This window comes from Stegodyphus dumicola, chromosome 3 (genome assembly GCF_044657685.1).
Source record: "Stegodyphus dumicola isolate Sdum_Otavi_A_Nest chromosome 3, ASM4465768v1".
NCBI lineage: Eukaryota > Metazoa > Arthropoda > Arachnida > Araneae > Eresidae > Stegodyphus > Stegodyphus dumicola.
The window spans coordinates 194,315,499-194,459,677 of NC_140770.1; the positions used below are offsets into that span (position 1 = coordinate 194,315,499).

The 144,179-nt window shown below is 33.2% G+C and overlaps 1 protein-coding gene across 4 annotated transcripts; it reads left to right on the top strand.

The window, feature by feature from the left end:
- The first annotated feature begins 12,490 nt into the window (after positions 1 to 12,490).
- Positions 12,491 to 79,813, top strand: LOC146998234 (uncharacterized). 4 transcript variants are annotated; one of them, XR_015040044.1, is made up of 2 exons: positions 12,491 to 13,309; positions 79,173 to 79,813. XR_015040044.1 is itself a non-coding variant. In XM_085812387.1 (2 exons), exons 1-2 carry the CDS (start codon positions 15,272 to 15,274, stop codon positions 79,425 to 79,427), a joined length of 444 nt encoding a protein of 147 aa, XP_085668513.1. In that variant the 5' UTR covers positions 15,166 to 15,271; the 3' UTR covers positions 79,428 to 79,813. The 4 variants fall into 4 exon arrangements, 1 of the variants encoding a protein (XP_085668513.1); XR_015040045.1 differs by having other exon boundaries at positions 12,491 to 13,276; XR_015040046.1 differs by having other exon boundaries at positions 12,491 to 13,244.
- Positions 79,814 to 144,179: the final 64,366 nt, after the last annotated feature.

Sequence of the window (144,179 nt, forward strand, 5' to 3'; positions counted from 1 at the left end):
ATCATCGCCTGGCTTCTTCCACGGGCAGGTCTACTCTGGCTCGAACGAAAAATGAACTGCACCGCTACCAAGGAAAGCACCTCCTTTTATTGACGGCGGTTGCCGTTACTGCAGGCGATTATGCAAATATTTAACATCATATTGCTTTCTGGGCCATATGTGTTAGGCAACCGGATACATATGGCAAGCACAATAAGTAATATTTTCCCTATTACTTCCTTGTACGATTAAATGGAGGTATTGTAATTGTTAAAAATTTCAATTTAAATTTTTCAACAGAAATATCTATTTTGACTTTTCCTGAATTCATTTGCAAAATTTTTTTCCATGACGTTTGTGCATACGCACAGAAGCAAGGACTATTTATTCAAATAGCAAATTGTAAAATAAATAGATTTATTTTTTATGACGTCCGTACGTTGGTATGTTCGTATGTATCTCGCATAATGAAAAAACTATTAACGTTACAATTTTGTATATGGGAATGCTATAATATCTAGTTTTGCACCTTCCTAATTTTTGCAATCGGCAGTACCAAGAATATATATATATATATATATATATATATGTATCATGGAGGTAGGAAGTAAGATGGAGTAGCCCTAAACAATTTTCTCCCGTACCCTGCTCTGAAGAACTGGCGATCCCTACGTAGTGACCAAAACATTGGGTCATTTACCATTGAGTTCAATGGGATTTGACGCGTTCGGATGTAAATATTTTGTAATTACGTCGTAAATATACATATAAATGTATATATTTTCCCTTTCTACAACACTTCAGAGTCCTACGTATATGAAAACAACATATTTTTAAACAACATTTCATTCTGAACGGAATTAAATGCTATACTTTTCACGGGACAGTTTTCTCAGAATGGTTTCATTTGAATGAAATATTTTCACAAGTTTTCGTTAATTACATTAGAAAAAAAATTAAGCTAATTCTATTTTATTCGGTTCAGGTACAAAAATTAAGATCAAAGTTTATTGTATTATTAATATTACAATTATGCATTATTTCTCTTCTATTTATAGAGCTTCTTCCTAAATACTTTCTTAAATATGACAAGATTTTTTTCTCTTCTGAGGCATCTTTTAAATCGGAAAATGTAAGTCAATTTATAATTAATGCTCTATTCGGTTCATTTTAAATTAGAGAATTATTAGGAATTAGCGAAATACTTTAAATAGTACTTGACTTTCTCTGAACATTTCTAAAAGGGAATAAAACAAGTTTTTTTAAGTATTATTTAAAACTTGTAACTTATTATAAAATGTAAGGGGAGTAATTCTTTTAATTATACTTACCAGATTCTTTTTAATCCTGCATTTCAACAATACATATTCCAAAACTCTTTATTACGTTCTTAAGTGCGCATCTCATAGCATTTGCTTTACAATACTTTTAACTACACTTTTTAACTTGATTTACAATACTTTTAGATTGTTTTCCAATACGAACAATTCTTGCTTAAATAGTTTTATAACATATTTGTCAACAGGATTTCAATTTATGTTTACAATTCAATATTAAGGTTATTATGTATTTAGATAACATTTATAATCATTATAAATTAGATACATTTAATAAATATATTTCTTCACAGTCACTTTCACAGTTGTTTATAAACGAATAAATTCTTCATTTCAAATACATTTATAAATAATTTAATGAATATTAATGTATTTTGTCAAAGGCAGATACATGCTTTTTGCAAGCACATGCATAAATACCATTACATATTTCCTATTTTTCATTTCCGGCATGTGCAAATCTTTAATTTCTGTGCATTCACTATATTTTTCGTGTAAAGTAATTTAGACTAATTTAGCATACACCCGAAAGTTTTAGATAAAAATATATATGAATATAATTTGAATGAAAATTATATGCATTATTTTTAATACCCACTGAAAGGTCAGTTTTTCTTCAAAATTCCTCCACGATGGCATCTCTCTCTTTAGGCAGATAACCTTCCATGCGTTACTCTATTTAATAAAAACTTAATCTCACCTATGCGCCTAATTACAAATATTTTAACATACATAATTTTATATTTACATTTAGCCATCAAGTTTCAAACTTTTCAAATCTTCTAGAAGATAAATTTTGACAGAGCACTCAGTATCTCTTTTAGCAATTTTACACAGTTTAATAATTCTTTGATAATATAATAAATAATAACTATCCAATTCACATAATTAACCGTATTGTCATCAAATCGCAATCTTGATTGCCTTACTCTGCATAATAGCTTCATTTTTTTAAAACAGTTAAACAGTAATTTTATTTTTAATTAACCCAAATAAGTAAAACGTGTAAGCCAAAAGTGATTTTTTTTCAGATATATAAATTTAAAAAGATGAGCTTAAAATGAGCAGCAGTAAAGCCTCTCCTCTAAAAAATTTTAAAAGGTACATTTTACAATAATATATGGATGTGATAAAAAATTGTTTTATTTAAAACATTTTGGCGTTTGTAAAAATAAAATAAAAGTAGCGAATACTCTATCAAGGCTATCGAAAGACGTATACAATTTTAAAGGTACCGTAAGGTATTTTTCATTCTTTAAGCATAACATTTTTCTTAAAATCTATATTTTTGTAGTTCAACAGCTAAGAATTTTATAAAACAAATTCATAATCAAAATCGCTGTTGTTAGTTATCGAAAAATAACCAAGATGTGATTTTTGCGTAAATGTCACTAAACTATACAAATTGCTATTGTCCATCACACTATGAATGTTTCTTTCATGCAAAAGTGTCCCTTTTTCGAATTGTATGGAACTATTGTGTGTCGAAATACTATCATAACCCTGTCAAGCGAGCTTCTGAATGTAAACAAAGAACACCCCATCTGGTGACCGAAACTTCGAAGCAGTGCTTCACTTCTAGTGCCGGTTGGCCACTCCTTCCTTTCTTACCTCCATGGTTTCAGCACTTTACGAAGCTCTATTCAATCAGTGTGCCTCTTTGGGCACACCCACAGAATTAAAAGGTAAGTGCTATCTTCACAAAATTTTACTTATGTACTCCTCTAGGCCTAATTAGACTGCCTACTTTTTTTTTTTAATCAAAACTCATATTTTAAAAGGTAGCGTGCCGGAAAGGGTTAAACTATAAATATCACACGAATAAATACTTCTATTCCTACCTATATGATATATATACATACACTCACCCTATTACTCCGCTTTAAAGTACTTTCCTCGCCGTTTCTAGACATATACTTCGAATAAATTCGAATTTAAAGAGAATTCATTTTGGAGAAATAACAAAATCTACCTTTTAGTGCGGTCTCCCACTTCCTGTTTGGAACAATTTTATGTTCCTTAAGGAAAAAATAATTAGAATACTTAATTTCAAAATTTGAAATTTTTTATGTCGTTTTCACCTTTCCTTGAGAGACTGGTTTATTAAATTAGAACAATTCGATGAAATATGTTTAAATGAAGTGAAACAAAACGTGCGTATAATTAATTAGGCTACGCAAGGAAGTCATGTGGCGTTCATGTCGGATTTTTACAAGGCAGTTTCCTTATGAAACTCTCTGACGAAGACTCAGAAAAAGAGTCAAAAAATCGTAAATATCCAAATATTTTCCGATTTCATTATTGATGTAGGATTATTAAATAGGAAATAAAACTTTATGATACTTCCTGTTACCTGTAGGTATTTTTATTACGTTCTCATTACCTGGTCTGCGTGGTGGCCTGGTAGGACACGGTCAGGTAACCTAATATTTAGAGACCGATTATTTAAATACCCAATTTTTCATTTCTTTCCATAATTACTTAAGAAACAAACCAAGAGCACATGATTTATGCTGCTCACATTATAATTTGCTATGCATATAGTATAAGCAGCAAAAGCAGCTGTATTTATATGAAGAAATTGCTCGTCTATTATTAGGCTTTTTGGTTTATCCATATTTCCGTATTGAATTATCATTAAATGGTGTTGATAAATCACGTAATGCATCAAACTTATTATTTAGAAAAGTTTTAGTGCGTATTTATTTGCTATCTAATTAAAATCTAGCGAAATTAGCAGAGAATAACAAGAACCAGAAAACAGCGAATTCCAATTCAATTGTGATTTTCAACATCAGTAACGTCTCCAGATGTTTCAAGCTTTATAAATCAAAAATTAATTATGAAATTTCTTCTAAAGGTCTTTCGTAAAGTATATTAAAAATCACAAAATCAAACAAAAACTTAATTTTTCTATGTACAGGTCTATAGAGCTAGGGTACGTACTCTCTCAAATAAGTTATATAAACTAATGACTGTGTGAATGAATTTTGCAAACTAAAGCTTTAAGATATTAATTGATTGGAAGAAAAGAATGAATTTTACAAAAAGAAAATCAATCAGTGGTTATTAATAGTTAAACTGAATACGAATTTGAATCCTAATAAACTCCATATTCTGAGAAAGCAAAACTTTCTTGAAGAGTTTGTTGGTATTTGTTTAAGAGAAAAGAAAACGGAAATTTTAATGTTTTCTTCTTGAATTAAAGCAAATCTATTCAGTTCTCAGCCTTTTCTTGCTGGGCACCAAAGAAGAAAGATGCAGAGAACGGGTTATCGAGGACTAGATAGAATTTTCAAACACATAACCTAATAAATCAGACAACCGGAGTAAAGAATTTTATCAGAAACTAACAAAAAGAACGGAATTCGCTCTCTTTTTTTCCGGTATAAATTGAATCAGACATAGAAAAAGACAATGGTCTTAAACAAATGCTTTCCCTTCACTTGTGTTTTCCTTGCCCTGAGGCTTGGAAGAGCAATTTGAGTCAACAAGAGCGACCTGCCTCAACACCTGTGACGCTATTGATTGAGGATGAGGCAACAAACGTTTATTTGTGGACCACAATGCTTTCTAATGGAAATGACTGATGGAACAAATTATTGACCATGCGGTAGGATGTATCCTGACGCTTAAAGGTAAGATTTCAAATAAACTAGCATATACTTTCCGAACTCTGAATGGTTAGGTATTTTGAGAGAATATCCATATAAGAGATAAATAAATAAAGGTTTTTCTATTTCTGTCTGCATGAAATTAAATAATTTTAAAAATAACTGCTACACAAGTACTGACTTCTCATCTCCATCTTAGGCCTAACCCAATGAAAGTGTGTAGAATCATAAGTCTCTCAATCTAAAAACATAAAAATTGATTTATACCTTCCGTGAAATTAGAATCATCCCGGTGAAATCGGAAAGTCCGTTTCTCAGAGAGATGTATGTCCATATATGTCACGGAAAGGAGTTTAGAAAAGTATATCCCCTGAAAATTTTTTGAATGAACATATATAGTGTTAATATTTCTATGTCTTATAATTAAAAATCATTAGATCAATATTTGTATGATAATACTGGAAGATCTTGATACAAATATTCATGATATTTTTATATTCATTTAATTTATAAATGCAAATGAGATTCCTGTTTCAAATATTCTTGTGTTTGGTCACATTTTATGATTTTATAACTGACGCTTTTCAGTTATGAGGAAAATTGTCATTGAAATACAACGTTTAATTATGGAATCAAAACTAATTTAAAAATCATAAGACATCAGACTCATAAAACACAGAATGAATTGATGATCGTGATATTTTCTGCCCCATAACTCTACATTTTACTTTTATTAGTTTATCTGTAGCTCAACAGAACTTATGCAGCATTAAAAATCAGTAATATTATTCTTTGTGATATATATTTTAAGTATGATTTAAGCTTTGTTATATATTGTATGAAATCCTTTGCAGAGGAATTTGACTTTCCTATACTTGGTGGAAATAAATACTTAACTTCATATTATTAAATATTGGAAGTCTGCTTGACATTATGATCCTATATGACTCCTCTTTGACTCCCGTGTAGAACACGTCCTGTCCTCGTCCAAACACTTTCTGGCCTCGTCACAAAACTGCAAGGTAAAGTGAAAAGCAAAAGAATTCTAAGAGCCAAGAACTGATTTTGTTAGTGACGAATACTTCGGGTAATGCTGAATTTATTGTTAAATAATGTAAGCAATTTTTTAGGTCAAACACCTCAATTACTCACGAAATTATGAAATTATTTTCTTTGAAACATCGGTGGAGCTTACGTGAAGGCAAATGGAAATTAAGAGCTTTATCTGGTTTAGTGCTTCAGCAACAAATCTCAGTGCAGCTCAAACTTCTGATATCTATTATTTATAAGACACTCTCCCTGTGAATTATGTTGCTCGGAAATGAACCTTGGCGGCATAAGACAAAGAGATTTATACCTCGGTATGCAAATAATACATTCTTATTTTATGAGCTTACAGTACTGAGTTGTCTTCAATAATTCACTGAAAAGCTTGGGAAATGTACTTAAAGAAGAAACAAAATATCATGTAACTTTGTTAAGTTTCGTCATTTTGGAAATCATCCAAAGTGATAAAAGCCTCGCAGACGTTAAAGGACTTATCGCTAAAACTAAAGTAACAACTGAGAAAGGATGCAAAAGACCCTTTGCTTAAAACTAAACAAAATTAAGAGAAATTCATGGCGAGAATAAATTCATGGCGAGAAATAAGTTCATGGCGAGAAATATATTCATGGCTAGCATTCATGGCGAGAAATATACTCATGGCTAGCATTCATGGCGAGAAATATATTCATGGCTAGCATTCATGGCGATAAACTCAAAGTAGTAAGTCAAAAGTAAGCTTAAAAAGAAAAAAAAAATCTAGTAGCCGAAAGCTAAACTGAGTAATTTAATGCGAAGTTGGCTCAGAATGTCACCTGCGTAAATTCATCTTTCGGCGATTATAATGCAAGGCCGAAGAGTAAAATTCTAATCAATAATAGAAATTTAGTAACGGGGGCACGAAGATCAACACACGCTCTGGCTTACAATCTCGCAACCCTAACCTTAAATACAAGCGAACTCATTTTGCATTCTGGCGGGAAAACAGAAGTGATAGTACAGATCCACACAACTTTAAGCTATTCATTCACTCCAGAAATATTAAAAAAATTGGCTTAAATGTGTAGGTTCTTTATACAGTGGCTCGCCTTTGTTTTCGGACACTTCTGTTTTTTAGTTTTATTTTTAAATATCAGTTATTAAATATAAGCAAACTGTGTTTTCACTTCACATATAATATTTGTCATCTATTTTGAAGCTTGCTTGTTTTGGCAAAAAGTTATATAAAACGCATATTCAAAACAGTCTGGAAATATGCTCACATAAGTATTAATTAAGACACTTTGACTAAGCAGATTATGTTTAATAAAAACATAAATCAATTAGATATTCAGTATTTCATTGGATATAATTTAGTTAACACTTCTTATGCTCTTTGACCTGTGTCCAAGTAATGTTTTCGAATAAGAATGTTGCCTTATTCGAAAATAACAACGTAGTGTTACGTTATTGTTCCTTCGTAAGAATTCCCTTCTTTCTTCTTAAGAATTCCCTTCTTACGTAAGAATTGCTTTTAGTCAGACTTTCGAAAAAGTATCGTGTTTCCTTATTCTTTCTTCCATCCCACTTCATATGTGTTCCATAGGATTTGATGTTCGAAGAAAACGGAGAAGTTTTGATAACTTCAGGACAAGTGTATGATAACCACAAGCTAACTTTTACTGCTGTATGTTTAGGATCGTTACGGTGATAGAGCCTGATTGTATTACGAATTTCAAGCTTTCTTGTAGGGTCGCTCAGATGGTAAAGTGGCTAAGAGAGCCGACTTAGTTGGTTAGGTGTATAGTAATGCGGAACAGTAACGTTATATCGTGATTTAAAAACCAATAAGTAACGTAAATGATTTTTCCGAAAAAAAAACCTACCAAAGAAGTTCTTTAAAGCATGGACCCTCATTCGCTAAATATTTTTTTTCTCAAATCCTGAGAAAATACTGCTAGCAAAAGCTATATTCAGCATTCCATTCTTTCGAAACAACCGAAAGCAGAGTTATAAACAACTAAAGGTTAAGAAATGTTCTGTCACTTTCGAAAATTCCCGTTGCTATGAATCCGTGTAGAAACATTCGAAAATGTTGAAACTATCCAGGTTTTGGGTTTTCACCGTCAGAAAGACGGCGATAAAGATTTCCCAAAACATTGCTGTAATATGTTTTTATCTCTTTTAAACTTAGTCATGAGTTTTCTTTTGTAATTTTCTTCGTAAGCAGAAATCGCTCATTTATTTCCTCTGTTATTAAGTAATAAAAAATCTCTACGCATGTATGTATATTCCTTGCACTGTAGAAAAACGGCGGCAGATCGAGCCACCGAATTTTGAACACACATGGTGTCCCAAAAGCACATGAGCATTTCGCAGCCGGAATTTTGAATCCCCATACATTTTCTTCAATTCAGTTTACGTTTCATGCAGTTTGTTCTTCAGTTTAATCTAATTTTGATTGACAAAATAAATATTTGAAAGCAATGTGTTCCCAATGGACTAAGAGTAAGATGTTTATATTTCAACCATGCTATACGTGCCAATGGGTTGCCATTTCGCAAAGCGCAAATGATTTTACAAATGTTTGAGGCTGATAATTAAACTAAGTCATTTAAAACCAATAAACGTAGTTCTTCGATTATTAATAATAACTAACTTATTATTCGAATATGCCGAATTAATGTGAATGATGTAATTTCTTATAATTCGTTCTCTTTGTTTCAGGTTAAATTAGGTTACCTGGCTATGCAATGGAATACAAGGTACAAGGTCTAATTGTCAAAGGGAAGGCATGCCATTGTAGGAAGCTCTCTGACCGAAGCTGGCACATATTCATGCTAAACACTGGGAAAACCAGCTAGGCAGCTAGACCGTTCGAATGGGTTCGAACCCGTGATGAGCCGCTAGATTCAGCAGTCTTTATCCGCTCGACCAAAGGACAATGTATATATATATACACATATAGATATGATATATATGTGTAATCTGCAGTACCGAGAATTTATGTACGATGCATATATTCTCTTGGAAATGCCTCTTGTAATAAAAAGAGAGGTACATAACTAGATTTTATAGTAGTCCCACATAAAAATATGAACGTTATTTTAACGTTAAATTAGTTAGAGTTATGCTAGATTCATACAAACATACGTATATATGGATATCCATTTTGTACCCATTTTCCCCAAACCGTCCATTTTGAATCCATTTTATAATCCGTTTTGTAAATACCTTTAACCTGTTTATATATAGAGACTTTTAATATGTTCATATACAAAGGCGTCACGAAAACAATTAATCAAAACTGAATTTGCCTTGAAATTTGAAAACCGAAATTTTTCAAAATTACGGTATTTCTTGACAACGAAGTAAAAAAGCGTGACTTTGATGATGGCGCCATTTTATTGTTTAAATGGTCCTTGGACTGTATAGGAAACAAAAGGTATAAAGGTTGGCTACTAGGATTTATATTTTAATCCTCTCTCTGTTTCGCCCAAGTTACCTCTTTATAGTAAAAACATCATACAGTAATTCGTCCGACTATACCTCAGTGTCCTCAAATGCTTAAGATATGATTAGCCCGATCACTGGAAAATTGCCTCCACTTTTCCCTGCAAAACATACTTTTCTTCCACCTCCCCAATCAAAGCGGGCCCACCAGCGGCCGAGCGGTAAAGTCGCTGAACACTGGTAGTTCGGTCCGAGGTTCGAATCCCGCGAACGGGCTGGCTGCATGGGCGTTTTCGTGGTTTTCCCCATGTGTAACGTCTATACGAGCCATTTTCCCTTCGAACGTCCTCCACGAAGGCATCCCTCCCCTTAGGCAGATAGCCCTCATGTGCTTTGCCATAATTAAATACACCATATATCATACATCCCAATCAAAGCGATCGCTAGCAGTCAATGCCACAAAAGAAGTAACAACAGGAATTTTCAATTCTATTGAAGATCAAAACTGCCTTTTCTCTCTTCACAGACGTTCAATATTTTGGATGTTATAGTGGACACCGCAATATTGCAGATAATAAGTTTCTTATTTCACACAGGCATCTAGTTTCAAGCGGGAACTTACAATATTTAAAGCGGATGTCAAAATTTTTAGACCAATTTTAACTGGGATTCTTTACCACTGCAAATGAAAGTCATTTCGATTTCGTTTAGCTACCCTTTAAGGTTTTAAGAGATATTTCAGCTGGAATTTCAGCTGTGTTACAATATGCAGAAAAATTCTTTCTTATGGCAACAAACTGATGGAAAGTGCGGTGTATGATTTTGTAATTCATACTTGTGATTGGCTCGAAAGCCAATGTGGTTATTGATTTCTGACCAATGTAAGCAGATATAAGCCGTGATCGAGGAGAAGCCCATTTGAAACTAATAATTAAATCATTAGTTGTGAAAAAGATGACATTGTCGAACAAGGGTGAGTAAGAAATGAGGAGAGAGAGGGGAGATACGGAGGAAAAGTGAAATATTGAGGAAGTGTGGAAGGCTCAAGAACAACGAAGGAAAAATGAGATAGGGACATTAGGGCAAAAGAGGTATAGAATGCTGATAGGAGGATAGTATTATTCGGTTGATGAAATGGTTCGACTGTTTTATAAAACTTCCAGTCTGACCACGATGAAATGTTCCGCCACGTTTAATCAGTCGACGGGAAATGATTCTGGTCGACAAGGGAACATCCAGGGTATCTTGCACATGCTGCAGAATCTAGGTACAAGTGACTTGCGGGACCACCACAGCTTGTCAGTGGATGCATCGATCCACGCGTGGTGACGTCACTCTAGCTGCACCTGCACCTGCACCCCTCCTTCTTCCCACATTTCCTTGTTCCAACCATGTTCCCCATAGCCAATGCACTGTGCTCACATCCATCTGGGTATCAGCTGCGATTTGACGCAAGAACCAACCCGCCCTTCTCAGTCCGATCACCATGCCCCTCGTAAAATCGTCTATCTGCTGGAAGTGCCTTCATTGACCGCAGCCTGGCATTCTCTCCTATTACACGTATCCTCAGGGACAAAAACCAACTTTCTTCGATAATTCGTCTCGTAGAAATAACGACACGAATATTGCCCATTCTGCACGATAGTCTTACTTCACGTGCGTCGGAGAGCTGAGCATTTCACATCATTCGCTTATCTCAGTGGCGTGCGTCTACTCTAAAATTTGCATAAATTTATGACCACTCCTTCTTGGTGTTGCATTTTCAATGTCCAGCAGTGTAATTATGCCCTTTTCTGGATCAACTCAGCGTTCCCAGCGATTATGCCAATCACTGAAGGCTCCCTGAAACGCAGAAACTGGAATGCTCTCGTGCATTTAAATGGCTTGGAGCGAGCCTTGGGGCCGTTCTTTCATGACATTTTTTAGTCAGGGAAGGGAAAGCAGCTGAAGGAGATACATCAGGGCAGTGGGACGGCTGGGAAGGCTGTGTGATGCCATGTTTGGTTAGGAAGTCCATGACAGGAAAGACGGTGAGGCTCAGCGCATTGTCGTGATAAAACCTCAATCATCCAACGATTGCTGGACGGACGCAGGTAACTCGTTTTCTGAGTCTTTTAAGTACAGGTACAGCCCAGACATCGCTTCTTCTGATTTCTTCCTCTTCCTCCGAAGGAAAAGGGTTATTAAAGGGTGGCACCACGGCTCGCTCCAAGCCATTCAAGTGGCTGTAACGAGGGAGCTGTAGAGCATTCCAGTTTCGGAGTTCCAGGAGACCTTCAGTGATTTGCAGATTGGCCAGAAACGTTGTGTTGATTCAGAAGAAGCATATTTTGAAAACTATTAAGTCGATATGTCAAAACAGTAAATAAGTTTTTTTTTTTTTTTTTTTTTTTTTTTTTTTTAAATCGTCCCTACTACTTTCCGGACACTCTATTTATGTATGTATGAAACCCTGTATGTATCTCGTTTCAGTGTTTATCCGGAGAAGAAGACGACATCGGTTATGTGTCCGTTTTCCGTTGAGTTACTAAACAAAATACTATTTAAATTGGAAAATGTTTAAGAAATTTTACTTTTGAAACAAATCTTTATAACTAAATTAGGCTAAAATAATATATATTCTCGATAGTCATAAAATTTCCTGGAATATAATGTTTAATATGCAAGTAAACAATCAGTTCAAATATCAAATGAACAGTAATGTCGTGTAGTAAAATTCAGGACTTCAGGAATTAAATAATTTCTTATTAGGTTGAATTAATTAGATATTAAGTTTAATTTTTGTGTCTCTAGAAAGAAGCATTTATTCGTGTATATTAATTTTAAGGATACTATTTTTTTTATTTTTTCACTTAATTCTTATGTTGGGATACAGCCCGTGAACAAATGCCTCAAGTAAAATTTATGTAAATACATAAAGTGAAAGAGAAGTATCTAACGAATTGTAATAGATTAATTGTGAAATGTTAAGTTTTATTTAAGGTGTTAATGTAAAAGAATAGGATCGCCTGATATTAGTTTCCTTTCCGCCATTTTGTTCTCTTGTCTTCTTTCATTCAGGGAATGTTCAACAAGATTCTAGAAGTTGGTCCTTTTGCTCACTGATTAGCTGAAGGCAGATATACGTGATTAGTTTTTCTTGTAAACAGGTAGGTTAATGGAAAAGGTCGAGAAGAGCTCATGCTCTTGCGAGCCGGTTTCTGGAAGAATTGGTGAATTTTTGTAGGCAGCGGACTTGTTCAGTAGTGACTTGATGGGTTTTGGAAGAAAAGGATTGGAACTTTGGAAACTTTTGAGAGGCGAGTTTTGCCAAGTCTGGGGAACCGTGCTTGTCAGTATTTTTAGTGTGAAATTTGAGGGTGCGGACAATTTTTGCTTCTCTCGCTCGCGATTCTGCTGAATTGCTCTTGGAATGAGGTCTCTGTTGCTTGCAAATTTGACTTCTAGGTGAAGACAGACTATCTTGGATTCGCTGCTGAGATGATTGATGTTAACCGTTTTTACTCTGGATTTTGGTAACGCTCGAGAAAATTGTTAGTGAGCGTCTTCGTTGTTTATTATCTGCTAGCCTATTACAGAACTCTAAGGAATGCACGTTTTCCTTGACTCGTCTACAGAAGTGGATTATTTCCGTAGCTTTAACCTAGGTACAGCTGCTATGGAGTAATACCGGTGACCTCTACGAATTTTCCTGACTTTTTAAGGCAAGTAGATGACAGAATAAGAGGTATCAACTAGAGCGCCTTGTCTTGTTACTACTCAACAATGAACCTTAAAAGGGAGAGAAATTTTTGAGGCTGACTGGACCTTGCCATTAGTCACTGGAAGCCTAGCCAAGGTGTGAGCCGTTAGTGATAACATCGAGATATTGTACGCCGGACCATTCATGGACTTTTCAGCTAAGTTTTTTTTAAGTTCCTTTTTCACCTGTAGAAATTGTTTTCATTCTTTTATTTTACGATTACAGGAACCTGTTGCTCTTATAATTTTTTGAGAATTTTATGTTCCATGAAATAGGGACTCGGTAAAACTGATGTTCCTAGGAATTTCTAAAATATGCAAGTATTAAGGGAATGCATATGGAAATGTAACTAATACTTAGGTCTATATTAATCAAGAAAGAATATATTTAATCTTAAATACCTTCCTTAAATTTAAGTGTTTAACTTTCTTTATAAACTCCGGAAGATTAAACCTAAAAATAATATTTAATGTCATTTGATCGGAATATAATTAATAAATATGCATGCATTTAAATTATTATTGTGTGATTTGTGTTAATTGAATGGTAGGGTATGTTAGTTATAAATTTTTGTTTCTTCTATGAATTAGAATTTTTTATGACAATTAAAAAGAACCTGAATATTAACAAAGCCATTTCCAGCGGCAGCTCCCGGGTGTGGATACACAACACTCGAGGTACTAATGAAAACTATACGATCACAGCAATAATTCTTAGGATATATGAATTTGATTTATTTTGATTTTAAGATTAGTTTAAGGTAAGGTTTTTAAAAGAAAAACCCGTAAATTTTCGGCATCGTAACAATGGTGAATTATAACCTATTTAACAGTAATAAGCTCCTTTGAAATGGAATGAGGAAGTACACAAAAGTAAGTATAGTGGAATTATGCGCAATAGCATTACCATATGTTAATTTTTCCTCAGGTAAAATATATATGCACTTTAATGTTACCCTTCCATTCTCCCATTTAAAACGCTTGCTTTGAGAAAACCGCTAGATTTATAATTATGTTCCCGCAGTCTAATGGTAATAAAATTTACTGATCTTTTTATATAATAATTATCAAAGGCGTATGCGTGCAAATATCATGCCGAATGCTCGGAATTTAATGTGTTTCTTTTTTGCTCTCATTAAGATAATCTGTGAAAATTACTTTAATAATTTTTAAGAAACGGGGAAAATTTTTCTTCTTATTCTGAAGAAAAGTCTAAAGGATAATTGTAGCTTACACCTACGTTTAAAGTTAAATGCATACTCTGAGAAACGCCATTATCTTGCTTGGATCTACTGAGGAATTGAAAGTGTTTCTTTAAGTGCCTGTCTAGAGAATATTACTTACGCAATATTTTTCAAGGCTGTTATAAGTTTTTCATTTAAATTTCAATTATTTATATGGAAGAAATAATAAAAAATTATATGGAAAATCGGTTTTACTTAAAGTTTAGTGTTGGAGGTTAAATTTGTTTACTCATGTAAGAACTTAAAAATTTATATTTTTCAAGAAGATAACTTAGCGTATTTAACGATAAACCTTTAACGCAAGAATGAATTGCATTGCTTATTTAGTTACCAAAGTAAGCGATTATTTTCAGCTAGATATTTGTTATCTTAACAGAGATTCTTTTGAAGGAAGGAAAATATAGGGACAAAAGTCTTTTCAATCACGTAAATAAATAAATTTCCCATCAAAACCAACACTATTTATTACCGTATTGAATTCCATGTTTACATTATCAGAACAAAAGCAAATTTCATTATTAGTCCAAAGGGGGGTAGAGTAGACTTTAAGGTACCTCTTGTATTATGGCGAAGTTGTTTGATTTATCGCCAAATTGTTGTTTCATTTACGATAGCCTGAGTAGTTGAATGTTATGGAAACTCTATTGTGACGTAATTGGGTGCATGATTCTGGGAAATTTTGAATCATGGGATGTTTTGTAAGCGTTTTTGTGGTGTGTCTTTGGTTTGATCCTTTAGACGGTAGAATGGCCGAATGTAGTAAGATTAATTTGAAGTTTCTATACGATTTGGAGCGAAAGGGAAAAAGAGCTTTAATTGACTAGTGTGTAAATGAAGGTTTACTTAGAACCATTATAAGTGTCGTGTATGTAGGAAGGATATGCATTTAGTCGAACGTAAAAACCGTTTAGATGGATTTGAATGGGTTTGCAGGAAGAAAGGTTCAGATGGTCACTATGCGAAGCGTTCGATCAGAAAGAATACCTGGTTTAAAAAAAGGCGTTTGAGTATGATTGATATTTTGATTTCTACGTGGCTCTGGGTGTACGAAGCGAAATCGAAAATCATGGTAAGTGAATATTTGCTTTTGGTAGTGCTTAAATGTATAACATGTTTTTCCTTTTTTATGTTATTTTATTGTTTGGTTTAAAATGTATTTTATTGAGATTCTGCATTTTTTGTTTGCATATATTGTAGACTTTTTAAGTGAAAATATATTGATGTGTACATGGACAAAGTAGAGGAAGTGCGCAATGAAAGTTTGTGCAATTCTGGGATTTTTTTGAAGTAAAAATAGGTCGACGTGTACATGGATAAAGTTAAAAGAGTGCGCAAAGCCATTTTTGTGCAATTCGAGGATTTTTTTTAAAGTGAAAATAAGTCGATGTGTACATGGATACCGAGTTTGTGCAATAGTTTGTCTTGTTATCTTGGCTTTGTGTAGCGGCGATTTTTGGCGCAAAAATCGCCGCTTCACAAGCCAAAATTACGAGTCAAAGAATTGCACAAAATCGGTATCCATGTACCGCCAAAAGTCGCCAAGTTTCATCAAGAGGTACCCTAAACTATACTTTTACCCCAAAGGGGAAATTTGAGCAGGAGGTGTATTAATTTCATTTTAGGTATTTGCGTTCGTTCACTATATACAGCGTTTCATTTTTCAAAGTGCTGCCACTGAATATTAGAGCCCTGTATTATATTTAAAGAAATTTGATAATGAAGAATCTGTATGAATATATGTATGTTTCTCGCACTGTGAAAACACAACGGTACCTACAGACATCAAATGTTGAATAACATAGTCCTCCACTCGAATATTGGCATCTGGAAGTCCATATTTGAAATTCGAGATTTATTTTATTATCTGTTTGATGTTTTGTAAAACTTTAACGAATTTTTGATTGAAAAATTCAACGACTTCAAAGCGAGCCATCGAGACACTGTACGAAAGAAAGACATTTTTATCTCCAGCGCGCAAGTTTGTGTATCGGGAAATCTAAAGATATGTTTCTTTTAAAATTAGTTTCTGATATTGCTGTTGAATTGAGATTTATAACAAAGTCTGAAGAGAATTTCTTAAGAGAAATTCTGAAGAGAATTATTTAAACAAAGTCTGAAGAGAATGATATTTGATAAACAAAGATAACACATAAAACGTTAAAACATCGCCCATGTGGGAGTAATATAAAATCTGAAAGCTTCCAGATTTTTTAATTTTATTATTCTATTACTTATATTTTATTTACTGGTTTATGTTTATTACTTGAATTCAATTTATGAAACATTCGGAGCTTGGGAACATCGAAATACATTTGTTTAACTTAATTTTACCTCATTGATGGCTTATTTTTTCTGATGTACACATTTCACTTTTGTTTCATGACATGTCACTTTCCTTGTAGCTCGCTGCAGATGCATCGGATTTGTTTCTTTAAAGAGCGCTTTTAATTTACATTGCTCAACCTAGGGAAAAATAAATTCACAAAAGGGCAGTAAATATTATTTTATGTACTTTTTTAATCTTTTCCCTTTTATTCACTAAATTTTATTTTGTCTCATTAAAATAAATTATAAAACTGCACGTTAATGCTAAATAATCCAAACTATAATTTATAATCTTTTTTCACAACTAAAGTATAAAAAAGTAAAGCGTTTCCTTTCTAGAATACTATTTTCTTTTAGTAAGCTTTATTTCCCAACTTCTTGATTTCCTCGCTCTTTTCCCTCGTTTCTTTGCATGGTTCTTGACGGATCTATGGATAATCTATAATATATCTGTAATTTCTCCGCCCTAGAACTAAACATTTATGAAGTTCATTCTTAAATATTTCGTTTCTTTCAGACAGAGGATACATTTTAAAACTAGGGCGTAAATTGCCAGGCTACGATTATATGTTCTTGCTTGGTTTTCAAACAAAATTTTAAATTCGCAGTTTTGTTTATGTATTCGTTCTCCGAATTACTTTACAGAATCTATTGCCGCCAAATGTATTTTATTAATTCCTTTCATCAATTATTCTTTGAATTTCTTTCAAATTTATTATAGCAAGGTCTTCTCATTCGTGAAAGAGGTACTCATCTTTAGACTTATCTTATAAGCATACAATTACATTATGTACGATTATTTTTTATTTTGATAATGATTTATTTATTCTTTAGTTTTGTTCACATTTGCTTGATTTTTAGTTTCTCAGTAGAATAGTTTTGTTTTAAAAACAAAAAAAAAAATGTTAATTTAGATTCAGCATCAAAATTTTTATTCTCCGATCTCTTTACTGCATCCTTAAATTACCGAGTTGTCATACATATGAAAAACTAACAGCTTGCACAGCATTTTGTCATCAGTAGCTGAAAGGTCGGTATAAACAGGAAGATACACAGAAGCGTTTTATAGAGGAAACGTATTTGGACACATTTAATTACAATTATGAATTTTAGTTACATTACGTAACTTGAGAGTTTTCAGAAGTAGATTTTAGGGTACATTTTACAGTAATATGTAAAAACAAACATAAATCTACTGTACATATACTGAACGTGTTTTAATGCAAAACCGCTTTATATGATATCAGAGGTAACAAGTGACAGTTTTCCTTCTTCATCAGCTGATATCTATGGCAGTTATAAGGTTCCTTAATGTTAATTAACCAGCTATTTTATGTTTTAGATCTTTACTGATGTTTCAGCCTTCGGTCTCCCTACCAGAATGCAAATTAGTTCGCTTGTATTTAATGCTAGGGTTTTGGATTTTAAGACAAAGCGTGTTCTGCCTCTCGAGGACACGTAATTAGGTTCCTAGATAAGATAAGATTTGGAATCTTAGGCCTTGCACCATAATTGCCGACAGTTTAATTTCACGCAGGTTAAAGTATGACCAACTTCATGTTATATTAATTTGTGTTGCCTTCTGTACTAGTTTTGGTTGAATTTAAATTTTACATGTGGCTTACTGTATTTAAGTTATCTCGCCACAACTGGTTTGCTGAATTGTGATGCGCTACAAGATGCGCCTTCCGTTCTTCTTAGTTTGCAATAAGTCTTTTACGCTCTTCTCAAATTTCATTTGTCAGCTATTAAGGGACCTCCGATGATGTGGAATTTATACTGATTACATAATACTCAAAGCGAAAATTTATTTAATTGAAAGTAGGAAGAGGTCCAGATCACAGCCACTGGTGATATCCCAAAACATAGAGATTGGCCTGTAAAACCCATACTGAAGAAAATGGACTTCGAAAACTTTTAACTTCCAATTCCTGTAGAAGACACAGTAGATTCAAAAATAAATTGAGCTAAAAAGTGGTAACGTTTTGCATATACCTATTGCACACATCACATTTTTTATAAATTCCTAACACTTCGATCGATTATAATGTATATTACTTGATATACAATATGTCCATAAAAGAATATACCAGTTGTAAATTTTCTTTATATTAACTGTCCACGTTATAGGGCGTTAGATCGAAGTCACAAAGTGCAACTCAAATATTTTTAGACTTTAATTTTGGAAAACCTGCTTTGTCGTTTTCCCCCTTACAACACGAAGTAAGCAGAATTGCTACTTCTGACCGTAATAGGTTTAGTGTTCTGCTATTTGCTAAGAATGAATCTGCAACTTCAGTGAATCGTGTTTTTCTTTTAAAGTTTAATTGTTATCCTTCATGTAACAAAAATAACCGCCGATGTTATAGGCAGTTCGAAGCAATCGGATGTATTTGTAATGGAAAAAGATCAGGACGACCAAAAGTGTCTGTAGAAGATGTGGACCATGTCAGAGCATTTTAACTCTTTGACGTGCAGGAAAAAGCAATTAAATTTTTCAGCAAAACTCTTGTTTTATCAGGTGTTACAATGAAATTATTTGCGATAATTACACATATTTTGTCAAAACACGGGAGGAAAAAAGACCACTTTTGGTGGTTACTGTCAGTGACCACCGCCCACAGAACGCATCCCTACAAATCAGTCTCTATGCTACTCATTGAAACAGTTTTTCATTTCAAGCAGAGTGCAATTTTGCATGCGCTGCAATCCCACACTGTTCTTATAGGCTTTTTCTTGGTGCTGCAGAGTGCACATCCTCGTGATGTTGTCTTCAATGGTTGATGATCATTTTCCTAAAGACGAATTGCTGTATCAACTACTGGCTTATGTTTCTTGATTGCCATCTAGTGAACTACAAGAGAACTTCAGAAACGGTCAGTCTTGAAAACCACTCACACGAATGAGTAAGACGTTCAGTAGAAAAGATGGTTATTGTAGGTAACCACCCCCCTTCAAAGAGTAACTTCATAGTCGTGGATATGTTACCAGAATGACACTTTCCCCAACTAGTAGAGTGTAAATCGTAAACTTTGTTTGATAAAGAGATGGAACCTCTTCCCATTTCAATCTCTTTGTACAAGAGCTGGCTGAACGTCGAATTCTGTAACCGTTGGACTCGCTGCATCGGTCGAGACAACAAAGTTATGTTTTACTTGCCTCTACTTTCACCTGGCATAACACTACGCGATTTTTTATTGGGGGGGGGCTATATAAAAGATAGTGTCTATATTCTGACGCTACTTAATGATCTGACAAAGCTCTGACATACAACTAAATTCCATTATTCCGGAACTGCTAAACAAAATGTGGGAAGAATGTCAGTACAGGTTGGATGTGTTCCGTATAACTAAAGGTGCACATATTGAACATTTTTAAGAAAACTTAATTTACCTCTATTTTGATGTATGACTTGTTGTAAATATTCTAAATTAAACTTTTATAATGCACCATTGAAACTGGAATATTATTTTCTAGACACCCTATTATTATATTATATATATATAAATTAAAATAGGTAGACAGGTAGATAGAGAGATTGATAGATAAATATAGATGTAGAAATATAGACAGAAAGATAGATGGATATTTAAATTCTGCGAATTTTTAACAGTTTCTCGATTTTGCAAAATATATAAATAAAAGTCTGAAAGCTGTCAGGTTTTAACGGTCGTCCCGAAAGGTTTGTTAAGGTTCTTTTACGCTCTCGAAGAGCTTGCAGTATATCAGTCTGGTTTTACACTCACTATTACTAACTCATTTTTTTCCTTTTAGCTTTATTATTAAGCATTATTTTCTTCGCACGTACAGCACACATCCTTCAAGAGTAAAATTACAGAAATTTTAAAAGCAGCATAGAAGTATACGTGTAGAACTCCCGATGCATCGTTAATTATTGGAATACTTTTTTTTCCCAGTCTTTTTTCAGTTTATCGTATCAATGTTAATTTTTTTTTTTTTTTGACTAAGATGACTTTTCGAAACATTTTTGTCGTTTTCCTATTAAAGTTTTTGGTGTTTAGTAAATATCCTGTTCTTGGTGCTTACGTCAATATTTATCGTGGCCGCTGCCATAAGCGGATTAGTGGCTGATTTGTTTATATTCTAATCGGTACATTTGGCTTACTTATTTTACATTTGGCTTACTGTATTTAAGTTATCTCGCCACAACTGGTTTGCTGAATTGTGATGCGCTACAAGATGCGCCTTCCGTTCTTCTTAGTTTGCAATAAGTCTTTTACGCTCTTCTCAAATTTCATTTGTCAGCTATTAAGGGACCTCCGATGATGTGGAATTTATACTGATTACATAATACTCAAAGCGAAAATTTATTTAATTGAAAGTAGGAAGAGGTCCAGATCACAGCCACTGGTGATATCCCAAAACATAGAGATTGGCCTGTAAAACGCATACTGAAGAAAATGGACTTCGAAAACTTTTAACTTCCAATTCCTATAGAAGACACAGTAGATTCAAAAATAAATTGAGCTAAAAAGATTGATATGGATGCAGGTTTATACTTGTGTTCATCACTTAATGTTTATGTCTTCCTTTCTAATTTTAACACTTAACATAAAATACTATTTTCTACCTAGTATATAGAAAAATCACAAGGATTACAAATATCTACTTCAAATTTGATAAAATCTTAGATACATGAAAATGTGTAATGGTAACTATGACAGAAATGGATACATTGTAAAACCTGGAAAATCACTGGAGGATGTTATAAGTAAAACTGGCTGTAGACATGAGGGAATCTACAGAAACGCCAATGCAGCCAGCCCGTTTGGATTCGAGCTTAGTTCGGAACTATCAGTGTTCAGCGAGTTTAACGCTCGACCGCTGGTGGGCTACGTATCCGAATCAGAACTAACATCCATTTTGGAATAAAAAGAGAAAATCTATTGCGATTAAATTGGCAAAAATGTTAACGAATTTTTTTAAAGCACTTAATGTTATATAAATAACCTTTTTAGCTTAATGTTCGTTGACATATATTACCTATATGTAGTAATTTAAATATTTGTTTTTAGGCGCAATAATTTGTTTTTTGAATTCATTAAATGAAATTTAAAAATGAATTTGTGACATTTGGAGGACTGAATGTAAATTGTGCCAAGTACGTTTATTAGCAGGCATTTCCTTTTCTCTAAACAAAAGCGCATTATTGGTTTGCAGGTCGACAAATCTTGGGCATTTTATACGCAGTGGCGATGATGCGTGTAATAACTTGCCGTGTTTTGGAACTCGCCCCTTAAAATGATATGATTCGTATAGTTTTTCAGTTTTTGAAAGAACGGGAAACAAAGTTCCATGCTTTGCATTATCTAAACACTAGCAGACATTAAAAAAAAAAGAAATAAGCAAATCTTCTTCATGTGCAAGCGCAGTACTTGCAGTAGAGATTGTTCAAATGTTAGTGAACGTGTTTTTTTTTTTTTTTTTTTTTTTTTTTTTTTTTTTTTTTTTTTTTCAGGCACAGCGGACATTCTAAAATACCTCCGCTACTCTTTCTATCGTTACATTTGGACAAACGTTGTTTTATTGAACACCGTTTTATGAGTTTTCATTCTATATAAAAGTTTTCAGAAATAAACACGTGTGAATTTGCTTCTTGTAACTCCCAGGTGACAGCATTTTTAGTAATTTCAATGCATATGGCGGAGGGAATAACGGAAGGAAAGGATTTATTGGGGGCATATCTGAAAGAATCTGTTTTCTGAAGACGAAAATTCACAATACTTCTAGAACATAGAATATATAAGAAACTGAACTCCTCAGAAACGTTTGCGACATAATTTGAGTTTATTGCTGGTAAACAAACTACAGTTCTACCGTAAATATTTATGATAGTGCTTAGATAAAATACTTTATATTTATTAACTAAATGAGTTCTTTAAAATAAGTTACTAAAAAAATGCTTGGCCAATCAGCGGCCGAACGATGAATGAAGCTGAATACTGGTGTAATTCGCTTCGGGCTTCGAATCCCAGCAAGATCGGGTTGTCTGCATGGACGTTTTCGGGGTTCTCCCACAATGTGTCGGGGATACGTGACATTTTCCCCTTCCGCGTAGTGCCCAATTGCTGTGAACGTAATAAATGAATAAATAAAGTTCTACAAAATGGAAATTTGCAATGTATGTTCTTATGTTACAAAACATTTCTAATTTAATTAATTATAACGCTATAGCACAAAACTCCATACAACGATTTGGTAAATATCAGTTGAGATTTAACAAAATTTTTTGTTAAAATTTAGGTCAATTCTAAGACTTTTTCTTGGATTCGTTTCATATACAGAGCGTGTTTATAACGGCTTCAATATCGTTTAATAATTGTTTAAATTATGAGAAGTATTCGTTTTTTAAAACTTCGTCCTGAATGCCATTTGTTTGGACTGCATCGTGGTTACCATGACAAACGGGTTCTTTATAAACTTTCCAGGGGTACTAATTTCCATTTCCCTTTAACTATATTCCAGAGTCCATGATGGTAGTGGGTTTGTGCTTAGAGACTGCTATTTTCTAGAGATCAAAGGTACAATAGTCCGTAAGTGAAACGTCAGGGAACTTTGGAGGAATACTTTGAAAAGTTATATACGGGAAATACCTGCATCAATCCTACATTTTTTATTTGTTGCTTTGCTTCATGAAGTTTCACGCTTTGAAAATCTGTGGAATAAAGAAATGGAATTTCTTCTGCAAATATCGGACATAAAACTTCCCTTTGGCAGTAAACTGAATTGACCTCAAAATTTTTTCACTTTTCTTGTTTTCAAATTCCCATTATAAGAGTTGCTTGAGACAACCATGAACCCTTTACTGCAACTTTCTGTAGATGGACGGATGCAGGTTTATACATATTTTACTCATTTGATAACAAATAGATCTGTATTTATTACAGGCATTTAGAAAACCCCATGCTTCATAACGAGTATTACATATTCCTACTTATGTATTGCTAAATAGTTTTCATACAGAGTTCTACCAATCGTTCAGCGTTGCACCACATACTTCGGGAAAAGCTGAACATTATTAGCTTTATAAAGTTGTAAGTCTTGGTCATTATTTTATTTATTGTTACTTGTAATTGATTTCTTCATCCGTGAAGTTTCCTTGATATGGATGACATAACTTTAGAAACATTAGAAACAGCGGATACTTCGTGTATTCAAGTGGGGTCTTCTTTCCATGTATAAATAATGGTTGACTCTTTTTCACTTTCCCATTAATAATGTATAAAAATCGACGGTTTTCAGTTTCTAATTGATAATGTTCCTTATTTTGAATTTGAAATTTTAATACCATTCATTTCACAATGGTTCTGAACATGAAATAGGAATATTTCTCCTCGGAAATTCCAAAATTATATCATGCAATCCACATGTTTTTTACATGAGTCATTTTGAAAAAGAAATTTAGTACGAAAAAAGTAGAAGATATTTCTCAATTCAAATAATAAGTTGTTTCTGAAAATTTTTATTCCAAAATATTTTCTTTTTTATAAATTCTTTGTCAAAGTCTTTCTAAATATGTGTAAACACTCTGTGCATTCCAATTTTCAGGTACATACAAAATTTTGAAATATTCTGCACTCTCGGTACAGATTACTGAAAATCCTATACTATGTTTAAAAATTTGCAAATTATTTCTATTAATTAAGAAAAATACTAAAAAGCACATTATTTTTCTTTAAACGGAAATTTACCGAGTTAACTGTAGCTCGTGACCCGAATGGTGTCGAAAATATTTGTATCAGATGCATGAATTTAAAGAAATTGTATTAATTGGCATTAATAAGATTGAACACATGAGGTACGAACCTCTAAATGAATACGGTGAGCTATCGAATGAATCAAATTTAAAATGTTGGGGAGTTCCCTCTTAACTGAATTCTTAATTTTCGAAGCTAGAATAGAATTGCCCACAATTTCTAAAATAACATTAAATATTATTCAGTCTTTCAAAATCACATATTTACTTGAAGCATTGTTTTCAACTATAACGCTGATTAAATCTAAATATCGTTCACGATTGAAGGTGCTTTAAGTCTAGCTCTGTCAAATGTTGCAACAGGATTTGTTATGCAGTTTGTACACTGTTAAGCAGTTAAGTACACTGCGGAGAAAGAAAAAAAAAAAAAAAAAGAAAAAGAAAAAGAAAAAAAAAAAAAACAAAAAAAAAACATTTCTATATCTCCCGTTCAACTGGACCAACTGACGAAATTTAACGTGTGTTTTTCATGTCTCAAAAGCGCGACTTAGAATAAATTGGATAGTTTAAATAATTTTTATAAATATTAAAAAAAAAAAAAAAGTTTTTATTCAAAATATAATTTTAATCTAGAATTATACTTGAAATCTGGCATATTTGTTATAAGCGATAATAACGCCGTATATGGTTTACGCACTTTGTTAAAATTATTTGGAAGTATAAACAATGACACTTTTTTCGCTCGTCTACAATGAAAAAAAGGAAAGGAAAATAGGTTGCTAAAAATTAAGAAGTTCGCAAAGTGAATTATTCTTAGCGTAAACTGAAAAAATGGGCCAAGATAAATTTTTAAATAATGCCAGAAATTTCGCACCAAATTTTGCAAAATTCTTTATTTAGGCATAATTTGATTCGTAGAATCGAAACATGGGAAAAAAAACCTGGCATGTCATTTCACAAAAGAGTCCGATTTTGTGTCCAGATACCTATGTTAGAACAATGCCATATATAAATCTAATATACATCCTAAGTTGTGCTTTCGTGACATGGAAAACGCAATTTAAATTTCGTGAATCGGCCAATAGAACGAGACATGCAGAACTGTTCCACTTTTAGGGGAAGGAGAAATGTACATCCGTCTCATTAAAATGTGATTTTCTTTCATTAGTTTTTGGAAACTTGAAACAAATTCTCAAACTCTTTCTATGCATACCTACATTTTTTTATCTTACTACGTGCTCGGCCCTTAGGCACTACACGAAAAGGGAGGGATGTTCCGTGGAGGTTTTTTAAGGGAAACTGGCTCGTATCCCCGTCACACATGGAGAAAACCTCGAAAACGCTTCTGCAAATAGCACTTTCACCGGGACTCGGATCGAACTACCAGTGTTCAGAGGCTTTTGCCGCTCTGACGCTTGTTGGTCACTACGCATATTGTTTACCAAAGAAATAAATTACTTATGGGAAAATATTAATTTTAATATCTTTATTTAATATCCAGCATCGCGAAAAAACTTCGATTATGAAAAGGGGTTATGAATGAAAAAGTTAAAGAAAACTGTCGTAACGCAGCGCGCGCGAGTAAACAGTAAGCCGTTTCGCATATATCCGTATGCCAGCTTGAACGCTTGTCTTTAGTTGATACGCTGTTGCTTCTTTATCGAGTATGAGATGTTTCATTATTAACTAAAGCCTAACACGCTACCGGTTTTTGAGAGCTCCATTTTATTATATCTACTCATAATGATCACTATTCTAATAAGAATACATGCAGTTTGTTTTTCTGGCATAAGCATAAATAATTTGATTTTTATTTTTAGTAAATCTTTTAAAATGTTAAGTTGCATTTATAAGAGCTTTCTGTATATTCTTGACATATATATTCGTAGCCTTTGTGATTTTACTTTTGGTTTTTAATAAATGATTAATTTTAGAAGCAAAATTAGTAGAAAATTATTAACAAATGTCTATATACCTATCATCAATCAAAAATATTTCATTTAACGTGAAACAGGAAGAAAGAATGTAAAATTATAATAATAGCTAGGGAAAAAAGTGTTTTTGGCTACAAAGACCTACGCATTTTGTGCAATAACATTTTGTGCAAAAAAGCTGTAGTTTAAAACATTGTAAAATTGTGCATTGCAATTTTCATGCTGTTCAAATGCACTGTGAATTCTTAAATCCGGCGGAAGAAGATTTGGTCTTAAGCCGGCAATAACCACCTAAACTAATTTTTTTAACTAAACTCTATTAAAAGTCGTCATTATTTGTCTATTATTTGTCGTCAGTTATGAAAAAAGAACCATTTACTGGAAGGAAGATATTAAAGACGCTAAACTAAGAACAACTGATTAGCATTTGGTTGTATTCAAAATTAAATTTAAGTAATTTCAGGTTTTAAAAGAAGATAGTTATCTGCAAGAACTATAAGCGTTTGATGATTTTCTGCGGGGGGGGGAGTGAGAAATTAAAAAAAAAAATTTCCATTGAAAAATTGGGCCGAGCGGTAAAGTCGGTCGCTAAACACTCCTAGTTAGGTTCGAGGTTCGAATCTCGCGAACGGGCTGACTACATGAGCTTTTTCGTGGTTTTCCCCATGTGTAAGGTGTATACAAGCCAGTTTCCCTTGGAAAGTCTTCTACGAAGTCATCCCTCTCCTTAGGCAGATAGCCCTCGAGGCTTTGCTATAATCACTCACACACACACCATTGAAAAATTGCACTAAAGGCTTTCATTTTCCATCTTGAAAAACTGTTTAATTAATAAAAATGTGTCGGTGCAAAAGTTAACTTCAGTCATAAGTGAAAGCAATGTTTAGTAGAGTATGGAATTTATACTTCTCTGCAGATTGGATTCTATGATTCCTCAATTTACTGAGTACCAGTGCATTATAAAGGGTGTCCCAATAGAAGTGCCATATTTAATATGATCAATAAAATATTCTATTTTTGTAAACGGTAAATATATTTGCATACTTACAATATGTTAATGTTCCTATTTTAAATATGAAAATTGATATTCTTCACGATTTGCCCTCCAAAACGCTTTCGAATTAAAATCTTTTCACATATCTGTCTACGGAAGATGGACAATGACACATGTGATTTCTTAGTTATGTTCTTTATTTCTTTGTCTTTCTTTATTCATCTTTGTCTTTCTCGCATCCTAAGATATTTTCAACAGCTTAGCTGAAACGAGAGTTTCGTGTTTCAGTGTCTGCCGTCAAACTTCGGTCTTCAATTTTTTTTTTTTTTACCAATCTGCGAACTGTTCCTTCATCTGGTGGTCCAAAAATTTCAAGAAACTTCTTAACAGTCTGAAGATAATACTCTCTATTCTTATAATGAGTTTACAGAATAAAAACTCGCTGTTCCTTTGCGCAGTGCGCCGTATTATTTAAGCGACAACGATACTAGGAAATGAATTTACAACGATAAAATGCCAGTATTATCAGGTGAAATCAAACTCGACATTCTTAAATCGGAGTATGTGCTTGTTTTGTGTCTTTAAAAATGCCACTGTCAAATATATATTTTTGTCAAACAAAGTACATATGTATACATGCTGAACAAACCATTTCAATCTTGTTAGTAGCAAATATCCTGTAACATTTCCAGTCGAATCTACACTGTCTACTTGCATTTAAACTGTCTCAAACGTATATTTCTCACTATTAATTGATAACTCCTTGATTACTCACTTGTAATAGTCCTAAATTTATGTAGATAATCAATTAGTATTTATCATTTATCTGCGTAATAATATCTTCTGTGTATATGCATGTAACAGTATTAAATGTATGTATTGTATCAGTTAATCTCTGTCATCCGCGTGCATAACGTATTGTTTAGTTGATTGTCGCAGTATCAAATGTATATATTGGGACGGAAGGAGTTTTGATGTACATGCCCAGTAAAAAGTAATTACAATATCGAAACAGTATATGTGTACTTAGATTTCACAGTCTGGCTATTAATCATAAATATTGTATAACACTTCTATCGCAGATTTATTGTCAGCTTGCATTTCAACTGCTTTCAAATATTGTTCCTACAACTAATTGACAACAAGTCTTGTAAACTCCTTACAACAGTCCTAAATTTATGTATTTTATTAGTTAATCTTTATTATTTATCTGGATAATAATAATAATAATAATAATTTGCTTTTAACAATATTAAATTTATGCATCGTTTCAGGTAATATCAATTTTTTTGCATAATGATGGGTATAGATTTTGCTTGTACTCTGGCAAATGTTTTAACTGGGATGGTAGGAGGTTTGGCATACATCGCGAGTAAAGTGTAAACATTATTTAGCAATGCAGTACACATAAATATGTACCAAGCAAGGCATTTCAATCTTGTTAATAATGATAAATATTGTACAGTATTTCTAATAACATTTATTTAATCAACTTGCATTCAACTAATTTAAGACTTTGTTCCTATTCATTAGTTGGAAACAAGTCTTCCTTATACACATGCAAAAGTCCTACATATATGTATTCTATTAATTGGTCCTGTTCATTTATGCATACAATAATATGTTTTATCAATTTACTGGAAATAGTGCTAATATATGTATTGTACCTGTTAGCCTTTACATTCACCTGCATAATAAAAGGACTGTTTACTTGCTTGTGTATTGCATGTGCATGAAACGTATTAATCCTACTACATATATTTCTTTTCACTCCTTTTTGCTTTGTTTTATCATGCTTTCACTCTATTATCACTTTTATTTCCTTGTTATTATTTTATTAATTATTAGCCCAAAGGGGCTTTGTCTCTGAAGGATTATTGTTTTCGTTTTGCGATTTTGCGTTGAATCACTATAAATGGCCGTTTCACTTTTCAAAATGTTGCCACCAAATGTTAGAGTCTTGCATTATATTTGAAGACATTAGATAATGAAAAAATCTGCATAAATGTATGTTTATTTCTCGTATTGTGATAAAACAACGGTACCTAGAGCCATCGAATTTTGAATGACGTAATCCTCCTACGAATATGGGTATGAGGAAGACCAAATTTGAAATTTGGAATTTGTTTTATTATCGATTTCATATATTGTGAAACTTTAACGATTTTTTGAGTAATAAACTCAACGATTTAAAAGCGAGCAAAGGCAACACTCTACGGCGGGGAAAAACATTTTAATCTCCAGTGGGCGCGGAACTATGTATCGGAAATTCTAAAGATATGCTCATTTTAAAATTAATTTTGCGACATTGCTACTGAGTTCAATTTTATGGTTTAAGTGCAAAGAAAATGCTATTTAATAAATAAAGGTAACAAACAAAACTTAAGAAAACGCCCCTTTGGACGTAATTTAAAATCTGTAACGTTTCAAATTTTTTTTGGGGGGAGGTTGTATTTTATTTTGATTTCTTTTTATTTTATTCTTTTATTATCTTGCTATATAATCATCCTCCACCTAATGATAAATATCCTAATACGCTAAACGCACAGAGCTTGTGCACCATGTAATATTTTATGTAATATAACAGTGTGTAATCTGTATAGCATTTTTTCCGCCAGAATGACATTAATCTATTAGGCATCTCAGACTTAGGTCGGATGTCATCTTATCGATGAGAAGTATATAAAAATATATTGTATTTAAAAATAATCTATTTTTGGCACGTATTAAATTCTGCGCTTTTCCTGATGCTTATGCGCTTTTATGCGAAAAATATTAAATATGAAAACGTAATTTCATTTGCAACATAAATTATTAATTTCGCAAGAAAATCAAATGCAGGACGTTTAAATTAATTTTCTAAGATAAATGCAATAATTTCACAAACTTTCCTTTATATTCTTAAGGTGTTTGAGCAAAAAACATTTCTACTGGCAATCTGTCATAAACCTTTCTTTTCAGAAGTTGAAGAAGCTATTGTATCGTGAAACAAGTTTTATGAGGCGCTAAAAACTAAAAATTAATTAATCGATTCCGTGTTTTTAGCTGACACAGTGATAACTGATATTTTCGCGAATTGATATTTGACGCAGAATATTATTTATCTATTTAAATGCATATTTGCCATAGAAAATTATTATATTTCTAATAAGATAAGTAAATGCTTTCAAATATCAGTTAGTTTTATCTAAATATCATTTAGTAAAGCAACATTACCTCATTATCACTCTGCCTTTATGACACATTTTCCAGATGCAAAATATATTATTCAGAGTCAAAGAACTGAATATTGAACTGCAAAATCAAATTTAAAAAAATAAGTTATAATGTTAGAGACCGAATAATGTTTTAAAACCCGCTAGATGAAAAACGAGCAATGCTCTCTGTTGGACTCGAACCACGGACCCTATCGAATACGCGTCGAGCGTGCTGACCACTACAGCGCGAAGGCATGACAAGAAGGTGGGAGAAATACCTTATAAAGATTGGGGCAATTTTTGTCCTGCTTTCGTTTAATACTACTGAAATAACTGTATTTGCTATGGTTTCTGAATATTTTCAACTTAATAATTCTGAAAGCCTAGAATTAGAAATAATATATAGCAAAAATTATTTTAGGTTGTATGCGTAGTTGAATGAAAAAAATTTTCCCCTTAATCAATAAAAAGGTATTTTCCTATTTAGAGAAAATTTCCTCTAAATATCCGTGAATATTCGTATTGTTCAACTACAAAAACTTGTATATATTTGCTTTCGAATATGATATATTTGAAATCAAAATATTCAAGCAAACTTAAAAATGCACATTTAAATAAATGATTAAGATAAGATAAGCTCATTTACATTTACTTTATTATAACAAATTACCATAAGAATAATAGGTACAAATTCTGCATTGAATCTATATACATCATGACAATTATTTGTAACTTCGATTTAATTTCATATTATTTTATATGCGGGTATTCAATTTAGATTTCCTTATGATTATATACATGCATGATATGCATCCATACACACGTTTCGAAGCATAAATGTTTGGTTATTATTATTACAACCTTAAGATTAAAAACTAAATCGGTAGTTTGCATTTCTATAACTAAATTATGCGTCTTCGCCATATTTGAAAAATTTTTATTTCAACCTTAGAAACAAACTTGTCTGACGGCAAGTCTAGATTTTAATATTTTCAGACTGTCTTGCCTTTTTTCCTGCTTTTTCTCTCTGGCATCTGTGTTTATAAACTAACATCCACTTTCGCGAATTGATATTTGACGCAGAATAAACTCATTTTTTTGGTCTGCTGTTTCAAAGTTAATATTACTTTGAATACATTAAAAATATAAGATTTGTTTTAAGGTTTATCAATCTTCCTCATTACCCTCATTTGCTACTTGCTCAGGTGAGTTATCGTCATCGATATTTAACTAATGCGTAAATTGAAATTCACACAAAATTATAACTCAGATTAATGTTTATTTGCAGCTACTTTCAGGATTAAAAACTAAAACTAACAAACAAGCATAAAAATTAAATTTAGAAACACAAATCTTCGCTTTCGAAGAATTTCAGTTTAGTACAACAAAAAATGATAAAAACATTAAAAAAAAAAAAAAAAAATGTTTCAGATTTTAAATTACGTCCAAAGGGCCGATATTTTAACGTTTTGTGTGTTACCTCTATTTATTAAATACCATGTTCTTTGTACTTAAACCATAAAATTCAGTTCAGTAGCAATGTCGCAAAATAATTTTAAAATGAGCATATCTTTAGAATTTCCGATACACAGTTCCGCGCCCGCTGGAGATAAAAAGGTTGTCTTCCTCGCGGAAGACTGTTGCCATTGCTCGCGTTTAAATCATTGAGTTTGTTACTCAAAAAATCATTTTACAATATATGAAATCGATAATACAACAAATACCAACTTTCAAATTTGGTCTTCAAATGCCCATATTCGTAGGAGGATTACGTCATTCAAATTCGATAGCTCTACGTACCGTTGTTTTATCACAATGCGAGAAATAGACATACATTTATGCAGATTTTTCATTATTTAATTTCTTCAAATATAATGCAAGACTCTAACATTTGATGGCAACAGTTTTAAAAGTGAAACGACATTTATAGTGATTCAACGCCAAATCGCAAAACGAAAACAATAGTCCTTCAGGAACAAATCCCCTTTCGACTAAAAATATATAATACGAATACGATACAAATATGAGTATAAGAACAAGATTTAGTCCCTCCATCTTTCCCTCATATTTGTTTTCCTGTGTCAAATATTGCTGGTAAAATGAAAGCAAAATTCCTGTCGGACCTTCCATAGGACAGTTGTCTGTAGCACGGCTTAAAATGCTGACTAAAGATAAATAATTAATTACAGTTTGGCAAACCTCGCCTTCTATATATTCTTTGTAGTCATTACTAAAACTCTGCTTAATTTGCTATCTAGCGAAGTTCATTGGAAAAATAGAAAAGAATGAACATAAGATAGCTGTTTCAAGTAAATAAACCATTTCAAGTAATAAATCCTTTCAGGTTAATGATAGCATTTCATATGGTGATTTCAGCATTAATAAACAGAATATGAAGTGCATAATCCCAACCTAAAAAATTAAAAATTTCCGATACTTTTGCATGGTTTACTCATATAGAATAGAGTTTAAACGTATATTTATGTACATTTGCATATATTTCACATTTTGATTAACAGGAAATAAATTAAAGATAGTTGTCTTTCTAGAAAAACATTTTTATACCTTCAGAATTCAAAGCATGCTTTTGAGATTTTTTTCCCTCCTTGATTTGGAATTCTTTCTTCCTTTACGACTTAAAACCTTTTCACAAAATCCAATTCCGATAATGTTGTATTGGAAAAGCAATATTGCGAGTTTTATAGTTCTTATAAAAAAATAAGAGAGAGTTTTGTACTAAACAATCAGCAATCATTAAGTTTTCTATTTAAAATTTGATAAAAAAAAGCACAAAAAGTAGGATGTCTAAATCCATCATTAACTAATTATGTCGCTTATGTGTAATCTGTGTCAAAGCTAAAGTCATACGATAAATTCGTATTTGAATTTACGAACAAATTGTTCAACGTTTAATTGACTTGATGGATATACAATTGATGACAGGATATACAATAAAATACAATTATCAGATTATACAATAAAATCAGCGTTTAATGAAAGAGGATCACAGCCTTCTGAATAGAAAGTTGCTGAATATTCCAGATCATCATCAAAACAGAGCATGAAATTTGCATATGGTAGATAAAAAAAAAATTCACAAAAAATGCCAGCCCCAGTTCCCTGAGGAAAGTTCTGAAGGGTACCATCTGTAAAGATATAAACCCGTTTATAAACAGGATAACGATCTATATATTATTTTTCAGAGCAATCGCACGGAGTGTTTCAGGACAGCATTCTGATATTTTTTATTATCTGATTTAAGTCTAGTCTTCTGTCAAGGTCCATATAGTCCAAGGAACTAACACGTCAAAGTAATTTAATTTGCATGTTGTTGTGTAAATTGAAATAGTCAGCATCATATACGCGCATTACTCACCCTATAAGAAGCAGTAAGCAACACTAAGTCCGACTAAATATACATTTTATAAGTTAGATTTGAAGCTTCTCTGTTGCAACTCTATGTAACTCCGGCTATCTTTTGACAATAATGAGTCTTTTTTTCTCCTTTTGTGATAACATATTGTCCACGTTCACTTCATGTTAACTTGCTCACGAACATGCAGGCTATGTAAGTTGAAAAATCATTAAGTTGCATATGTCTACCCGGAAAGACGAGTTTGGAAACGAAGAGTTGTTGGTTGGTAGTTTTATTTAATTTTATTGACATATTGTGATCCATACACTAATGCTCAAGGCCGCTTTACGGTTAGATTCAAAATAATGTCAAGCTTGATTTGGTCTATTTCCCCAGAGGTAAACCAAAGGACTAGATTGCCTGCAAATAGAGCCTGCTTTGTCAATCTATAAGAAGCCATCAGGTCAAGGAGGTAATTGATAAAAATATGAAGACGGATGTCGCTAATTACAGTGCCGTGGGTCAGATCAATTCCATTTAGCTTACATTTCGAAGTTGCGCAGAATCGTTGAGATACCAGATCTTTGATAAACCAGAGCATCTATCCATCCCACAATGTGGATTGCAATTTTGAGATAGTCCTTACTCTCCAGATCCTGTCAAAAGCGGCCTGGAAGTCTATAAACACGGCAAAGTCAGAATGTCGGCGATACAAGGCTTCTTTTACAGATTGGCACAGGAAGGCAACCTATTGGCTAATTGATCCTTATCTTCTAAAACCAGACAAAAGATTACTTGTCTCGATGTGAAAATTAACAAGAAAAACTATCAATGTCTCCATGATTTTGTTAGAACGCAACAGGCCAGTATCTGTAAAAATCGCCCTTAGGTTTATTCATTTTATGAATTGGAATGCCGGTAGCTTTTTTTTTTTTTTTTTTTTTTTTTTTTTTTTTTTTTCCAAACAGCAGGTACTTCAAAATTCCCGCTCTTGTTATATAATTTTAAAAGACAGAAAGTGTGTTTTTGCCAAGATATTTTAGAAATTCCGGGCGAAATTTATCAGACCCAGGAAGTTTTCATTTTCTTTTTGTCTGACGGCTTCCTTAAGTTCCAATTATTATGGTTCCGAAATCACTATGGAAGATCTTATGCCCTGGATCTTTGGGCTGGGAAAAACAACGTTCTTTAACTTGCCTTCTGATGATCCTGTTCTCTTACTTACGATACTATTTATTCAATCGTTGTCTTCTAGTATAAAAGCAGTTGAAAGCATTACAAATCTCTTCGTCATCATTTAAAAACTTTTCTGCCAGTTCTCACTAACTCCCTAATTTTCTTATTGGCATTTAATCTTCAAATTATTTACAATATTATACATCTTATTATTGTTTTTTTACAATAAATTTTCGTAATTAAATCTTTAAAATACTTGCATTTTTCAATTAAAATTTCTTTACGTAGGATAGTGATACACTTTCTTCGGAAATGCTTGTCTTCAAGTCTCTTGGTAAATTCTCTGGCAATGCAGGGAGATTTGTAAGAATAAGATTTCAGAAGATTAAGCTTTTCATTCCAGAATGGTTTAAAACTGCGTTCTTTTTCCCTAAGGATCCATCATTTAGCTCATGAAAATATAATATTTTGGAATCTAGAAACTGCTTTATTAATACCATATTTTGAGGCAAGGAATTTGTTTGAGGAAGAAAATTTATGTTCGAATTATTTTGAGAATACCACCTAGTTGGCCTTTTTACAGTTCCATCTATTTTCAACATTAATTAGTTAAAAATAAGACTAATATTAGTGGAATGTAATTTTCTTCATTAATGTTAACACATTAAAATAGAAAAATGCCGTCCAAGTGAAGATACAGCATTTTTTGATGCACACTCATTCGCTCATTTTTCGCACACATTTTTCGATGAGATGCTCAAGGCACTGCAGCAATAAGAGAAAAGAGTAAAACACATAAATACATACTTGACAGGTTCGTTACCATAGCAACCATAATTGAATAATTAGGCTGTAGCGCCATCTATTGTTGCCAAGACACACTAGAAATTTGCTTGGTAACAAAAAGTACTAAACACTAAGTGTTTAATTTAATCCATGTAATATGGGTGCATAAAGAAAGAAAGAAAGTTTTGAGATATTTAAAAACCAGTGTAGTTCTATGTATGTCTACAGATTCGAATAGAAAAAACTTGATTGAAAATGGAAGATAAAATGTTTTGAGAAAACATTACAAGTCTTAACCATTAAGTAAGCAGATGACAAGCAAGACATAAAAAATTCAATGTATAAGTGAAGTATATTATCAATCAATCTCTGAGAGAAATTTCTTGTAGGAACTGAACAGAATCTGGTTTACAGTTGCAAAAGGGTCAACTTCAGCTAGTCAAAATAAATATTTATTTATCTTGGGTCAAGACTTACAAGAACGCTGTTAATCAATGGCTAAATCGAAAGCAATCAGATTGTCTATCCAATAAAATTTAATATATATTCACATGAAGGAAATCCAATTCAAAAAGAAAAAAAAATACTTATAACATAAATGCGTTTAGAGAGATCTTACCAGAGATTGTTAATGTATAACTCTGAAGGATTGTTGATGAGATAATGGTTGGGAATAATAATTATTAATAGATCTGGCCAAATAATTAACATCATTTTGACTATACAGAAATTTTAGACAATGATGTGAATGTTTTTGCATATGATTTGCAGCATTCTCATAAAATAATTTTCGCTGTTTAAGAGGAAAATATTTCTTTAGAGCTAAGATCAATGTAGACTGATTAAAATTTTTGGACGGCTCTACTGGCCATCGAAATAGCTTGATTTAAATTCTTTCGAAAATCTATGGGATCATATAGAACAACAACATCAAAAACATACTACGTATTATTTTGTTATATTACGCTTATGACCCTAAAGGTACGAGCGAATTACGAGATAAGCTGTCTTCTGAAGCCTCAGAATTTAAACCAAAATTTTAAAATGAACGTGTAAATCTGTTTTAACATTTAATACCTGGGATTTTCGTATATAATTACGTAACTAACCACTGAAATTTAAATTAAGGAAATGAATAATATTTTATCCCTTATTTGAAGCAAATTATTTTTATTATTTTATTTGAAGCAAACTATTTTTCGGATTGCACAGATAATTTCAAATTAATTTCTTATTTGCTCCGAAAATACCGTTATAAATTTCGCTTTGAAAACATTACAGTTAGTAATTTACGATCAGCAAATTATAACTTCAGGCTCCATTTATTTGTTCTTTGAAACAAGACATCTGTTAAATGCCTTAAGATGACTACCTCCCAACTAAAGGAAAAATAAATTTAGTCAGACGCTAAAGAAACCGAAGAAACGAAATAAAGCTAAGCTAACAAAGAATAATAAATTTAGTCTCTGAGCTGATTTTTTATTAATTCTTGTTGCTGCTCTAAAACGAAATTCATAATCAACTACTGTCTTATTATATATCATTTAATCTTTTTACTTCCTATAAATTGCTCATAATTCTTTTCAATTTACTTAGTAAAACAGCTGTTAGTTCAACTTCATTCAGTCTTCAGTATCCTTATCATATATGTGTACACATTTTAAAAAAATTACAGAAATGAATTTGTTATATTATTGATGATGTGTTCAGATCTACCAAACATATATATTTTATCATGACCTCCCTAAACTACAAAGTGGTTTTAACGAAGTATTATGCTTGTAAATTTGGACTTGTAAATATTCCATTCCCTGCATCAGAAAATTTGACATTTTCTTGGAAAGCGTTTAAAATCTATCTTTCTGATATGAAGTTGGATAGCGGCGCAAAAATTTCAGATCATTGGAAATTTCAAAAACATAGACATGCAATATCGAATATATACTCAACGAAAATTGAATTTAAATTTTTTAACCGGATATACTAATCATTTGCACTACGAGAAAAGTAGAGAGCAATGCTATAATTACGTGCATTCTGACCCGCTAAAAAGAGGGACTAAGGAGAGAAACGATATCGAGTCGATTAAATCTTTGCAAGAGGAATAACACTCCGCCACATTTTAGTTTGGGCACCACTCCGAAGGCCATTAGATATTTCTACTGGGAAACAGAAAGTGGTGTCTTGTACGAGATTCGAATTCGGATCCCGGAGAGAATATAGCTACAGTTTCAAGAATATATTTTAGCGATATCCTTTACATTTGTTTTATCTCTACCTTCTAATTTCATTCGTACAGTAGCCCACTCTATAAAAGGAAACAACTACCACGATGAACTAAGGACGGATGTAAACACTGAACCCAAAGTATAAACATTAACTTAAAATATTTACATATTTCAAAGTGAAATTTGATTTGTAAAGATTTATTAGCTGCCTTGATCGCCGTAGTGATTAATGGTATTGGCTACCATACCGTCAAACCGGGTTAAAATCCTCAAGAAAGCATAGATTTTATAAGTGCATAGCGTCAGAGGAACTTAAAATACTGGCTAGCCGAAAGTTTTCTCGAATAGGTTGCTCTAAGGGAAAGAGGGTGAGGAACACTCGGATCAGTTCCCCAGAAGCTTTCCCATCAATCCCATCCCGAAACTGCCCGAAGTTGAAAGAAGAGAAAGAAATACAGCATATTAAGACTACAAGAAAAATCTATCCTGAAGCTAAGAAACATTTTAGCACGGGTCAGTCAAAAGCAAATGTCTCCTAAATCATATCGGTCAATAAGTACACAAACATCGCATAGCACACAGAAGAAGATACCTGAACCAAAAACAAATGACAAAGAAAAAGTCTTTCTTCTACCTCCTCCTAAACAGACAATAGAAAGTCGAGAAATAAAAACACAAGAAACAGAGAGTTCAAAAAAGAAAATCAAAAGCTCAGAAAAGAGAAGCTCAAGCCGAAGCTCTATTGAAGGGACCTTTTCAGACTTTATCGAATCTGAGATGGAAACAGATGGAGGCGGAGATCTCTCGAAAAATGTTCTACCTCACAAAACAAAGAAACAGCATCGAAGCAATAAACATTCCTAATGGCTACTCTCATTTCGTGGAACTGCCGGGCCTTCTATCAGGGTATTGATGGCATTAAGCAACTTATTAATAAATATCGACCTATTTGTATACCGATACAAGAGACATTCCTCAAACCTGGTAATTTTGCAAAGCTACGTAGGTACTCGATGACAAGAAAGGATAAGACATTCAGTGAACGCGCAAGTGGTGGTGTCTGTCTACTCACCTCAATTAATTGCCCTTCGAGTGCTCTCCCTTTGGATACTCCTCTCCAAGCAGTTGCAGTACAGTTGAGCATTCGAACACTGACTACTGTCTGCAGTATTTACATCCCGCCTAATGAGAACATTAACTTAAGAGATGCAGAGGATCTAATTGCCCAATTACCAGCTCCGTTTATTCTAGTCGGTGATTTCAATGGACACAATCCCTTGTGGGGTAGTAAAGACACCAACCCACGAGGAAAGCAAATTGAACAGCTACTCCACGACCACTGTCTCTGTATCCTTAACAACACAGAAAGCACTTATTTTCATCAGCCAACAAGGACCTTCCATTCCATTGACCTTGCTATTGTTTCTCCACAGCTTTTGCCTTTTTGTTTTTTTAATGTCGAGAATTATCTATATAATAGCGATCATTTTCCTATTATCATAAGCATTACAGGAAATAGGAGTGTGTTTATACCTAGAACACCACGCTTTTTGTTGGACAAAGCCGACTGGGACTCTTTCTTACATTATGCTCTTTTTACTGAAGAAATAATAAAGAATGTGCACATTGATCAGGCTGTGAAGATCATTACAGATAAAATTATTCAAGCAGCTGATATATGTATACCAAAAACGTTGGGTAAACAGCCAAAATACCCAAAGCCCTGGTGGAATCCTGAATGCCAGGACGCCATCAGAAAACAAAGAAAAGCTTGGAGCATTTTTCGGCGATATCCTTCAGAATCAAATCTCGTAATATTCAAAAGGGCTAAAGCAAAAGCTCGGCAGGTGCGAAGGAAAAGTCAGAAGAATTCTTGGATCTCGTATGTGTCTTCGATTAGCTCTTCAACTTCGGGTAAGAAGGTGTGGGAGAGAGTCCGGAAAGCGTCCGGTATCTACAAAGAGCACACACTTTCCATTTTAAAGACAAGTGGTGAAACAGTTACTAGTAGGGAAGAAATTGCCAACGCTATTGGACAGAGTTTTTCAGCCGTCTCACACAGTAGTAACTACCCTCTTGAGTTTCTTTCCGCAAAAAAATGCATTGAAAAACAACTAATTAATTTCGACTCTCCCAATACTGAACCATATAATCAGGATTTTACTGTGCTTGAACTGAAAAGAGCTCTGCTGCAGACAAAAAATTCATGTCCTGGTCCAGATGATATTGCCTATCCTATGCTGAAACATCTTCCTTACAAGTCATTGGCAACCATCCTCTTTCTCTTTAATAGAGTATGGAAGGAACAAGTCTTTCCAAATGACTGGAAAATAGCTTTTGTCATCCCCATTGTTAAACCAGGAAAAGACCCTACTAATCCGTTGAATTACCGTCCCATCGCCCTTACTAGCTGCCTCTGCAAACTCTTTGAAAAGATGGTCAACACTCGTCTGGTTTATTATTTAGAGACAAATAACTGTATCTCCCCTTATCAGAACGGTTTTAGAAAAGGAAGAGCAACTATCAATAATATCCTACTCTTAGAAACAGGTATCCGTAGAGCGTTCGTTAGACGAAATCATTATGTTTCCATTTTCTTTGATATAGAGAAAGCCTATGATACCACCTGGAGATACGGTATCCTTCGTGACCTATATAACAATGGTTTACGAGGAAACATGCCGATATTCATCAAACATTTCCTACAGGATCGGAAGTTTCATGTGAAGATAGGCGATACACTTTCTGACATGTTCCATCAAGAAGAGGGCGTTCCGCAAGGAAGTGTATTAAGTGTTACATTATTTAGTATAAAAATTAATTCTGTTTTAAAACAACTGCCTCTAGCAGTCCAGGGTATGCTCTATGTCGATGACCTGCAAGTCAGTTGCCAGGGAGAAGACCTGAAAGACATCGAATGTAAATTGCAGACATCTCTCAATAGAATTGTTAAATGGTCACAGGAAAATGGTTTTAGATTCTCTACTCAAAAGACTGTGTGTGTACATTTCTGTCGAAAGAAAATTCTTCATCCTGACCCCGAACTTTATCTGCAAGATGTGCTGATTCCTGTAGAAAAGGAAATAAAATTCCTAGGAATGATATTTGACCATAAGCTTACGTTCCTCCCCCATATTACATATCTAAAAAAGAAATGTTTAAAAACTATGAATATTCTGAAAGTACTGTCAAATACTTCTTGGGGTGCTGATCGAAGCTCAATGCTTCTTATATATAGAGCTCTCATTCGTTCGAAACTAGATTATGGATCAATCATTTATGGGTCGGCAAGGCCTTCAGTATTAGCCAAACTTGATCCGATACATCACTATGCACTTCGGATATGCACTGGTGCCTTTAGAACTTCTCCAGTGGAAAGCTTATATGTGGAAAGTAATGAGACCTCCCTGCGGTTAAGACGTGAAAATCTTTGTCTTAAGCATTATTTCAAATTCTTATCACAAACCGAAAATTCTACACGGTCAATATTGCTTAATGACCAATACTCCCGTGTATATCAGGCACGACCATCATGTGTCCCATCTTTCGGCTTTCGGATGAGTGCTCTGGTGGAGGAGTATAATTTATCTAATACAGATATACAGATGGAGGATTTTTTTGGAATTCCTCCCTGGGAGGATAGGAGAATCCATTCTCTGGATACTTTTCGACACTGGAATAAATCACAATCTAATGAAATCATCTACAAGCAGATTTTTTTTCAACATAGAAACAAATATAGGAAATATATCCCTCTATATACAGACGGATCAAAATCCCAGGATCATGTTGGCGCTGCTTTCGTCACAGAAAAAACAATAGTAGGGATTCGATTACATACAGTTTGCTCTGTGCTTACTTCTGAGCTTACTGCAATCCATATGGCTTTGACTTACCTTTCAAAACAAAAGTACACAAAATTTATTATCTACACAGATTCCATGAGTGCCTTAATGTCATTGAAAAATCACGCTCAATGTACTCATCCAGTTGCAATCAGAATCCTAAAGTTGAATCATTCTTTAAAAATTCGGGGATACCAGATTCTATATTCGTGGATCCCTGGACACGTTGTCATTAAGGGGAATGAATTGGCAGATATTGCAGCTAAAACTGCAACCACAATGTACAATCTTCAGATTCCACTAGCATACATCAAAGGGTTTGTCAAAAGCAAAATCCTCAGCAAATGGCAGAAGCAATGGGATGACAGAGTATGTAACAAGCTGAGAAATGTAAAACCCACCATTGGATACTGGCCATGTATGGTTAATAGAAAGGAAAATGTCCTCTTGACTCAACTGAGAATTGGCCATTGTCGCCTGACCCATGAGTATCTTCTGAAGGGAGAAGAGAATCCCAGCTGCTCAAACTGCAACGCAGATCTGACAGTTCATCATATCTTGGTGGAATGCCACAGTTTTAATTATTTTCGCCAAAAACATTTTAATAGTTCAGAACTGGACTTAAAAAATTTAATTGGAAAAGCACATCATCGTAATCTGTTTCTGTTTTAAAAGATATTGGCTTTTATAATAGATTTTAACCTGTTTTTTTTAAAAGATATGAGCTCTTATCATAGACTGTAATCTGTCTCTTACCTAAGCTGGAAGTTTTTACAAATGACTAATTGCATTGTTACCATTTGTCTGGCGCAGATAACCTAGACAGGTTTTGTGCCAAATTACAATAATCCAATCCAATCCATAATTCCACAGTTAGTGGGATAGGACTGTAGAGACATTAGGGAATTTTTGACAGCAGGAGTGATGAAAAATGAGCCACTCCTTCGCCGGGAATCGAACAACGGACGTCTGGAATACGCGCCCAGCGTGCAAACCATCACACAACGAATGCACGCTAAGAAGGCCGGGAAAAATACCTTATATGCTCCCCCTTTTAACGGGCGACCCGAGTGTTAGGGGACCCAATAGCCAAATCCGGGGTTTGGAGAACCATCATCCACAACCCTTTTAGTTCAGGCGCCACTGTAGAGACATTAAGATTTTTTTAGGAAGCAGGAAGGAGGAAAAATGAACAACACCTTCGCCGGTAATCGATCCACGGATCTCTGGAATACGCGCCCAGCATACAGACCCCTACACCACGAAGGCACGCTAAGAAGGTGGGAGCAATACCTTTTATACTCCCCCTTTTAAAGGGCGACTTTGGTTTTAGGGGACTCAATCGCCAAATCTTGGGTGTGAAGAATCATCATCCAACATCCTTTTATTTCGGGCGCCACTGTAGATACATTAGGTAATTTTTGAAAGCAGGAGAGATGAAAAATGAGCAACGCATTCGCCGGGACTCGAACCACGGAACTCTGTAATACGCACCTAGCATGCAGTCCACTATAACATGAAGGCACGATAAGAAGGTGAGAGAAATACCTTATAGGACAATGTCTGTGCAACAAATGATGAAATTCTGTTTACTTCTACCGGTACCTGTGAAGATTTATTACCGAACTGATCGGTATGAATCTACCTTCTGTATTGTTAACCCGTATTCGGATCCCGGCGACATGATCGATGTTTGAAAAAACTTTAATTACAGATTTTAATCAAATACTGCAGAAATTTAATTTAAGAAAGTCTGCTCACTAGTGTGTTGAATTATCACTCATTTTCTCAAAATAATTTTAATCTTCTCAACTAAACATCTCTTTGCATTATTTTCTACATTACAAACACATTTGCTAAACTTATTTATACACAATTTAGTGTTCAAACTAAGCGAACTTCCAGGATTTCTTTACCTTCTCCCTTTGTGAGAGTTTACATTATTTATTCAGAAGCAGAAGCTTTCAAATTAATTCAAAAACTTTCAACTATTTTAGCTACGTGACAAATGGTAGAATTACTATTCGCATATCCCTGTAAATTCCTTTTTGGTTCGGTCTAAAATATATTATTTGTGTTCAAATGCAATCCGAAATTAACCATTCTTTATCATTTTCCTACCCATTGCTTTTATGCTTTCATACCGTGCTCGAATGCGTGCCTTAAAAATGCTTTTAATTAATGTTCTACCACACCGATACTGAAGTTTAAATAGTTCTTGCCGCGTAATATTTTGAGGGGTCGTTTTAGCTAGCTAATGGCGTTTTCGTATTTAGCGAAGCGTGACGTAAAAGGAACTTTTCTGAGCAACGAGCTTCACCGTCTGCTACCACTGAAGGGCTCCTACTCCAAGCACTCTCATTGGAACGAGTCTCTTGATTATGTAATACGTGGACATTTTGAGTTTGAGGCCCAATATGGCATTAATATCTAGAGTAGCTTTTCTCCAAAGCATCGTTTCTCGATTAAGTCAACGAATCATACATCCGGAAAGCGAAGATTCCCCGAAATATTTCTTTGACTCACATATGTCTTTTAGGTAACATAACGGCATGATTAAAATAAATCAAACATTAAAACGAAGTGTCTTCTGCTTCCAGCTACTGCCAACGAATAACGGTTTAATTGATTACAATACCAATGTGACTGCTAGAAGTTAATGATAGTGCTTGTTTCAAACAACCTAAATTTAATTTAACGTAACGCCTACCAAACCGTGCCTAATGTCCGGTAATTACTTTTAATTTAACAACGGTTCTTGAGGCAAGGCAAGTCCTCCGCCACCAGAGCGGCAGCAAACTTCTTTTCCTCAAGTAATCCCGGTACAGATGCTTCATCTCTGTTTAAACTAGGCCACTTGCTATAAAATCTGAATAAACCTTTAAACTGAGCGAGTGCGTGACGAAATGAGGAAGGAAGGAAAGATGGGAAATTAATTCTTAACTGTTCGTTAACTTTAAATGAAATGGCATGATATTAGTACCGATAACAATACGTTATAAGGTATGTCTCCCGCCTTCGTACTGTAGTGGTCAGCACTCTCGCTGTGTATTCAAGAGGTCCGTGGTTCGAGTCCCGGTGAGGATATTTCTCATTTTCCATATCACCAGCTTCCTAAAAAATCCTAATGTCTCTACAGTGGCGCCCGAACTGAAAGGTGATGAATGATGATTCTTCATCACCGGGAATTGGCGATTAGGTCCCCTAAAACCTCAGTCAGCCTTCATAAGGATGCGTATATAAGGCATTTCTACCGCCTTCTTAGCATGTCTTCGTAGTGTAGTGGTCAGTGCGCTCTATGCGTATTCAAGAGGTCCGCGGTTCGAGTCTCGGCGAGGGCCTTGCTCATTTTTCACATCTCCAGGTTCCTAAAAAAACCTAATGTCTCTACAACGTATATCTTTGGATGACATTTATACCACTTAAATAGCCACTTAAATTACCAGCTTCATAGATCGGATTTAAAAAAAATCGTCTAAAAATTTAGGAAGTTGATGAATATATTAAGCACGGAATTGATCTAATAATTTATGCGAAATTGAAAAAGGTGTAAAATTAATGACCGTTAACGTATTTTTTTTTCAATTAAAAGAGTCAGAGATGGTATCTTTAAGAATCGAACAATATATTTTACTGAAAGGTGAGAGACAATGACTTGAAAGCTGAATTTCTGCAGAATTCTAGAAATCTGAAGCTGTTATGAGGACACAATGAAATGCGGGAAACTTGACAAGGTTATTATGGTTGTTTTTAAAAGCGACACGTTGTTTTAGAATGAGAGGACAAAAGTTGTTCTAAGACTTTATGATTGGCCGCAGGAGAGGATCCTCTGTCAATGGCAAATAATCCATCAGGAAGAAAAGATCTGTATGTATCTTGCATCGCTAGAAATAAATATAGTTTTATTTAAAAGTTACATCAAACTAAAATTTCTTTCTTACCTAATTTTTAATTTCACACAGGCATGTTTCTCTTCCAATTGAAAACGGATGCAATACTAAAATCTACACTTTCTGTGCCTCGTAATGTAATATAGATTATCGTCTGTGCTTCAACACATTTAAAATTTTATACAAATAAGGCATAAAATCTTCACCTACTTACCCATAAAATTGTGTAAATATTCTCACAATATTTCATATTATTGCTCAGAAATTCGTAATTTAAGGTACTCTTTTATAATTACAGATTAACAATTAAAACTTTGATCTTTACAAATGTTATACATGCCTCATATTTTAATTAGACAATGATAAAATTTTAACTTATAGTGTTGATCATAGCTCAGTGATCAATCATATGACATTCATACGACATTTACAATTATATGCTACATAAATCTTTAAATATCACATTAAGAGTTTTGTATGGAGAAAAATGAATATTTGGTATCTTTTGGATAAAAATACTTATCAATATGGAACACGTAACACAAGAATGTGTTTTTAATACGCTTTGATAAATTTATATGCAGATAGTGTCTAAAGGAAATTTAGCAATGCATTTTAATAGACAAATTTGCATACATATTGATACCTTTATCTCTCATAAAGTTTTAATATATTCGTACTCTAAGAAATTTAAATTTAAATAAATGAACTTTTAGTTTAAAATTTTTTCATCTTAATCAGAAGTGTCAAAGGAAAAAGTGTTTTGACATAGTTTACAGAATTGATTTAATTGGAAGTATTTTCATCATAAAATTTTGCATTGGTAAAAATGTTTTCTGTCTCACTTGCATGATATAATTTAATAAAACGAATATTCTAAAAGACAGTGTTTAAGGTGTCTAAAGTATTTCTCCTGCTTTCTTAGCGAGCCTTCGTGGTGTAGTGGCCTGCACGCTCAGCGCGTAATTGAAAGGTCCAAGGTTCGATTCACGACGAAGGCGGTCGTCATTTTTCAACTTTCTGCTTCCAATTAACCTAATGTCTCTACAGTCCTAATATTCTAAATCCTAGTAGCTAATACCTTTAATTCGCTTTAATTTCATACCGCATAGAGAAGACCATAAAATGAATGGAATTTCGAAAAATACAGTGTTCTGTTGCTGTTGTTGTTCTGTACAAGAAGTACTGCACATGACATAAATCATGCATGGAATGAAGTTTAAAGCGAACGCAGCAATCAATAAGTAGAAGCTTAAAATGGTCAAACGACTCTGCAACTGTTTGACTGAACTAATTGACTCTTGGCTCAAACGCAGCCAATATGTGTAGGGTTTCTCAAGCAGTTTTTCGGGTTTGAAGAAAAGCACTTCCTATGGCTTCGAAAGGTGATTTCCAAAAACTTCCAGAATGTCCTCAATTTGGCGAAATATCACCAAATATCGGCATCGTGGATTTGCCGAGACTGGCAAATTTGGCACCGGTTGTAATTGAGATAGCTTTATGTTTTACACGCAGTCAATTAAAAATTAAACACGGAATTAGTACTTGAAAAACCAACACGAGGTAGCTAATAGCATTAAATAAAAGTGCAGAGCTAATAATCTGCGTAATAACTTACAAAAACACATAAAACTAGAACACTATAAATGCACATGAAACACTGAAAACGCGAACACATAAAAAACAAGTTAAGAGAAGCATTTTACGATAATCTACAACACTTTCAGCAAAATAATCAAACTAATAAGATAGCGACATTAAGTAAAACTCTCAAAGATCAATAATTCCCGGTGGCTATTTGTTTTGAAAGCCATTAATTTTTCAAATCATGCTCTAGATTTTAATATCCAGACTAATTCTTCTAATTAAATGAAAGAATTACTTTTCTTAATTTTTATTAGATTTGTTGAAAAAATATTGTTTCAGTAACTTAATAATTTTCAACATTGATACCGTTAGAAAATAGTGTGTTCTTATTGGCGTAATTTATAACATAAAGGCACTTCATAATAGGAATCATAAAACTTTAGAACAGAGAAAATGTGGCTATATATATGCTTGATTAAAGAGACAGTCTAACAAATTGCGAGAAGAGAGATTCGTGAGAAATACGCAAGAAAATTGCTTAAAAATTGAAATAAATGGGAATTTCCGGTAATACTTTTCTAAAACTATTCGAATTTTCTGATCACGGAACGTCAGGGGACTATTGCGCGCACTTTATTTCAGTATTTTCCCCTTTTCATACTTTCTTTTTTACCGACATGACTATTTCAGAGGAATAGCCAACTGTTCTTAAGGGACCATTGCCTCCTAATTCTCTTCTAAATCTCTAAGGAAAGGCACATTTGAACAAGTTTGGATCCTTTCTTCTTGAAGCAAAGAAGTTCATAAGAGAGAACTTTAAGATGTAGGGAATTGTTAGTAAGTAGCCCTTTCAATAAAAACTTTCAAATTTACCTTATATTTAAGTTACAATAAGAAGGGGAAGGCTCGATCTGGATGAATAAGTAAATGCAATTTATTTGCCTCTTGTATGGGTTATAAATTTTAGTTTTGAAATAAGAGAAACACTTTAAATACGAATGTATTTTCGTTGAACTACTTATATCTACTTTATTGCTGAACATATTTAAAATTCCAAGCTCTGTATCTGTATTTATTCTTTGTTCAGTTTCAAGAGTTTGCAATACAATTTGCTGCTATGGTTTAGCTTTAACAATAGGATATATTGTTGTTTCAGATATTGGTTACGGATAAAATTATATCTCATCTTCTTATTTAATATCTTTGCTATTTAAATTTTCTTTAATTTTTAACTTCCTTTCAATAATATTTCAATGAGGAGTACCTGTTTAGTGATTTGTGTATTTTGACAGGTTTCTGGCTTTTACGTACATTCAGTTTATTTGACTTCAACAGATTTCAAAATTCAAGTTTCAGTATATTTTGAAATTTGATTAGTAATAAAAGGATGTACTCGTCGTTCCGATTTTCTATTGTGTGAAATAATTTGGTATTTAATGGCTACACAAATTGATGTTCTTTTACTTTGTTGGCTGGTCATCACGTTTAATAATATGCAAATATCAACACAAAACGCAAGCCAAATAAAAATCAAATTAAAATTTATTTAGAAACTGCTGGGAATTATACGTGATATATTAACACAAATAAAAGCTAATTTGTCGTATTAAATTTTAAGAAGTATTAAATCGAACCTTGAACCTTGGACGTGCGCTTGTAACGAAGATGGTAATTTATTCATACGAGGTTTGTAAGCTATACACTTGAACGGGTACACTATTTCGAAACTCGTAAAGCTCTTACTAGCACAGAGAGTACGTAATTTTTAACTCTTTATAAAGACAACAAGAACTAAATCTTAGTATATCAAAGCAGCGGTATAGCGAAATGCTTAAATGGGATTTCGGTTACGAATAAGTATCTAGTTTTAAATTTGTGCCACATGCTGCTAAATTTGCATAAATTTCTGGTCGAAGCAAATAGTTTGACATGAATCAGAGACAACAAGAGAGAGTTAAAACCAAATCTTATTATTAACGAAATCAGTTAACGAAACATTAAGCTAACAAAACCTTATCATAAGTTCTTGGGTTTTAACTTTATTTCTTGGTGTATTTTAAACAGAGATAACAGTACATTTTAAGTATTAAAAAGTTAGTTTATAAGCAAAAATTAAATCTGTGATTTCTGCATCTGCTTAATATACATCCATGTGTTATATTTAACGATAAGACGAAATCCCATCAAAAGCAAATTTGAAGATTGCGAAAATATCAGATAAAGTAAGATCATTTAGCACCACTTTCAATATAGAAAATGGGGAAACCACTAGTTTTCTGTCAAAACACAAAAATCTTAGGTTCTGAAAGCATTAGTTAAGCATACACAAGTATTTAAAAGAGAATTTTCAATAATACACAATCAGGACTACTATTTTTCCTCATCTGCTTTGCGAACATATAAGCGTCATGACTAGAACAGTGAGCTTATTGGAAACTATGTTCTGTTAAACTATAGAACATTGTAGGGTTTATATTTATTTTAACTAACATTTATTTTAAGTTTCAACTATCTTTCCTGTCAAGCCTTACTTTCCCCTGTAACTGCCAATGCCAGAATATGTAAATTTGAGTAGAACGCGCAAGGATTCAAATTATCAGCGGAAGTATTCTGATTTAAATAGAAGGAAACAAGTTCGGTGTGTGAGATTCTCTTACTGAGCGAGCGCGGAGGTAGTTAGCGAGAATTGAAGAACCCCGCGTTGCGGCCTATGTGCTTGGCGGGAAGTAGTGGTCATCGTTCCAGTGAGCTTCAAGTCTGCTGAATTAGCAGCGGTATTGTAAAACGCGGTGAGTTAGTTATTTTAGAGAGCCTCGTAGTTAGAATCTTGTCTTTATTTTCTTTTCAGGTTATTATTTTTATTTGACTGCCAAGTTGGCACCGTCTGTAAGCGTCAAGAGAACGCAATTGTAATTTATTACGTTGAATAAACAGGGACTTAAACCCTTCACAAGCTTCTATCTTTTATACAAGTTTTCACAGTCACCTCTTGGTTGCGTGCAAGTTGGAGGCGCGCAACGTTATATTGGCGCCCGAACACTTATCGAACTGAAATGGCCGAAAACTGAATGGAAGCCGCTGGACAACACCAAGAAATGACAACGCAGTTAGAAAGATTTGGATACCTGGTCCAGACTTTGAGAGCATCAATCAAGCCAAACGTCTATTTCGACGGAAAAAATTCGGTGTCCGTATTTTTAGAAGGTATAGAAAACCACTTTCAGCTCTACCCTGTGCCTGAAAGACAAAAAGTTGCTATTGCCACATCAGCACTAAGAGGACAGGCCGCGCTATGGAGGAAAAATATAGGCAAATTTCTTCTAGGTGAATTTGGAAGCCCGACGTATACATTTGAAAATTTCAAAAAATCGTTAGTAAAGGCCTTCCCCATAGTGAAAGATCGCGCACGGCTGGAAGCCGAGCTATATAGTTTCTATCAACAGGATACAGCAGATTTGACGGACTTTATTTTACGAAAAATCAAGCTAACGGATATGCTGTATGGGAAAAAACCCGATGCGGAGATAAGTGAAATAATATTACCAAGATTGTTACCCGCTGTCCAAAGACTACTTTGAAATTAGAAACCCAAGCACATTGCAGGAAATTTTCGAATTGGCGGTGAAGTTTCAAAATCGCAGAATAGCGGAAAAAGCGAGAGGGGAAACATATTCTCAACATACCCGAAGGAAGGAGGAAACCAGAAATGGAAATCGCTCATATGGGGGAAAGAACTATCAAGCTAACGCATCGAAACTCGAAGGTCAATGCCCAAAAATAAAATTTGAAAATAAAAATCCGCGTACCCAGAAGACACAGATTGAAAGGAAAGCTTTAAACGAGTAGAGGGGCCTGTGAAAGGGAGGGTCCATACCCCGGAAGTTTAAAAAAAACCCTCAAATAGACATTTAAATACAGTCATCGTAAAAAACTCACAGCTACCAATTATACAAGTCCTGGTTGGCGATGTACCAGTAGAAGCCCTCATCGATACAGGAGCAGAAGGAAATTTCATGAGTGAAAAGTTCTTCAAAAAGAATTTTTATAGGATACGACTATTTAAAACCAGAAATACGGAAATTATAGCGGCGCAAGGAAAAACATGTCACTGCATCGGGAAAGTAGCATTAAACGTACAGGTAAAAGAGGAAAATCTCAAAGTATTAATTTTTGTGGTGAAACACCTGCAACACTCTCTTATTTTAGGTATGGACTTTTTAAGGGCCGCGAGGGCCAAATTAAATTTTCAAGATAGTTCCGTGGTGCTGGAGATGAACCAGAGGGTGGTGGAACCTGTGGAGACACCTGAATTGGACCTTAGCCATTTGAATGACCAGGAAAGTAAAGCAATACAGCAAGTGGTGAGTAATTTTTCTCATTTGTTTTCAGAAAAACCAGGAAACTGTCAAATCGTGACTCACAAGATTCAATTAAATGTCGAAAAACCTTGTAGGACTAAACCGTATCGCTATGATAAACAAAAAGACTTAATAATCGAAGAACATATTCAGGAGATGTTAAAGAATAAAATAATAACGCCCATAAATAGTGAGTACGCGAGTCCAGTCGTACTATGTAGGAAAAAGAACGAGTTTCCTCCTTCGGATAAAAGGGCTTGGAGGTTTGCTATCGATTACAGAAAACTAAATAGCATTACTAAATTTCCAGTTTACCCTTTGCCGGTTATAGACGAGATCATTAGACAGATCAAATCGACAAGATATATGTCTACTTTGGACTTAACGTCTGGCTACTATCAAATAGCTATGAGACCCGAAGATATACATAAAACCGCGTTTATAACAAAATCGGGCACTTATGCATTTTTACGCATGCCCTTTGGGTTGTGTGGGGCCCCATCAACATTCCAGAGAGCTATGGACATTGTTCTAAAGCCTGTCCTAGGAAAATCAACTTTAATTTATCTAGATGATATAATTATAACAAGTAGTACGTTGGAACAACACATTAATGACCTCGAACAAGTTTTTAAATTATTAAAAGAGGCCGGTCTTACAATTAACGCCTCAAAATGCAAGTTCGCAACTAAAGAACTTAAATATCTCGGTTATGAAATTTCGCAAAAGGGCATAGAAACGCAAGATTCAAAAATAAAAGCTATTAAGAATTTCCCACCGCCCAACACCGCCAAGAAACTTTCGTCTTTCCTTGGATTATGTTCTTACTATCGATCTTTCATAAAAGATTTTGCTAATATTGTTGAACCACTCTTAGTAATCAAAAGAAAAAAGAGTAAATTTACGTGGACAGCGGAAGCTAACACAGCTTCTGAAAGATTAAAAGAAGCGCTTATTAATGCCCCTGTTTTAAAATTCCCTGAGGGGAACGAAAACCTGGAAATTGCGGCAGATGCGTCAGACTATGCGGTGGGTGCGGTTCTTATGCAAAATAATCATCCGCTGGCATTTTTTAGTAAAACATTGAATCAGACACAAAGGAATTATACAGCTACAGAAAGAGAAACATTAGCCGTATTAATGGCTGTACACAAATTTCGAGTTTATTTCGGCAAATCGCCAGTAACAGTCTTTTCGGATCATGCGGCTGTTGGTAGACTTTACTCGGGAAAAAACCTAACGCCCAGGTTAATAAGATGGGCTTTAAAACTCCAAGAATATAATATCACAATAAAATGTAAACCGGGTAAGGAAAACAATGTAGCTGACGCACTTTCTCGTATAAAACTGGACGATGAAGGAAATGAACTTAAATGCGCTGTGTTGACTTCAAAAATTTTAGATTCTAGAGACACGGTTATTACTGAACTGAAAGCTGATCCTGAATTTGGAAATATCTATGCTTATTTGAAAGACCCCGAAAGCTTTGAGCACACAGATATCGATGCGATAAGAAAGAGAGCAAAAAACTATGAAATAATAGATAATTTATTATTCTATACGAAAACAACAAACGAAAATCTTGAGTATAAGCCAGTCATCCCAGCCTCGCTTCGATTAAGCATTTTGAAGGAGTTGCACGAAGAAAAAACAGCGGGCCACCTCGGGGTCAGAAAGACTATAAAAAGGGTACGCGAGGCGGTATATTTCCCGCAATTATACAAAATAGTAACGGCGTATGTCAGGTCCTGCAATCAATGTCAGTTAATAAATGATATTAATTACAGCCCGGCCGGGTACTTAAATAGCATTCGCGCTACATTTCCGAATGAAATTTTAGGTATAGATCTCCTTGGTCCCTTCCCCCAGAGCGAGTTAAATAAAAATCGTTTTCTTTTAGTAATAGATCATTTTTCAAAATGGATAGAAATTGTTCCTCTTAAACACGCGTCAGCCAAAACTGTCGCAGATGCATTCTTACACAGATACATTTTAAAATACGGTGCACCGATAAAAGTCATTAGCGATAACGGAAAACAATTCATTAGTCAAGTATTTGAAAACATATGCAATGGACTTGGCATACGCCATATCAAAATGGTTCCGTATAGACCACAGGCTAACATAGCAGAAAGAGTTAATAAAAACATAGTAAAAATAATTCGCAGTTACGTGAGCACACATCACAAGCGCTGGGATGGCTACATAAATGAATTAGCTTATGCTTTAAGAACGGCACATCATGATACTACGGGAAAAACTCCAGCAGAATTATTTTTAGGCAGAAAGTTAATTACGCCTTTAGATAAATTATTCTTTGTGAAACAAAGAGAGCAGGAGTTTAAACAACAAGATGTGCAAAAGTTGATTGATCAGGCGCTTAAAACCTCGGATACGGCAAGAAATAGACAAAAGTTATATTATGATAGAAAACGCCGTGAAGCAGATTTTAAAGTTGGGGATAAAGTATTGAAGCGGAAATTTTCTTTATCAAGTGCCCCAGACAATTTTATGGCAAAGCTAGCTCCAAAGTTTGAAGGCCCCTATGTAATTCAGGAAATCAAAGGGGTAGTATTATATCTTAAGAACGACAGAGGGGAAATCTGTAAAGCAAGTCCCGACCAGGTGAAAAAATACTATAATCCAAATGATTTTGAAATCCTTAAAAGTTTCTTGCAGGACTCAAGTCTAAACGAAATAGAAGGGCCAGAGACTGCAACAACTATTCCACCACCCAAGAAACAGAGAACTGAAGAGAGACCTAGCACTTCTACAACCCGGACGTCGGTATCAAAAAGAAAAAATGATTTTCAAACTCCGGCGTTTAAGAAAAGCAAAAGTACAGATGAACCGGGTAAAGAAACCGTGGTAAAGACGAAAACACCACCTACAAAGGATGGCAGGAGAAATTACACATCAAGGAGAACGCGCACACGGCCACAGAGTCAGGTGCCAGCAAGGCCGCCGTTCCGGAAACTGAAACGCCAGCAGGAGGCACAAAAATACGAGGAACAGAAGAAATTCAAGAAGGACTCCAGACCGGAGGACGTCAAGACCAGCCGTTGCAGGCAGAAACGCAAAGGCCAACAACCAGACGATTACTCCGTCAAGAGGCCAGCATGTAGAGGACGCAAAAGAAAGAGCAACGTGGACGACACTCGGAGATCAATAAGGAGAAGATTGACATCCATGAAACCTCTAACTTGGGATCAATTTTGCCAAAAACGGATGACGGAGTTTCAAGCATCGAAAACTCAAAGATAAGTTAAAACCTTCTATAATTTTTTTTTTCTTTTGTTCCGAAATGTTATGCATAAGTACGAAGTTCTATGTTTTGTCGAAAGTCAATATGTCTCGGTTGAGACTTAGTTTTGTTTTACTTTATTTAGCTAAGGCAAAAGTATTATTTTCTTTAAGTGTAAAAGCTAAAAACAAGCATTTTCTGTTGGTCGAAAGGCTAATTCTGTTATGTTAAAGCCAAAATTTGGCCGAAGATAAAAATAACTTCGTATTCTTGTATTAATAAGAATTTTAGTTTCAGTGCCGCCAGCTTGGCGAAGAATGAGTAAAGTAAAAATTTATTTTCTCTTATTCATTTTATGGTAAATTGTAAAAAGCATATGTATTAAAAATTTGTAAATGTATGTAAATACTTGAAGGTTATGTAAAAGTAGAATTTAGTCTAGAAACATAAAATTGTAGATGCTAAAAATGAATGCTTAAAAGCAATGAAGTCAAAATTTAAGTATTAAACTGTAAAGTCATGCTTTAGAGCGAAAGCCTGCATGTTTAAAGATGAATGAGGGGGAAGTTAGAATGAATGTGTTTTGTAGGGTTCTCCACCTACATTTGAATTTTTAAGACTATTAAAGTAGCTCATTGAGTTGTAGAATGTCGAGTAAGGTGTGTCTATTTGGTTGTTGAATTCTAACAAATCATGGTGGTTAGGGGAAGTGTTGTAAGACTAAAACACGAATATTCCCGTTTGACACCACACACGGTGGAGAGCCAGGGTAAAGTTAAATTAATGCTTGAAAAATTGAATGAATGTGAAGTAAGCAATAACTAAGAAAAACGAATCGTTAAAAACAAAAATTTATTGTGTGAAGAAAGTGTAAATTATAATGTATGTAGAAAGATACTGATACTTATTCCTTCCAGATGCTGGAAGGAAAGACCAAGATTGATTGATGAAGTCCAGGAAAAGTTGCTGTAAGAAGAAAGCTTTGTAACCAGTAACAGAATTTTAATATATAATTGTTACATAAGATTTTTTTTTTTTGTGTAAACGAGGTTCTCGCCAGTTAGTTCAGAATTAGATAAACTTACAACAGGTCGTTTGTAGGACCTGCTTCCAAGTTTTCCAAATTCTGGCAGCGGCAAATGTAGGGTTTATATTTATTTTAACTAACATTTATTTTAAGTTTAAACTATCTTTCCTGTCAAGCCTTACTTTCCCCTGGAACTGCCAATGCCAGAATATGTAAATTTGAGTAGAACGCGCAAGGATTCAAATTATCAGCGGAAGTATTCTGATTTAAATAGAAGGAAACAAGTGCGGTGTGTGAGATTCTCTTACTGAGCGAGCGCGGAGGTAGTTAGCGAGAATTGAAGAACTCCGCGTTGCGGCCTATGTGCTTGGCGGGAAGTAGTGGTCATCGTTCCAGTGAGCTTCAAGTCTGCTGAATTAGCAGCGGTATTGTAAAACGCGGTGAGTTAGTTATTTTAGAAAGCCTCGTAGTTAGAATCTTGTCTTTATTTTCTTTTCAGGTTATTATTTTTATTTGACTGCCAAGTTGGCACCGTCTGTAAGCGTCAAGAGAACGCAATTGTAATTTATTACGTTGAATAAACCGGGACTTAAACCCTTCACAAGCTTCTATCTTGTATAGAAGTTTTCACAGTCACCTCTTGGTTGCGTGGAAGTTGGAGGCGCGCAACGTTATAACATAAACAAAGATGAGAAGGTTTTAATTACCTTTTACTCTCCACGAATTACAGGTGCTACCCCAAGTAGCACACGACGTTGCAAACTGGTCCGAGAGGTTGCAAAGTGGTTGTGGTAACTTTTACGACGTCTTTATAATGTTGTGAAGACGCAAAATATTTGCCGTTGGATCTTGGCAATTTGTCGACGTCCCCGAAACATCATGATATGACCGCTTTTAGATGTGGTCGTTTTAACATTTTTTCCATAGTTCATCAGCGTTACTTTTAGAATGAAAAGAGACTAAATCTGCTCTTTCAAGAATCTGAAGTCCGCGTAAAATTCACTTTCCAATGTTTCATTACTTTATGTCATCTAAATGTATTACTCTAAGGTAGATTCATCTAAAAATGGTTAATTTGTTGAATTAAATAATACTAATCAAATATAAATTTAATATAAATACTTTTGATTTATTGAATTTAATTAGTACTAAAAATACGTGCTGAATTATTCTTTAAAATTTTGTTAAAATAATTTATACTTAAAATATTTTTTATAAATATTATAGCAAAATATTTTAAAATGAAACTAACCTATAAAGTAAGTTATTAAGTTATGCATTTTATATGTTTTTTAAAATTATATTTCCGAAATCAATGCAAATCACATGTTAGCAATTATTTTACTGCTGAAATATGACTTTATTTTTGAAATAAGAAGGAATTTATTTGAATTAACATGGTGACATTACATAAGACATTTTACAGCATACAGTGCAAAAAGTACAATTTTCGCGAAGATATGATTGCGCGTGAAGATGTATTCACGGATAAAAATGGGGAAATTTTAAGAATTCCGAGAAAACCTCCAATGTTAAAAGACGATGCATATTTAAAGGCTGTCCAATATATATATCGGAAAACTCATTGACAGCCAGGAGAAGCAAAACGGTACATTACTTACTGGATGCTTATATAAACGATCATCTCGAGATATGCGCGCTTTGGCTAGCTGCCAAATTCGAACAAGTAACTGCGCAATTAACTGAGATTCTAGCAGTTCTTTCAAGTAATTTGGTAAAGATGCCGTCTGTAAGGCGTTTAAAAAGACTGACTTCATGTTTGAAATTCAATCAAAAAATGACTGATATAAATAATTTTGCTTATATTGAAAGTAAATGTAATGCACTGTCAATCAAAGAATGCATTGTGAATCTTCTCATCGATCTGTATCTACATTCTTCAACTGCCTTCAGCGAGTGAAATTCCATTGCTGTGAGCTGCTGTTTGGAAATCTCTGAGCTGAGGAGAAATCATCATGAGAATGCTAAATTTGTGCTTATTTTGTTTGTGACCTGCTCTACAAGTACTGCTACAATGCTAATCGTGAATATAGTGTTCATGAAATAATGTTGTGTTTTAGTGTTTTATGTGTTTCCGGTGATTAAAAACTTATATGGTGGTGTTCTCCAATCTCTGTGGTTCCAGCGGTGCAATATTTGGGTACCGTTATTAGCTTTGTGCTTCGGTTATAACGCCCTAAGTGATATATCGCATATCATTCATATTTCGATTATTAAGTTCATATTGAAAGGTTGGGTTTCAGAATTAATTCATATAAAACCAAAAAATAACATGCAACGCTAAGGCACATTCTGGTTTTGCTGAAAATGTAATCAATACAGAAGCAACAAAAATTCAAGCTGTTGTGGTATATTCATTATTTTCAAAATACAAAGAAATTATTGGACTCGTACCAGTACTTAATATGACTGCTGAAGATTAATTAGATATATGTAATAGTTAAAATTAATAATAATGCACATTCTATAGTACGTTGTCTTTTGTATAGTATGCAAAAATGTTTTAAACAGTGTATGAAATGTATGATCGAAGAACTAGCGTTAAGGAAACATTAGCATTTCTATGAAATATTGTAATATATAATTATGTGATATTTAATTGTGTAATACACTTTTCATGGAACAAAATGAATGGATTTGTTAAATTACTAATAAATGTTGGCATAAAAATTAGAGAAACTGTTCATTGCTCTTCAACCGGTGACATTCCATGTACATTATTTACTTTACCGGATGCTTATATAAACGAACGTCTCGAGGCGCGCTTTGGCTTGCTGCCAAATTCGAAGTTAGAATAATTCAACTTCGCACTTACTTGAAAGCTAGACTTTCTAGCTAAGAGCGGTAAACGGAACGGAAAGATTCCAGCAATTCTTTCAAGTAATTTGGTAAGGCCATTTGTAAGACATTTGAAAAAACTGACTTCATGTGTGAAATTGAATCAAGCAATGACTGATATAAATAATATTGCTTATATTTAAAATAAAGTAATGCACTGTCAATCAAAGAACGCACTGTGAATCTTATGATTGTTCTGTCCCTATCTACGTAGGGAAGTCAACTGAAAACCATAAAAGTAGAAATAAAAATCCGCATATGGCACCAGTGAGCTGTAAGTCGGCATGCCTGTTTGCGATAGTATACCGGATGTCTCCTAGATGGCAGCAGCCGGCAGATGCACAAACACCGCCGCAACAACAGTTCCAAAATGGCAGCCCCACTAGCAACATGCACCAGCGAGGTGCAGCGTTCTGTGATTCGGTTTTTGCGAAGTGAAGGTGTGAAATCGATTGACATTTTTAGGCGAATGAATGTTCAGTATGGAGATGCGTGTTTATCACAGCCACAAATCTATGAATGGTGCCGGAAATTTGCAAATGGTGTTACGTCCGTGGCCGATGCTCCACGCCCTGGCCAGGCTCGGCGCGTAGTGACTCCAGAGACCATTTCAGCCGTTGAAGCCATCGTTTTGGAAAACCGCCGTGTGACAATAGACGAATTGCAGCATGTGTACACATGAGTCATGGATCGGCACATCATATTGTGCATGATGTTCTCCAGTTTCATAAGGTGTCTGCAAAATGGGTGCCCCGACAACTGACGCCTGAACTGAAACAGCGACGTGTTGATGCGTGCGAAGACCTTTTGTGGCGTGCTGAACGTGACGGTAATGCCTTCCTGTCACGAATTGTCACTGGTGACGAAACATGGGTGCATTACCATCAGCCTGAAACAAAGCGAGCGAGCAAGGATTGGCGCCACTCCTCATCACCGAAAAAGTTTCGGACACAGCCGTCTGCTTATGTTGACTCTCTTTTGGGACGAAAAGGGCATCATCTTGGAACACTACACGCCACGAGGAACCTCTGTGACGAGTGCTACATACTCAGACCTCCTAAAAATCATCTCCGGCTTGCCATCAAAACGAAATGACGTGGATTGCTGTCAGCCGGTGTGCTGCTGCAACACGACAATGCACGGCCCCATACGGCGCGTGCAACGGTTGCGACCATCACAGACCTGAAATTTGAATACCTCCCACATCCCCCTTACTCGCCAGACCTCGCACCGAGAGATTTCCATTTGTTTGGTCCGCTCAAACAAGCAATGGGCGGCAGGAAGTTCCACTCCGATGAAGAGGTACGCAACCCGGTGCACGAGTGTTTTTTTTCTGCAGGTATTCACGCTCTTCCGAAGCGCTGGCGGACTTGCATTGAACGAGGAGGGGACTATGTTGAAAAGTGATTTACTTCTGTACCCTATGTGACCAATAAATAATATTAAAAAAAAATAATTATGGTTTTCATTTGACTCCCCCTCGTACTTACGTCAACTGTCTTCAGTGAGTGAATTTGCTTTGTTGTGAGCTCCAGTTTGGAAGCCCCTGAATTGAGGATAAATCATCGTATAAATGCCTAATTTGTGTGTTTTTTTTTTTTTTGTTTGTTTGTTTGTGAATATCTGCTCTACAAGAAGACACCAAGACATCATTTAGATAAATCATTTAGAAAATATCAGGTGCAATGTGCTCCAATGCTAATGGCGAATATAGTGTTCGTGAAAAAGTGTTCTGTTTTGGTGTTTTGTGTGTTTCCGTTGGTTAAAATTATACTGTAGTTGGTGCTCTCCAATCTTCAGTGGTTCCAGCGGTGCAGTATTTGGATACACGGATTAGCTATTCGGTTATAACGTCCTTAAGTGCCATATCGTATATCATTCATATTAATCGATTATTGTGTTGGTGGTCAGAATTAATTCCTATAAAGCCAAAAATAATATACAACGTAAGGCAATTTCTGGTTTTGTTGAAAATGCAATCAATGCAGAAGCAACAACAATACAAGCTGTTATGATATGTTCATTAGTTTCAAAATACAAAGAAATTATTAGACTGGCACCAGTACATAATATGACTCCTGAAGATGAATTAGATATATGTAATAACAAGAACCAATACATTAAAATGAATAATAATGCACATTCTATAGTATGTTGTCTTTGTATAGTATGCAGAAATTATTAATGATTTTTAACAGTGTATGAAATGTATGATCGAAAAAATAGTGTTAAAGAAACATTAGCATTTCTACAAAATATTGTAATCTATAATTATGTGATATTTAATTGTATATATTAAAAAACACTAAATATTTTTATTGATTACAAATTGCAGTTTTAGTACTTTTCCTTTGGTATCTATTCTTCCACACACTGTGTAATTCGCGGTTTTTTTTAAATATTGCCGTTATTGTATATTTATTAGATTATCTCAATAAATGAATGTTGAAAATTAGGTTTTACTTTTTATTAAATTAAAGTATATTCTATTTTCTTCGCTCACTTTTTATGTGCTTGTGGCAACAAAAAAATTCATAATAAATAGAAACAAAAAGCTTCATCGTGTGCTATTTCACGAAGAGCTTACTTTAACGTACTTAGCTTACCATCATATATTATATTATTTAAATTATTTCTATACAGTAACAAAAGGAAACTTATTGATTATAAGAAGTGTAATCTACCTCTATTGTAAAATGTAGAAACTAAAAATAAGTAAATACATTAACACATGATCAAAAGAAATGGTGTTAAGAATCATCAGCACAAGTAAATATTGCAATCCATAATTATTGCTTACTATTTAAAGTGCACAAAATTTTTTTATTAATTGGAAATTTTAGTTCTGTTACCTTCCTTCTGCTATTTATACTTTCAAACACTACTAGTTCATGTTTTTTCTTAAATAGTGCTGTCATGTATGTTGTTTGTTAGGCTATTATTTAATTTTAAATATGAATATGGGAAGTTATTAGATTTCCTTATATTTCTGTATGAAATATTTTTGATCACATTTATTAACTACTTTATACGGTCTTTCATTTGCATATCTTGGAGATATAGAAGTTAATGGTTATATTTTTTACTGTGAAAAGCGAATAAATTTATACTTAAATTCAGATAAAATACTGATTATGCTACCTTAAGAACTGCTTCCTAATTTATCATGACAGGGGCAATTTTTAATGTCTCTAAGATTTAACAGAAATAAATGTGATAATGCTGTTATCCGAAACACTCTTTTTTTTACCTACATAAATATCTTTAGTTTTATTTATGTCTAATTGAGTTTTATTTACTTGAAACCTACTATTAATGTTATATATTTATAATAACCACTTTCATAATTACTCTCACTTAAGGGAAAAATGATGAAATTTTAAATAATCGTAACTTAGTATTTACGTTATTTAAAATATATAGTTTAAAGTACTGAAAATAATTAAGGATATTATTAATTATGCATATTTAATCTAAAGAGAAATTTTAAAACTACAGTTTAAAGCATTGTTTCTCAACTGAATTTACTCCAAGGGCTGGTAAAATATTTCGGTAGGTTCTCGCGGACCGGTAATTTTAATAATTCGACCCATTGGTACAACGTTTTTTGGCAGACAGCTAGATATTTCGCGGACAGGCAAATATTATCGGCGGACCGGCGGCTGAGAAACACTGGTTTAAACTACTGAACATAATTTAGGCTATTATTAATTATGCATGTTCAGTCTAAAGAGAAAAAACTGTATTATCTTCTGGTTTTCAGGAAATGATAAAATATTTAAACTTTAGAAAAATACAAGGAATAGAAAATTTTAAAAAAGAATAAAAATATGTTAATTATTAAGCTTATTTTTCTGCATAAATCAATATGTAACACAAGGACATAATAACGGCATTTTCACAACTGTTGCAAACAGATGAAATTTTTTGAACATTTAGGCGTCCTGATACGATACTTTCACAACCAAAATATCACCTGCGAAAGACACAATAACGACGTCTATGCGACAAAAACCTCATCTGAAAACACGTAATAAAGACACCTTTGCAACGGTTACAAAACAGTGGAGTTTCACGGACATCTGGGCGTCTTAAAGACGACATATTGCAACGTTTTTGTAATCGACTCGCGACAAGTTTCCAATGTCGTTATGACGTTGCCGTGCTAGTTGGAACTGCACTTCGAGATACAAAGACCAAGCACTTGTGGTCTGAAACAAAGATAATAAGAACTATTAGATAATTAACTTTAAATAAGAGCTAAACTCGAATATTTTACACTGACGATTAACACTAAGATTGGCCTTTTAGATTTTTACGTATATAGTACTCAAACTGTGAAAAACTACAATATGTATTCGATATCAACAGGACTAAACCACTGGCATTAACCCTGTCCGGCACGCTACCGTTTAAAGTCGGAGTTTTGATTTTTAAAAAAGGTAGGCAGTGTAATTAGGCCTAGAGGAACACACAAGTAAAATTTTGTGAAGATAGCACTTATCAATTAAGACACAATAACACACCGAACAAATACTAATTCAGAAGTCAAACAACAAAAATCAGCGTTATATTTTCAAAATTTTCACAGGACTAGTTTTGATGGTTTTAACCGAACCACCATCCTCAGCTGCTAATGGTGGTTCGGTAAAACCATCGAAACTAGTCCTGTGAAAATTTTGAAAATATAACGCTGATTTTTGTTGTTTGACTTCTGAAATAGCACTTATCATTTTAATTCTGTGGGTGTGCCCAAAGTGGCACACTGATTGAATAGAGTTTCGAAAAGAGTGGTGAAACAAGTAATACAGACTCTCAGTTGCCCTAGATTATCGGTGAGCCCGGTCTGGGCACACCTAGGGTTCGCCGTTTGATTTTAGGCAATATTTCAAGGTAAAATTAAAACTAATATAGAAATAGGAGATTAGCATATAGCCAAAAAAATAACAAAGAAATTTACTTTCAAACAATTCCTTTTATACACTAAAAAAGTCTGGAAGATATCTTTGGAAAATGAGGGTCTTAAAAAACTAAACATGGCTAAAATATATAGACTGGTTTGTGTTGAGCTGCAATCTACTATAAATAAAGAAGGTTCAGAATAACTTATAAATCCTTTTTCATTAAATTTTTCTGTGTGTACAGAAGGAAATTTTTAGGTGGGTCCATACCGGACATATTGTGCCGCAAAGGGTTAAAAGTGGACAGCAATTGATTGAAAACACGCGTGAAATACAGTGGCGAGAAGGCTCACGCTCTCTCTACTTGGCGAAAAGCCATAACTTAAATACTTAAGAGTTTGGAAGCACAATTTGCATAACAAAACTAACGCTTTTATTCTGGCTAAAAGTGGAAAATAAGAGAGGACAGTAAAGTTTTAAAATGAAATAAACTTTAGTAAAACTTAAGGTCCTTATAACACTACCTATTCTTCTTCAAAAATCAAAATTTAACTGATCAAAGTTAATGTCTTTCAGGCTTCAGTAATGGGTCCAAAAATGGTCTTTGGAAAATTTAACTTTTCTAAATAAAACATATTTGGTATGCTTTAAGTTAGGTATTGATATTTACAATTTACTTGTAGAAATTTTAGCAACATATAGCAACATTTTTATGCATTTTCTGAATATAATAAATTTATTAGTAAAGAATTATATTAATTAACACAATTAACTTTTATTTTCCCTATACTCTCACTTCTACTCTGCGATCCCACCAGGAAGCAAATTAGTGCACTGCACTCAGACGTCTTGAAAGCTTAATGCATTTGAGATCAGAGTTCTAGAGTTTGGAAAAAAGCCTTTGGGAAATACAGCTGACCGTTTACTCTGATTTCCTCTCTTGCTCCTGAATTGGTTTACAGGCTCTAGCTTTGCTAGCCGTAATTGCTTTGTTAAATATTGAAAACCGAACCAATGTTTACTAGGCTCATGTAACTTTGTATTTAATAATTCAATTTGACTTTAAATTTCCCCAAACGGCGGAGGCTGCATTCTGTTACATTTTTATCTCTTGTGTAGCCGTCAGTCTAACGTGTCAATGCAAACTCAGACGAAGTTTTAAATAAATGTTCATCTTTTTTATTGGAATGTATCTCCAAATTATATAAACTTCTGTGTCCCATGCAGCAGTAAATACTTTTTGTGCGGAAATGACCACGATTTGATTGAAACTTCATGTGCGAAAGTGCCGCTAAACCATTGTTGATGATTCCGTGTTTCTATTTCTGGGGAAACACGTTTATTTATCACATATTCTGATTCAGAAAATATAATGATCATTTGAAAATCATTCCTTGATATACTTTTTAATTCAGTCATCTTATTTCTCTAAATTACGAAGACCTTCTACATGTTAATTAGGGATTGCGTTTGCCTCTGGTATGACAACTAAACTAATAATAAATCCAAGCTTTCTAAAATTTAAATATGTTGATTAACGAACACTTCGCTTAGAAGTACAAGTAATGCTTGTTAACAACATTCTCAAATTAATCATATATAATTGACTCAAGGGTGTGGATTCGTGGTTTTACGCGTTTCACTGGGGAGACTTAATTAGTTCTTTAAGCTTATTTACTACCAAATTCAGCTTCAAAAGCTCTCACTTCACTGGTGCAATAAAGTGCTTCATCCTGTTACTTCGCTAATTTGACAAATACAAAATAGCGATATGTTGAGAATAGCTGAGAAAGATATAGAAACAATACCGTTCGTTATTTTTATTTATTTCTGCTGAAACTAAAATTACGAGACAATTTACGTACGCGTTAGTTTTCCTTTTTGTTATAGAGCTCAATGTTTAGGCATGTTCTCTAAAATATATGCTTATTATATTACATTAATAATTGCTCTAGTAAAAGCGTCTCGAAATATTAGGTAAAAGTTATTTGACTGCCACTTTGGAAGATTACATCAACGTAATTTTACTTTATATTATACATTTCCCATCAAAACAGTCATTCTCAGTTCTTGTACAGTACTCTATATTTTATAATATAGAGTACTGTACAAGTACATATAACAGTTCTTGTACATTCTACTCTATATTTGAATAACTAAGGCACAATTGCATTATCTGTTGTACGTTTCATTACTTACCGCTAAATTTAGATATTTACCATTTCGAAAATCCGAAGTACGATCAAAGTAGATGATATAGATTTCCACAGATTATCATATAGTATATATAAAATTATCTATAATAAATAATTATTAAATTCTACATTTCTCGCTGGTTTTCCTCAAGCCTAAGTAATGACTATGAATGGATCTTTAAAATTAAGGAATCATATTTCTGGTTGTTTATCACATTTTGTTGTTTCGAATATGTTCCTAAATCTTAGTTTTCTTTAAATAATGGATATTAATTTCCATTCTCATATAAATTATATTACATTCAGCTTTAAATCAATTCAAAGTTACTGCAAATCAGTGCAGCAGAACATGAGTCATTATGTAGCATAAATAGAAAATAATAAGCAGTTATCTTACATATTTTAGATTGTCTATAACAAAGAAAATGAATGTTTAGTCCTTTAGTACAATAATAGGGAGAACAAGATTAAAGCTGTTTCAAACATACCCAGAATTATCGCTTTTTGAACTCTTTAAGAAACACTTTTCTTCCACTTAAGAAATAACGATGACCCTGTCGACCAAATCATACAGACTATAGATAATAGCTATGCAATCTTAAAAATCCAGGACAATATAGTCGCGCAGGTTTCAGAGCATTGCCTTTTAGGAAAATATAATATCTTTGACGTTTCCTTCGAATTTAATCAATCTGCGATTTCCTTACAATCTGAATGGTTTAAAAGCTTATAGGGTCATTATTATTTTAATAAGCCAGCTATTATTATCTAGAACTTTACGGTAACTTCTCCTTTTCTTTTTCCTCATCAGAAATTTAAAATAAGCTAGAGAGTATTTAAACTGAGGTTTTTGGTTTGTATGACAAAGTGCGCTTTTGATCATCTAGGCCCGTTACTAGGTTTTTCAAGCTCTAGTAAGTTCGCAGTTAGTCGGCGTTACGTTATAGCTGCCATTATTTAAAGTGTACCTTGGTGAGACTTTCTAAGCCAACTTAGCTTTATATTAAATTGAGCAGTTTTGACTACCAGTTAAATTTTAAATTTCAATTTGATTATCACCTTAATAAGTTACATCGCCACAAGTGATTGATCTAGTCAAGCATGAAAATAGCTTTATGTTTAAGTTAAATTTTTAAAAGAATGTTATTTTAAAACCTTTCTAAGAATGTATTTCTAAGAATGTATTAAGTTAACTTCGAACACAGCGATAATTCTAGCTAGCCTGCTAGGAGGTTAACGCTAGTTTGTGCTACCAAAGAAATTCGGACTCTATATCCTAATAGCTCATAGCTCATAGCTCATCGAAGCAATTAAAACTGTCTTCTTTTAATTCTTGTCTTTCTTATAATTAATAAAAGAGGCTTACAGTAATTTAGAATCCGTTGGGGTTTCAAAGTTTTAAAGTTTATGATGCTTCATACTTTTTTATGCTAAACATTTCTTTGAAGTACAGAACAGTAATCCAAAATTTTCAGTTTTCTTTTTCTTTATCTAAATAATGATAAGAATGCCAAAAGTTTTACAATGAGTAAAATTAATATTATATTTTTAAAAAGGGTAAGCGATTTGCATTCTATTAAAAAAATGAAATTCAATACGCATTCCTGGTAACAATTAATTGGGGTTAAAGGCCGGGACCGCTGTTTTTTCAAATGTGCATAAATATCTTTTTCTTTATAATTTCGTGTCTTTTTAGGGCGTCAGTAATGAAATGCACTTCATGAGTTGTCTTTCAAAGCATTATCAGAATTACTTTTATACATTTTTCGTTTAGTTTCAAACTAAACAATTTAAAGAAGAAAGCCAAGCTGCAATTTGAAATCAGGTAAAAGATTACACTTCAGTGAATTAAATCCTGAATTAGTTGTTTTGTTTTCGCTTTTTTTCTTCTTTTTTATGAAAAATAGTTTAAAATAAACAAACTCAACTAAATATAGTTGAATTTTTTTCTATTCTTTTAAAATAAACGAAGAATTTTAAGTGTAAAAAAGAGAAATGCTTATAAACTTTTATGTCAAATTAAGTGTAAAACTCTATCACATTTTTAAATAAACGGTATTTGAAAGGTTTGTTTAATGAACATTCATGAAATTTCAGTATTCGAGATTTAAGGAAAATAAATTTGTGCCATATTTCATCCAATAAAGATTATTGCAAAAATGGCCCAGCGACATAAGAAAATAAGGGATACAATGTACAGCCCCTGTTCTTCCTTTATTTCGCTTTTTCAAGTTAAGTATTAAATTTTGTTTAGGAAATTCTACAAAAGAGTGCTTTGAAAGAAAAGAGAAATCCAACTTCCTATCTAGAGAGAAAATGCTTAAAGTTACCTTTTTGGAACTTCTTTCTTCCGAAATCTTTTGACCATGGAGCTATTCATTTGTGTTTTCATTTTGATGTTACAGCTTTTTCATCTTTTGTAATTTTTCTTCAAACTTTGCTCTTTTTCTCGGAGGCTAATGCATTCTTTCCTGGCTATAATTAATACGATGACAGAAGAAGTTAGAAAAAGAACTTCCTGTAGTTTATTCTAAAAGAAACATTTTTGGTTTTTAATACCAGGTATGTTCGTCGAACTTTCTTAAATATCCAGATTGCGGTTAATACATCGATTAGTGTTGTTGGAAAATTTATTTGTGAAAACACTAAATGTGGTATATCAAGTGGTAAACTTGTTAAATCAACAGACTATTTTAAAAGTGATTAGTTGATCCTTACAATGCATAGTATTTTTACAGCATAAAAGTGGCCGGCGATATTCTATAAAAACAATGGTAAATAAATTAGATGTTGTCTCTTTTGGGCTTGAAACTACAAGAATTTTCCAAAACAAAAAAAAAAAAAAAAAAAAAAAAAAAAAAAAAAAAAACTGAAAGGCTTTCAGATTTTTTGTTTGTTTGTTTGTTTGTTATATTACTTCCAAAGAGGCGTTTTTTAACGTTTAGAGTGTTACCTTTATTTATTAACTATCACGTTCGAACAGCAATATCGTAAAATAATTTTGAAATGAGCATATCTTTAGAATTTCTGATACACAGTCTCGCGCGCTGAAGATAAATGTTTTGGTTGTTTTTTCCGCTTACAGTGTTGCCATTACTCGCTTTGAAATCGTTGAGTTTGTTAATCAAGAATTCGTTAAAGTGTTACAAAATATGAAATCGATAATATAACAAATTTCAAATTTGGTCTTCCAGGTGCCCATATTCGAGTAGAGGACTACGTTATTCAAAATTTGATATCTCTAGGTAACGTTGTTTTTTTCACAATGCGAGAAAGATACATACATTCATGCATATTCTTTGGTATTTAATTTCTTTAAATATAATTCATGGCGATAAAATTTGATGGCAACAGTTTGAAAAGTGAATCAACGCAAAATGGGAAAATGAAATTAATAGCTTTTCTAGGCTCACGTTCTTTGGGTTAAAAAGCATTAAAAGAGAAATAATTTTGTTTAAATTTACTACTATTATTAAAATTTAATATTATTTTAAAATCTACAGAAGTTATCAACATATTATCTGATTGAATTTCATAAAATCTTGAAAAACATAAACATACTGAAATTAAAATTTTTGGCAACAGTGTATAGATTAGAATACAAAATCTGATCTACTACTTTGACATTCTTTCTTCTCTGAAGTGTCGCATATAAACACGCTGTGGATCAAAAAATATCATTTTGTTATTCACATAGAAAAAAAAAAAATCCTAATCCACAATTCAAATATATGGTAAAAAGAAAAAAATAACTCTTTGGGAAAAAAATAATTGCAGGTTGATTGAAAATTGCTTAAAAACTCACACGATAAACGGCATCACAATGAAAGATTAGGCTCTTAACCAACAATATTCTTTTTAATTTTTCATAACGCGTTATAACATGCGTCATTTTAAAATGCGTCATAACAGAGGCAATATTTTTCAGAAATTTACTAATTTTCTTTCGAGCAAAAATAAAATAACACATTTAAGCAATTTATTAACATTATTTTTAAAAGTGTATGTGGAAGTATTTTCGATTGCAGAAAACGAGGAAAAAAATTGTTTACATTTGGATGTAAAGCTTTACGTGAACTCAAGAGAGCTCTTTACTGGTTAATCAAAAGAATGGAAATTTATGTTAAAGGTTATTTTTTGCAATTTTCCTTAAAACGCTATACTAACATACGTAGAAAGCAAGCTGCGAGCTTTCTTTTGTTTACAAAATTGTGCTTCAAAGCAGTGCTCTAGCTGCAGTTTGTTCAGCATTTCTTCAACCAGCTTTATTTTTTTGATATATAAATTAATTATTTTAAGCCAATATTTTTGCAGTTGTTAATATCAGATGGAATCTACAGACCTAAATTATTAATGCAACAATTGTATTGCTTTTTACAAACTGCAAACTCGAATTTGTAGTCTATCCACTCTGTATATCACAGAACATTGACAATTAAATGATATAAGCAGTTTGAGACAATGATCGACTTTATTGTTTTTTTACATTTAAACTGCATTACTTTTTGAATGACGCTTACGATTGTCATTTATATAATATTATTAAATCTAGAAATCCCGATTATCCTCTGTGATTACTGGATTTTAGAAAGACTTTATGACAGCTATATGCCTCTATGCATTCATTTATAACTGTAATCACGAGCTGTTTAAGGCGATTCTTGCGCGTTTTACTTTTAGAAATTATCTAAAGTTTACTAAAGACACTAAGAGTTGCGAAAAATACTTTATATACACTTTGACAGTTCAGAAATGTTCCACAAAACTTGGACACCACAATTATCACAGAACAGAAGTAACCGATGTTTCTGGTTGTCTGGTACATTCTAACAATATTTATAAGCATCTCTGAATTTCAACATTGTAGATACATTCAGATATCTACAATAATTCATGAAATATTTCTTCAGATTTTATCGTAACTCAGATCGAAAAATGTTATTAACTTAGTGATTTGTTTCCTGAAGCATTTCAATTAAAATAAGATAGATCTAATCTATTCCAGGATTGTTTGTTTCTTAAACAAAGGCTATTTCTTCTTCCTTGAGATTTTAATTTTGAAACGTTTTTCAACAGTTTTTTACAGTTTTACTTCTAATTCCATATCTACTTTCAACAGTTCAATATCTTAGAAAAGATTTAAATTTTTAATTATCTCTTAAAAAGATTTTAATTATTAAATTCCAAACTACTTAAAATAGTTTCAATTACTAAATCCCAAACTAATAAAACAATTTTGAGCCACTAGATCTAAATGATTAATTATTAAATTTACCTTTGCAAATGGTAATTTATTTTGTATGGTGAGCAATCTGTATTATGCGCAGTAGGTATTGTGCAGTGGAAATTCCAAGTATTAACAAGCCATAATTATTTCATGTGCATATAACTTCTAGCATGCGATACCAGATGAATTCCTGTAGGAATATAATAGGTAAGTTATGATTAGCTTATTTGAAAATATTTCGCCATTTCTTCACCTAGAAATCGGGTAGGTTCTATGCACATGATAGTGGTAGTGAAGCCTCCCACACTAGTTTCCACAACTTTCATTTTCTCGTTCAAAATTCACATCAGTGTAGATCTGTGGATTTCATTTAACTTTCGTTTCTTGTCCGCTATTATGTTTCATTCATAATATCTTACCATGTACTCCAAATGTTAGTATAAGGTTTAATACCATAGCCGGTGAAACAATACTAGGAAGTTACGGTCATAATTTTTGAGAGCAGATGGGCATCGGTATTGAATAGTTTTATTTAAATCTTTCAAATCTCACCATACACACTAACTCACCACACTTAATACCTATTGACTAGAATTATCAGATGCACAAATTAACGATTATGAGCTATGGACGTTTACAATCTAAGAATTTGTAAAATGATTAGAATCTTTTACTTTACAACAGAAAGAGAAATGTATGAAAAAATGTCTGAATGATATCAATTTTTCTTTTATTGATTTTTCAGAAGAAACTTCAAAAGGCATTCCATTTATTATGTTTTCTCACACTTAGTATATTTTATGATTATCACTAAAATACTTTTTTCCGTGAAATATTGCACCAGTATTTGAATAGCTCTGTCCTGAAAATGAAGTATTTTTAATTGTTATTAAATTGGCAATATCATAGATATTCGATACGATGTTCTGAATGAAGCATTTTCTAAATCATTTGCTTACATATATTATAAGTACCTTCAGTGAATCTATGCACATATAGGTTGTGTTTTATTGTAAAATACGATATCAATGATATATTCTTTATTTATCTTCAAACAACTTTAATTGTAACTCACCATTGTACTAATTTTAAATTTTCTTAGAAGTATTCGTCAACGTTACTGAAAGAATTTGAGTACTTCTTTCATATGCCTGTGATTGCAAAGTTATAGAGCTCACGTTCATTTTCTTCCCCTAACAGTTCTCCATTCACATACTCTTTATCGGGAAACAAAAATATCTCTTTAAAGTTTTTATTTTATCAAGGGCCATGATGATAATTGTGTATATAGATAAAAGAAATTAATAGAGCTCACCCAACTAATGAAAGATGTCAATTGAAAAACTACTTTGCGCAGCCACTATTTCAGTGCTAATTAAATGTAAATTTATTGTTTAACTCGCATCTGCATCAGAGAAGATTATATTACTCTCTGATCGCTGTTAACAAGAAAATCATTCATCTTTTCCAAAGTAATCTTACCTCCATGTGGAAAACGGTTTTTAAGTCCAATATTAATTTCTAACAAAACTGTAACTTATATGAAATTTTCTGCTTATGAAAATAGATAACAGATGGCATCAAATCAAGCATTACGTAATAAGAAGAAAGAATAAGAATTAACATAATACTCCTGAAATTCCTTAGTTGAAAAATATTGTTGGGTTGCATGTCCATTTATATAAAAATATAAATTATGATGAAAAGTATATGTAAGTGATAGGTTAAGAGGTTTTAAAAGAAAAGCCTTAAGTATTTTTATAAAATAACACAAACTAAATATTCAGGATACTTCTCATACCAGTCAGGCTAAAAAATAAGTTGCATAATTTAACATTATATAGTTTTTTAATGCAATCTTACGTAGCTAAATTTTTCTCCTTAGCAGCGAAGGAAAAAATAATGAAACAAAATTAGCATCCTATACAAAGCAAAATTTCCGCTTAATGAAAGTGAAACGCCATAATTAATGAGTCAGTCATGAATTAAAGCAAAATAATTAATGAGTCATTAACAATTTTTATTCCGAAAACAAGTCTTAGTTAACTATTTTGCTTGAGCAGTAGTTTTTTATGACAATTTTTTTGTTTCCCCTTGCATACAAAAAATAGAAAAGCGGTTCTAGCAAATTCTTAATTAAGATTATTTAATAAGTAAGGCTATTAGTAAATTGTATTAAATTTCAGATTGCTACAGAAATGTTAAGTTTTCTTTAATTTTGCAAATGATATTTATGTATTCTTATGGTCTGAAGAAATTTCAAATTCCCGAATGTTATTTTATGAGGAAAATCTGATGTGTACACCGCATGACTTCCTTGTACGGAATATTAATTTATACGGAATTTTTTCTGTATTTCATTTAATCCTATTCCCTCCAATTTCATTACAGATATATTTCTCATTCAATTAATTCTGTTCTCAGTTCGCGGCAACGCAACAATGCATAAATCTTCAAAATATCTTCATTAAACATTGAAAAATATGGAAAAAAAACACCAAATACTATTAAAACAATAAAAAAATTAAAATTAGAGTTTCTAATCAAAAACCACTACTTCGGCCAGCAAGCAACATGGCAGATTTTTTGGTGCACAAAAATGAAAGTTTAATTTTGGTCCCACTCCGCAAAAGACACTAAGGGTGAAGAAACTGAATCCACTATTATGCTAAGTTTCAAATGTAAACAAATATGGCTGCTATAGTAAATAAAAATTAGGCTTAGCCCCATTTAAACAACTTTTAATTGTTCATAATCCTACAACTATTGCATGCAGATTAACTCAAGCCATAAATATCTTAACCAGAAGATAAGAACCATATAAATCAATATTAAAAAAATGCACTATTTACCAACATATAAGAATGAAAAAACTGAGCACACTGAGCCGAGTAACACAATAGGTATGTGTACGTATATGTTTACATACCTTTGGTGAGGCCGATCGTAATCAAAAAGGGAGGTGCACAACTGCATATTATACCAGTCCTATGCAAAATCTCAGTGTTCTGAGGCTAGTCATTTCTCAATTATGCGAGATACATATATACATACGTACGTACGAACGGAAAGAATTCGCTTCAAAAGAATTCGCAGCTATTTCTTATCATTGTTTCTTTCAATACTGGCATACAATTACATAAAAGTTTTGCCAGATAGTTCAATTTTATGCCATAAGGACATTCGCGGTAATTAAATCCATTAGGATGCAATTATGCGCCTCTCCTGAAGCCGAAAATACAGAAAAGGCAAGGTCAAGGGTTAAATTCATCAATTCTAATTAGAATGCACTAGCGAAGTAAAGCACTGCGGTTTTACATAATTTCTGCTTAAGCTATTCGTACGAATAGAAATAATTCTTGCATTTAAACTTGTATTCCAAAATAAGATTTAACTTGAAATTAATGTAGATAATTGCTGAGAGAATTAGATTTTTGTAGTGTAGTTTACGTGAGAAGATATCACTTGGGGTCACGTGATATAAACCGGCGAATCAGGAGGTTGAACCACGAAATCATAGTACATTCTTAAATTAATCTCTTTTTACAAATTCCTTGTGTTTATTTATTCGCTTTTCTACAAAATTTTAAAAAAGATTAAGATATTTAAATAATAATTTTTTTTTTTTTTTTTTTTTTTTTTTTTTTTTTTAGAATTAACAGTTGTTAAAATTTTGTATGTGTAAACTGTATGTTGTCACCAATAAAGTCCACTTGGCGAGATTTACGCCGGCGAAACGGAAAGGTACCCTTTTGATCTTATGTGATTACGTCAAAACCTCGAGGGCTATCTGTTTAGGATATCTGCTGCTTCGAGGAGGACTTTCTAAGGGAAAATGACTCGTATACACGTTCCTGAGAGTCTACCGCACTCAGCGTACGGTCTGAGTGCCACCCTGCAGGTATAGTGGTTGATTGACGGTGGCTGCCGTATCCATACACCCGAATTTGAATCTCCATGAAGGCATGGTTGCTTGTAAATTTATAGTAACTATGCGGCATCGGAGCACTTAAACTAGAAGTAAAGAGAGCCGAAAAGCTTATCGAGTGTTTCGAGATATTGAAAGAGAGATGATATACCCTCGGACCGCCCTCTGATGTGTTCTCTTTCAAAAATGGACGGAGCGTAACAGGCCTGATGATACCTAATCTATCTTGAAACGCATGGTTCCGGCCTTGCGTTAATATGTACTGCTTGTACAAATAATATGAGATTTACATATCACTCGTTCTACTAATATTCGACAAAATTTAACGTACATTTTGCTTGTCTCGAAAGCGAAACTTGGCATACATATTAGATTTATAGATTTTAGTATTGTTCTAACGTAGGAATTTTGACATGAAATCGGATTTAATCTGAAAAATGACTTATCGATTCTTTTTACTTCCTTGTGCGAAGTAAAAAGAAGTATTGTAATAGTGAAAAGTTTCAGGCAGCATATTTCAACTAAAATATCCATTTTGACCGCTATCAAATGAAATTTAACGATGTTTTTGCGTGACATCTGTACGAAAGGACAGGATAAAAGACTCTTTTCCTCCAAAAAAAAAATATATATATAAAACTGCTTCAAAATGAATTCTGAAGAGAATTTTTCATGTTGTCTGTACGTACGTACCTATACTATAACTCGCATAACTCAAAAAGGGGTAGCCTCATAACGTTGAAATTTTGTATATTGGACTGCTTTAACATGTAGATGTGCACCTCGTATTTTGGTTCCAATCAAACGTATATAAATATATTTATAAATATATCAAGCAATAGTTGTAGAATTATCAACCATTTAAAAGCTGTTTCAGTGCGGTTGTGCCTAATTTTTAAATAACATGGCGGCCATGTTTGTTTATATTTGAAACGGCAGAATAGCTGATTTCTTGCCAATCTAGAGAGACTAATTTTGCAATAACAAAAATAACGCCTGCATTTATTATTGCAAATTAAATCATGCTTAATGCTTTCTGGAATTTTTTCGAGGAAATAAGTGTTTAAGATTTACTTTGTAATTTTTAGTATAGATATTTTGAGTTTTTATGTATTTTTGCCTTGTCGCGAAGTGAGAACTGAATTAATTGAATGAGAAATACTGAATCATCTGTTAAAAACTGTTTCTTTTTTGTTTTGTTTGCTTAATTTCTTTTATACTTCGTTCTAGATTTATTATAGTATTTGAATAGAACATGTGGCAACGATTAGATAATTCTTCAAATGATATAAATTTTGTGCATTCTGAGTTATAATATGATCTAGTCAACTAAAACGCTTTTCATTCCTACTAATAGATGGCGCCACACGAGCGCCTCATTTATTCAAAGTTTATTCAAAGTACTTATTCTACGGACAGCGGCACAGGAGCCTCTGTCGCTAGTAATCTCTGAGTTCTAGCACAGCATGTGCACAAGTACTTCCATATTATTGGATACAACTTACTGGATTCTTCACGCATTTAAAAGTCAAGTATAATATATTGGTAAAGGCAGTTAATGGTCGATTGCCTCTTCATGAGAATGATAAGACATATACATAGTTATAATATGAGCGAAATATAACGCTGTTAAGTGAACGTAGTGCCAGAGTGTCGCTATGGTAAACAAATATAGTGAATTTTAAAGAGTGTATTTATTCTATTGTTGTTTATGCGCTATCGACGAAGTACATTTAATTCAATCCAATAAGCTTAAATGAAATGCAAGAAAAATTGCGCATAATTTAATATTCCGTACAAGGAAGTCATGTAGTGTATACATAAGATTTTTTTATATTTCGATTCTACAATTCAAGCTAAGCCAAAGTACCAAGTTTTGTAAAAATCGCACGAGTAATTTTCTAAAAATTAGCTCTAAAAAACTTAGCTCCACAACGTTCATTGAAATTGCTATATATTCATTAGTATCTTTTTTTAACTAAATATAATTCATTCACTCTTTCACAATTCGCAATTCATGTTCAATCCAAGTTAAATACCCCTATATTTTTTAATTTTTAATTTTCAGTAATTTCTATAAAATTTTCGAAAGAAAAAAATATAGCATGTAAAATTTTTGCCGTTACTTTAAAATAGATATATTTATAGGCATACCTGCAAACAATAGTGTAATTTATTAAAAAATTTCAAGATATACGTGAATTTATATATTGGCGAGCTTTGAAATTTGGCACATTTCTTGTAAAGCGATAATAACGCTACATGTGTTTTGCGCACTTCTTAAATTATTTGAAAGAATGTACAGGGCAGCTTTTTTTTTTTTTTTTTTTTAATTTTTTTATTTATTAAGAATTTTTTCCATGTGAATTATTCTAAGTTGGTATATCATTTCAAAAGAAATTCGATTTTGTGTCAAAATAACGATATCAGGACAATGCTGTATACAAATACAATATATATCGTAAGTATCATATACGCTTTTAAGGCATAAAACACGCAAGTTAAATTTCGTCAATTAGCCCAGTAGAACGGAAATGTCCTTTTTTTTTTTATTTTTTTTTTTTATACAGAGTGTCTGAGTCTGTTCGTCAGAGTCGATTCGTCTAAGACGCTGAATATCATGTTCTGCAGAGGAGAATTAATAAAATGTTTTAGACTCTCTTTTCTCGTCGAAAAATGGAAATTTCGATGCATAATTTTAATTACCGCAAATCTAGAAAACAGAAGACCTAGAACATAGAACAGGCCTAGAAGACAGTATGGGATACTCTTTGGCTAATGTAAGGAAATGGAGAATTGGTGGCATCAAAAGTCCGTTTAATTGTTAACTAGGCCAATCAATAAACAGTGAAATGAATTTTCGAAAAGGGAGATTATGAAAGAATGATAAGAAACGAAAGAGAAAGGTAGATGAGCTATTTCGTGAAGTTTATACTGAAGGATAAAGATTAAAGGAGAGGGGCGGGGGATTTACTGAAGATTCATCGGAATTTTTTGTTTGATGATCAAGGGAATTAAACGGTTATTTCGTGTGGGCACTAGACTTTTCAAATAGTTAAATAGTGTAAGAGAGAAAGATTGAAAATGAGCAGTGATTGTTAACTAGCATGTAGAAGGATTTATGAACAGTGAACAGACTTTAAAATGATGACCATCTGAATGAACTGTTACTTAGTGAAATTTGAAACTGTTAATTACTGAGTTACGGCAGAAAGATACAAATTCAACACTATAAAAATGTATATCCCCAATGGTCGACGTTGCGATAGTTCTAGTCTACGGGATTTTATTTAGAGGTCATTTCTTGAGGGTCTTCCGTGCTTTTAAATGCTGCTCAAATCTGGAGATGACTTTCCTATAACGGAACTGAAAAAATTTCGTATAGTTCAACCGAAACAGCCGCGGGTAGGAGCACAACCTCCTGATATTTTGCCTTTCGGACCTATTTATTTACAGAAAAGGAAGAATGAACATGAATCTTGTAGCAGGATTTTGAAGACCTACATTTTGCTTGTTGATTTTCACCGTAACTAATTTAAGATAATATGCTGATTATCATTTAAAATCAACTGCTTGTTTAATTTTGTGCATTAATTTATTTCTTTATATATTGGAAAAACTATTAGTGTTTTCAAAATAAAATTTTTCTAGATATGGTATATAAATTTATCATTACAAGTAATAAATAATTATTACTATATAATAATTGTTATTACAATGATTTAATTATTATATTTTCTTAGATAATTTTCATTATTAAAAGATCATTACAATAAATTGAAAAATAATATTTGTTGTAATTGTTTATAAATATTTTACTATGATAAATAATTATTATAACTGTACTAAAATTAATAATTATTGTATATCTTTTTTTTTTAATTTTTAGCTTTACTTAATAATATAGTTCTATTATTTTTAGTGATTAGTGACCTTATATTTAAAAATATATGCTGTATTCATGTAAAATTCATATGACATGAAAAAAAAACATGTTTTCATTTCCAGGGTTGCAAATCAAAGCGAATCTTTGAGTTCATTTGTGCGAATATGAAACAAAGGTGGAAAGGACAACTCATGATAGGAACCCCCGATGACATGAGAAATTTCCCTCCTTCGGCAGTAAATTCCGTTTACCGGCGGAACAATCATGCGACTTCCTCACGCCATCTGGACGATTCTAAGTATTCTGACAGAATGCCAGCTAAGGTTGCGTATGCCACGGCTGAACTATATGCTGGATTAAGAAGCTCGCTTAATTAGTGTGAAGTATTCGTAGGATACCAATCAGAGACAGGATCTCAAATTTGATCACGAAATTTGATGGAAGTTCCAACGTGCATCTTGATAACAGTCCACGATTACTGTTTAGCTCCTCTTAGCGAATAGCAATGACTTTATAATTTTTAATGAATAACTTATGTTCAATTCAAAATAGGTCAAGTTTTGTTAATATGCTTGTTATGAATTTAAACAGTAAATTCTCTCACCTTTTGGAAGCGATATTTTGGACCTAGAATCATTCCAATGATTTTGAAATGTAACTTGTATTAAAATATGTTAATAGTATAAAACTCTTGGTAATTTTAAAAAAAAAATCATTTATGTAAATTATACGCTTATGCTGTTTATTTGTTTAAGAGGGAAAATAAATAACTAAACTAAAACCAGCCGAAGCTGCATAGAAATAACCTAAAGGTTTGGCCCATGTTAAAGATCACCGGCGAATATTAGCAGGTGTTGTATATTAAGTATAGAACACTATAACATAATTCATTTAACAATTTTGTGCAGTGCAACATGTCAGCATCCTGTGTAAATATTAAACTGGTGAATTGGTAATGGGTAAATATGTTCAATTTCAGTACAACATTCCTCAAAGTATGTTATGATAGCGTAACATGACATCAATTCTGCATAAATTACATTTAAGAACAATTCGTGTATTTATCAGAGTGAACATAAACAATAAAACAATTCAGTAATTTCAAATAACTATTTTGCGTTGTGAAACTGTGCAATAAATCAGTTAAATATAAAAGAAGGTCCAGTTCAAAATTTTAATTAAAAATTAAACATATATCAAAGGCAAGGAAACAATCTAACGTTTATTTAATTTAATAAGAATAAAGATTTATTTTGGATAGTTGGTGGCCGGTCTATTACATTTTTTCGAAGAAACCAAAATAAATTAACATATCTTTCAATTTAATTAAATTTTCCAAAGGGTGGGATCCCACACAAGATTCTTGACAATTAACAGTTATCGATGGACATCTTGCTTACAAATTCTTCTGTGTTGAAACAATATTCCTCCCGCTAGGCTTTGTGTGGAACCTTGTATTATCTACAAAATAAAGGAAAGAGGCAATTAATTAACTAATACAACTCAGGTTTGGAATCATGGACGCCGTTAGGCTCCCTTTCTTGGTTCGGCAGCTTCCTCCCGTCAGGTTCCCGTATTTTTTGTCTCTACCCGTCATTTTTATTTCAGAAAGAGTCAGCAGTTGAATCAGCACTGCTTTCTGTCTACCATTCAGGCTCTACCTCTCCAAGTTATTCATTTAGTAGGGGTACTCCTCCAGCTCAGGTAAAATTTGCAGCTCCGTCCGGCATCATCATTTTTCAGCATTTATTTTGCTTGCAGCTTCTGAAGTGTTGCCTCGGTCTCGTGCTCAAAGCGCTTTCTCGATGTCGTCGCAGCGCTCCTCTTTCTCTCTCTGTCTCCCAAATACGCAGCAACCTTTTATTATTATTATTATTATTATTATTATTATTATTATTATTATTATTATTATTATTATTGGCGAGATCTTGAATATCTGGCGAAGAATGGAGAAGTAAAAATCGCCGAGCACGCCAACCCATATGAAGGATGCCATGAAATCTCTACGGGAAAACTTCTTCGGCTACTAGATGTTAGCACAGCTGGCTCTGTTCAGCATTGCAGCCCCCCCCAAGGCCACTACGCGAGGTCAAATACGCCTCCGCTGAAAGGATGGGGGAACTAGCCGCGTCTCGGGGTCTCCATCTACTACAGCGAGTAGACTAACGGACAAGCCTTCACCCCCGTAAGCAATCCTCCAGCAGAACTTTTCTCTGCTAGAGATGGCTGACCAAAAGTGTGCAGAATATGGTAATTTTTACAGATGGTGAACTACTTGGCAAAGGAGTTCGGTGCGCAGCAATCCCCAAATAAGGAATTCCGAAAAGCAAATTCCAAGCCGACAATTTTTGGATGGGAAAAAATTACTGAACCATCTCAAAATTAAGAAATTTAGCACTGTAAATTTAACTATTATTTGACAATTAGTTTACTTTAATGTAATTACACACATGATGAAATTGTTTCTTCAGAAGAAATCAGTATACGTATTCATTTTCAGGATGAGTTCCTTTTATAATTGATTGACCTTATTAGTCAGAAAATATGAATTCAAGAAACTTTAATAGAAAGAGGGGTAAAATTAAGCTACCTTAATAAAATTAGAATTAGCACACCAAAAGTGCAGTAACAAAACTTAAAAATAATAAAGTTAAAAGTTAAACAATCTTAAGGGTCATAAACAAACAAGTACAAAAACCAAGTAAAACTTGCACGTAACAATAAGACCGAACGTAATACGATTAGGCTTAAACAAAAAAATTTTAAAACAACCAAACTTAAATTTAAGGTTTACCAAGTTACAGTTCAAATTTACAACCAAATTTAAACAAGCTAAATAACAGATCAAAACTGAATAAGAGCACTTAAAGCTTGAAATTAATAACAATTAATACATAACACAAGCACGTAACAATAAGACCGAACGTAATACGATTAGGCTTAAACCAATGACATGGCCAAAAGGCAGAACACGCTCTTAGAAATTCTAAGGTCTTCTAGTAAAGTTACCTAGACTTCAATTTAAATACTGCTTTCTACCTCATTTACAGAAAATGCGTTTCTGAACACTCATTTTGATATGGAATCATAGGTCGGATATAAGGAAGTAAAGGAAAACAGGTTCAAAAATAGCAATATACCCTTACAACTGATCTAACTCTTTGTGCAATGAATGGATCAAAAGGATATTATCCTTATTTTATCGTCACTTAACATTTGTTTTTAAATGCTACTCATTTGAATCATCGAAACAGCACCAATTTTATTACTTGTAAAATATTTATGAGTTATCTTTGTGCTGAGTTGTAGCATAGCTATGGAGCATAGAGCAGAGTAATAAAACCTTGAAGCAGCGCAGCAACTTTAAAGGTATTTTGTAGTATTTTAATTCAAGAAGAGTTCTAATGCATTCTTCAGCTCTTTCAGAAACTACTTCCCTGCGGCAAGAAAGGCACAATAAAGTGGATATATTACTGCGACATAAATTCCTAGCGAATTTTTACTTTGAAGTGCTCTGGATTTTGAGGAATTTTATTGTTTTTCTTTCCTTTATTGGAATTAACTATTTTTCCTCATATTTTTTAAAAGACATCTATTTTATGTGACATCAGTAAGAGAATACTGAATGCATGTTAATGTTATTTTTAGATAGAAAATATAATTAAAATAAGATTTACGTGTTTTGAAATTAAATACCAGTGCAAGTAACACAGGCTTATAGCTTGAATAAAATGCCATGCATATTTTAAGAGAGATATGTTCTTCAGTACAGGATAATTTTGTTCGTTATTTCGAAGGGACCAATGAGTTTCTAATTATTGCCCTGAATGTTCCATTTATTTATTTACTTATTTATTTCTTCATTTAAGACACGAAGGCTAATCAAGTGCTACTTAAGCTTAAACAGCCATCCGGGATACTGAAAGAAACCTTTTCTAATCGGGAGTCTGATGTAATCCATCATCTTTGATATAAAAGAAGGAGCAATGAAATTCCTCTAACGATTACTCTTTTTTTTTTTTAATTTTTCCCTTTAAGTTTTGTAAACTAAATTAGTAAAAAAACATTTTTTTTAGTTAACTTCAGAAAACTCGCACGGAATAACAATTCCCTTGAATAGTACTATTATATCAACTATCAGCTTGGGGCATCAAACTTATCGATCGAAGAACTCGTATAAGTAAATGAATAAGAGTTATAATCATTTTATGCTTACTTTTTAATTATATTACTCCATCTTTCGTTAGCTGGCAGACGATTCAGTTACTTTCTTTCAAACATTTAAGAATAAAAGATATTCACATATTTGTATTAAAACGTTTAATGTATACGAGATTCTGGCTTTTGTTCTTTAGTCGGGAATATTTATTCCTGACTGTATTCTTTTTCAGTTTATTTTGATTAATATTCACTATATGTTTAAGCCAGGATTTTAATGATTTTTTTTAGTTTTATGGAAGGTACCAGGTCATCGTTTACCATCCTTATGCCAGAATTAGAGGTCATCCATCCTTATGCCAGAATCAGAGGTTAGTTTTATTCAAATGTAAGGTAATCTTCGGATTAACCTTAGTGTTTATTGTTTAAAATACAGATGCTGTTTACTCATTTATAGAAACTTATGGGTGCCGTTTAATTAATACTAAAAGCCTCCATCGTGATTTTTATGACAGAATGATTTTTCATTAATTTCCCACCTTGATTGATTTCTATTCCTCTTACACTAATTTCCAAAGTGTACTTTTACACACCAAAGTACTCTTACATACCAATCGTAGCGCATTTGCTCTTAAAGAGCTCTTTCAAGAAACCAGAGGCACAACAATCGATAAGTAAAACGACAGGAGACTTCGGAGAAGTACGTTGAATAAGTTTATATACCATCTTTGTAACAGTCGTTATATTTTCAAGGAACTGCAGTGGTACTTTTAGAAGTATGACTTGTTGCTTTATCTTGATGAGGTTTCATGTTTTAAAAATCATTGGGATAAAGAAATGGAATTTCGTATCGCACGTCAACCATTGTCTTGACAGTACGTTGAATTGATTTTAACATTTTTCTCCACTCTTCTAATTTTTAGCTTCCCATTCTAAAAGAATCTTCGAGAATCATAAGCCCCTAAATAAATTTTCTTTACGTAGCAGAACCAGATTTGTAGAGTTTTTCCCTTCCTTTTCGAAAATAAATAGATCTTTTTCATTGCTGTCATTTAAGTAAACTCATGCATCATAAAGGGTCACAATGTACTTTCATTTATCTCCAGCTAAATCATTTTTATATAGGATCGTTCAAATTGTTCTGCATGCCTTGATTATTGTTAGTGAATCTTATGCTATTTAGGATTTTCAATCTTAAATCTTGGTTATTATTTTATTAACTCATGTATTTAAAGACTTTTCAGTTGACGTCTAGGTCGGCATAATTTTTTTTACCAACGATTTAACTTTAGAAACCTCACAGACATTTCTCAGATTCTTTACGTATTCCATAAAAAAGTAATGGCTGGCAGTGTTTCCTTTTCCGATGAATAATGTTGCTTATTTTACTCTTAGAAATTTTAATACTGTGCATTTCGAAAAGTTTTTCAATTATGGAAAATAATATTTCTCTTCGGAAAGAGGAAAAACATGTCCCTCAATCCTCAACTTCTTTTCATGCGACACTTTGAAAGAATATTAAATTTAAAACTACCACCTAGTTGAACAAACTTGAAATGTCATACTAGTTTTTATTGGTTAACCTTTTTACCAATGAAATTATCTAGAAAATCACTTTTGTCAAATCCAAAATTATGAGCTTTAAAATAACCCTTCTGTATTTAAATATATTTTCTTATTAAGTATGGGATTTGAATTTTCTTTAGTATCTTGGCTACTTTTATCCAGTTCCTCAATAGTGTTTGAAAACCAACCAGAATCTTTCCGGCTTTTGGATGAAATTTGAATGAGATCTGCCCTCTCCAGCATGCAAACATACAAAACGTTGACACTATTGTCTGATAGAGTACGTTTCACACTAGTTTTAATTTAGTTTATTCTGGGAATGTTCTTTAAAACGATTATGTGAAAAAATATGGTACCTTCATAAAGATCTTGGTAACTCAGATTATCTTTCATTGAAGACGATCTTGCGAAAACAAAATGGTACCTTCATAAAGATTTAGGTAAGGTAGATTATCTCGCGTTTATTTTACAACATAATATTGGAACTTTTCGGCTCGGTAGACGCAAGGTTATCCTATCATTAGCCTGTAAAACTCATGCCTGCCCCAATAGGACGACAAGTTATTGTTCATTACCATTATGGTTCTCTTCCGGCAAATGTTGCCGCTCTTTCGCTGTACCGAGGTAAACCCACAGAGAATCTTGTTTATATTACACCCGAAGACCATCTTCGTACCAATGCACAATCAGTCCGTTTGGAAGCTATAAATGCAAGAGGCATAATTAACATTATTCAACAAGCTAATTCAAGCAGGAGAAGGAATTTTTATTTAAAATTTATCTGAAATAAAATAAAATCTGTCATGTTAGTAAAATACTGAAATCCAGCCACATACGTATTTCTACTTAATGAAAGGTATTTGAAAATTATGAATTTTTTAATTATCAATTAATTATAAATTTATTTAGTCTATTGATCGTTATTTATGAATTTTTTCAGTGTGTATTATTTAAGGATAATCAATAATTTGAAACTGTTTATGAAAGATATTCACAAAGCTATCATCAGTGTAACAAATTTCCGAGAGTTGCTAAATTTGATGTCCGATAGAAACAAGTTGCTAAAGTCACCTTTAAAAATGTTAAAAATGAAAAACAGCCTGTCTAGAAAAGAAATTCATAAAATGCAGAAATATAAGACACTTGAATAGCAAAAGAAATATGTTGCAATTTCTTAGTAATAAGTTAAAAATCTTCTTTACATAATCATCATAATGCGTACTCTTAATCAAATGTAAGGGCAAGTATATGAGTCTTCATATGTGTTTCAAAAGTAAAGAAATTAGGAACTAGAGTTTATATTCCATTTCAATTAATAAAGAGGTTATGAAGTTAGTCTTACAATGAGTTAATATTCATTGTTTCTCGAGATGAATTAAAAAGAGCCAAGTACTTTAAAGCAAATTTTAATGTCATTCCACAATTCCTTAATGTTCTTATGACTTTCTTTCGTTCTATCGCTGTTGCTACTCAATTTAGCTTCTTTGTCGTTAAACTGAAATTGGATATCGAGCGGTACATATTTAAAGATCCGACTAATTAGCTATAATATTGTCCAAAAAATCAATATTTTGCATTTAATAAATTTGTATATTTATATAATTACCTCAGTGTTTGCTTTGGGAAAATTAATGCTCTTATTTGTCCGATGCTAAATTTTATTAAAACAAAGAAACAGTACTGTTTTTGTCAGACTAAAAAATACGTATGCATTCCTCCGTTTTCCAAAACCCAATCTTCCTGAGTTAAAGTCGTTAATGCAATTTATGAAAACCATTTGTTACTAAACTCTTCTCACAAGTAACATTTAAATCCAAGAATCATTAATGCCCATTATTTTGTATATTGCTTGTAAATGTATGCAAAATGCTCCTATACAAAATCAACCTCAGCGTCATTAGTACTTTCCGTTTATATGTAAGCATATTGCAATCAGCTAGATGTATAGTTGCATTTTTTGATGCACGTACGTAATAAGTGTTTAAAGATGGCATCCAAGTTTTTGGAACAGAATAACACCACTTTTTTATTTCGCCTGAATAGGTTTTACGACCTTTTAATAGTTTTTCCTTCTACTTCTACGATTACGGATGCTCCTTACGAAATCCCTAGATAGCTTATTACTCAAAAGAACAAAGGCAGGCTGAAAGAAATTCTTAGTACATGATTTCTTACTCGGATCTCTTCTTCTAATTATCAGGATTGTAGGCGTCATGAAAGGCTCCAGCTGTGACCATGCCTTTGAGAGCACAGGAATGACCGTTTGACTTTTCTCCCTCTCTTCTCGTCCATAAAAATTTTCTTCTGTTTGATGGACCATCCTACCACTAATGTAAAAAGTTTTCCGAACAAATATTAGTCGAAACTATTGATGCCGGACGATAAAAGTAAGTCCCATTTTATGCTGTACTTAGTTACTAACATTTCAAGGATTATTGTGAAAAGTATTGAGAAATGTGTCCTACAAATCATCACACGTAATCTATTAAACTAGTCTTAATAAAAACCAAAAATTTAAAAAAAAATTAAATAAAGCTGGATTTGCTCAAAAATGAATCGCAAGCAAGAAAATTCCTCTTTGTTCTGGGAAAAATTATCATCTCGTTTTTCATTTAAAACAGCACTATACCAGATTGATTTGCACTTAATGTTTTACGAAAATGATATATTAAAATGCAAAAAAGCATTTCTGAAAGATATTTTTGAAGTTTCCAGATAATAGATAATTTTATGTATTATCGATTTTAAAGCTGATTTGGATATTTTGACGGTGGCCAAACATGACAGGCCTATCGGAGTAACGGAAGAGATGAGAGAGAGGACATCAATAGAAAATTGGCTCTTATCCGCATTATACTTTGGGAAAGTCATGAAAACACCCATGCAACCTGTTTATTTACCTCGATTAGAACCTAGGATACTATTATTGATGTTCAGTGGCTTTACCGTTCGACAGCTGCTTGGCAGTCGATTTTGAAGTTAATATGATTTTGATTATTATTGCGGATATGTTCTATTTGTGATCTTATTGTTATCACTAATCTTTCTTGTCTGTAATCAGAGCAAACTCACGAAATTCATCGTGGCAAGGAGTCGGAATTGCGCCTGTCGTTGGCAAGAACTTTGGTCACCATGTAGGTGACAATAGGATTTTGCACAGTTCTGCCCCAAATTTTGAAAGAGAGCATTCCTGGGGTAAGAGGCCGAGGGTCTTCCACCCTTTTTCCTGTAACTCTAACCTTTCTAGAGGTCTTTCGGCTAGCCGCAAATTTTGAGTTCCCCACAGCCACTATTATAAATGTCCAAGTCTTCTGTGGGATTTGAACCCGCGGTCTTCTGTGTAGTAGTTAGAGTCACTAAATATTACCCCTGTTGGATGGTATTGACTTTTGTTTCACAGTTAATGAATAATTCTGCGCTTCCAGTTGAAAAATCGTTTAGTAAAATTTAAGTTCTACAGTTCGTTCATTTTAACAAATTTGATGAATCCTCAAAGTTTTCAATACAATTATGAATTGTATTACATGCTTTTCCATCAGGTTTGGAAACTAAACTTTTAATATTTAAGACTTAGAGCCATATTTCAAAACTGTGAAACCAGAAGATCTCTCGAGGACTGATCACTTATAACAGGACTATTCATATTATCATTTGAAATGGAATGACTCTGAACAGCGTAAGTTTTAGATGTATCAGGTTAAATATCATTACTTTGTAAAGTAGTTAAAACGTGAGGATAATCTTTAATTCTATTAATTGTGTCTAATTTTGAACCTTCACTAGATATGCTTAATTTGTTCGGGGAAGTCATTACTTATTTTAAGAAGTATTAGTTTCAGCATAATCAGTTTGTTTCTAAAACATTTTATTATGTAATTTAAATGTAAAACTAGTGAAACATCTAAGTCGCTTTCTGTCCTGTCGGTCTCATCTCGTTATGAAAATTAATTTATACAGCAACATAACATTTCCTAGTTTTTCATATTATAGGGCGAATTCTATTTCTTTTCTATGTCTCTTAACTTCGTGCAGTGACACAGAACAAATTTTAAAATTTTAAAATTGACTTATCTATTTTAGAACTATTTTAGTCCCACGTAGAGGGAATTTTATTCTTTTCATATGAATAACAATAATGGAACTATCAGTTCTTAACGCAATCCACTTAAACACAGAAGAACTGTGAAACAGAAACTGTCTCCCTAAGCTATTGTTCAATCCACTGCGAGCCTCCAAAATTATGAGCCTCTTTACGGACAAGAAATATTTATAATATTATTCACAACACATGATTAAAAACAGATAAACATATTAGCAAGACAGGGGGAATCTTAAAAAGTGGGCAAAACTTTACGGGATGATAGAACGCAGCTGTTAGAGCAATATTCGTCACAGAATGTATGGTCGGAACGCAAGCGGGGAGACGTTAAATGGTAGTTATCCACTGTCACATTTTAAGAATTAACACAAGAATGAAAGGAGAGATTTCAGAAAACATGTTGTTAACAGGAAGGTAATTGATGTACATATTATTAACAGGAACATTTTATTAACAGGAATGTAATTGATGTAAATAATGAGATTGCACAAAAGACCTTCTGCCAGCTGTAATGTGGGCTTGACACCTGTGGGAAAGGGACTACTCACATTTGCAAGGACACCAGGGATTTCCCGATTATCGCCGACAACAACGGCTGTCCTGGCGACTAGATCCACGCTGAGTTCAAAGAGGCACTCGTAGATTAGGCTTTCATACGGGCCCACAGGAAAAAGTCCAAACACGAGAGATCTGGTGAACTTGGTAGCCAAGCTATGGAACCACCTAGACCAAGCCATCACCCTAGAAAATTCGTAATTCGTAACCAGCCATCCTCTCGGCAACACACGGTAGAAAATGCCGTTGGGTGCGAGGACTGATTATTTTCATACTATTTACAATGCCTCCAGTGGCTCGCCGTAAGCGTTCCGCCCAAACATTCTATTAAAAATATTGTGTCTATAGCTGTCGCGTTTCTTCATCATAGACAATAATGTAGTCAATGTGTGAGTTAACACGTATAATGACCTAAAATAAGATGCATGTATTGCACTAAGTTGAGTGTGTTTAGTGGAAGTGATTGAAAATGAAAAGATGATTTCTGAATGCTCACCAGTGTTTTTGTAAGAGGAAAAAAGCACCATGAAACAGCATTATCTTCATCACAAAACAGCATCACGTTGTCAGAGACTGCCCGCATGGTGATTCACCCGTGTGTACTTAAAACTACATACTTTATCACAGACGTTTTACTGTACAGAACAAATGCAGTAATATTTTAGTAGGATATGCAAGTATGTTAGTTTCATTTGTAGATGCTAAATCATATGAATTTAGCCTTCTACAGCAGGGATATAACGCAATGTACTATAGATAGTTTTAAATAATAGTAGCTGTGACGCATGTTAATTTTTAACAAAATACCAGATACTAGATGTTGTTTATTAAATTACGCTTATTCAAGCTATTGCTGTAAATGAGATTATGTTCATGTCTGAAAGTTCGGAGTGATATATACAATTATGAAACACTGGAAAATCAAAATCAGCAGTTCCCTTAGAGTAAAAAAAAAAATCGCACATATCCCCATCGATATTGTTTAATCGTACTAATTGATTCCCTTCACCCATATAAATTGCATAGGAATATTTTACCCTCGCGGTAAATCACTGAAACTTCAGTTGCTTTTTGAGGACTTCAGCTTGGGTAGAGATATACTGTTGAAATCGCTGACAGGGTTTAAACCGACTTAAGTGAATATTCTAGCAGTTCCCTTGTAGCCGTTTACCAATATCTAAGTGAATAACCTATACTTTCAGCAGAATAGTGTAAAATATAAAATTGCAGTTTCAAATTTTCTGTTCGTTTTTAATTCGGAATTATGTAAAGAACCATGACATAATAGCAATCTCATAAAGATTCATTTACTGGCAAACGAATGTTTGAAGAAAATTCTGTTGAACTGAGTTAAAATATTGATTATTTATGATAAATTATTATGAACTGTTCACTAGAATTCAGAGCTTTCCTTTAAAAAAATAAACCATCACACTTTTAGAATACAAAATTATTGAATAAATTCCTAGTGACAAAGATGAGCCAATTGCGGGAAAATTAAGGGATGTCGTCATAAATCAAAATATCGTAAATTCCCTAGTGGCGAAAGAAACGCAGAGAAAGAAAGTTAGGTCTTTTTTTTTTTTTTTTTTTTCGTAACTGCCGTTGCGTTAAATGCACTTTTGAAATAAGCATATCTTGTTAACCACTACGAAATACAGAAATAATTAATCTTCAAATTGTTCACAATTATTCTTTTTAAAAGGGAACAAAGTCTCATACTCAAACTGTATTCAAAATGGTATCTTCGTGCAATAACAATAGATTTTAAAATAGAATAAATTTAAAATTATTAAGTTCTTTAGTTTATTTCCTTATCTGTTTGTATTTATTAAATGTATTTCTAGAATTTGCTATACGTATTTTACAAATAAAAATAATACGGACATATTATTGTTTTCTTTCCTGGTTTAAAGTTAATTTAAGTTTACATGATCATATTTACAGAACAAGTTCAACATTTCAGTATATTTGCCATTCTGTCAATTTACTACATTCGATTGCGAGCATGTATTTTCAGGATGCAGAAACAAAAGTGTTTCTTTATCTACGTGACCCTTTCCAAAATATTACATTTCCAAAATATTACATATCGTAGTAACAAAGAACATCCCTCACTAAGAAAGGCGCTCATTTTGCTTTTATCGATCTCGATTTCGTAAGTACTATATATTTCCGAAGTAATCAATTTACATACTTAATGCAAATGTTCTTTATTTTCATTATCAAAGTACACTTATAAATTTATAATTAATTAAGAATATGTATATCCAAAAATCATCAATTGAAGGCTTACTATTTTTCTTTAAACTCATGAATAATATTGAGAGAATTAGTAACAGCTGTAAAGATACATTTCCTTCGCTATGCGGTATCTGGTAAAACAGCGAATTTATCCGACTTCCACAACGACGAAATGCCGGTAACCAGATTGCTTCATCGTTGTATCTGTAACATAGCAAGCTTAATAAGCTAGTATTACTCCTTAGTAATTAATGTCTATCATTGTTGATCCAAAATGTACAAATTACACGGAAAACAACGCATTGGTAGGCACACCTCGACTGGCCATGTTTCACAAATACCGAGGCAAGCATGGAAGCCAGAGATTGTCTGCTACATTCCATTATGTCTTAAATTCCAGACAATTCGCAGACACGTGTCTAGCTTATGATAGTATCTCGATGTATTTATTGACGTAATAACACTTGGGAAATTTATTTACTTTATTGAGGTAATACTTAACCTGAATATCCTGAAGCAATTGACAGTAACGTTTGTGGTAAGATGACGGTAAATGTTTCTTTAGGAGCACAGTAAAACAAACGTAACAAACATTCCTGTATTCAGATTCTGCAGCTTATTTCTTTTAATATTTCAGAGAAGAATCACTGCTTCCGATTATAGGATTTTGAAGGTAAATAAAAGTCAGTTATTATTGTCATTTGAAGAAATAAATGTTTCGTTTATTTACTGTAGTATAAAAAGCACTGCTTATCAGCCTGACAAAGTAAATCATTTAAAAATAAGTTTTGGCAGAAATTTAATATAACATTTTGAACCAAATTTTACTTTCTCGACTAATGTAGCAAATAAAATAGGTTTCTAATACCCTACCTAGTGTGTCGACGAAAAGATTTCTAATTCTGTATCCTGCGTACATCTTTGTCTACATCAAAAAGAAAATTTAAGATCAATGCCGACATTTTGTTATGAATAACATAATCATTGAAATCCTTTAATATACAGTGAAGCGTCTTTTATAATGTCTTCTATTTATACATTTTCCCGTTTATATATTCTTCATCTCTCTTCTGATTGATATATAATTCTAGTAAAATATTCCATTACGATCCATAATTTATGTTATGCGTTGTTTTTGCCCGGCATATTTCTTGACATTTCTTTCACATCTGAAGACTTTCTCCGAAAGTCTTCAGATGTGAAAGTTCATTTATTTCTTCTACAAGTATTTGGATATTGTACGTGTTGGTATGAGGAAAAAAACAAAATATAGAAGATGGACATGGGTTTAAATACATGGGTTTAAATGAACATGGGTTTAAATCCGCCTCGTGTGTCAAAGGGACTAGAGGTGGTCCCTCACGTTATGGTCAGGTGGGATAAACTAGACGATGGAATCCTGTCTTATCAGACAGATCTGCATATAAAAGGCGCATAGTTCCTGAGTCAATTTCAAGGAATGTTTTGATTGGACTTTTGTTTACCGTTTTCATTAATAGTATCTTTTTGAGGTTCAAAATAAAATGGCCGAACAGGTGATTCTTAGAATGACATCGTACAGTTTATTTGCTTGCGATTTTGGAAAAAAAATATATTACATTTTTCAAAGATAAATAATATTTAAAGAAAAATTATTGCAGCGTATAAAAGTTATATAGTATGTAACGAACAGAATAATAATTTAGCAGTACTGCTAAAATTCAACAGGTAAAATATGCCAAAATTTCGACAGGTAAAATATACGTCTTAAAGGAAAATTCGGACTATATGTTCTCCTCATTTACATATCCTCTTTAGACGGTACTTTCAATAGCGCTTTGCTATTTTTATATTATTATTATTATAAGGGCTCAGCCCCGATCGTCCTAGCCGGCACAAGCCGGCCATATGATCAAAAAATGGGACTGGCCAGAAAAAAAAACAAATAAAGAAAAAAATTATATAATCCAAAATCTGAGTCTCAGTGCCGAATTCCAATTCTATCTTTGTTCGTATTTATAATTTTCATCATTGTATCTGCAAAATCTTTCATCCGGGAAAGGGTACATTCATCGCCGAAGTGCCTGACTTCTCCAAACTTATCACATATTAAGCATTTATCATTATTCTCAGTCCATGACCGGAACTGATTAAAATAAACCGGGAAACACCCATGATTAGTCAGTAGAGATGTATATCATTTTTTGCAGTATGCAAAAAATGACAAACAAAGTAAAATGAAAATAGACTTTTTACCTGACAAACGAGTATGCAAAAATGGCTGCAACATGAAACTTTACATTAATGAAGAAACCATTTGGAAGTACAATGTTAAAAGAAGGGGCTCCATATTGGAAATTGGTTCAGCGGTTTCAGAATCTCGTTTGTTACTGTTTCAGATTTATGTCTTCTTCGCAGAGGAGTCGACATCCATGAAATGGTGTAACAAACAGCTTAATATGCGTGAAGAAGCCGCAGATGAATAGAAAAATTGCATGCAATAAAATAATAATTGTGATGATGATAAGAGAAAGACATAAATATTATTTTTATATCTACATATTCAGTTCTTTATTTTTACATTCGTGCTATTCACGTTTTTTTAAATTTAAATATACATGTATGTTTAATTAGCTCTTCTCTAACTATTCATCCCTCATCCCTCTGGTTCCACCAGTGTCACGTTAGGGGTGTATTGCTGTTTTAGATATTCAGAGAAACTTCTCACTTTGTTAGTATTTGGGTAAGCAGTAGATCTCGTAGAGGTAATAGGCTGATCACTCTTATTCTTGTTCTTAAGCGATTTGAGAAATTTCCAGAAATATCCATCATTTAGCTCTGTGTTTACAAATTTTTCCTTCGCACCTTTCAGTGCAGAATTTCTGAATTTCTTTTTAATGTCTTTCCAATGCAATTTAAATCTGTTTTGATTGCTCTTAAGTAAGGTGTTCAGTCTTAAGCAGTCATTTATTGCAATAAGTTGCTTAATATTTTGGGAAGATTTCCGAAAAAATTCTGTGCAATCACAATGTTGGTGGCTTCATGATAAGCATCGTTTAAGCGCATGGTAAATTCATTAATTATTTTAACGATAAGTATTTTGCAAGACCTTTGCTTTTAGTGGGAAGTTTCTTGAAAATATGAAAATGCAATCCGTCTGAACGGGATCTGATCTGGGCGATTTGAATTTTGAGATACCCATAGCAGCTGTGATCGAGATGTAGTCCAAAGTGGACGCTTCCATATCATCTATTAGAATAGGAATGGTAGATTTAATAGTCAAGAATGTTATGTCGTCTTTCTGTGTGAAACGTTCTGTAGGTAACTTCTTAAGGCTCATAGATTGAGATATTTTTCAGGATGAATTTATGCAAGACCTTGCCAGTTTGTTTAGTGTTTTTACAAGTATAAACTCAGTCAGTGTGCTTTGTATGTAGTTCTTCGCCAACGATGGTAGCCATGCTTTCAGGGATAATATACATGAGATGACGTTTTAGGTAAGACTGTTCTTTGGAAGATTGTACACTGCGGCGAAGAAAATGTTTTCGTAACTTGGAAAAGAGACTGAGGCAACCACAATTTCGCAACCTTTGCTGTTGCCGTGGAAGATTAAACAGGAGGAGAATTTATAAGAGAGTAAGTTTAATAAAATTAGCTCTTAAATCACATTTCATGCTTTTTCAATTTTCATAACATTTCTGTTTAAGTGAAAATATGTGAGATTATACAAAAGGAAATAATATTGTATTTAATTTACACAATCTTTATTTCAAACCCTTTTAGCATTAACGGTTAATAAAATATAAAATAGTTGCTACAAATTCTCAGCATGTGCATGGCGCATGCCAAAATGATTTTAGTATAAAATATGCATTTACTTATAAACAATATATATAGTAATAAGAAGTGTTAGGTTGAAAAGAAAAACTGATGCTTGGCTTTCGATTTGCTGAATGAATAATGGTTTTCCCTGTCTTTACTTTTAAAATGGCTTCCAATTCAGCGAAACTCGGTTATTAGTTATTTTACTACACTTACTTCTGAAAGATTCCATAAGTTTGAAGAAAGAATGAAGTCAGTTCATTCTTTCCAAGCAACAACCAATTCGTAAATAATTCTTTTTGTTGAACAAAAACGTTGCCACCAGCAGCTGTTTATTTAAAATACTGACATTAGCAAAACACTTTGGACATAAAATGACGTCACATGAAATCGCGTGCTTTCTTCAGCGTCAGAACATGACCTTATGTAATAATAATAATGTGTTTTGAAATACTATTTTATTTCATATTTTGTAAAAATTACAAGTTTTTATTAACGAACTCTAGGATTTAAAAGCGAGCAGTGGCGACACTTTTCAAAATAAAACATATTTTTATCTTCAGCGTAAGAGACTATTGACACTCGAAAAAATGAGAGCGAAAATTAGCTTTTTCAGAGTTTCCATAAAATACTACTTGGGGTATTTGCAAAATGATCGTATTTATAGGCCTTGCCATCCGAGATTTCCAATCGAGTGACTAATATTAAAAATAGTAGCGTAAATACAATCAAAATGCATTGATGCTGTCATCTGCTGTTTCATTCCATGGAATTCTATTACCAGAATTTATCAAGAGCTTTTGAAGCAACTGCTCCTTAAAAGACATTCATAATTTGAGCAGAAATGTAACTGCATGTTACACAAAAGTTCTAGTTTAAAAGAGGTAAAATAATCTTTTACTCAAATATAGAGTATTAAAAGGAAATTTATTTTAAATTCCTACAGGAAACATTTTCAAAGAAAATCACATTTGTTTGTTCTTAACTGTATATGGCCGATTTCAGAGCTGTAAGAATTTTGGCAATTTTACGATGTAATACCGTTGATTGGGTTTCGAAAAACGCTATAAAATCAAAGCTCAGATATTTAAGCGAGACTTTTTATCAGTATAAAAAACAAGCGGGTTATAAAATGTGTCGTATAAATTTTCATTTTTATTTCCCTTCCATAAATTTGAATTCGCATCTCGAAAGAAATTATGACGGGAATTGTATGCGCTTTTAAACAAATTAAGGTAGCAAGTGAATTTTTATTCTATGCTTATAATAACATCCCTCATTTTTCATAATGTTTTACTTTTCTAAATGCTGGATTTTCAGTCTTAGATGCTATTTGAAGATGAGATAAAAAACTAACACACCTATGAATTTGAAATTCATTTGTAATTGCAAAAGTTTATGATTTTTTAAAGCTATTTTCGGTAGATGAAGGCATTGAAAAGTATACTGAGGAAACTGTAGCACCTGTTGTAGTAAGCTCGGAAGATGTTTATTGAAAGAAAGCAAAATAATGTTTTGGATACAGCAATATTAAGAAAATATTAAATTTTATTTTAATGGAAATTAATTTATTTCCTACTGATGTTGTGCATTGCTTTTTATTTTATAAAGCAAGTTATAAATTTATCATTACGCCGTTTGATCAGATATTTTTATAAACTGATAAAATATGTTTCATTTTATATTAAAAATAAAAATATAAAAATTCCCAAATTTATATCAGAACCTCTTTTATAAATTTTTCAAATATGTTTATTTCACTTTTTTAAAATAATGTATTTTCCGCTCTGTGGTACCACATAAAATGTCATAAAACACCTTTTTCTACAATATTTCAGTTATTTAGACAAAATCGCTTGATCAAAAAAAGTGATTTCCTTCACTTATAAATGTTTAACAAATGGACTTCGGCCAAAACAATATTTATGAGTTCTATGTTCTGAAAAACGGAAAATAATATGAACTATTAAATTAATGTACTGCATACAAAGTTGCTAACTCTGAGCATAGGAAAAGTTATGAATTCTATGTAGACCAGAAATGAAGGTGCATAAAAAAGTTTGAAGAAAGAATGAAGTCAGTTCATTCTTTTCAAGCAACAACCAATTCGTAAATAATTCCTTTTGTTGAACAAAAACTTTGCCACCAGCAGCTGTTTATTTAAAATACTGACATTAGCAAAACACTTTGGACATAAAATGACGTCACATGAAATCGCGTGCTTTCTTCAGCGTCAGAACATGACCTTATGTAATAATAATAATGTGTTTTGAAATACTATTTTATTTCATATTTTGTAAAAATTACAAGTTTTTATTAACGAACTTTAGGATTTAAAAGCGAGCAGTGGCGACACTTTTCAAAATAAAACATATTTTTATCTCCAGCGTAAGAGACTATTGACACTCGAAAAAATGAGAGCGAAAATTAGCTTTTTCAGAGTTTTTAATTAATATCTTGGCTCATTGAAGGCATACGAAGAAAAGAATGGTCGAAGTGGCTTCCCACGAATTTTTGAAATCCGAGTTTACCTCTCTCAAAACTACACTCCCCGTCATTCCGATGGAGATAATGCCATATATAACAAAAAAATAAGTAAGGAGACAGACTCGCACATAATTTAATAATTAACACATAATTTAATTTTTCACTTAATTAAACGTTTTTTTTTTTTTTTTTTTTTTTTTGACAAAGCCGACTTTTATTGGAGAATAAGCGTTTACGAAGTGTATCAATTATAATGTTTCTGGACAGATCTGTCTGAGAAACGTGAATTTAAATATGACTCTAACATATAATTATTCTCACATTAAAATGTGCCGTTGTTACAGAAGAAAAGTACAGTTACCTTAGTACTTTTGTAATGACTAAATTATGATGATGATATACTAGTGCAATAACATAGATTTAATTAAAAACACTGCCGGAAAGCTACGATTATATCAAAATTGATAACAAATCGAAAACACTTCAATCAAAAAAAGAAAGAAACTAGTCCAAAGTGTGCCAAGTTAGTAAAATCCTTTACTGTTATTCTCATTAAATTCTATTAAGAAGCCAACTAGTAGACAGTTAAATACAAATTCCCTGAACACTCGTAGTTCGACTAATTTGGAATATAAGCACGCTGAATTTATTTTTTTGTATTTTTCCTATGCGTGTATTGGAATATTTCCTTCAAAATGTTCTACATAAATGCATCTCTGCCTGTGCGTTTCATACTGAAGTTATAAGATATTTTCTCCCTTCTTCGAGCATGCCTTCGTTGTGTAATAGTAGCAGACTCGGCACGTATTCTAGGGGTCAAGATTCGAGTCCCGTTGAGTCTCCAGCTTCAAAATAACCTAAAGACTATAAAATAAACAAGCATTTAATGTAGAGCATAAATTTCAAGATGAATATTTAGAATTTTATACGATGAACAACCTCTCACTCATTGAAATGTTTCTACATTCATCCAGTAAATCTTTTAATACGTTTTAAAGGGTCTAAAATATGTTTGCTCCCTCCCCCTCCAAAAAAATAGGTTCTGTTCACAAGTTTCCTGTTTTTACAAGTACTAAAAGTTGTTTACCTCCCTAAAAATGTTCCGATTTTCAATTTCTTTACTCCTTAGAAAATCATAATAGTAATCGTAAAAAATTCCCAAAATTCCAAAACCGTATTTGTTACAGAATTATGAAAAACGGAGAATAATGTTGATCTCCAAGATAACTGTCTCGTCGTTTACGTAAAAGATAAATATTGACATTCGTTGCTTGTCCATTTTATTTGTGTAGAATATGCAAATACACGGAGTCTCTATACTTTTGCAATTTAGCATTAATTCATACATACAGAACATTCCATAATGGCTATTCTATCCATCGGAAATTTCCCCATCAGTGGCCTGGCATTAAAATAGTTGAAAACGAGTTTCTGGATATTTCCTATCTGTAGCCTGAATACAAAAAATATTCCTTTAAAACATTTTTCGCAAAACCATCCCTCTTTCCAAGTAAATAGTCCTGAAGTGTTCTGCCGTGATCCAAATAATCCATTTCGAAATCATGTATCCATTTAAAATTATTCCAGAAACGGGTATTCACATTATAAATGAAGACAAGAAGATTATTACTTAATACGGGAATGCAAATTCTTAATTCTGCTAAAATAGTCAAATGAAGCCATATTATTGAGAAAAGTTCTAAAAAACAATTAAGCACATATATTTATTTACGTTATATGGCACGACAGTAATTCAGTATAGTATGCAATAACCGTGCAATAACTGTAAAGATTAATTGCTAGCGAAATGTTACGCTAATCTTTAAGAAACAAGAATATCTGTGTGAAAGAATCATACACAATGCTAAAGTTGCTTCTCATAAAATTTCGCAGCTTAGAATTTCATTTACATTTTCGTGCAACAAAACAGCATGCGTTATTTGGTCGTAGAGTAAATACAAATATCAGTTTTTTTTATTCTTCCGCTATTTTCATTTTGGCAAGGAATGGTTAAGAAAAGTTAAGTTCTTAATAAAAGAAATCCAGAACTGTTTCACCGAATTCTTTTCATACGAATATTTCCTTTTAAATTTTAAGATCTACTTCAAAAATGCAAATCAGTTAGATTTTCTCTTGCATCAAAGAATTCAGAACACCAGCAATATTATTAACTCTGCAAAGAAATTGAGAAAGATGAGAGAAAAATTCTTCTTATTTTTAATAATTGTTCCATAAAAAAATGGGCCCATCAGTAGCCGAGCGTTCCTTGAACACTGGTAGTTCGGTCCGATGTTCAAATCCCGCTAACAGTCTGGCTGCATGGGTGATTTCGTGGTTTTCTATAAAAGTAACTTGTATACGAGCGAGAAAGTCCTCTACGGAGGCATCCTTTCCCTTAGGCAGATAGCCTTTAAAGCTTTGCCGTGAGACCAAAACTACAAATCTAAATATCATATTCGATCATTTTGTTTTATAAAGTGAGATATTTCAAGATTCTTATATTAGTATAGCCAATGAGAAATTTCCAGCGTCCGACATTTGGGCAAACAGACAGTAGAACTTTAGACATAGCGACCTAATGGACGCAAATGACAATCTTCTATACCTTAGTTTTCTGAATCTTCTTCCACTTTCGAATCTCTGGCGTTTCAATCCATCAGCTCTCAATTACAAAAACTAGTCATATCAAAGTGTCTTGTTCTTTCTGTTGAGAAAGGGGGATGTAATATGAACTCATTTCTTTTTCTGTGTACCTTTTGTAAAAGTATTGTTTTCAAAGACCATGAGGTTTAAACATGATCTGATAGATTTTTCTTTTGGGGCCACTGGAGCCTCAGAAGTGTAATTTAACGTTACAGGAATCTACATTTTGTACTATTTTGCGTAGCAAAAATTTAATCTTTCCGCTTTGTTCAAGTTTCAAATTCTTGGATTTATTTAAATGTTGATGTAAACGGCATATTTAAAAAGATATTTATTTTACAGGTGTGCTAATTATTATAAATTTTTTCGGCATTTAAGTTATTTTATTCGCGTCTTGATTAACGCATTAATTTATTTGCATTGGATAGCAATAAACATAAATTATCTTTCAGAATTATTTGGATATGCAGGCAGTAGAATCTATACAGCATTGAATCATTATTTATTGTATGAAAGAATTTCGTTTTGTCTGCACGAGAAATATTAATGTGCAAAACATTAATGTATATAGTAATGTATATGTTACCGTAAAAGACCGAAATTGGAGAATGTCGACTTTCACCGGAGAATGTTAACATTCACCAAATACATTGGCGAAAGATCGAATATTGCACTACAATCTTGTATATTCGGACCCTCACCGGTGTATGTCGACAATCACAGATATGCTCTGGTGTAAGTCAAAAAGAGAGGTCATAAAGTGCCATAATAGTTTAAGTTGTTGCCATAAATAAGATTTAAATCACATAATTTAGTAAGTTTGTTATTACTGTTATTTCATTTTCTCATTTAGAACGTACTGTATAATTAAGTAAAATTTTAACTTCTACTATTTTCCTTTCTCATTTTGAATGTATTGTGTGTTTTAGGTTCTCATGCTCTTAAGTTCTTATTTCAAGTCTCAAGTGCGTTTATTCGAGACTGAATTACGGAGAAGAAAATATAATATTGTTATATGTTCAACATTCACCATTAGTACATGGTGAATGTGGACATTGACCGGTGTAAGTCAGAAATAAGAGTATTTGGAAAATATTTCGGACATACACCAAGAGACTATGTGAATTTCGACATTCACCGGTGAAAGTCGACATTCTTCAGATTTTGGTCTTTCACCGTAACATAATAATTCACAGTAAACTACTCAAAAGGATATTTAAAATTTCACCAAAATATTGCTAGATCTCTTTTTTACTACAGTATTTTATCGTGTTCGTAATTATTTTAACAATGATTTATATTTTAAATTATAATGCATTATTGCATTTGCGAACGTACGAATAAAGTAAAATTTAGTGGAGAGTTTTTCATAAAATAATATTATTCTTTCCTGTTATCTGGTCCAGAGTAGTTATTCTAAATTTCATCTTAATCTTGAAAACGCTAATGAAATTTTACAACACCTTTTTACCAAATAAAAAGCTTTATAAGAGATTTCATATTCAATGTAGATTATCAGTGTTTCTGAATAATTAATCTCACATTATATGTGTTCACCTGGACTGAGACTTTAATTGAAATTGAAAATTATCTACTATCATTATATTTTTATTAACAACGAAATGTCACCTTTTACTCTTCAATGTGTATCAAAATATTTACGTAAAATATTACGTCTCGGAATTGTCCAGCAATAAAGATTTTAGTGAGAATTTTAATACTTTAAATTTAAAACGTTTATTTAAAACCTCTGTTACCTTTAACTTTATAAAATACATATGTCATCATCAAAAGTATTTTCGCATTCTTTTGACCATTTAATCTTTTACAGGTCATTAAACACTCCTTGAAAACGAGAATGATTTACATACATCATCAGATCTTTTTAACAGTGTACATCTATAGATAATTTGGGTGAAAATATATGTGAAATTGCTGTATTTCTTCTGTATAGTGTAACATGAATAAGAAAACGATACTGTGTCTGAAAAATAAAAATACAAGGGCAAGTCTATTTATCACTGAGGAAATGGTTATTTCGCTAAATCGGCCAAATATCGCCAAGCTGGCTATGGTTTTAGAGACTAATTTTTGTCACCAAATTTGGCGAGAAAGCGACGAAAGTCGTTTAAATTTGCGCCCATTTGCCGACATTTTTGTCCAGTCCCTCTGTAATTGTATTGGGTGTTGTAATTGAACAAATCTGCTTCATCTTCTATGCAGCTGTAATAGTATCAGGCCCTCATATGTATTCCACTAATTTCGAGAAGCAGAAAACGCTAGAGAAATATCTGCGACCGGAAGAACCATATAAGACCGGAGAGAGGATCAGTTTCTCAGTAGTAGTTGGGACTAGTTCAGCCTAAATTCGGAGTACTGAGCTATCTACGGGAAGGCTTCGCTCTTTAGATGTTCTTTGCATTGCGTTCTGTTTTACGTTCTTAGTAGTTTAAAGTGAAACTAATGATTCCATCCTGTGACACTGTGAACACCTGCACAATTATTTCTGTGGAAAGTTCCAGAAATTTGAAGTGTTTCTTTTAGTAAAAAAAAAAAAAAAAAAAAAAAAAAAAAAAATTATGCATTTATCTTCGGACCTTTGTGCATTCAACCTATTGCGAATTTGTACGTATGCAACAATATTTATAATTAACCCTTAAACACAGAGGTAGGGTCTGTATGACCGCGCCAATATTTTAGAACTGCGAAACTGTTTAGTTACTGTTATTATTCTATTCCCTTTCAGTACTTTCAAGTCGACATAAAATATAACTATTTCTAAATTTTTATTAAACTATATCCATTAGTATTTTTTAAATTGGGCCGCGGTCATATAGACCTCACCTCTGCGTTCACGTTAATTTTCTCTCTCATGAGGGGAGGGTTGGCTTTATCACTACTTGAGGGTCGAACTTATGAAAGAACATATTTCTAGAGGTTTGACGTATGTCGGTACTATGAAAAAAAATAAGAGAGAAATACGAAGCGAATTTTTTCCAAATAAAACGAAAAGTGAAGGATCTTCCCTTTGCGCATTCACAGATAAAATGACTCTCATTTTATATGTGCCTCAAAAATTAAAATATATTATTCTCATTTCTTCAATGCATCGTTCGAAATCAAAAGACCTTGAAACTGGGAAATGAGAAATAATAAAATTTTACAATTTGACTGAAGGAGGTGTAGATGTATTGGATGAAAAATGTTCTAAACATTTTACAAATTGAAGAACAAGGCTACGGCCGATGGCCATATTCTTTAGGTTACTTTGTAGAGACATTAGAAATTTTTTGGAAGCAGGCAAAATGAAACATTAGCAAAGCTTTCGCCGGAAACCGAACCACGGACTTCTGGAATACCGGCCGAGCGTGCAGAACCACTACACCACGAAGGCTCGCCATGGAGGTGAGAGAAATGCCTTATAACTTCATTAAGTGGAAATAATGCACATGTAACACATCAGTGGAAAAAACTGATTCTTTGAGGGAGTTATCATAAGAATTAGTGAAACCACATATGGAACGGAGCCTTCAAAACCCAACTGTGAACCGAGAAATAAAAATGTGCATTCAGAGATGTTGTGTAGCGAATTTAATTTAATTAAGTGATTCATAAAAATCAAAATTTTAATTTGTAATTATTCAAAATTTGAGCTACACAAGTTTGGTTATATTCTTTTTGGGCCTATTAATTCTAGTGTAATATATTTTGGCTTCCTAGTTTACGCGAACTGCGTCTTCAATCTTGTACACGCAAACAATGGATAAGTATTTTTTTCCACGTAATAAACTCAGTTTTTCATGTCAAAAATTAATTTGATTTCTTAGTATTTAATATCATTAGTTGCAGAAAAATTAGCTCTTTAATTTGGCATAACTTTCGTTTTTCTAACTTTAATTGCATTTCAGTTATGAGCTTTAATTAGTAGATTTTTCTTCGTTTGCTTGTGATTTAGTTAAAGGGGGATGAAATGCCTTCCTTCCGGTTGAAAAGTCACTTTTTGCGAGTTTTCAGCGTTCTTTCGTCGGGACCCTTGCAGGGTTGTTGAAATTCCTAATTTCCCCCTGTTACAGGTGGTGTTTATTTGGCGAGGGTTTGGCGACATAGATTTTCCGTTGAGGTTTCAAAGTAATGGATTTGGCGAGTTTGATAACATGAGGGTATGCTGTTGTTGCAACTATTTTAACTTTCGGCGAAGAGTGGGTTATGCGAACTAGGCAGTCCGGCGTCCTTCCTTTTAACGGGGTGTTTTGAGGGTCAAGGTGACTTTTTGCACTTTTGACTTACCATCGGACGCTGTACTCGCTGGCAGCTGAATTTTATTTTGGAAAATGCATTTTTCCGCCTTTGGATCTACGGGCTTCTTGCCCTTGAGTTTAGAACGAGGGACTTAGTTATATGTATCATGACCTCGACTAAATTATAGTCTCATCAATTTTTGTGTTTGAATATGTAAGTTACTCAAAAGATAATTAAAATAGAAAAATGCAACGAAGGGTGATGCCTAGTAATGGTGCCGTTAAGAAGAAAATTTTAGTCTCTCCTCCACGAATAGAGTCTTCATCTGTCTCGATGTTTCTTCCACGCCTTTAAGAATCAGTTTCCGCTTTGCAAGAAATGCGTTCTCCACGAATAGAGTTTTCATCTGCCTCGATGTTTCTTCCACGCCTTTAAGAATTATTTTCCGCCCTGCAAGAAATTCCGTCACTGCTAGCTCCGGGGTCGCTACTACATAATGCATCACTTAACTGGAACAACGACTAACTTCAATATTGGATTGTAAATCAACTATCAGAGGAACTGAGAACCTCCTTAGTGCATCCTAAATCAATTAGAAACTTCTGGACTCCATTGAAAATTCATCTACATATGAACTCTTCTCTTTTTCTACCACGCTCGGCAGCCGTCCTCCTTGGCATCTTGATAATTTTTTTAAATATGAGGGTATTTCGCCTCCTCCTATTCACTTGCAGCCTGCGATTCCTCAGATAAGTCCTTTTATTTGTTTTCTTTTATTTGTTGGTCTGATGTTAAAAAAAAAAAAAAAAAAGTAAAAAAAAAATTCTAATAGTAAATTCTAATAGTAATTCTAATAGAAATTCTAATAACTAAAATAGTTAATAGTGATTGAAATAACTTAATTAGTTGAATTAAAATATTGTAGTTGAGTAAATTAACCTAATTCTAATGAAATCATTTTGTTTGTCCATAAAGTAAATTATTAGATTGGCTAAGGAAATATATCCTTATTTAAAATATTTAATTGAAACAGTGAATGTAACTTAGTTAGATTGGTTAAGGAAATATATTCTTCATTAAATTATTTAATTGAACTTGTGAATTTCTTTCATGGTGAAGATTGATTGGTAAAGGTGTCATTATTTGAGCTTCTTTGCTCCTCTTAGGGACTAAATTGCTTGTAGGATGTAATAGCCTGATTTTAATTAACATATTACCCGGTTAAATCATTCTTTTTGAAAATAGAAAGTTACTATGTGCAATAACCTGAATTACATTGGTATTGATTATTCTGTGTGAAATGTTTTTTTGGAAAGTATAACTTGTTAATTATTCTTTTTTTTTCTCCCCGGGGAGGGTATTGTTAATTTATCCAAAGTTTTATCTGATTATGTTTACCTGAATGTAATAGAAATAATAGTTTGATATTATTGAGTCTAAGATAAAAGTAATATTACTCTGTAGGGGTATGCATTTGTAGAAAGCAATATTTTACAGTTCAGCTTGAATATAATTTGCTTACTAAGTTAATTCTGCATTGTGTAATCATCAATATGTTACAGTTCTGATTGAATATAAATTGCCTACAAATTAATGGATTAAGTAATTCTTGAAGAATTTAATAAATAGGCTCACTTTTCTAGATCAGTCAATGTTTATTTATTTCTTTTTTTGTGTGTGTGTGTGCTCATGATTTTCACCCGTCTCTTTCTCAAATTGATTTCAGGGTTAATCCGAAAACACAACGCAAAATGTACAGGGCTTATTGATATTAGTATATTACTGTTGTTAGAAAATTTTAAGTGTTTTGTCAACAGAGTAGGAAACCTTTTAGGTACCTTACCTTTAGGAAACCATAATATTTTTGGTGCCGTGACTCTAGCAACATAACAGAGAGTGCTAGGAGTTTCCAGCGGAATCTATTCTAGACCACATGTAACTTAAAACCCTTAAAAGCGTAAAATATGCCTTTCTTTGTCTACCTAGATTAAGAAGAAAAACTACCAATCTATGTGTAGCTGCAAGAATCCAATATGTAATGAATGTGCCAAGAGAAATTTGCTAAAATGTGTGCTGAAAATGCTTAAAATAATATACTGCCGTTTTCTAATATTCTTTATATGTTATACGTTTTGCATGATTTTATATAAATCCAGATTCTGTAGATGAAAAATTTATTAAATAGTTTAGTTTATACGCATTTGCAAGTAAGTAGTGTCTATTTTATTTATTTGATCAAATGTTTCGTCCTTTTTAGTATATGATTTAAAAATTAATTTTTAATGCATTAATTTTAGAGTTTTAGAAAGAACTAATTACTTCAATATAACAAGCAAATCCTATTAATGCTTATATAATAACAATAGTACATTATTTTAAAATTCTATATTTTTAAAATGCTTAAAATAGAGCGCGGTCTGAGAGACCCCTCCTCTGTGTTTACGTAACAGAAAATGAACCTCTGTACTTAAAGTTTAAAAATGTACTTTTCACTAAAACATTTAATTTAGCCTTTAAATTACATTTATTTCTAATATGTATTGAAATAATATCCTCCCCTATCATTCTGAAGAAATCAGCATCATTGGAAACACATGACGGGTAATGTTATGGCATAGAAACATTATAGCTAAACTAAAACAGTGTTTGAAAACAAATTTTACCTAAAGAGTAACAATTTTTGCTTGAAATTATCATAAGATATTACATTTTGATTATTTCGAGGTTTCTTTAGTTTCCTGAATTAACATAGAGTACGCACTTTAGTGTTAATAAAGCAATTAAAGTGCCACTAATTGTTTTTATAATTCGATTAAAATAGATGAAAACTGCCCATCTTTAATTTCAGAATTTAATTTTAAAACCTTACTGCTAACTTTAATTTTACATTAAAATATAAAAAATTAATGTTTTTCAGCCTGCCTTTGCAAAACATTTTTAAGGTGACAATTGGAATCATCACAAATTCCAATAAAAATCAATAGGAATTTGCTTTTTCCATGAGGTTAAAGCTTACACAAAATTCCGAACAATTAATAGTTTTTGAATCTGTCATAAAAACACATGATTAATGGGAAAATAATTTGCCAGAATAAGTTACCGAGCGTAACTGAGTTATTATCATATAACCCTGGATTATTACACACACAATGTTGAGAGAGAAAAATATATATTTTTTCGAACATTTTTGGGGCTGTGCATTTACTCGTTAAGACATTAATCTCTTTTGGTCATTAATTTTATGTTTAACAATGCACATGTTTCATATTTGTTTGTCCTCGAGCTATTAATGTGTGGCAGTTAAGATTAAAACGCTCAAAATGTTGTTGTATTCACTATATATTTTCCGGAGTGATGAGAAATCATAAACATATTACGCACAATAATACTGTATACAGAGTAAGCTATATATGTAGAATGTTATAATGACAAAAAGTAAGTAATATTATATTTTAACTTTCGAATTAACTTGACAAATTTTATTGATGTGTATATTAATATTCATTATTAATTTATTTTCAGTATTATGTGATTGAAATATTGTTGAAATCAAATGCTATGCATTTCAATTTTACACAAAATAGTACTAATTTAATTCAAGAATTTTAAGTATTTCTCATATTTAAAATCAAATTATTACTAAAATTTAATAAAAATTATATGTCAAATGAATGGAGACAAGAAATTTGTTGTATAGCAAGTTAAATTTATTGGGAGCAATTAATGAGTTTTTTTTATTTCGTTTCACAAGGGAAAAATGTAGAAGAGAAATATCATGGGTCCCAGAAAGTGAAGTGTTTACAGTTGAAGATATCACCCTTGCTTGACTTATTTAGAGTTTTGTGTTTCTTCATACTGTAATCTTTAATGTAACGGATTCTTTTAATAAACATGCTTTTCAATATACTAATATTTTACATAGCATTTCTTACCTTCTTAGGGTTTAGTTAAAGCTTATTTGATATGGCAAAGAGCGCTAGGATTTTATAACTAAACGAAGGAATGCCTTTCTCTGGGCGTTCTGAGGGAAATTGGTTCGTATCCACGTTGTAGATGAGAAAAACCACAAAAGCGCCCATGCAGATAGAATATTCGTCTAGAATAGAATCTAAGTAGAAATTAGAAGTGTTCAACAATATTGCCGCTCGACCGAGGGTGAGCTTTATTCTTAGGATACATGTTTAATGCATGATCATTTACTGGTAATTTATTGAAACATAATTCACTATATAAAGACTTTCAGTTAAAATAAATCCGGTTACATTTTGTTACCTTGTTTTACTTCGTCATCAGTTTTCAATTTTTATCTTTAGTCATTGAATTATTTTATGTCAATCTTTAATGTTTTAAGTAACAAACTCAAGCAGTGAGTTGGCTAATAATAGAGACATTATATAGGTGAATAAAATCTATATATATCCACAAAGTGTTACTATTAATAATAATATAAATGTATTCAAACTAAACCTAAATGTAAGCAGCACTGAAAGTGTGAATCGAAACATTAATGGGAAAGAAATATTGCTGAACAACATTCTTGTAGGAAATTGAAATGCATTTAAAACTATGTGTCTTGCACGCATACTGTTATTCTCTCAACAGACTCGCGATTTTTAAACGGCGACCCGTCACTTAAAACATCAAATTATTCTTCTAAACAAGCAATGTGATTCTACTGAATAAAGTATTTTAAATAATTTTGTGCTAAAAATAACCGAACATTAAGGCAACTTGCGACCAGTCTACACAACCAGATCCAGTTATATTTACGCAAAGTAAACTATCAACCTGCTTGGTGCTTGGGCGCTATTAATGCTATGTCTCTTACATTACTTTAAAGAACAGGGCATAATCCACTTTTAATTTGTTACAGAATTTAAGTTTGAACTCTTTGGACAAATAATGAGTCCACCTAATCCTAACGAGAGGTAGTTTAACTATTCAAGTTATACAGATTCAGAAGTCAAACAACAAAAATCAGCGTTAATTCACAAAATTTTCACAGAACTAGTTTCGATGGTTTTACCGAACCATCATCTTCAGCTGCAAAACCGCAAATGAACAAGATAGGAAATAATGTTTAGATAAGATAAGAAAGCCTGGACAAGAATAAGCAAGTGGCGCCATCTGTTGGCGAAACCAGAACTAAAACATAATTTCTCTAAAAGCCGAAGGCAAATTTGGATTGGAATTAGGATCGTTAACTAGAACAGAAAGATTTTTATGAATGTGAAATGCCTCTAGAAAATCCAGTTCTCCAATGGAAGATGTTTTTTGAATAATTTTGGCAGCAGAAAAATTGAAAGTGTGATTTTCGGACCAACAATGTTGAGCAACAGAAGACCTCTGTGTTTCCTTTTTTCTAACATATGCCTCATGTTCTTTGACGCGAAATTTTAAGGCTCTCTTAGTTTGGCCAATGTAAATTAAACCACACTGGCAAGGAATCCTATAAATACCCCAGGAATTCATATCCGGAATGGGGTTCTTGAGTATAGAAGTTGGAATTTTATTGATGGGAGAAAAAACAACCCGAAAGTTAAATTTCTGCAAAATATGTGCAACTTTATAGCTAATTGATGGAAAGAAGAGAATGACAACAGAATTTTTATAATCTCCTAAAATAAGAGTGTGGCTTTTAGTGTGTTGAGATGAGAATTTTTTAACTGCTTGATTAATAATGTTGGGTGAAAAGCCCCTGTCAATAGCTATTGCTTTTAAATAATTTAGTTCTTCATCAAGGGCTAGTTTGGAGGAGCAAACTTGAAGAGCACGGAAAACATAGGAATAAAATGAAGCTAACTTTTGTTTAGTCGGATGACATGATTTAAAGTGTGGTGGAAGGCAAACCGATGAAGGTTTACGGTAAACCGTAGTACTGAAGTTGGATGTGTTACGTGTGACCAGAATGTCGAGAAACGGAAGAGAATTGCAAGTCTCAAGTTCAAAAGTGAACTGAATAGCAGGATCAATAGAATTCATTGTTGAAAGAACTTTATTTAAATCATCTTTATTACCTTCAAACAGAGTAAAAGTATCGTCTACGTAGCGGAACCATGCCGGGAAGTTTAAAGTTTCAAACAATTTTGATTCATAATAATGCATGTAGATATCAGCCAGGATGGGACTGAGGGGGCTTCCCATGGCTAATCCCTCAGTTTGCTTGTAATATTTATTTTGGAAAACAAAATGTGTTTGCTTCAAACAGAGTTGAGTGAGAGAAATTAGCTCATCAATTTCGATGCAAGAGAAATGAAATTCGCGAAGTCTGGTTTCTAGACATCTTAATGCACCCTCCACTGGGACATTGGTGAATAATGATTTTACATCAAAAGAAACCATGAGTAAATTACGAGGAGAAATGTTTTTAACCTTTTTTACAAACTCTATTGAATTTTTTATCGTAACACATCCAACTTCAGTACTACAGTTTACCGTAAACCTTCATCGGTTTGCCTTCCACCACACTTTAAATCATGTCATCCGACTAAACAAAAGTTAGCTTCATTTTATTCCTATGTTTTCCGTGCTCTTCAAGTTTGCTCCTCCAAACTAGCCCTTGATGAAGAACTAAATTATTTAAAAGCAATAGCTATTGACAGAGGCTTTTCACCCAACATTATTAATCAAGCAGTTAAAAAATTCTCATCTCAACACACTAGAAGCCACACTCTTATTTTAGGAGATTATAAAAATTCTGTTGTCATACCCTTCTTTCTATCAATTAGCTATAAAGTTGCACATATTTTGCAGAAATTTAACTTTCGGGTTGTTTACTCTCCCATCAATAAAATTTCAACTTCTATACTCAAGGACCCCATTCCGGATATGAATTCCTGGGGTATTTATAGGATTCCTTGCCAGTGCGGTTTAATTTACATTGGCGAAACTAAGAGAGCCTTAAAATTTCGCGTCAAAGAACATGAGGCATATGTTAGAAAAAAGGAAACACAGATGTCTTCTGTTGCTCAACATTGTTGGTCCGAAAATCACACTTTCAATTTTTCTGCTGCCAAAATTATTCAAAAAACATCTTCCATTGGAGAACTGGATTTTCTAGAGGCATTTCACATTCATAAAAATCTTTCTGTTCTAGTTAACGATCCTAATTCCAGTCCAAATTTGCCTTCGGCTTTTAGAGAAATTATGTTTTAGTTCTGGTTTCGCCAACATATGGCGCCACTTGCTTATTCTTGTCCAGGCTTTCTTATCTTATCTAAACATTATTTCCTATCTTGTTCATTTGCGGTTTTGCAGCTGAAGATGATGGTTCGGTAAAACCATCGAAACTAGTCCTGTGAAAATTTTGTGAATTAACGCTGATTTTTGTTGTTTGACTTCTGAATCAGTATTTATTCGGCGTGTTATTGTGTCTTAGTTATTCAAGTTATCATGAAAAATCCATTGAAACAACCAATCTAATCAGATTAAAACTTCCTCTTTTCTTTATGTAATTTTTTACGTAATGATATGAAAAGGAACTTAATTGAAAAGGAAGATTTTTATGTCTAGATTTATAATCTGACATTGGTTTGGAAATATTCGTTGATGTGTTTAATTTGTGTATGAGAAAATCATTTCAGATTTTTTATTTAACTGATTTAGGAATTGTTTTAAACCATGTCATGTAATTTTTTAAAAAAATACTAAGAAAAATGAAAGGGTTTGCATAATGATCTAATATAACCTTTCATGTTGATGATTTCATGCTCAGAAGCGTGATGAAAGCGGTGTACGCGGATTTGAAGTCCGCTTTTGACTCCGTTTGGCGGGAGAAGATGGCGTTTAAGGTAAAATGTCTCGGAGTGGGTTCCATAAAGTCTTGGGCGAGAGAAACTGTAGAATACGCTATGGAAAGGCTACTTCAAAATGCTTTATACCTCAAACTGGATTTCCGCAGAGTGCAGTTAGTAGCTGTTAACTTTTTAACATCTACATTAATGATCCGATTTCGTTGCTGAAGACAGTTGGAGTCGAGGGCCTGTTGTTTACAGACGATCTTGTTATATGGACCTTGGTAACTAAAAAAAGTGCTAAATTCTAAATTAAGAAGAAGGTAAAAGAAACATTTGCGATTTTGGAGACATTGTGCGAGGAAAATAATATGTTGGTAAATATAACAAAACAGCAGTCTTTTAGGCACCGAAATATTACTCTCGAAATCTTCTGTCAGGGGACTCATTTGGCGAACAGTGATAAATGTACCTAATTAGAAGAGGCTTTTGATAATACACTGCGATGGGTGTTCCAAACAGAATCCTTAATTGAGAGAACTGAAGAAAAGATTATAAATGTTAAGATGTTCTGCGGGTTTTCTCTCGGTTTGTTCACGGTCAACGCTAAACCACACGTATAAAGCCTTTAGCGTACCGGTTTTTGGTTAATGCTGCAAGATTTTGATCATAGCTCCAAAAGCATTAATAGAAAAATTGGAAAACTTACAAAATCAAGCCCTAATAATTGGGAAGGTAAAGACGACTCCTACAAATGTAAATCTCCTTTTTACAAGCAAAGGGTCTACTGAAGTGAACAGTGAAAGCTGTGCTGCTTTTTGATAAATTAATGAGAATTGAGATATATTTTTTTAATTGTTACTGAAATGACTACAGAAATCTCATAACCCAAGATCGATTCCTCCAGAATGTCATGAAACTTAGATCAGTCCTTGAACTAGAAAATGAGACTTATTATTTTGTCTGGGAGAAATATCAACTTAGGTCTTATCCAACGTGGGTAGAAAAATCAAACATCTCAAGGTATTTTAAAAATTTTGGCTTTTGAGTCTATACTTACATTTTATCTGGACTGGTTTCACATCTATACGAATTGCTCATTCACTGAGGTTTCGCCAACAGTAGGCACGGGAATTTAGATTTCGTTCTAGATACCATAGGTACGCTGAGAGCTGCTTTCGACCGCGAGGTAATGGCTCTTCGCGTGACCCTAAGGCAGATTAATGCCCAAATTTTCAGCTATGAAAAAGCATTCAACCTCTCAGATTCCAGGACGTCACTATAGCCTATTGGATCAGGGGCCTTTTCAATCTTCGAGGAAATAATTTAAGGCCAAATTCGTTTGGAACAATTGAGACAGATAAATAAATTATACTATAATGAAATGCCAGTCATTGTGTTTCTTATGGTAACGATCAGGCCAAATAACTTTAAAAAAAATCTTCAAAAGATATACAAATTGTTCTTACTATTCTGCAGCACTATACATACATAAGTTTTTTAAACTAAAATGGAGAAGTGAACTCATGACGCATGTCCCAACCAAGAACTGGATGGACATATTGGGAAGAAAATTACCAGCAAAATATTGAGAAAAGCTGTCGCCAGTTATGTTGAAACTGGTCACGACTGCTTGGCAAACCATCTTTATCCTCTTCGGTAGAGCGGTGTTTTCTGACACCAGGGTGCCTGGGCCAAGGCCCTACCCCTTGTAGAACATTTTAAAAATTCTAATGATGACAAAAATAACAGGCTATGAGCTTGAATACAATTAAATTACAATTAACTAATCATAGCAAAAAGGTTATAACAAAACGTTAAACATAAAGTAATTAATTTAGAAATCTGAAAACTAATAAGTGGTGGAAAACAACAATTTAACGTAAGCAAGTAAAAATAGCTGTAGGTCAGGGAAAGCCGACGAACTGGTGAACAATGTAAGAGAATATTGGTGAAAGATAATAAATTCCTGAGAAAACAGAAAAGTGAAACTTACTCAGGTCACTGCTCAGTTGTCATCTTCAGCAATTCTCATTAGATACATCGCTGCTTTGAGGCCTGCAGAAGTTTATCAGCGACTGTCCTAGCTTGTCTGATTTTATCAATGTGCATAACAATGTTATTCAGGAATTCTAGAGCTTTAACTAGAAATTTTCGCCAGGTCAACAGACTCTCCGTTCTGGGTAAGTCTTTTTTCCCCTTCTTGACAAAATCCTCTTTTAGCCATTTTACGGGTTGAGACCTCGTGGATCTTGAGAGCATTCTGAATTTAAATTATCGTCATCCGTGAGTTCATCCGCAGTCCGAAAAACGACATTTTTGTCACCAGAATGCAATAAAAACTTCGCTAGGAATTACGATCACTAACCGTCTACGGTACTGGGTTAGTATGAGGTCAGAGTAAGTAAGTGCTACACGTTCAACGTCACAGCCAATTCCAAAACGTTTCTGAGCTGGATTCGAACTCACGAAGTGCTGACTCGTAGTATGTGGATTTATGGCCAAAAACAACCATCCTTATCGTGTTGGTATTCCTATCATCCCAAACCGCCCACTTTGAGGTTAAGTTGAAGACATGTACAGGACCCACACCGGAAGTTGCCCGTCGCTGCATGGAGACTCTAGGGAGGAGAGAAATTGGAGAGCTAGAAATCAAATGATGAGATGGTTACTATTATATGTTATGTGTTCATGGAGTTTTGTTCTATTTGTATAATGTTTGTATTATTCTCTGCCATTGGAAATTTACGTATCAATGAAAATTTGTATAATGTTTACGTATCAATGAAATCAAGGAAATAAAACAGTAGTTTCAAACAAAATGTTGAACATCACTTTTCTAAATGGCTTCGGAGAATATTAATATATATATTCCACTAGAGGTGCAGATAGAAAATTCCTTTTATATAAAAGATCATTAGCTAGCCTGTCTTTTGCATTAATTACGGAAATATGCTGTACCTGCAAATCACTAGAAAATTTGAATTCTTCAAAATATTTCTACTGTGTCCTGAATAAACGAAAATATGGCATAGCTAGATCAAAGCTGTAGGAAAATATTCCAAAATATGCTGCAAAAATGATTGAAAACATTCCACGCATATTTTGTTAGTTGTATCCAATCTTGCGCTTTCATTCAGAAAATGCACACATTAGCTCTTACGATACGGTATGTTTACTCAGATAATCGTACTTAGGTTTCCTTAATTTGTGCTTATAATTCTTTTACTCCAGCTTCCAAAATATTAATAAAACTAATGTCTGGTCTTTTTTAGAACATCATTCTAGTTTAAGAGAATGAAGTAAACGTTTTGTAAGGAATGATGGATGCATCGACACTTAGCCCAAATAACGATGTTCCCCAAATCGTATTTTCTTCATTAGTATTTGCTATATTTGAGAAAATCTTAAACTCTATGTTTCTGTCTTTTGGTCAACTATTTTGCAATTTAACTTGAGAAATTTTCTTTCAAGTGTTAAACACCTCTTGTTTTCTTTATAAGAGAAATATTTTAACTCATGCCAAATGTGTAAAATCATTACGATTTCAAATTTCCAGTATTCGTTTGTAATGTTTTCATAATTCTTGATTAAACTTTATTCTGAAAGCAAGTTTGTACACGAACTTATTTTGAAGCAGGGAAATTAAACCATCTATGTTGGCTGGCGGAGATTGAACCATTAATCATGCAATTTACTACTGCATACTAACCAGTTCCAGTGTGGGAATATTAAACAGTTTCAAGAGGAGAGTACGCATAGCAAATGCATAATTAATTGCACTTGTATCAACCTTATTTATTTTTTAAAGTAAGAGGGCAAAACACACAAAAAAAAATAATTTTAGTGCAGGTAATATGTGCTTTTTCTTATTCATGTTTTAACACGATTATATTCCGAAGAATAAATTCATCGTTTATCACGTTCTGAAGTAGTAAGAAAACAAGAGACGTGAAAAAAAATAAATCTCTAATTATTTTTTACTTTCCGAAGTCATGTTAAATATTCTCCCACTTAGTAGCTGCAAACAAAACAATTCTCTAGAAAACTACGTTTTATACACGAGTAATAAAAAGCTCATCTAAGATTCTAGATTTATAATACTTATTAACTGTTGTTACAAAGTTTATGCTTAAAAGTTCCAAATGATGCAAAAGAAGAAAACATTTTTTTTACAAAAGATAATTGCTAATAGCTAAAACGAAGGTGCTTAAGAAAAAGTGCATTTTACACATCAACTATCTCATTGTGAGTGAATATTTATGTATCATGTTTATAGCTCATTATTTTAAATTCCCATTATTATATTATTAGAAAGCTACACCCATCTTGCGTTATCGATTTTACTGTTAATAGCCTCAATTAACTCAAATGCAAATGGAGCTTCTAAGTAGCCATTAGACACAAACATCCCATGCTGAGATTCTTTTAATAAGAAGTGGAATCTAATGCTGTTATTTATTATCACCAACCCCATAAGACTACTTACATTTTAATTCTAGATAAGAAGTATGTTTTTTAATGAGTAAAAGTAACTTCTATAATCGAAGCATAAAATAATAATGGCCGGTATTCAAATTAAATGCTTTACAATTTTCAAAATTATATATGCTGTTATTCCAGTAAATCCTTATTTTTATTACCATTAAATGCATTAAGTTGCTAAACCTAGATTTGTGAAAAATATTTCATTTCTTATGCTATATGATATATTTAGAAATTAATGTATTCTACAGCCAGTGAAATAGGTACTGTTTATAAATTGTGATAAATTAATTTTAATTTTAAAACTATTCTTTCTTTATTTTACTTGAATCTTTTGTAAATTATTTATGCAATATTATATGTATATATCTGTAGGTTTAATTCAATTTGGTCACAAAATGTATAAATTAAAATGTCTTTTAATAAAATAATGCAAGATAATTATCATATATGTAAAATCAAATGAATTTTAGTCTTCCTTTTCCATAATTACATAAAATTAAATCATACATTCGCTACTATTAAATTCATTAAATCTTTGGGATAATTCATTAAAGCTTTCTTTTAAGAAAATTTTTTTTTGCTGATTAATGATGCGACTATATTTAGTTAATATATTATTCTCCATCCACGCTTCATTCAGAAAAAATCATTTAAAAAATTCAAGCAGTAATGCATTAAATAAAATTAAAACAGCATTGTATTTGCATTAAAGTAAATAACTTAGAATTTCTAATGTTGCTAAGTATGAACAAAACTTTTGTATTTCAGAAAAGCGAAATTAGTTAAAATGCTTTTATTAAATTTTCCTCCACTTCTAAATGAAATTTTTAATCATATTGTCTCGTGTAAAAGAATATTTGATTTTCATACATAGGTAACGTATAATTTTTTTTTAATATGGTATTATGTACTTAAAGAAAACATACAAAAATCTAGAATTCGGGATAAACTAACATAACTACCATCGTAGACATAAAGAAGTAAAAATGCCCTTTATTTCTGAGATAAAAATTATAATTTTCAATTTCCGAAGACTAAACTTACTGATCATTCATAATAAAACTTAAATTTGGATTGTAAAGAAACCTTTGACTTACATGACAACGTAATGAATGATCGGGCTTCCAACTACGTTTTTAGAGTAGGCACATAAAACCTATAATAAGCTGCATCTCCGCTTTTTACACAAAGCATTCACACTTTTTCATACAGCGCTATAACAAATACTGTCATTACAAACAACTATTTTAATGAAAGTAATCTGTGATAGAATTTCTTCCTTTTACTCTTCTTCATTTACAGTAGGAACTAATAGCACCATTGATTAATCTTGCTCTCGCGATGGGATAAGTATTTCTTGCAATGTAAGAGCTCTAAGGGACCCACGCATAAAGCGTTTCTAAATTGTGAATTATCTCTCGAATCATAGTTTCTGGTGCCAGTTTAATACAAAATAAAAAAAGATTCAAAATTATTACCAATAAAAATACATCACTAATACTTATTGTAATATTTTAATATATAATTATAATTATTGTAATTAATATATATATATATATATATATATATATATATATATATAAGCAATGTAGAAATAAATAAAAAAATATTTTTTAAATTAAAAATTCTTAATCTGGCCTTTATTTTTTTGGTGCATAAATTGCAATATTAATCAGGTTTATCTTTTGATTTCACATTGAAATTCTTAATTTTTTGGCTAAACATGCACAATTTAAAAGGAGTTATATTTATTTTGAATATCATTGTATTGTTTATAAATTAAAACTTTGCAACCAAGGCGCAATATTCTAAAAATTCTCCTACTTTGCATATTTAAATTATGTTATTAAATGTATATATATATGTCTATGTGTGTGTGTTTAAGAAAAAAAATATGCAAATCATAATTGTAATTTTACTTTGCTATAGTCTTTTAAGTACGCCTTCTATTCTCACTACTTCCTCATTTTGTCCTGAAATAGTAACTGCTTGTAATAAATCTTGCTAAATTGTGTCATTTCCAAGTTCATATAACTCTTACGTAACGTTACTGACGCAAATACTTAAATAAACGGTCCAGCAAGTAATATTTCAATAGGTAATGAACCTTTTATTCCATCCAAAAGAAACATTGGGACAATAATTTTTACACGTCGGTTTTAAGATTTCATTCTGAAAAAGACAAATTCCTGCTCTTGTTTCTTGTATTCCAAACATACAGCCACTTACTTCTCTGTTTCATTAATCGTACAAATGGTGAAACAGTACAAATGTAATCAAGAACGAACACGCATTTTGCGCCATTACAGTTTGTAATTTAGAATAAGACTGTACTCCTAAAACATTAAGAAAATGCTTTAAACGACCCTTAATATACAAACACACACATATACCGGGTGATCAAAAAGTCAGTATAAATTTGAAAACTTAATAAATAACGGAATAATTTAGATAGAGAGGTAAACATTGACACACATACTTAGAATAACATGGGGTTTTATTAGAAAAGCAATAATTTGATCAGAAAAGCAATAATTAGCATAACAAATTAAGACAAAGCAAAGATGATGTTCTTTACAGGAAATGCTAAATATATTCACCATCATTCCTCAACAATTGCTGTAGTCGAGGAATAATGTTGTGAACAGCACTGTAAAGCATGTCTGGAGTTATGGTGAGGCATTGGCGTCGGATTGTCTTTCAGCATCCCTAGAGATGTCGGTCGATCACGATACACTTGCGACTTCATGTAACCCCAAAGCCAATAATCGCACGGACTGAAACCTGGGGACCTGGGAGGCCAAGCATGACGAAAGTGGCGGCTGAACACACGATCATCACCAAACGACGCGCGCAAGAGATCTTTCACGCGTCTAGCAATATGGGGTAGAGCGCCATCCTGCATAAAAATCGTAAAATTTTATGTATGTCAATATTTTATGTATGTCAAGTATGTATGTCAATTTTTACCTCTCTATCTACATTATTCCTTGATTTATTAAGTTTTCAAATTTATACTGACTTTTTGATCACCCTGTATATATAATTTATAAATTAAATATATATATATATATCTGTGTTTGTGTAAAATATGAAAAAAGAAAATAAATCACTAATAAATTACTAATTAATTAGCATAGACATTTAGAATTTCTTCTTCAGATTTAATTACGTACGCTCCTAAAATCCAGCATCTCCTAAAATAGTGTGTTTCGCAGTACCAAAAATTCTAGACCAATCAGTGCCTTGATTCTACAAAAAAGACTTTATTTATTATTATTTTACCATGAGTACAAATATTGGAATTTCTACATATATCTCTCTACCTTGCCTGGAATATTATTCATGTCTTTTGCGAATGCTGACGTAAATTTTTTAAACAGACAATATCCGATGAGTTTCATATATGTCATCAAAATTAATAGCTGGCTTGAGAGATATTAAACCTGATCTCTAAGTGAACTATGCATTGCATTTTTAACGATGTCCATATATGCTTTGAAGAAATATTCTTCATTATATTTTGTCTATTTACTTTTTCATATTCTTGCGCTTTATCTCTCTTCACGTATAGTTAGTACTCCTTGAAATTAAAACAAAGGTTTTAAGTCTTTACATTTGGTATTTCGCAGCTCTCCTCGGAGCAATCAACTAAGCACACAAATTTCATTTATTGCCCATTAATGCCACATTACGGCCCTTGAGCTTTGTACCTGGGTTAAATTTACGACATGAAAGGCAACTAACAGGACACTCATCATAAACTGTAACAATTATTCTTCTTTAGACCTAATTGGATCCACAAAAATTCCTTATTCATTGCTTTACTTTGAATATATTTATTGCGGTCTAGCAGGATATTGAATTTTTACACTTGTTTTCAAAGTAAAAATTAATATCTCAGTTGAGTCACACCGAGTATCGGAGTTTTCTATTTGCTAAACCAGTAAAATTTATAATGCATCAGATCAAAATTATTAGAAATCCCTTTAACATACCAAATTTAGAATCTATGTGCATGAATTGTAGAATTACCCGATGTATAGAAGAAATATTTTGAATTAATGTTCGATAAAATATTAGGATGTTAAAAAGAAAGGATTTAGAATTTAACGTCACACCAGAGGATTTGTTAAGGTCTTTTTACTCTCGCTGAACATCCCTTGTTACCAGTCAGTTCTTGGACTCATTCCTACTAACATAATTTTGTTGCCTTTTTAGCTTTATTATTAATTATGTCACAAATAATTCAACAGCAAAATCATAAAATACTTAAAAAACAGCTAATTTTTAGAATTTCCAGTAGAATGCTAGAAGTTGGCATATTTCATATATGTAATATTTATATATATAACTAACTTTGCAGCAATTGCGCAAGTAATAATAACTTGTATTCGCACTAAATGGATTTAAGTTCATACAACATTATATATATATATATATATATATATACGTAGCGTATTCGGAAACTAAGTACCGTTTCATTCTAGCGCTGTCGCAGTGCTGTGGTAGGCGTCCCGCGCATGCACACTAGTCTTTCTTGTTCACTGACTTTCAATTGTCGCCATTGTGATTGCTCTATGTTGTGTTTTCAGTTTGCTGTGCACATTCAAAATGTTTAAGACAATTAGTTCTCCCGCTGACTGTGAGATTCGTGCCGTGATTAAATTTTTGAATGCGAGGAATGTTAAACCGGCCGAACTTTATCGTCAAGCGACGGAAGTTTACGGTGAATACGCGATTAAGTGATGGAATGGTGAGAAAGTGGGTAAGAATGTTTAATGCAGGTCGAACAAATGTCCACGCCGAGGCTCGGAGTGGTCGGCCTTCTGTTGTCACCGATGATTTGGTAAAGAAAGTTGATGAAGCAATTCATGAGAACAGCCGCTTCACAATGACAACTCTTTCAGAGGCATTTCCAGAAATTTCACGTACTGTTTTGTTCGAAATTGTGTCTGACCGCTTGAATTATCGCAAACTGTGTTCCCGATGGGTTCCAAAAATGCTCACTGATGTTCACAAAACAAAGCGACTTGGTAGTGCCCTGACGTTTCTCACGCGATACAGTGATGAGGGAGAAAACTTTTTAAACCAAATTGTGACAGGTGATGAAACTTGGCTGTGTCATTTCACACCAGAATCGAAACAACAATCAATGGAGTGGAGACACATTCATTCTCCAAAAAACAAAAGTTCAAAGTGACAATGTCATCACAAAAAATCATTTTCACTGTCTTCTGGGATAGGAAAAGCGTTTTGCTTACTGAATTTCTTCCCAGAGGTGAAACCATTAATGCGGCACGATATTGTGAGACTTTAACAAAACTAAGGCGTGCCATTCAAAACAAACGAAGAGGAATGCTCAGTAAACACAGTCACGTTTTCCACGGTAGCATATTCTGAGGAACGTTCTTCAGATTTGCACAATAACTTATGTTTCTTCATGTAGGTTTTTTATTGTTACTTGTGCTGAGATTTTCTGACATTAGTAAACGTTTGAGTATCATCAGAACGGTGAAATGAAAATGGCGCGAAATTTGAATCTCGCATTGCTTTCACAGATATCTTAATCTTTCAAATTATCGACCTATTTTATACAGGCATAAGTGAATTATAAAAGTCTTATTTTTGTGGATAATGCTTTTACATTAGCTTTGATGGAAAATATTTTTCTTAATTACAAGGGAAAACAAATTCACAATGGCAGCATATTAATGCAATTTTAGCGATTAGCCAAAATGTTACTTACAATGCATTTAAACATAGAGAGTGATTTTCTTTTCTTATCTCAAGAAATCTTAAATTCGTTCTCGGGCCCTTCAGCACGGCAGTCAGTTACGCTAACCATTATACCAGTTGGGCGGCTATTCAAGGTTATTTCCAAGCGTAAGGTGATTAAGCGGCTTACCGGCAACCGAGTGGTAAACGCCGCTGAAAACTGGTAGTTCGAGCCAGTTTACGTTAAACAAATCTTAGATGGAAATTCCTAGCTTTCCGTGTAGTGTCAAAGGCGTAACACAGTTTCATTTAATTAAAAGTAATAAATATCAATAATAACGTGAACACGTAATACATAACAATAATTTGGCTCTACTTTTATATGCGCCATAATATCGCCAAATGTGGCGATAAGTGTTCTGCGCTGGTTTTTAGCGCGATTGCGTTTTGTATGGAACCCTGTTGACGCTGAAAAATCTTTTGCTGGAGTGATTTAATTGCTCGGTTGTTCGTGTCGTGCGTGTTTTGAAATGGCCTATATTGCAATGATATACGTAGTGGCAAGATTTCAGTTGCGTATTTTAGATTGTTTGTAAAGTAAATTTAGTATTAAAAGGTACCATGTTGGAGTTGTTAACGAGTGTTTTGTTCACGGGGGTGTTTCTGAGGATTGAAGTGTATTTTTGGAATTTATGTGGGACTTTTAAAACGGAGTTCGAAACCTAGTGGAGCTGCTAGGTGAACTCAGACGAAGAAGGTCGAAATTTTGAATCTTAGAAACTCGTGATATAGCAAAATCGTGGCACTTTTGTTCAGAGACGTTGTGTGACTGGCGAAATTTTATTAACGGATGTATTATGGTAAGCGCATATTATTTTACTGTTTTTATTTTGTAGAATATTATGTTCATTGTTTTTTTAATATGAATGTCTGTTGTTATTGTTGTTTTTTGAATTGTTTGTAATTTAGTTTAGTTTATTTGGTTGATTTGTGCGCAATGCCTAGTTTGTGCAATTCGTAGATGTTTCTTTATGTTTAAACAGAATGCTGTGTACATTGTATGCTTTAAAATTTATTGTTGTTATGTTAATTTATTGAAGCGAGGTGTGCGTAGTTTGTAGATTTCTCCGCTGCCTAGAATGTGCAATTCGTAGATGTTTTTTTGAAGTTAAAACGTATCGCTGTGTACATGGATTCTTGTCATATATATTTGGTTAGAAACTTTACGCTTTTGTTATCTAAATTTTTTGGTTTTATTTCGGATTTTTAGCTTAAATTGTGTCTTCAAAACGTTGTTTTTGCATGTGTGAAAACCGAGTTTTTGAAGACATTTTACGCTTTAAATTTGAAACGTAGATTAAAAAATTAGGTAGTAATAAGGCGGCGTGGAGTTTCTTGCGAAAAATGTTTGGCGAGAAATTTGACGACCTGAGGGCGCATATAAGAGTAGTTCCAATAATCTTTACTTAGAACGTCTTGCAGCATTATCCTTTTCCAAGGAAGCCCACCAGCGGCCAAGCGGTAAAGTCGCTGACCACTGGTAGTTCGGTCCGAGGTTCGAATCCCGCGAACGGGCTGGCTGCATGGGTGTTTTCCCCACGTGTAACGTGTATACGAGCCAGTTTCCCTTAAAAAGTCATCCACGAAGGCATCCACTTAGGCAGATAGCCCTAGTGTGCTTTGCCATAATTAAATACACCATACACCTTTTCCAAGGAACTGCAATGCAGATCTGACAGTCCATGATATCTTGGTGGAATGCCAGAGTTTTAATTATTTTCGCCAAAATCATTTTAATTGTTCAGAACTGGACTTAGGAAAGTTAATTGGAAAAACACATCATCGTAATTTGTTTCTGTTTTTAAAAGATATTGGCTTTCATAATAAACTTTAACCTATTTTTTAAAAGATATCAGCTTTTATCATAGATTGTAATCTGTTTCTTTTTACCTAGGCTGGAAGTTTTTACAAATGACTAATTGCATTGTTATCATTTGTCTGGCGCAGATAACGTTTGACAGGTTTTGTGCCAAATTACAATAATCCAATCCAATCCAATCCTTTTCCAAGGCAAACAAGTCTCATGAACTTTGATATACTCAAACACGTAATGTATATAGACTTGCTCATCGTTGTCAATGACGCAAAATTATCGTATGAAAACTTTCCTGCGCATAAAGCAAAAGAGTGGAAAAAAAACACACTTGATCTTCCTATAAGTTCTAAATAATATTAGGGAATGAATATCAAAATGATCAGATGTAGTTTGCTACTAAACTGGAAGCTTTGGAACTCCAGTCAATTTCTATATTGGCTTAACAAGGGACCTAGTGGTTAAGACCTCTAGGTACTGGCGAAGGCATTCCTCCCGTTAGGCATACAGCCATTGTGGCCGTACTCAAATAACCTAGCGAATTCTAATTCTTAAAAGGTATACTGTTTTAACTCGTGAGTGAAGTTGGGATAAAATAAGAACATTTCCTTAACCTGAGGCGCAAACAAAGCACACTAACATATTTAGATAAATAAAATTAAGCAAGTTTTATAAATTAGTTGTGCTGTAAAGAAAAGCAGTAGCAGAACCTGTATTTTTCTTTGACACATCCAGTGCCTTACAGCGTATTCAAAGGAACAATGCAGCTCATTGAAACATGCTTATTTATTCAATTGAATTCACTGCAGTAGAAACCATTTATTGCTATTGTACCAAATTTAAATGCAAAATATCGGTGTCAATCTTTGCCTGAAAACTATAAGACTGAAAGTTTCATTTAATTAAAAGTAATTAAATTAAATAAAAAGAATGACGATATCACCCAATAAAGAAATCTTAAGATTTTTTTTTTTTTTTTTTATTTTTAATTCTTAAAATTGTATGCATTTACTAAGTTAAAATCGCTACAAATACATGCCATGCGAATTTGATATGCAGTTCAGGAAGTAAAAGAAAACAAATCCCATGAAGCTTCCTGTTTACTTTAGTAATAGAAAATGTTTTTGAGAATAAGTGTTTATCTTACGACATAAACTTCAGTTTTAAATAATTAAAATTTTTGGACTCCCTGCCTTTAATGCTGAAGCATAAGATATGGAAATAAGTAAAAGCTGTAAAATTATTTTATATATTTCATAAAGTGCAATTAAGTTCAATTTTTAATAATTTAAATTCCTTGTAATTAATTAATGTTATTGCGTAATATTAAATACTAAGATCTTCATTATATTTTGTCTTAACGTTAGTAAAAAACTTGCATAAATATATCGTAATTAAATTTATCTAGGTGGCATTAGTTTTTTATAATCGGATTTGTTACATAAGAACTGAACGCGTTTATAAGTCATATAATGTATATGTTCTATACTGTTAGAAACATCGATACGTCCTCATCTCCACGGTGTCCATCACAATGGGGTCAGGATTAGCGAAAATTTCGTGTTTATTTCTCTCACACCGTCTTTCAACGTTTTGTGAATGAGTAATTGTTTCATATTTAACAAAAAATAATTATTGAAGTGAAGTGAACGTACTCTGTTTTTCTCAGTTCTTCTGTTTTTTATTCTCGCCAACAGTCTGAATAAATAATCAATCTCTCTTGTACCTGATGCATGATTTTTGACACGAAAGTAGCTGCCTCTGTATTCGGAACTTAAGAAGAAAAGCACTCACCAGTTCCTCCCGTTTAATTCTACAAATATTCACTACTGTGAAAGGATCCTGGCTTTGCTTTTCCCAGGGCGCTTAAATTTTTGTCCATTTCCGAAATTTGACCAGAGTCATTTATTTGCTTATTTGATTGCGGATTATACGTATGTAGAAAACAAAGTGATCCAGTCAGTATTTGTATTTCCAGAAGCTTTGAGTTATTCCTCACGGTCACTTAAAAAACTTTAATTGCTCTACTTAACAGTAAAGAAATCTCCGAGCTGTTACAACCAGTACACTGGACCCACTGAACCAGTAGTCGGATGCTTTGGTTTGATTCATAACGGTAGAACGGTTACGGTAGAGTCATCTGCCTGCAAGTAGGGATGATTTCGTGGAGAACGTCTAAGAAAAACTGGCTCGTATATACGTTACACCTGCGAAAAACCACGAAAACGCCCAGGAAGACTGCCTTTCGACGAGATTCGAAGCCGGACCGGCCTACTAATTTTCAGCGACTTTACCACTCGTCTGCTGGTGGACCAGTTGTCGGATGCTTTTTGTTTGTTTGCAACTTCTAATGTTGCACATCCAAATGCTTTCACTCATAACTTCGGTGCCATTTTCGTATATTTCGAAAATGGGGTAAAATTCCTCTTTCTCGGGAGAATGCTATATAACAAAGTAAATTTGGTAGCCTTTTTCTCACCCTTGCATGAAGATAATTCCTCCCTTACTTTCCAAACCTTGAAAAATACATACATACTATATTTATTTGGATTTAGATTAGTTTCTAATGTGTTTTTAAATTAAACAATAAAATGTTGGTAAATACCAAAACTTGAAGGAAAGTGGTTTTTATATTTATAAAATACATTAAATAAGAACAGGTGGATAAATGCCTAACTGCATCCCCCCTTCGACACTATAATATCCTATCTAGGAAAAATTCCCACCTTGGTTGAGAATACCTAACATACCATTGTACCAAGTCGTCGGTAAATAATAAAAAAAAAAAAAATTAACATTTTTTCAAAAGTAAAAAAGCTACCTAGTCCAAGTATTTTCCTCAGTCATCAATAAATTAAATGTCATTATTATGCTTTTAAACCAAAACCTCGTTAACTGGTAGCCTATTCACCACTCTTCTGATGACAAGTGAACAAATTAAGTAACCATTGTTAGCGCAAACACCAATGTAGCTTTCAAACGTAAGAATCGTAAATAATGGTGAATACAACATTATTTCTTGAAATTAAATCACAAAATAAGTAACATCACCCTGATCAGTAATCATTTTACATAACTGCAATCCACAAATTAAAAATATCTCAAAATCTCTTTGTCTTTATATCTTCTGTATACTATCAAAGTTTAGTCTCCAGTGGCTAAAAAAATTAAATAGTACATGATCTTTAATTTGCAGAATTTCAGGGTACTTTGGTATTATCAAAACCACCTTGGTAGAAGACTTTTAACGTCTACAAATTTTTAGAAATCGCCAAGCTGTGCTAACTATGCTCATAAAAATTTTTCATGTAACCATATCGATAAGCTTGAATTAGCAACGTCGTAATTTTCGTACAGTCACAGATTGTCTTGTTTGTATCAGAAGTTCTAAAGGCAAATTATGATAATTTTCTTTTTCAGTTCAATTTTGAGATATGCGTTTGTGGAATTCGCCTGCAAACAAGGAATGTTCTGTGATTTATTTTTTTTTGCAGGAATATAATATTTTGCTACAAAGGTGGGAGTATTCAGATTCGCTTTTGATGATACTGTATTTTGAAAATTTACCTATATGGAAATATGAGTGAAAACGTGCAACGAACCTATTGGTATTCGAAGCGGAGATTGGTACGAGAGTACATGTCTGCCATTTATTACAGCAAGCTTATTTATGTATTACTGGAGTAAAGAATTTAAGAGCGTGCCTCCCAACCGGTACGGTGATTAGCGTCGTTGACTGCCGTGCCGAAGTCCAGGGTTCGAATCTCGGTGAAAGCATGAATATTCGTAAATGTATAGTGTCCGTGCGTCATGAGGACACACTAAATGTGCTACTACCCGAGAGTCTTTTCGAGAGAGGGGAAGAGGGGTGAGAGACCCTCGGACCCTTTCCCGCGGGGTGCTGTCTATCAAAACTAGGGCTGGAATTGAGCTAAATCGCACTGTTACCTGCAAGGTGCTCAAGGATGTTGCTAACGACAGGCGTAAACTTGCGCTCCCTGCCGCGAGAAATTTCGTGGGCTTGGGCTGACTGTAGGGCAGAGAAGTGATCATTAGCAACAACAACAGTTAATAGTGTTTCATTTTGCTTTGAAGAGTTACAAATAGCCGATAAGACTGTCGTAGATTGGAATAATGACATGCGAAAGATAGCATTTGTAAGTAGTATTACACACTGTTCTTCAGTATAAATGTGAAATTAAAATAAAAATATTCATCTACTCATATGTATGATATGAAATCATTAATTTTACCCTATTTAAAATTTTACCCTATTTAAAATTACCATTATTTTCTTCTTCAAAAAATTGCCAAAATATACCGAGGTGGTTACGACAATATCAATATACGAAGTATAAATTTACACAAAGTAACAATCTTCCTTCTGGTCTTGTTTTGTTGTTAGAGTTTTGAATTAATACCCACATCGGAGGTCGAAGAGAAACTCTCAAATTTTCTCTGATTTACAGAGAAATAAAATCAAAGATTTCTTCTTCGTTACTTTGTTGTTTAGGTTTATTATAATGTGCTGAACTTTCAACAAAATCAAACTACACTATTTTGCAAAATAATCGAAGCACCATGAAGGAAGCGGTTGTTTTTGATGAAATTGAATATGTTTATAGCTCATACACAGATAATAAAATGATTAAAAATCACCTCTACCTGTTCACGGCTCACAATCATCCATTGAGCGTTCAAATTAGCAGTTGGTCGAACCGCCCCTGGCGGCAATGTGTGCTTGAATTCGTCGAGGCAAGGTACCTAATGTCATCCTGCGATACATTCTGCCAGGTATTCTTCCGTTGTCGTTCCAGATCTGCAATATATTGTTGTGCCCGAATCTGCGGCCTATCATTTCCCAGACATGCTCGATTGGTAAAAGGTCTGGTGACCTTGCTGGCCAAAGAAGAGTACCAACCGCACGGAGACAGTCCATAGATATGAGAGCGGTATGTGGCCTGGCATTATCTTGTTGAAAAATGGCCCCAGGATGAATGAAGTGCCATGAAGGGTAATGCAACCGGCCGCAGGATGGTATCAACATATCGTTGAGCTGTTAAAGATGTACAGAGGATGACTAAAGATGACATGCTGTCATACGAAATAGCACCCCACACCATCACACCAGTGGTTATGGCTGTATGCCTTTGTAAAACAAAGGTTGATTGGGACCGCTGGCCCCCGTCTTCTCCAGACACGAATACGGTGGTCAACTGCTTCAAGAATGATGCGGGATTCCTCGCTGAACACTATACGATACCAATCTGATGGCACTCATAATGATCAGCTGCGACACTACTCCAGACGACCCCGCCGATATTGTAGGGTCAAAGGCAAACGTCTTAAAGGCTTCTGTGAGGGTAACCCTGCTTCAGACAAGCGCCGTGAAATGGTGGACGCTACAACGCGAGGTATAGACATGGTTGTAGTGCATTGCGTAGTCGACAATGACATCTTTGGGGCAGTTCGGTCCTGGCAAACAATCACTCTATCTTGCTTCGCATTTGTGCTCCTTGGCCTTCGAGAGCCTTTATTTCGTCGGCAGTTTTCTTGTAGCAACCATTGCGGGCAAAATCTTTGCACAGCAGTGTCTGTACGCTTCAGGTCGCGGGCTATTGCTCGATATGACCTCTCAGCTTCACGCAACCCTACAATTGGGCCACGTTTGAAGTCGTTCAGTTGTCTGTAAGGTCTTCGATATCGTCGTAATGGCATCTTTAGTTGCTTCTTTAAAGAAAAGATAAGTTTTCCGCCTCTGTTACTGGTTTTATATTTTGCGAATTACGCGCTAGAAATTCGGGGTTTAATCGCAATTCCTGTTCTTTTAATCGCAATTCGATCAATATATTTTTGCTTACCAAATTTCGTCACTATCGTAAAAGTCCTTCTTGGTGCTTCCCCCCTTTTTTGGGGGGGGGCAAAAGAGTGTATTTTATAATCAGAATATATGGATAAAGGGATATCCCGAACTGTATGGAACATATCCTTCTGATAAGCAATCTGTATAATTAAAATTACATTCATATTAAATTTTCCATATCCTGTCGTGGAAAGCATATACGTGGTGGAAATTAAAATTAAGTAAATCTTATATTTAGTATAAAATAAAAACGATTTATTTAAAAAAACTAATATGAATTACTATTCGTCAAAACGCAACATTATCCAAAGTCGTAAATTTGAAAAGGATCCCATGGAAATCTCCCTTCGATAAAGAGTGTTCAGGTTCACCTCAGGTCCCTCCCGAGTTGAAATTTACCAGGTTTTGTTGCAAAATCATTAGGTTATTTGAAGCTGAGAGACGTAAAAGTTGAGAAATGCCTTTGCCGGAACTCGAATCTGGACTGCTCGAATACACTCTGTGGGTGCTACCGTAACTCCACGCCGGTATGTAGAAAGGAGAGAGAAAATACCTTCCCCCTTTTAAAATGTAACTGGGGTTTAGAGAACCCATTCGTGAAATAGTGATGGTGAAGAATCATCATCCACCACTTTTTTTTCCTTTCGGGCGCCACTGTATAGTCATTAGGAGTACTTTGAAGTAAGATTAGTGAAAAAATGTGCAGTGTCATTGCCGGGACTCTAACCTGGACCTCTCGAATACGCGCCGAGTGTTCTACTGTTACACCACGAAAGCATGCAGAAAGGAGGGAGAAAATACTTTATGTTATGCTTCGCAATGACGTGCTTATAATCTGTGTTTAGATTCCAAGAACGGTTGATTGGTTAAGACCGCTGATTTCTCCAAATTTGAACCTAGGTTCGCTGCCTGGGAGGTTTTCGTACTTTTCCCGTGTGTAATGTGATCCTAATTCAATATCCCTTAAAAAATCTTCCACGGATGCATCCCGACATTATGGAAGGTAGCTCTCAAGTGTAATTTATTTATTTGAATTTTATTAATTAATTAATTAATTGAACATTAAATTTTATTTATTTGAATTACCAGACCTACGCATGAATACGCGGGATTTGAAAAATACAACAGCATAATTTTTAATAGAAATGCAACTTGAAAAATATCCCTCCTCGATTCACAGCAATGTCAGTATTTAATGACGCTGTGGAAGACTTCAACTTTGCTGCCGGCTAAGGAAACCGCAATTCCAAAAACGTGTACGGTTTAAGTATTTGCTACAGCCTCAACAAAATAATCACAGATTGTTTAGCTGAGGAATCAATTATATAGTCGATTACGACAAATTCTTTATTGTATAGAAGTTTTTATAATATAATATTCTTTCAGTAATGTATACTTTGTTCTAATTGGGCAGACAGAAATCTGAAAATAAATTATTTACGCATATACTTTAGTATCGAAATTTTCCGGAAAAATAGCGATTCACTCGCAGTTTTAAGTAACGGTGGCAAAAGCACTTTTCCATTCGCATAACTAAATGCAACAGTTTTTGTTATGCGAGTGGAGAAAAAACCATTTTTCTAAAAGTGCACTATAAAGCATGTATTGTGCAGAAGTTTTATATCATTATTTTACGGACTCCTGGCATAAGATAAAACATAAATTAAAAATTTCTTATCTGACTTGTCTGATAGCAATTTCTGAACATTTCCACGATATTCACCGTGACTAGGAGTTCAAGATTGCGCTTGTCAGTGGCAAGAGCCTTGAGCACCATACAGGTGGCAATACAACTTTGCTTAATTCCGCCTCCAATTTTGAAGTAGAGCACTCCGGGGAGGTGAGAAAGGGTTCGAGGGTCTACCACATCTCCTCCTCTAGCAGTAATCTCTCGAAAGGGCTTTTCTTTGGAAAGGCTTTGCTCAAAAAGGCTTATATTTAGGGTCTCCATGCCGCACAGACAAACATCCACTTACATATTTCACATATATCAATGCTATGTCCAGGATTCGAACCCGGGCCCTTCGGTACAGGTGTCAACGTCACTAACTACTAACCCGGTTGAGTGGCCAAATTTATAAATTTTGAAATTATTATGAGTTCCAAATAATGTAATTTATATTTTAACATTTGAAAGTATTTAAAAGAATACCAATGATTTAAAATAAATTTTAAATTAAAAGACATCGGTTAGTATAGGAATTAAGTTAACTACTAACCTCATAATATGAAGCTCAAGTTTAATCTTATTAGTAGATCTTTACAACTGAGTTTTTTATCTTTTTTGGTGGGAGTGGGAACTTCTTACTAAACTATTCATGAAATTTCTACGGTCTTTCTCAAGATTCAACTGTAATCGAGCTAGTAGTAAAGAAAGTGCAATCATGTAATTGGAACGAACGCATTCAACTGCATTCATGCTCATCCAACTGTGAATGAGCTCACGCGAAAACGAGGGTGAGTGAATTAATGAAGAACTTCACAGATATACATAATTTAGCTTTCTGTCCAATCTAACCATATTAATCAAGAATATCCAACGACATTTTGTTTCCGCTTGGACTATATATCCATCGTATTCATTGAAATTTTTGAAGGATTTTTTCATGTTTTAATTTCAGATAGTTTCAAAGAAGCAACTGAAAAATTATTAATAGTTGGACTTGGCCTACACAGCTTTTTCTCCAAAATTTCTTTTGAAGTTGTTATAATATAAAGAGATTAAAATTCGCGAGAATGCTACACATTTTACTATATCACCAAAACAATTTCAAAAATGGATACAAAATTATTTAAAAATAAAAACTTTTCATACGTTTATAATAACTTCTTAAGAGACTAGAAGAGAAACACGCTAATGTGACAATCAAAAACGTAAAAACAACTTTGTATTTAGCGTAGGTATAATGAAACACTCAATCGATTTCGAGGGCAGCTAAAGGTCCCTCCTCATCAGGAGAAAGAAATACCTAGAAAGTAGAAAATAAAGGAGTCACAGAAATACGTGGTCCTTATCAGCACTGCACGTGGTTATAACTAGATTTTTAATCAGAGTTGCACTGGCCGCCTACTTTTACTGAGTGAGGCTATCTGATCGAGCATGAAAAATTAGCGAAGTTAAAATAGGGAGCGAGGAGCAAATGCACCTTACGCTCAAAATCTGAACTTCAAATAATGGAAAGAAACCACTGAATGGATTTTTATACCCTCTGGTAGTACCAAACGCGAGGAGGTAACGCCATCTATCGGCAAAAGTAACTGAATTAAGATAGTAGAATTTTAAAGGCATTAGGAAGGACTGGATTGGACTTCAAATCATTACCTAAACCTGCTAAATCTTTGTGAATGCGAAAAGCCTCAAGAATATCCAATTCACCTATAGAAGAATAATTTTTCATGCTCGATCAGATAGCTTGGCTCAGTAAAAGTAAGCGGCCAGTGCAACTCTGATTAAAAATCTAGTTATAACCACGTGCAGTGCTGATAAGGACCACGTGTTTCTGTGATTCCTTTATTTTCTTCTTTCTAGGTATTTCTTTCTCCTGATGATGAGGGACCTTTAGCAACTTCTTAAGAGCTCAAACAAAAATTAGTATATCTGCAGATTGCATTTTTAAATTTGATAATGCTTGAAGTAAGACTGCTTTGGTGTAGTATTTCTTCGTTTCATGCCCATTTTATTAGAATAAATAAAAAGGGAGATCAAAATCAAAAGCTCGTTAGGGAAAGTTTTGAAGCAAAATAATTAATTATTTTATCCCTTATTACTAGGAATTTTCCAATAGAAAACATAGTTTTTTCTATGTTTATGGGAGAGAATGGAAATTAATTTAGCTAGGATTGATTAATAATAAAATTAATATAATTTTTTTCTGCCGTTGATCAGGTTTTGGTAAATAAATGATTCACCCAAATTAGCAAAAGTAGTGTTTTTAATGCATTATGAATAGTGATTGTGTAATGATTGTGAATTAAAAATAAAAGAAAAGAAGTCGGGCTTTTCCGGAATGCCAACGTCAGAGTGATATTCTAAAGATTTTGGGGGATATAAGAAATACATTTTTTGTGAGAGCGTAGCTAATATTTTCGTTCCCTTTAACGTTTAAATAAAATTGTTGATATTTACAAAAGTAGTTTTGTTCATTGTGAGTTTTCATTTCAATAACCGTTATCAACTGAAATTTAATGAAGTGAGAAAGAAATGCATCTAATGATGGAATGTAGAAGGGGGTAGCTAAAAAAAGGGTTTTATTATCGAGCAATTGGAACATGATATTCCTGTAAATTCTGATATTTAAATGGAATATGGAAGATCTTTATTGGTTAAATTGGTGTCTCTTTCCTTTTTTAAATTATTAAGATACCCATCCACAAAACTGAGATTGTAATCAAAGCTACAAGACCAATAATTTCGAAAACATAGTGACAAGGAAAGAGTTTGAGAAACCCCGATTTCGGTGTCTGTTATCAGCAACATTAGATACATTTTTGCATAATGGAAAAAGACATACATTGAAAATTCAGTCACATGGATTTTATTCATTAATTTTTAATAGCTGAAGTATTTGCAAACAAACCATTAAAGAAATTGGAAAAAATAAAAGTAACTGTAAGAAATATACTCTGTAATTTATTTGTCTTTCGAAATTATTTTCTTATATAGGCCATTTGAAGCAGATATTAATAAATGCAAGTTAGGGACAAAAAAGTGTTCTAAAGTATACTGAGGGAAATTTTTGCATTTTTTCTGTATAGGCAGGATTTCATCACGCCATTGAAAGTAAATGGCTTATATTCGATAGTGAATTTATTAGAGATCAGGTATATTAACAATGTCAAAATATTCCAAAAATATAAAATATTTTAAGCTCCAAGATCTCTAAAGATAAATGGTTTATATTCGTAACATAGTTTTATATTTACTTCGGATATCCTTGATATTCGATTCGTTGTTTTGCTTTATGTTCTAAATATTAAAATGTTCTAAATAAGATTATAATAAAATACTTTTTTCATCATCATCATAAAATTCTAATGATTCTAGCTCAGTATTATAGATTACTAAATCCATTTTTTTTTTAAATTTCCCTGAGATCTTTCCAAATTAAAATTTAATGTATACTTAAAATGAACTATTTTAAAAATAGTAAAAGTGTATTCTCATAATAAATAATGCTTCGACATTTCTAACATAGAGTTAAAAGTAATATTTAAAAGATTTATTTTCGAAATGAGGTTTATAAGCCGAAAATCATTGTTGTGCTATTTTCAAAAACATTTGAATAGATATCCTTAAGCACTTGAAAAATTTTGCAGTAAGAATGCGTTACGAAGTAAAGCTTAATCCCAAACATCTTTTTGCTTCGAAAAAACTCCTCTCCATATTACTGCAAACACATGTCTTTTAAAGCTAATAGCATGCACTGCCACTGAAATTTCAAGTGACGTATTATTTATAAGAGTATAAGGGGACCATGCATTGAAACGATTTCCCATTAATATCAACGTTGGAATTTCTACAAGATTTGAAAATTTCATTGCTGTAATTACGGATTACCCATGAGATTTTAGAAATCTTAACATAAATACATGATTACTTTGAAATTCTGTAAAGTAGGATTATAAATAAAACGTATAACATATTTATAAGCGTGCATATTTATGTATTTAAACAGTATTGGATACATAATCATCGTAATTCTAATTGAAAAATTGAACAGTGACGATTTGAAACTTTCATATATTTTCAAACTACATTATAATTTTTGAAGTTCTTATGTTAGAAGGCAATTTTATACAAACACTGATATAGAAATATGAACAAACCATCTGGCCTCTTGAATGACAAAAGCTTGGACCTTTTTCTCCGTAACTTTGGCTCTAGAGGAAAGATTTACGCGGATTTTAAAATGTTTAGAAGAAACAGAATTTTAATGTAAAAGTATACAAGAGATTCGATTTCTTTGGTTTATTTAAAAGTATCTAACCTTCTACGTGGACCAACAGTTATGATTTACTCAATCAAGAAATTCATATCCATATCCATGATTGCGTTTGTTCAATAAGCTTTAAAAAACGAAAACGTTTCTTTACCGAGTATTGCACCAGCATTATAAAGAAAAATTATACTAAGTTCGGTAACCTCTAGTGAATGTCAACCGGTAATTCACCCGTAACCATGATGAGCTCTGGTGGTTTTCTTTTTCCTTCTAATTTAAATATATAAATTTACTGTACACCCCTACACCGGTGACCAATAAATTACAAACGTGTTGCAAAAACCCCAAAACTGTAACGCACCAAACACTAAGCATCAATTTGACAGTAATCAGCACACTTTACGAGAAATAGTGAAATGTCTATTTAATATTGAATTTTAAATTCTATCTCAATTTTTTGCTCAGCCAAAAGCTATTGCTATATGGCTGACTGCCATTGCATTAAAAAGAGTAGATTACCGATGGATAATTGCCTAGACCAGGATCGATATCCTGCGATTTAATTTAAAAATATATGCGTTACCGCTAATTTATAAAAACGCCAGGAAATATCTAGATTCTCTAAGGAATATATGGAATGTCTGATGAGCGGGGGGCGGGGCAAAGTATGAAATATCCGAATTATTTTAGTATTATGCTATATACTTTTCATAGGCGTTGTATGTAATATCCAGCTTTTATGCCAAATGCTATTAAGGCGAATTAGGAGAAAAGCATAAGACGTGGATTGAAAGAGACGTGCTGTAAAAAAAATTAATAGTGCTAACACCTTCTTTAACAGGAGATATCAGTTTGCGTTAGTTTCCTATTAACTTCAAGGTCAGGCGACTAATTATTGTCCTCAAATTTGGAACCAAATCTTCAAAAGTCGCCAAACTTAGCTACCATTTGGCGACATTTTGTTTCGGTCCCTGTAAAACTGTGATCGATACTGTAACTGAACAAATGTAATTGATCTCTATATGTAACGTAAACGTATCTGGCCTTCATATGCCTTCAATTGATTTCGAGAAGAGGGAGGTACAAGAGATTTTTCAGCGGCTCGAAGAAAAACTGTCTAGGATAGATTAGAGCATGATTTTGTCAGTTGTTAGTTCAGAGCTGAATTCAGGATATTGAGATATCCACCACAACTTCGCCTTTTAGATGCGCGCGCTCTGCATTGCGTTGTATTTAACGTTCTTAGTAGATTTAAGTGTAACTACTGGCTGTGCTCTGCGACACCGAGAAGAGCTGTACGAGTACTTTTGAGGAAAATTCCAAAACTTTAAAGTTTTTCTTTTGATAAATAAATTTTATCAGGCTATCGTCGGTTCTGTGTGCATTCAATCCATTACAAACCCTTACGTATGAAACATTATTTTCTTTATTAGTTCTCCTATAAAACATCAAAAGTTAAAATTGTTCGTTTAATTAACATGCACGTGGGAGACTGCAAGTAATGATAAATGTGTCTCATTTATGTGCATAAATTTATCTTCAACAACATATTGCAGATTGTGATTGTTAATAAAGTTTCAAAATTCGTAACATATTAATAATGTTATGAATTTTATACTTAACCACTCTGTTAGCTGTAACCGTAATTACACGCTCGTATTGCTTTCCAGTAATTTCGTGAAGCAGAAAGTACTAGAAATTTTCTCGCGACCGATTAAAAACTGTAAAACCCTGGAATGAGAGCGTTTTAGGTCAGCTGCTTAGTTACTGTTGTTGCGAATTGTTTAGTTCCGCTGAACTGATATATCAGACTTAGATTTCTCTTTAGATGAGCTTTCCATTTTTATTGTTTAGTAGTATGAAGTGCAATTACTGATTATACAGTGTGATACTGTGAAAACGTATGCGAATATTTCTGTGGAAAATTCCAGAATTCTGAAATATTTCTTTTGATAAAAATAAATTTTTATTGACCTGTTATGAGACTTGTGCATTTAAACCAGTTCGCACGCAACAATAAGATACGTTATATACTAGTTATAAGTATTACCATTATAATAATGCAGATTTTAAATTCTGTAAATAAAGGGAAGGTATGAGATCATGAAGTTCGTATACTTAAATAAAAAAGCATAATAGTAAAGCAAATGTATAATATTAATTAACAATAATTTAATATCTTTCAAAATTCCCAAAATCATAGCAGTAAGCTTTTTTGATCACTAGGCAAATATATTTGCTGTGTCTGTTCAATATGGTTACTAAAGGGGGCTCATTTTTGCAACTTAGACAGAAAAAAGATGAGTTCCAAATATCATTACAGGATACTAGATATTTAAAGAAGAGATCGCAAGAGCCGTCATCCCTAATGACATCTTAATGACTTGGCGTTTTGGCATGATTATGAAAAGTTATTTTCACGAAGTCAACTTCCAGCACCTTTTTGGGAACCATGTGTCAGCTTCTTTAGTTTGATAATGATGGAAAGAGTTTAATATTCTGTCATCAGTGCAGTTTAACTCTTTCCTTTCTCTTAAAGAATAACTAAAGATCGTTCATTAAGTAAATAAATATATTTAAATCATAACGGAATAATATAACGCATTTTTCAGCTTGAAGACAGAAAATTGAAATTTTACACAGCAGAAGCTATTATGAAAATATCAGTAAATAAGATAAAAAAACGAATATCTCGATGAAATAATTAAGATTCACATAATTTGGCTGTTGTCAGTTAGAAAGAAGATTTTGATTTAATAAAATATTTTAATGAATCACTCTGATATGTGTCAAATTTCTTTGAGATTTCTCTTCTAAAGAATTTGGTTAATGGTTTGCAGTGCCAATAGTGCGCAAATGCCGTCAAATTCTGATGCAAAGAGAAAAAATAACTAATTTTTTAACGCATTTGATGAACTAAATTTTATGAATTATTTAGTTTTTACTTTTATGAGTTATTAAAGGTGATTCATAAAAATAAATAATAAATATGAATGATTATGAAGGTAACAGTAAACATAAGTTTTATGAATTATTATGAATGATTACTTTTATGAGTTTTATAGATGATTATTATTTATTTCATAAATTATTATTATTTATTTTATATTTTTTTTTAATTTATTTTTATTGAACTAATTTTTTGATATGCTATACAACTAAGTAATTCGAAACCTAATATTTTTCATTTAAGAACTTCGAAGGTGTTCTAAGTGCTTGACATTACTACTTAATATATATTGTAGATATTCAATTCCAAAATTAAAAAATACTCCAAATACTGCATATAATACATTTAAAAAATACATATAAACTGTTCTTTAATTTTCCTGTATTTTTATAAACTGATGAGCCAAAATATTATGATCATCTTCACATTTTTCAACGAACTCGTCTGGATGACATGACACATGATTAAGTGGGAATGGTATTTAATTGCTACTGTAGAATGTAAGCAGTAATTTTTGCCCTTACTTTTGTGAGTGATGATAAAGGCTGCTGTTCTAACCGAATTCGACAGAGGATATATTGTAACGGCTCTAAAACTCGGATTGAATACCTCCGAAACTGTGCGTTTGGTAAGTTCTGCCCGACCTGCGGTTGTTAGTATTGATGCAAATTAGATTATCAAAGAAAAAGGAAGTAGAAGACTACCCACTAGGTACAACAAAATCGGCGCCAGACAGTGGCTTACCTGACAGCAAAAATATAATGCAGGTCCAAGCGCAAGCGGAGACCGTTTACATAGGACTGTGCAGACTCGTGTGCCTCTGTTGACCAAACGTTATTGTCAACTACGCCTAGAGTGTGCCCGTGAAAATCGAGATTGGACCCTGGATAAATGAAAGACAGCTCTTGTTCGGATGATTCCCAATTTGTCATTCATTACGTTGATGGTAGTGTCAGGGGCGATTCTGGGATCCGTAGTTGTGGTAGAACAGACCATGAAAGCTTCGGACTATCTGATTATAACTGACGGAATTCATTCTTATGCTATTCTTCTGAATAACTGCGTATCAGTTGCACCCTCACACGGCGTCTACCTTCCGAACTCGGAATTTTCCGGCAGGACAACGCCCCATGGTGCAAGGATCGAACTGTGTTGGGGGTTGGTTCAAGCAACATAGGAATGAATTCCGGTTAATGTCTTGGTCATCTAACTCTCCGGATCTTCACCCGATACATCAAGTTTGGGATGTCATGTAGTGCCACCTCAGAGCTCAAACACCACAGTCTGACAGTATTTCGACTTTGCGTGACCTCTGCTTAGATATTTGTTACAATCTACCATCAGTCAGCTACCGAGAACTTATGGCACCCATGGCCGAGGCGAGTTGCAGCTGTTTTGCGAGCCAAAGGTCTTGTGTAGGTGGTATTAAATATGTGGTCATAATGTTTCGGCTCTTCGGGTTTATAGGTATTAATAGTGTTACGTTCTGCAGGTTACTGGATTTTAAGTAATTCACGATAACACTTGATGAAAAATCAAAACATAATTTAATTGCAAGTGTTACACAGGACAGTTCCAAAGACATGTTTGAAATCGTCGAAAACGTACGATAAACACGTTGTATCAATCAGCAGCACAACCTTCAGTCTATAACAATAAAGATAGCTTCACGGCCAAGCACTATATTACAGCTCGCGACTCAGTCGATCGCTCTCAATCTAATCTCTGGACTCAAGACCCTGCTTTCGCAACGTACAGGCAGGATATATACAGTGGTGGCCAAAATTGTGGACACTTTTGGAAATTTTTATGTTTTTGAACTTGGTATGCTTATAGAAAATGTTACGTTTCGCAAAATGCAAACTTGTATATATCATTTTAAAGAGAATTTATTACTGAATTCAATACAAAACACAAAATTCAATTATTTGCAATACAAAAAATGTTATATGTACTTTAATATAAATAAAAAACACAGTTATGACGTGGTTTGTAATGTCTAGCTTTCCTGGCCAATCACTCTTCTTGTTCTGAGAACCAATCAAATGTTAGTAATTTCCAGTAGAAGCTGACATCATGTGTACACTTGAAACAATTCATTATTTTGCTTTGTTCTGTAGAAGGAGGACCTGTAGCTTATACACTGCAATTAAAAGTAGGAAGTTTTGTAAAAATTTTTAATATTTAGTCAAGAAGCAATGACATCAAATAAAAGAGTAGATTGGATACCTAGAAAGAAATGTAATATTATTGTGTTACGAGAAAGTGGTCTTTCATATGCTGAAATTGCAAGACAGGTGGGTGGTTCAGTGACTACATCTGGAGTCCGAAAGTTTTGTTTACGATATCAGGAGACAAATTCAATAAAAAATAAAGAAGGAAAAGGCCTAAAAAGGTGCACCACATCTATTGATGACAGGAGAATAAAAGGACTATGTCTCCAAGATAGAAAAATGTCATCAGCGGCCATCAGAAGTGATCTGAATGATGCTGGTGTTTCTGTCAGTTCAAGAACAATCAGGAGAAGATTAACAGATGTTGGACTGAGAGGTAGAATTCCACGAAAAAAGGCTTATCTTAATTTTCAGCAACGAAAAAAGAGACTAGAGTGGGCAAAAAAACACATTTGGACAGATGATCAGTGGTTACAAGTTATATGGAGTGATGAAACTAAGATATCGTTATTCGGTAGTGATGGGCGAAAATATGTAAGACGTAGAATAGGAGAAGAGCTACATCCTGACTGCACTCAAGCAACTGTGAAGAACCCAGTTAGTCTTATGATTTGGTCTTGCATGTCAGCAGATGGTATGGGTCGCCTTCATGTCATCGATGGGACACTGAATGCCAGCAAATACATTGACACTATTCTAGAATCAAAACTTCTACCTTCCATCAGAGATCTCTTTCCCAACAATGCTTCGTTTATTTTTCAGCAGGATTCTGCTTCTTGCCACACGGCCGAAATATCGGAAGAGCGGTTTCGTACAAAGAGCATTAAATTGTTGTCATAGCCAGGAAATTGTCCTGACCTCAATTCTATCGAAAATTTGTGGCACCGTTTGAAAACTCTTGTCCGAATGAGGCGCCCATCAAATAAAAGGGAACTAATTGAGGCTATAATTGTTTCCTGGCATCATGTAATAACGAAAGAAGAGCTTAGAACTCTTGTCAGCTCAATGAAACGTCGATGTGAAGTTGTAATAAAAACAAAGGGTACCCTACTAAGTACTGATAACTCACTGCAATCATCACTATCTAATGTATATCGATAACTATTATCGTTTAACTTTTTTTGTATTGCAAATAATTGAATTTTGTGTTTTGTATTGAATTCAGTAATAAATTCTCTTTAAAATGATATATACAAGTTTGCATTTTGTGAAACGTAACATTTTCTATAAGCATACAAAGTTCGAAAACATAAAAATTTCCAAAAGTGTCCACAATTTTGGCCACCACTGTATATATATGTATATAGCTTTAACCTACCTTCCAGAATATTCCCTAGAAAACCGCTAAGAATTCGTTTTAGAATGTTCTCGTTTCGTCTATGATATATCTCCAATTTTTTCGCCAAATGCACGAAATAGAGCCAATTCGGCAACCCTGCCTTTCCTGCCAGCTTCTGGCAAACCTAGCACCGCTTTGCGGGAAAACTATCTTACAATAGCTGGGCATTTAACAACAATAAAAATACATTCTGATATAATGTTTATTAATTCGAAGTAGATTTACTTTAAATTGAGTAAAATATACATTTTCAATTTCGGAAAACGTCTGGTTAAGTAAATTAGGATAAAATCTGTTGGTGTTATTCCAAATGACCAGACTCCTGCAACTTTGTCAGAAATGACCGATACGGTCCCACTACAGTAGTTGAGGAGGAACGTCTCTGAACACTGGTAGTCGACCTGGGATAAAATCTGAAAAGACGGGCTGGATGTCTGGTTAGCTTTCGTGGTTTCCCCCCCATGTGTAACTTGGATACACAGCAGTTTTCTTCACAAATTACTCCATGAAGGCATCACTTTCTTATAGGCAAATATTGACATTTCTCCAGTTGCTTTGCTTTAATTCCTTTGCAGCAAAGTTGCTCAAAACGCGCGTGCATTCAAACATCGGGAATTCATCCGAAAGCCTGAAAATTTTTCCTACCTGCTGCTTTCATCCATGGCTCAGTAGTTTCAGGATTTGTTAAATGACATGAGGATCATTCGCTTGAAGCGACTAAAAGTAGCTCTTTTATTTGAATGACCTTTCCGCCTTCGCTTTTAGCTTCAAGGTTTGCATATCGATGCTTGCAATTGCAATCCTGTACTAAGGAGAATTTGCACACAGTCCTGAAACCATTTAAAAGACCTCAAGAGAGAAGGGCCCTGGTTCGATTCCCGGAGAAGGCATGTTTGTAAATGTATAGTGTCAATGCGGCGTGGCGACACTATAAATATGCGGCGATTCGAAAATTCTCGCGTGTGGTTTAGTGGAAGGTGAGAGGGGTGAAAGACCCTCGGACCCATATCCCCGGGGTGCTTTTCATCAAAATTGGGGGCAGAACTGAGCTAAATCGCACTACCACCTGAATGGTGCTGAAGGCTATTGCCAATAGCAGGCGTAATATAACGCTCCTTGCCGCGAGGAATTCCGTGGGCTTGGGCTTACTACGTCAGACGAGTGAACATAAGCAACAACAATAACACAATATTGTTAACTGTGTAGCATTTTGCTTGGCGTAGACACTCTACACTACTGAATTCAAGACGCTACGACTCT

What these genes read in the sequence shown, in the direction of transcription:
- LOC146998234 (XM_085812387.1), top strand. Translation starts at nt 15,272, where the DNA reads ATGCATTTAGTCGAACGTAAAAACCGTTTAGATGGATTTGAATGGGTT. An exon ending in AAGCGAAATCGAAAATCATG is followed by an intron (nt 15,461 to 79,172) that starts GTAAGTGAATAT and finishes TTTCATTTCCAG; the next exon opens with GGTTGCAAATCAAAGCGAAT.